Source organism: Oryx dammah, unplaced genomic scaffold, assembly GCF_014754425.2.
Source record: "Oryx dammah isolate SB20612 unplaced genomic scaffold, SCBI_Odam_1.1 HiC_scaffold_6, whole genome shotgun sequence".
Lineage (NCBI taxonomy): Eukaryota > Metazoa > Chordata > Mammalia > Artiodactyla > Bovidae > Oryx > Oryx dammah.
Window position 1 is genome coordinate 33,217,239 of NW_024070190.1, and position 143,111 is coordinate 33,360,349.

Below are 143,111 nucleotides of genomic sequence, written 5' to 3' on the forward strand. Positions count from 1 at the left end.
GGAAAATGGATTTTGTAGTACTAAAAACTCACTTTGGGGGTTTCCCTAGTGATCTAGTGGCTAAGACTCCAGACTCCCAAAGCAGAGGGCTGGGGTTCTGTCTTGGTTCAGGGAAAGAGACCCCCCACATGCTGCAACAAAGATTGAAGATTTAATATGCCAGTACTAAGATGCGGTGCAGTCAAATGAATAAACAAATGTATTTTTAAAAAATCTTGATTTTATTGTGACGGAGCTAGACAGCTGAAGCTAAAAATGCATTTGGGGGGCATCTTTGATGGGAATAATATGTGTCCATTCAATAGTCACATGAGCCACCCCATGGCTTGGCATAAGGATGTTTCTCTTCAAAGCTCCAGACTCCTTTCTCCTTCCAGAAGAATATCTTGTATTTTGATCACCAGGCAACTCTCTTGACAGTGTCCTTCCTATGAGTCTCCACCTTCAATGCTCAGAGAAGGTCAATGCAGGGGGCGGAGGACACGGTGTGGCACTCTGGCTGATCACATCTAATTCAAAGATGTTATTATTTGGCTCACATATCATTCAAAATCACCTAATGAGTTTCCCACATTAAAAACCTACAGATCCCTGTGCAGAACAGCCGGACAGACTCCTTGAGGGGGACGGGATCACACAGGACTCTCTAGCTCTGTTGCCCGGACCGTCAAGGAGCAAGGGGGCTGCCTTCTGAGGCCAAATTGTCAGGGGTCGGGGGGAGGCGTGGGGGGGGTTGCCCTCTGCCTGTGCTCCACCCCTCTTCACCAGCGTGCATGCCTCTTCCCTAGACAGACTGCGGTAAAACAGTACATGAATCAATAAAGAAGTGATGCGAGATGCTGGCCTAAGGGAAAAAACAAAAACCTGGAGATTTCAACATAAAAAGTGGATTTCTGGCTCTTCCTTAAAAATGAGATTTAATAATTCTTGACCCAGAGCAAGAGCATCTAGACTGGATGCTGATTTACAGTGCCCCATGTGGTGGGCCATTTTCCAGTCTTCCCCTGCCTGCTTCAATCACTCCTGCTGCTGCCTGCACCCCAGAAGCATCTGAGTTTGCTATACTTAAACTAGATAGTCTCAAATTTTCATCCAGCCTGGGATTTTTACATCACTGTATGTAAGCAGTGGAGGAAATTCCCTTGGGACTTCCTCTAGGTTCCCCTCTCTGATCCTAGTAAATCCACCTTCCCAAGTCTCCTCATTAAGAAGCGTTACTAAACCCATCTGCTTTTTGCCTCTTTTCTCACTTCCCTGTCTCACCTACTCTGTCCACCCCATCATCATTGTGTTTCTAATACTTCTCTGGTTCTGCCTTTAGCTATAAGGCCCCCGGCATTCCAATAGTGGGGCTCCTCAAAGCCCAGCCTTTTCAGGCATTTCCGTAAAGACTATGTGTTCCTGTGCCTTGCTGTTGCTCTGGAGGTGACATGAGCTTTAAAACACCAGAAGACAGATGAGTGGGATGTTCTTCTATAAGATTCTGAAGGTCCCCTAACAAATGCAGATGAGCTAAAGAGAGTCCAGGGAGATGGCAGTCCAGTTAGAAATTTATTCCTGCATTCACACATGCAGATATTGGGCTGGCCAAAAAGTTCATTCAGGTTTTTCTAACATCTTATGGAATCATTGTTTAAATAATAATAATAATAAACTCTCTTTAGAAGCCATGTAATAAAAAGTCCAGGGAGTTCCCTGGTGGTCCAGTGGTTAAGAATCCACCTTCCAATACAAGGGACGCGAGTTCAACGCCAGGTTGGGGAACTAAAATCCCATATACCATGGGGAAAGCCCGTGTACCACAACTAAGACCCAACACAGTTAAATAAATATTTTTTAAAAAAAGAAAAAGAAGTCCAGAGCTGTGAGGTTGTTGGAGTTGATTCAGGGCCTCTCTGTCACGGTCAGAACATGGTACTCAAGGCTGCAGCTCTTATATTTACACTTAAGGCAGGAAGAAAGTTTGTCTTATTGTATCAGAAAAGTGAACATTTGCAAAATACCCCCAGCTGACTTCTGTTTTTATTTCATTAGTGCTAGGGGTTCAATTATGCCCTTCCCCAAAAAGGTATTTTGGAGTCCAAACTTCCAGTACCCCAGAATGACCTTATTTGGATTGTATATATGTATATGTATATGTATATATATATATTTTGCCACACCTGACCAGGGATCAAAACCAAGCGTTTGGCAATGAAAGGTTGGAGTCAGGGCCAACCAGGGAATTCCCTGAAGACTGTATCTTTAAAGAGTTAAGCAAGTTAAAATGAACTCATTAGAGTGGATTCTAATCCAATAGGGTATCTGTGTAAAAAGGAGAAACTTGGACACAAAGGGAAGACAATGTAAAGAGATGTTTGGAGAGACTTCCCTGGTGGTCCAGTGGCTAAGACTCTGCCCTTCTAATGGAGGGGGCCCAGGTTTGATCCCTGATCAGGGAACTAGATTCCTCAGGCCACAACTAAGACCCAGTGCAGCCAAATAAATAATTTAATTAATATTTGTTTAAAAGACAGAGAGAGAGATTGGGAGAAGATGGTCATCTGCAGGCCAAGGAGAGGCACTGAGTAGATTCTTCACTCCCAGTTCAGTTCAGCTCAGTTCAGTCGCTCAGTCGTGTCCGACTCTTTGCGACCCCATGAGTCACAGCACGCCAGGCCTCCCTGTCCATCACCATCTCCCGGAGTTCACTCAGACTCACGTCCATTGAGTCCGTGATGCCATCCAGCCATCTCATCCTTTACTCCCAGTGTACTAAAATTGCCCTCCAAAAGAAATTGCCCTGCTGACACCTTGATTTCAGACTTGTAGTTTCCAGAACCTCGAGACAGAACATTTCCATTGTTAAGCCACACAGTCTTTGGTACCTTGTTATGGCAGCTCTAGGAAACTGTTACAATTGACCAGACCCCAACAGGAGCTTTCCCATAGTTTCAAGAGAGGGCAGGGAAAATGAGTGTATAGTTGGTCTATTGTTGTTCAGTTGTTAAGTTTTGTCTGACTATTTGCAACCCCAAGGACTGCAGCACACCAGTCTTCCGTCCCTCACCATCTCCCAGAGTTCACCCAAGTTCATGTCCATTGAATCAGTGATGCCATCTAACCATGTCATTCTCTGCTGTGCTCTTCTCCTCCTGCCTTCAATCTTTCCCAGCATCAGGGTCTTTTCCAATGAATCGGCTGTTCACATCAGGTGACCAAACTATTGGAGCTTTAGCTTCAGCATCAGTCCTTCCCATGAGTATTCAGAGTTGATTTCCCTTAGAATTAACTGGTTTGATCGCCTTGCTGTCCAAGGGACTCTCAAGATGCTTCTCAAGCACCACAATTTGAAAGTATCAATTCTTTGGCATTCATCCTTCTTTATGGTCCAGCTCTCACATCTGTACATGACTACTGGAAAAACCATAGCTTTGACTATACAGACCTTTGTCAGCAAAGTGATGTCTTTACTTTTTACCCTGGTGCCCCAAACAAAAGTGAATTCTACTGATGAGAAAAAAAGAAGAAGGTGGATGTTGGAATAGCAACCGATGGCATCAGCCAAAGTCCTGGGGAGTCAGAGGCAAGAAAAGCTGATCTCCAAGAAGGTGTGAAATGAGTGGATAAATGACTCATTTCCTGGCCTGCTGATAAATGAACGATGGATCAATAAACAGTTACTAAGCATGTAGGGTTTCAGTCCTGTGCCATGCAGAGGATACTTGCACAGTCAGTCTCGACTCTTCCCTCAGTCAGTTCATAATTAGACTGTAAACATAAAATCTTCATTTATAAACCATATTTTCCTGGACCCCAGCAGTTTGAACATGAAAGCGACTTAGCACACAAGCACACCTACATTTTAATAGGTGGAGACTAAGCTAAAGAAATAAATCTTGTTTTTCTTGCTCAAACTGCCGGTGCCCAGGAAAAACATGGTTTATAAAATGTAGGCACTCCTACCCTAAATCCCTCCTTTGGGCAGAGATCACTAATTACTCCCCAGTATCCATTTTCCCCTTCTTTATAGTTATAAAATTCACAAGTTTTAGCTGGGCACAAGAACACTCAGTCATGGACTACATTTCCCAGCCTCCCTTGTAGTGAGGGGTGGTCACATGACTAAGACCCAGCCCAGGATGTAAAAGAGAGTGCTCATGTGGGTCAGCTCCTTAAAGGCAAAGTGGCTTGCTCCAGACAGTTTGTTTTCCTCTCCCTGACAGCTTAGAAATAGTATACCTGCAATTGGACCCAGAGAAAGAAGGAACGTGTTGAAGGTGACAGAGTAACTGGCCATCTTGATTTTTAAACGATCTTTTGGAGCAGAGCTTGCCTAGACCACCTTTTTCATAGGAGAGAAACTATCTTATCTAAGCTGAAGTATTTGGAGGTATAGATGAACCCTAAGTGATATATTCCATGAGAATAAAGTAGGGGTGACTCGTGTATTTTCAGATGTACTTGTCCTTCCGCACTGTTAGATGGGATACTCTCCATTCTGACGTATCCTGCATGTGACTTGATTCCAAACCAGTCCTGTCTCTAGTTTTCGGTTTCTCACTGAGACCCAGAAGCTAGGGGCAGGGTTTGGGTGGGCCAAGATCTAAAGAGGCACTATCAGACCTGTGTAGGATTGGCAGCAGCAAGTGAGTGTGAAACCGAGTCCCCCTAAAACTGAGTCCCCTTCCTGAGTTTTATGAGTAATACCTCTAATCCAAAACTTTACGCTCTCGCTTGCCTCCTCTGAACTCAGTCCCTTTCCTGCCCCCTTTGACCTCAGTCTTCTGGTAACTGAACGCCCATTAACCAGAGTCAGATGACTAAGACTGCTGTTGTTGATACTATCGTTCATTAGCGTGCAAATTCAGGCTGTTTCTCCAGGGCAAGATGAGCTCACAGACCTCTTAGCCATGGGCCGATTTGCCGAGAACTGTAAACTAGAGACATCCTGACTCCTGAAACCGTGATTAAGAAATGTCACAAGATGATGATTAATCCCAGCCTCTTTGTTCTTCCCCCTTAAAACATCCCTCGCTCAAAGACGGAGTTGAAGTGGATCTGAAAATTGTCTGCCACTTCTTAGCTGCGCATCCTGCAAATAAACCCTGACTTTGCTGCAGATACCTGCAGTCAAGGTTTGACTTTCTGTGGCTGTGAGCACATGAACCCTCCTTAAATTTTGCATCATTGTGTTACTAAGTCTCCTTAGGAACCTTAGTTTTCCTAAGCCACTCTAGTCTCAGCCCTGCCAGAAGTCATAGCATTCTCATTTAAAAACTTAAATATATGCTTGTTCTTTGGCCTAATTGCTAGGAATTCTTCCTTTGGAAATAAACAGGGTTCTAAACCATATGTTCAAAATGATCATATATATAAATATAAGACAGGAAGGACATGCACCCAAATGATAACAGAGGTTATCTCTGAGAGATAGGGTTATAGATTATTTTTTCCATTGTGCTTGTGGGTTTGTGTGTGTGTTTTACACATTTTCTGCACTTGACAAGTATGTTTTTGTGGCTGGGGAGAAATAACGTTATATTTAAATATGACCCATTGTGCTTAGGCTAAGCACCTTACTGCCCTCTTTTCTTCTGGACAGCACTTTCCCATGAGGCTTTCTGATCCCTCATGTAAACAGCCCCACAGAATCTCACCCCACAAACCTCTCAGACAGGCATACACATGTCTGAATCTACAGAGAGGCTGAGACAGGCCTGTTGGGGTGTGGTCTTCTCTGAGGGCACTGTAGGACGGGATATGACGATTTAAAGGCCCCTCCCCAACTTCTACCTCCTCTCCCAGGGGTTGTTCAGGGAATCCACACCCTCGTGGAAGGAGTCAGATGGACAGGATTTGAATCCCTGACTTTGCCAGCTATAAGCCATGTGACTCTGGGAAAGTTATTTCTTCTCTCTGCTCAATCTTCACATCCTTAAAATGGAGATAACACTGGAAGTTATAGCACAGTGATCTTCTGGAGCCAGTAAGAAGATGCATGTGAAGTGTGGATGCCAGGCTGGCATGAGGTGACTCAACAAGAGGTAAGTGGTGGCATTCTTATTGATGCCCTGGTAGCTGTATCTCCCTCATCTCAAACACAGTACTGGACATGCTGAACTCTTAATCACTCCCACCCCCAATCTGTTCCTTTCTAGGCCTGGGTCATGGAAGCAGCCAGGAAAGGCTCACCTCTCTTCAGTCTCTCAGTTCAATCCACCTCCACGTCCTGATGGTTCTGCCTTCTAACTATTTTAACATCCTTCTGTCTCCTTTATCTCTCCCCTGGAAGACTGAATGCACCTCTAGTTATTCTTCCCAGGTCCACTCCTGGCCCTTCCAATCCTTCTCCACATTGCAGCCACAGGAATAGTAAACTAGAAATCAGCTCTTGTCACTCCCCTGTTCAAAACCCTTTTTGACTTCCAATTGCATTTAGACCATACAAGGTTACCAAGCCCAGCCCTGTCTGCCTAGTCTGCTTTCTGTACCACTCTCATCCTTTGCCCTCTCTCCTACTGCATGCCAGCCTCACAGACCTTCTCTTGGTTTCCTGCAAACACAGTGCTTTGTAGCTTCAGAATACCTGCCCCATATCCTCTTCTCCTCTTCTTGGCCTGGCCCTGCTCACCCATACTGTTTGTTCAAGCCCCAGTCTAAATGAGGTTTCCACAAAGAGCCACCCCACCCTACAACACCCAGTCTAAAGCAGGCCCTCCTGTTGCTCTCTTCCCCTGTACTCTCCTTCAAAGCCCTTTTCACAAACTACCCTGATCAGGATGTAGTTGAATGTCCTCTTAATGTCTGTCTCTAATACCAACACTCCAGGAAAGCAGGGACCATATTTCTTTTGCTGATTACTGTTTCCATAACACCCAGTGAGGTACCTGCGACAAAGTGTAAATAAAATATTTGTTAAAAGAATTAGTTAAATATCAGAATAAAAAGATCTCTGAATGTTAATATATGTGTTATATAAACTCGAAGCAAATCATATTGGAATTTGGGTCAATGATAATTTATTGTGGGCTAGTTTGGCCTGATAAATCATCTTGGAAGAGGACGTCCCTGCTAGTCCAGTGGATGAGAATCTGGCTGCCAATGCAGGGGACATGGGTTCAATCCCTGGTCTGGAAAGACTCCACATGCCTCCGGGCAACAAAGCTTGTACCCTGCAGCCACTGAGCCCATGCTCTGGACCCTGTGCAACAGGAAAAGCCACCACAATGAGAAGTCCTTGCACCACAGCCGAGGGGAACCCTTGCTTACCACAACTAGAGGAAGCCCACACACAGCAAAGAAGACCTAATGTAGTAAAAAATAAATAAATGAATAAATTTAAAAAATCGTCTTGGAAGAGCAGTAAGCATCCATCTAGCTATCCGTCTACCCGTAAAGCCATCCACTCATAAATCCATTCATTCACTCAGCCATCCACCCACTTGCCCAATTGTCCATCCATCATTTCATCCAACATTTATTGAATGCCACTCAAAATGTTGAAAGGTAAGGATCTAATATAAAACATGATGATAACACTGTATTGTAAAATTAAAATTTCTTAAGAGAATATCCTCACAAAAAGTAAGATAAATTTGTGAGGTAATGGATATGTTAATTAGCTAGTAGGGGGAATCCTTTCACTGTATATTTATGCCAAGTTACCACGATGTGCGCTTTAAATACCTCACAATTTTATATTTCAGTTATGCTTTAATAAAGCTGAAATTTTAAAAATTTGAAAGGGGGGAGAGGGGATAAATTAAGATTTTGAGATTAACAGATACAGACTATGCTATATGAAATGGATAAATACAAGGACCTACTATATGGCATAGGGAATTATATTCAATATCTCATAATAATCTATAATGGAAAAGAATCTAAAAAATTATATGCATATAATAATCACTTTGCTGTACACCTGAAAATAACACAACATCGTAAATCAACTATTCTTCAATTTAAAAAATGCTGAAAGAGCTGAGCCATCACCTAGGACAGTGGCTGATAAGCATTTTTGACATTGATTTGCCGTTAAAAATTCCCACACTCATTACTGTGACTCGGTATATTCATTCATTTATATAAAACTGAAACAAAAGTTTTGTTAAATAATACCCTTATCACATGTGAATCTCCCTGTTGTATTCTATCCTGTTCCATTCTATTCTATTCCATTCACAAGAAATGTTAGTATTACCCACTGCAGCTGGCAGTTTCTGAAATGGCTCCCAGTGATTCTAACCTCCTGAAACTCATACCCTGTGTAATCTCTTCCCTTTGAGTGTGGGCTGGACCTACTGACCTGCATCTAATCAACAGAACACAGCAGACGTGGTGAGGTATCAAGTGACAGGAAGTCCTGGATTAGGTTACAGAAGACTGTGACTTGTGTACTGACAGCACTCTCTCTTGCTGACGCTCCCATTTGCCCTCTTCCTCGCTTGCTTAAATAAAGCAAGTTCCCATGCTGAGGGATGCTCTGTGGAAAGGCCCACATGGCAAGGAACCGAGGGAGGTTCTTGCCAACAGTTCATGAGGATTTGAGGTCTTAGTCCAATAGCCCATGGGAACTGGATCCTGCCAGCAACCCTGTGAGTGAGGCAGGAAGAGGGTTCTTTTCAGTTTAGCCTCCAGAGACAGTGAGAGACTCAGAGCCAGAGGACCGACCTAAGCCATACCCAGATTCTTGCCCCACAGAAACCAGGATAGAATAAATGTTATTTTGCCTACTAAGGTTGGGGTAATTGGTTATGCAGCAATAGATAACTAATACAGTCACTAAACTGGCTTCTCAACTTGCTGATGAGTATTGACTTATAAATGAAAAAACACTGATCTAGTTCTAGATGCAAATCCTGTGCTGGGGCGGGGGCACCAAAAGGAGATTGAGGATGAATAAGTCCCAGTCATTGCCTTCAAAGAGCTTTAAGTGTTTTTTGAAGATCCGTAATTTAATAGGATGCATATATTTGTGGGGCAAAGTTCAAAGACAGAAGAAGATAGTGAGAGGTTCGCCCAGGCTGAGCACAGAGATATCTTGTTTGGGAATTCGTTATAGAGGTAGATACAGCCTTCACAGGAGGATGCAGAAGGATTCTTCCACATTCAGAAATGCTTGGGAGAGGAGGATGTGACCACGAAGAACTCTACTCGGGAAGGATCAAAGCGGCCACAAACCATGTCTTACGTCTACTGTGGTTAGAGTCTGAGGATTACTCAGGAGTCTGAGAGTAGGGAAGGCAGGAGGAGGACAAAGACGTTATAAGGCGTACACAAATAAATATGTATAAAATGCTAAGAATGGTGCCTGATGCATACTAAGTGCTATGTGTCGTTATTCCTGTGGTTTTGTTGTAGTTATCTGGTCCTGCCCCTAGCAGTGTTCATTGGCAATGTCGAAATGATCAAACTCAGCGACTTTTCTCAGTTCTTCCCTCCTCGCCTCCCTGCAGCATCTGGCTTCTCTGCTGCCCAAGTTTCCGCTGAAGCTTTCCAGATCCACACCTTTTATGAGCCCTTCCTGCCCTCTCTGCCGGGCTGACTTCTCTCTCACACCCAGCATCCAGATGTTGCTCTAGTGTCCATTCTCAGACCTTGCCAGTTCTCACCGTGCCCTCCCCTCTCTTCTCTCTGAGGATCCTTCTCTGTTGCACAGCTTTCAGCCAGGGCCTCTGACCTAAGAGACTGCAGCCTTGACCTCCAGCCCTGGTCTCTCTGCACCTCCTGACCTCTACTTACAAGACTTTGTTGGGCAGCTCCAAATGGACATCTCCTTAACATCCTTCTCAGCATATTCTACATCCTCCTCCTCTTTATTCAGCCTACACCAGCAAGACCTCCAGGTACCTTAATCCTGTGCAAGGCACAGCCTAGTCCCCCACACTGACACCTCTCCCATAAGTTTTGTTGTTACTGTTTAGCTGCCTAATCATGTCTGATTCTTTGTGACCCCATGAACTGCAGCACACCAGGCTTTCCTGTCCTTTACCATCTCCTGGAGTTTGTTCAAACTCATGTCCATTGAGTCAGTGATGCCATCCAACCATCTTATCCTCTGTTGCCCCCGTCTCCTCTTGCCCTCAATCTTTCCCAGCATCAGGGTCCCTTCCAGTGAGTTGGCTCTTTGCATCAGGTAGCCAAACTATTTGAGCTTCAGCATCAGTCCTTCCAATGAGTATTCAGGGTTGATTTCCCTTTGTATTGGCTAGTTTGATCTCCTTGCAGTCCAAGGGACTCTCAAGAGTCTTCTCCAGCACCACAGTTCGAAAGCATCAATTCTTTGGCGTTCAGCTTTCTTCATTGTCCAGCTCTCACATCCGTACATTTACCCCCACATCAGTTTCCAAGTGCTGCAGGGTCTATCTCAGAATTATCTGTTGAATCTGTCCCCCCTTTTTTTTTTGTCCCCTCTACACCTACCCTAAATTTGGCCCTTCTCTTCCTCACATCGACCATCAAAAGGGTTTTCTCATGAGTCCTTCCATAGTTTTGAGAACTAAACTGTTGTCTGCTGTATCAGTAAACAAAGGATATCACAGCCACCAAGCCATCACATTACGGCCGACTGGATGGTGAGCCCTGAGGGAGCTCAGGATGGAGACAAACGGGCAGCCCACTGCCAAGCCCATCTAGCAGTCACCCCCATCACCACCACCCCGTAGCACGCCTAAGGAAACCTAGGATGGGAAAACACCGACACTGCCCCCAGATAGCTGAGGCGCATATCAAAGGAATGATTTCAGTGAGCCCAGACTCTTGCATCTTCCTATACACAGAGAAGTGTTAACTTCCTTAACTTGAGATATCTGGTTTTCTTTTATTAACAATAATCTGGATGTTTCAACTACCTGGTTTTGCTGCAAAACCTCCTATATACCCTGGCTTCCCCTTTTCTTCTTTGGAGCAGTCTTCTCAGCACTCTTTGAGATGTTGTCTCCTGGGCTTGAAATCCCAAGAATATCTGACAAATAAAACATAACTCACAACTTTTAGGTTCTGCGTTTTCTTCAGTCAACAGTTCAGTAGTTATATATGCAGAGTTATAGAGATAGGGTTTAAATTGAATTCTAATGCTTCCACTTAGTAGCTCAATGACCTCTGACAAGCTCTTTTATTTCTTCATGGCTTGGTTTCCTCATCTTTAAAATGGGGCTACTAACAGGTGTGTGTACCTGTGTAAGTATGTATGTATGTATGTAAAGACTAAGTAAAGTAACAGCTTAGTAGAAAAAGTGACACTCTAGTATAAATCATCATTGTTATTCTTATCATTTCAAATCATCCCTTGCTCTGTTCCGTCCTCCTAGAGTTCTTCCCTAGGCACACCACTCCCTTGCTCAAAGGCTTCCAGAGATCTTCTGTTGCCTATTATGGGAGACTGATGCCTTCACGGTGCCAAAATATTTACTCCTCCCTCTATCCACGCCCTTGGTGCCCTTCCATATGGACTCTAGGCTTGGCCATGTTTTGGTTAATCAGGTAATAGAAAACTGTGCCACTAGCAGAGGTTTGAAAAGCACCCTGGGCTTGCTTTTCAGCCTGGGCTGAACCCCTGGGCAATAAGAGACCACGTGGAGCAGAGGCCGGTCAACCAACAGCGAGCCCTACCGACAGATGCAGCTGTGAGTCTTGTCCTAGATCATCCAGCCCCAGCCAGGTGCCAGCTGATTGTAGAGACCAGCTAAACCAGTTCAGATGGAACTGCCCAGCTTAACTACAGAACTGAGAGAAATAATACACATTGATGGTTGTGCGCCACTCATGCTCAGTGAGGTCTGTTGCAAAGCAACAGCTAAGTGAAACATCCAGTTAAGTAAATCAAGTATGCTCTCGTCATTTTGGCAGTGAAGGCTCTCATGGGCAGATCAGTGCACCCTTTCCTATTAATCCCACTGGTTCCTTCCCTCCAACCCCCAACCCAAGCCTCGGGCAGGAATGCACTGAACTTGCTGACTTCTGAGCCTTTGCTGAAATTGAGCCCTCCTCCAGGAATGGTCTTCCCTCTCCTCCTCCTTTCCTACTCTCCCTGGCTTCTCACTCTTCTTCTGTGCCTATTGAAATTTAACTCCCTCTAAGATTTATTCAAGTACCATTTTTTTTTTTACCCCCTGTAGTTGGTGGGCACATTGGGAGCAGCCTGTTTTTGGAACTCTTTACTTGGTACTGCTCAACTCAAATTTCTCTTTATTGCAATATGACAAATCTTTCCCAAGGAGCTAATTCCTGGGGCTCCAGGAGCACTGATGTGAGAACTATTCCCTTTTCAAATCTCGTTCAATCATCTTCAATTAACCAAGGCATTGGTACACTTTACCATCTCCCTAACATTTGCTAGACTCGTTTATAAAGAGAACAAGTCTTTATAAGTCCCAGAAGCAGGCCTTTAGTAGGCAACAATAATTTTCTATAATTTAATAACATTGATTCATTTTAATTATATTTTAAAATGTTTTCCACTTCTACTGAGATACAATTGACTTATTTTTTTAACGTTACTTTCTATAGCAAATGATACGAGTTTCCACTTGTAGTAATAATACAAAGTTTCCTTTAAACGTTTTTAAAATTTGAAGTACAGTTGACTTATTACTGCAATGTTGTGTTAGTCACAAGTGTATAGAATCACAAAGTGATTCTCATATATACGCACATACATATATATATGTATTTTTCAGATTCTTTTCCATTATAGGTTATTATTGGACATTGAATATAGTTCTCTGTGGTATACAGTAGGTTCTTATTAGTTATTTATTTTATATATACTAGTGTATATATGTCAATCTCATCTCCTAATTCCTCCCACTCCCTCTTTACCCGCTTGGTAACCGTAAGTTTGTTTTCTAATCTGTGACTCTGTTTCTGCTCTGCAAATAAGTTCACTTTTCTAGATTCTACATGTAAGTAATATTACATATTTGTTGTTCTCTTTCTGATTTATTTCACTCTGTATGACAATCTCTGGGTCCATCCATGTCGCTGCAAATGGCATTATTTTCTGTCTTTTATAGCTGAGTAACATTCTGTTGTATATATGCACCACATCTTCTTTATCCATGCCTCTGTTGATGGATATTTAGATTGCTTCCATGTCCTGTCTATTGTGGATAGTGCTGCAGTGAACATCGGGGTGCATGCATCCTTTCAAATTACCATTTTCTCCAGATATATGCCCAGGAGTGGGATTGTTGGGTAGCTCTACCTATTCTGTATATAATAGGGTGTATCTGTTAACCCCAAACTCCTAATTTATCCCCCCCTTCCCTTTTGGTAATCATAATTTGTTTTCTAAGTCTGTAAGTAAGTCTATTTCTGTTTTGTAAATAAGTTAATTTGTATCATTTTTTAAAGATTCCACATATAAATGATATCATATGAAATTTGTCTTTGTCTGACTTCACTTAGTATGATAATCTCTAGGTCCATGTTGCTGCAACTGGAATGATTTCATTCTTTTTATGTCTGAGTAGTATTCCATTATATATATATATATATTTATATATATATATATATATCACATCTTCTTTATCCATCTGTCTGTAAATGGATATTTAGGTTGCTTCCATGTCTTGGCTATAAAATAAACATTTTTTTTTTAGTTAAAGGAAAAATGAATTTAAAGGAGTACTCTTGCCTGGAAAATCCCATGGACAAAGGAGCCTGGTAGGCTACAGTCCATGGGGTCAAGAAGAGTCAGACACGAGTGGGTGACTACACTTTCACTTTCCTGCGTTGGAGAAGGAAATGGCAACCGACTCCAGTGTTCTTGCCTGGAGAATCCCAGGGACGGGGGAGCCTGGTGGGCTGCCGTCTATGGGGTTGCACAGAGTCGGACACGACTGAAGTGACTTAGCAGCAGCAGCAGCAGCAAGTAAACTGTATTACCGCCTCCCTCCAAAAAGTCCTCATTTGTAGTGTGTGCTGGTTTCCACACTGTAAGTTTTGTCACCATGCTTATTTCCAATAACCTACATGATGCCACTAAATGCAGGGTTGGAAAAAGAAGTGTAGGATGCACCCGCTGGGTCCATACAAGTGACTCAAGCTCGTTGTTGAGTGGCTCAGATATTGCAAATATCCAGAAAGTGCTATGGCAATGTCTGAAGCTTGAGAAACACTTTGTTATAGTCACTTTTTATATTAATCTTATTCTCCATAGCAAACAGCAAGCATCTTTAGTTAACTGATTGCTTCTTAATCATCTTTGCAAAGCCTGCACTATCAACAGGGGGGCTCATGGTGGGTACCTTTCACTAGGCTAAGCTTTCTGGAAGAAGAACTGGGGTGAACCACTCTTCTGTTTAGGATGGCAGTGACTTGGAGTGACCTTGAGCTTCTGGCTATGGTAACTTGGCTCTAGGCAGAGGTGTGGCCCCAGGTGGAAGACTTAGGGAAGCAAAGGATGATGCACGGGTCTGCCTCATCCATGTCACTGAGACTTCATGTTTTGTTTCTACCCAAATGTACTTTTCCCTCAAGGGGTGCATGATAAGAACAAATATGAGGAGAACAGAATGGAAAAGGAGAGAATGAAGGCCTTGTATCACTTTTATAACAGACGACCACAAACTGGATGGCTTAGCAACAGTAGTTTATTATCTCACAGTTCTGGAGACTGCAAGTCTGAAACCAGATGTTAGCTGGGTTGACAAGTCAAGACGAGGGTCATAAGGAAACGATCTGTCCCAGGTCTCAACCCTTGGCTTGATTTGTAGAGGGCCCTCTTCTCCCTGTGCCCCTTCACATTGTCTTCCCCTTATGCTTGTCTGTCTGTGACCAAATTTCTCCCTTTTACAAGGATATCAGTCGTACCAGAGTCTACGCTGCTCATTTTATTACTATAAAGACTCTATCTTGAAACAATGTCATCTGAGGCATTGGGGGTTAAGATTCCAATGTATCTTTTGGGGAGGATGCAGTTCAAAGTGCAGGAGGCCTGGAGATCTCTGATGGGAAGTGTTCCCCATCAGGGCTCTCAGTCATAGGAGTTGAGCTGTTGGTTCTGTTCTCAGGTTATGTCCCTTCCACAAGTACCCTGAGAATTTATCCTGCTCAGTGGAGGGGTAGACCCTCCAGGAAACAGATAACAATTTTGTCATCACACAAAATTGTTTCCTATCTGGCAGGCAGCTTGCTGAGCTGTCAGGCTTAATAGGAACTGTGTTTGCACCCTGGCTAACATCTAAGTCTCTCTCTATTCACAGGTAAAGATGGATGGCTTTCAATCAGGTGACCAGGCTTGGACCACGTCCCTTGGGGACCCAGTTCTCTAAAGATGCTCTGTATCTCTTCAGAGGAGGCTGTTTGGGGCCAACTGAACTTCTTCCCTGAGAAGCTTCAGTGGGACTTCCCCTCACACAGGCTTGTCTTACTGATGTCCTCTTTTGCTATTCTGAAACCAAAGGTGGTAATGGATAGCTTATGAGTGAGGACTAAAATTCTGCCAATTAATTGCATTGAATGAAGTTTGTAAACATTGTGATTGGAAATTTTAGCACTGTCAATAAGTATTTACTGACTACCCACTACGTGGTAGATATCATGGGAATGTTTTTGAGTACAGCAGTAGGCTGCAAAACTAGCCCCAGCTCTCTATCTATCCCTGTATATGTGTTCCTTGCAATGTGACTTTGCTGCTCCTCCCATCAGGAGATTGAATCAGGGTGTTGCTGTGATTTGGTTTAGTCAATACATCTATGGAAGTGACACAGTCCAGGTTCTGACTTCGGCCTTGAGAGACCTGCATGATTCCAGTCTTGCTCATGGAACCCTGCAGCTCCGTGTGAACCAGCCTGGACTAGCCTGCTGATGTATGAGGAACATGTGGCCTCATGTTACCTCAGTTGATAGCCACCTGCAAGAAGCAGAGCTTCTGGCTACCTAGCAACTACCCCAGAATCATGAGCGGGTCCAGCTGAGACCAGAAGAACTACCCAGATGAGCCCAACCTAAAATCCTGACCCACAAAAATCATGAAATAAACTAATATGTTTTAAAGCCACCTCTAAGTTCTGGGGTATTCTATCATGCAGGGAAAAAAAAAAAACAAACCCAGACTAAAAATGTACTGCCTGATACAAGCACTTACCACACACCAAGCTCTGGCTCTGGTCTATTTGAAAGCAGGCAGAGTCTTGGGAGCAAAGACCTGTGCAAATGTGCCATATTGGGTGTGAAGCAGAAAGTGCTGTGGAGAGCAAACTCACCAGGAATAGAAGAGATGGCATGTGAGATGGGGAGGAATCATGTCCCTGTGGAGTAGGCTGGTCCAGGATGAAATTCCTGAGAGAGGAGATGAATGAACATGGGAAGAACATGGGAAATTCCAGGCTGGGGACGTCGGTGGTATTTGCTGAGCACTTACCTTGTGCATAGAAGCATTACACAGGCCAGGTCTGTATGAGGCCTAGCAGGAGAGAGAAGACAGCCATATTGCTGCAGTAGAAATTAGTTGAGGCACCTCCATTACGTTAGCCCGTTTTCAGCTCTTACTCTTTCTGCCCACACAATCAGTCTCCTACAGATGTTTTGTTTCCCCCTCTTGCTTAATTGTACTCTGAAAATGATTGCTTTCTAGCCAAAGTTGCCCTATGTACCTGATAGTCTACTTCTTGAAGACAACACTCCCTAACACTCCTTTTCTTTGTGAGTATTCTTCATGCCAGAAGGAAGGTCACAGAATGATGACCTCAAGGACCACCAGAACCTGTTCTGGAACCACCTGCCGCCAGCCCTAACGATCTCAGTGTCTCTAGGAGGAAAGAAGAATGCAAGACTACATCAGTCCTGATCCTTATCGACAGCCTATTTTCCGCTCTGAAGCTACAAGACCATTTCCTGTTTCCCAGGAAGTGAGGTACAATCTTGAAGGCCTTAGCCTGCTGTGGCCCCCTCTGCCTGACAAAATAATAAAGCTACTCTTTTCTGCTCCTCCAAAGTTCAGTCTCCACGTTTCTATTCGGTACCAGTGAACAGAGGCCAAGTTTTTGGCAACTGTATGTAGAAGTTGGCCAGAAATGTCAGGCTGGTTTTAACTGAAACGGGAGCAGCAGAGTCTGCTTTGTCCAGGGTAGTGAGAATCTTGGCTTGGGCAGAAGGGACTTGATCTGTTTGTTATTTATATCTGGTTCCTGGCATGTGTGTGGCAGGGATGGGGTGATGATGAGGGTGGGGAGAGGCCTTTGTAATCTTCCCAGGAAGGCACAAGGAATCAGAAAAACTGGCTGCTGCCCACCCTCCCTCCAACCCCACCCCATGAGTGGCGATCTCTTGAGGGCAGAGTCTGTATTTGATTCACATTGGTCTACCCTATGACACAGGGCCTTGCATACACTAGGCACTCAGTTTTGTAAGACTTTTTCACAGGTGTTTCTCATTCCCTTCCCTTTATTCCTACTTACCCACTGAATTAGTTTCCCATGGCTGTTATAAGAAATTGACACAAGCTAGGTAGTTTAATAATGGAGAAGGCAATGGCACCCCACTCCAGTACTCTTGCCTGGAAAATCCCGTGGACGGAGGAGCCTGGTAGGCTGCAGTCCATGGGGTCACTAAAGGTCGAACCTGACTGAGCGACTTCACTTTCACTTTTCACTTTCATGCATTGGAGAAGGAAATGGCAACCCACTCCAGTGTTCTTGCCTGGAGAATCCCAGGGATGGGGGAGCCTGGTGGGCTGCAGTCTATGGGGTCGCACAGAGTCGGACACGACTGAAGCAACTTAGCAGCAGCAGCAGCAGCAGGTAGTTTAATACGAGAGAAACTTATTCTCACAGTTCTGGAAGCTAGAAGTCTGAGATCAAGGTGTCAGCAGAGTTGGTTCCTTTATAGAGGCTCTGAGGGAGCACCCATTCCTTGCTTCTTCTTAGTTTCCGATCCTTGTCCACAATCCTTGGAATTCCTTGGCTTGTAGACACATCACTCTACCCTGCCTCCATCTTCACAAGGCCTTATGTGTCTATGTGTCTTTGTGTTTCTTCTCTTCTTATAAGGACATCAGTCACGCCCTATGTCAGTATGATCTCATCTTAACTAGTTATACCTGCAATGACCTTATTTCCAAATCAGGCCACATTCTCAGGGACTGGGAGTTGAGAATTCAACATATATATATATATATATATTGGTTGGGGGGAGATGCAGTTTAACTGATAACATCCACCGAGACCCAGGTGAATGTGTATTCCTCGTCTAACTGCCCCAATCCCCAGGGGCAGAATTAAACATTATTTCTTCAGGGCTCCCACATATTTACACACACGCTTCTGTTTATTGGAGAGTTTGACTCATTGACCACCATTGCTGGTTGAGTTCAGGGCCTCATCTCTTTGGTCCTCCTCACAGTGCCTAGAAAAAAATATATGGGAAGGGACTTCCCTGGTGGGCCAGTGGTTAAGAATCTGTTTTGCAGTGCAAAGGAGGTAGGTTTGATGCCTGGTCTCGTAACTAAGATCTCACGTGTGGTGGGGCCACTACTGAGTCTGTGCCCCACGATGAAAGATCCTGCGTGAAGCAAGGAAGATCCCTCCAGCCCCAATAAGACCTGATGCAGCCAGGTCTTGGTTTACCTTAAAAAAAAAAAAAAAGAATCTATGGGAAATCCTCTGTAAACTTAGGTCTATGAAGCAGCCACCCTTCCCTGAGCCATCATGCCTGGCACTCCACTAAACTTTTCATGTGTTAATCCTCACAATGACTGTGAAATAGATATTTATACATTTTAATTTCTATTTTATAGAGAAGAACATTGGGATCTAGAGGGGAGAAGTAACTTAGCAGTAGCCAGAATTAATTGCCTCTAAAAACCTGAATGGGCGCCTTGAGGCATTACGAGAAAAGCTTCCTTGTCCCCATTTCCCTGATCTGGCTAGTTCAACTCTGCTCCCTTGAGAAAAACAAATCCAGACACTCAGTCATATTGATCCTGGAAATTGTTGCGCATTCGGTTCTACACTCCGGCCATCCAAAGCGTTTTTGCTCCAGAAGTCGAACACAAAGCGGATCCACCCTGCGGACGCGAGCGCGCGGGCCGCCTTTCCCGGCGCACCGCTGCCGGGCGCGGCGTGGGGAACGGCACGCTGATTGGTTGCACAAGGCAGCCTGCTCCCGCCTCGCGGTCCCTCCTGCCACAGCTATTGGCCAAGCGGCCGCGCGCTCAGAGCCCGCAGCCCCTCGAGCCCCTCCCGGCCGGCTTCAGCTAGCCGCTGTTGCATGGGGCGCCGCCGGCGGCCGAGGGAGCGTGACTGCGCTGCGCAGGGCGCTAGGAGGCATTGTCGCCGTAAGTGGAGCAGAGATCTGCCCGGAATCGGGCACCACTTTCGTGCCCTGTAAAGTAAACGTAGTCTGAGGCTAAGCGCTGGAGGGGTTGGGGGAGAGAGGTAGAGAAATGTCCCTGTTTCTGGAGAGTACCCTCCCCTCCCCCAAGTCACCCGGTGGAAGGAGCATTGGTGCACCAGTTGCGACTTCTGCAGTGCCAAGGGGCCCGGCGCCAGGCCGGTTCTGGCTTGCAGACTGCGGCTAGACCGCAGCTGGCTCGGGGGAGCGGGCGCCGCGGTACCAGGAAATAGGGAGCCTGGGGAAACCGTTCCAAGAGGGCCTCCGTTCTCCGTGGGAGGCGCCCCTGTTCGAAGAGGCTATTGTAAATTTCGTCCCTGAAGCCACACTTTCAGGATTTGCTTCCGCTCTGGGGAACTGCCTGTCCCAGAGCTGGCTTCTCGGCCTCGGGGTACCGCGGGAGTCCCCGGCCCTCGGCGATCACCAGCGTTCTACCCCTCTGCTGGCTTTATTCTTTCCAGTCCCCGCCTGCCGAGTGAGCGGAGGGCCGGCGACGAGGAGCCATTGGCTGCGGGCGCCGGGGGGTGGGGAAGACGGTGAGGCGGGCCCCTAGAGCGAGGCTTGGGGACCCTGCCCTGGCCTCCGCGCTCAGTCCTGGGAGGTGCGGCCCGAGGATGCTTAGATTCCCATACCGAAGCGTGCACCGGGCTCTGCGAACTCCGTGGCTCAAAAACAGGGCGGGCAGCCCGTCGCGTTCTCGCCCCTGCGGGCTTCTTCCCTTGGGTGGAGAAGTGGGTCAACTCTGTCTGGCCTCGAGTGGGCCTTTGGGGCTTCTTGGGTCCGATCCAGCCGAGTGCTTCTCACTTCTCCAGTGGCTCCGTAACTTGGCGAGGTCCAGAGGGCCCGCTGCAGCCGGCGGTGGGGGAGCTCGCACACATGGCGCAAGAGGCTCCAGTTGCCCTTCGGGGCGGCTGCCAGGCTCTAAAGTTCCCAAGTGACCACACCAGTAACTAAATATAGGAGCAGCTGGTGCGCACGGGGTGTTGCAGCAGCTCCTTTGCACAGATCTCGGGGCTTCAGATAAGGTAGAATTCTCACTGATGAGGGCAGGAGCCCTGTCGGAGGGCTGTGGTCAGTGTTTAAGCAAAAATCATCTCTTCCCAAACCTGTATCCAGGTGAAACCAGATTATAGATACAAGAGGGCTCTATTGCCAGCACTCAGAAAGCAGGACAACTTCCTTTCTGGCATTACATTTATTATATCCTAACTTACCATCTGAAGTGGTTTAAACACATATTAGTAATGTCTTAGTGAAGCACTTAGATGGGAGGTGCTTAACATTTTGCAAAGATTTCTCAAAAATTATGTATCATTTACTTCTCAAAACAACCCAGTGAGGAGGGTGGTATTTCCAGCTGACAACTGGGACTGCTCACAACAGTGATAATTTTCCAAAACTCTGGTTGGATTAGTTGCCTCTCCTCAAAAAACTTCCCATAGTTGCCTGCAGACTTGTAGAATGGGCTCCAGCCCCCTTCACCAGGAATTGAGGGACAGACTGGCTGCCTCTATTCCTCTTTCTCTTGTCATTTTGGGTCCCTCTGCTCACCCCCTGCCTCTTTTCCTTCTTCCCAACCCTGCCCTGTGGCCTCATGGCAGAGAGCACACTTGCTCTTCAGGCTGGCATTGTGACCTCCAGCATGTGGCTCATTCCGCCTTTTGTCCCTGAGTCTCTCTTACCTGATGAGTAGCTCATCCTGGCTCATGTCCTGTCTCTGCACCTCTACTCCTCCAGTGTGGGCCTTATAGAAGGGCCCAGGACAAGTCTGTTGGATTAAACATTTCCTAGGAATAGTACTCACCCTGAGGAAAGAAGAGTTGGAGAGGGATGTTTTGCTGGGACAGCAGTAGCGTGAGCATGAGTTTGGACCTTGTGCTGAAGAGTCTCCAGGCTTTAGAGCATTTTCCTTGAAATTTTCTAAGGCTGCCCTCTGGTGCTTGGGACCCCAAGCCCAGAATAGACCTGTGTGGGCTGATGGGTCCTGTTTATCTCCTCTGGGACACTTTGATTTTCAGCTACCACTTTCCCTGCCTGTGGGGTTGACCAGATGTCTTAAGGAGCCCAGAACTTGGGCCTGTGGGGTTGATTTGTCTTGGGGCGCTGTGGTTGGGGTCTGGTTTCAGGAGTGCTGCCTTGCACACTGATTGCTCCCACTGGCTAGCATGATCTTCCTTTCATGGAACTGAATGAGAACGGGCAGCCAGAGTGGTGGTGCTGACACAGATTTTGGTTGACTCAAATTGTTTGTTTAGTCAGGGGCCCCTCACATCCTAGGGCGGCTCTGCCTAGGGGGCTTCACACTTCGTGAAGAGTGGGCCCATACGTCTCTCCATCACTCATGTGTGACTCAGACAATTTTCTATTTTTCTTTAAAACAATTTAAAGCCAAAAAGAAAAGAAGTGCAGTTTGCTTTATTCCACCCACAGCCCCCCAACCCCCAGCCCAACCCCTTTCTCTGTTGGCTCCTGTTACATGCTCAGTAAATTCTTGCTACTTTTTGGTCAAAGAGGTCCAGTGTTGGGTTGGTGCTGAAAGGAGCTCTCAGCGAAGTTGGGCAGCCTTGTAGGATCGCTTCTGGGGACACACTCTAGACTCTCATCATCTCAAGTTCCTTCTTCCTTCAATTCTGGGGCCCTCCTACCCCATCTTGGGCCTCATACTCATGTGGTCCTGTCACCCTCCCATCTCAGCCCTGCCTATGCCAAAGAGTAACAGGCCTTGGTCACCTGACCTGCAAGAGGGACTGTCAGCTGGACTTTATAAGGAATTCTCCCTTGGTAGAGGAGTGGTTTTAGGTGAAGGAAGCGTGGTTTCCTACCCAGATAGTGGAGTAGTGATTTTAGGCAGTTGGAACCTCTTGGGAGTCTAGGGCATATCTGTGCATATCTGGAATATAAGGGCCCTCTTCTAGTCATTTGCTTTGACAGCCAGATTTTACAGGCTATTCCTGTTCCTGCTTTGAGGTCCAATCTCTGACCCACATTATAGGATGTCTGAGCTTGCCACCACCTGGTGAGGTTTTTAATTTGACTAGTTTTTATCAATGGGTTCTGACCTAAGGTGCTACTGCTCCCACCTGGTGGCAGCTGTTAGAAATTGCAGGTATAGTGCCTGATTGAAAGCAGTCAGCCTAGCCAGTCCCACCAGGATTAGCACAGACCCTGGGTAAGCTTGGAGATTTACCTTCCCTTTACCTTCTTTTATGAGGCCAGGATTGCCTTGGTGATGTTCCTTAGAAAAGCCTTCCTCATCAGAATCATAAGTCAGAGCTATTTCTTATATTTCCTTCCTCTCCATGCTTTTGCCCTGTACCTTGTGTATGTTAGTCGCTCAGTGGTGGAGTCGCTTTTTGCGACCCCATAGACTGTAGCCTGCCAGGCTGTGCCGTCCATGGGGTTTTCCAGGCAAGAATCCTGGAGTGAGTTGCCATTTCTTTCTCCAGGGGATCTTCCTGACCCAGGGATCGAACCCAGGTCTCCCACATTGCAGGCAGACTCTTTACCATCTGAGCTACCAGGGAAGCCCTAACCTTTGCTCAATACATGTTTGTGATTATTGATGATGAATACTGGAGATGAATAAAGAAGGGAGAATGGTATGTAGGAAGACACCTAGTCTGGGAGTTTGGAGGTTTTTTTGTTTCTATCTAGCTGATTTACCTCTCTTCTTGGGTCCTCAGGATTCTCATTCATAAAGGCATTCAACTGAGTTTGCAAGTTTCCAGCAGCATTGCTATGACTCAGGCTTAAGAGGATGGTCTTAAAGGTAGCAGGGGGAAGGTGTTGAGTCCAGTTTGCCATAGCCTGAACTATTCCCTACTGAATTACCCTGGCACATCTTATGCAAATTGCCTACCTGGCCTTGTTATGACTCATGACCCTTCTATTTAGACAGTATCTTTGTTGTAAGAGTCGGTTGACTTGTATTTAGATTTGAAACCCAAATGATGGTTGTTGATCGATGTCACCATTGGGGGATACCAACTGAGCATTTTTTCAGTATGTAGTATAAAGTACAGGGGAAAAGCACAGTATATATCTGCTTCCTGTCTTAAGTTGCCTGCAGGCCAATTGGGGGGACAAGTATGTATATTTTTAAAAGCTCATAAATAACCCAGGTTTGAGCTAAGTCTTTAAGTGCTACTGAAACTCAGGAGGGAGGAGAGAGTGCTGAGGGTGGGGGCAATCTGGGAAGATTTCCTGGAGGTGAAGCGATGAGAAATCCTACTCATTCCTTAAAGATGAGTTCCACTGACTTGTTTGTTCCGAGTCATATGGATATTTAATTGGGATTAGGTGCTGGTGTCATATCTGCCCCTGTCCTGCTTCATCCTTTCAGCTAGCGTTTAGGAAGTAACTTACGTCCTGAGCCCTGATCTAGAAAGGTATATATTTTTTGTTCAATCCTCATTTGAACCCAGAGTGATAGGTATTACTAGAGCTCTTACTCAGATGAAGAAACTGGGGCTTGAAGAATCTTTCCCAAGGCTTCTCAACTAAAAAACGCCAGAGCTGGGCATTAGGCCTGTGTATATCCTTGGCGATATGCGAGCACACACTGAACGCATCACTGACACTCCCTGAGCAGCTGAGTGGGCTTGACTGGGCCTCCCTGTCCAGGGAGCTCATGTGGACTTTTCCTTGGTATCTGTTGGCAGCTCTGAGCAGTACCCTCACCCCCTTCTCTCTGCCCTGCACATTGTCCTGTCTTTGACTCTCAGATGTGTTCATTAGAGCTCCTTGAGCTGTCTGTGGATCTGGGATTGGGAACCAGGAGCAAAAAAGGGCAATGACCTTGGCCTCAAGTTCATTTTCTCCATGGGATGCTGCCTCTGGCAATGTAGGTGACTTTTGTAAAGAAGAGAGCACTGGATATGGAGTTCAGTTAGATTATTGCCATTTACTTACTTTGTTTGACTTTGGCCAGGTTCCTTGAGTCCCTCTCTCTGCCTCAGTTTCCTTCTCTGTAATAAAAAGGAGTTGGAGGCTTTTCCTGAGTCCCTTATGTCTTCAACACTTGATCATTTTGATTATGTCCTCATCCTTTTTTCTTTTTTTTTGGCTTTGCCACACAGCATGTGGGATCTTAATTCCCAGACCAGGGATCAAACCCACACCCACTGCAGTGGAAGCACGGTGTATTAACTAGTGGACCACCAGGGAAATCCCATCCTCACCCTTCTTTAAGCCTCTTCTCTCCAGTGATCCCATCTCCCTTCTCTCATTTTCCTGCCCCTACTTTCTTTTCCCCTGGGGTCTTGCCGATAAACTCAGCATCAGGGTGACAATTAGGTCTGCAACTAAACTGTAACCTTCCCTCCTTACTGCCTCATGGGGAGGGAATTCTTAGAGACCACCCACTCCCCAAATGGTGAGGTCCGACCCAGCAGAGATTTTGTGTCCCCATTTCCCGCTCACGGAAGGAGCCTGGCGAAGGTGGATGAGGAGAACTGGGAGCTGGAGAAGTGGACAGGGCTTTGAGGCTGTGGGATGGAGGGACAGGTGTCTCTCCTTGCACCTGGCTGCACCCTGCCTCTTCCCTGCTGCCCTGCCAGTTCAGTGAGTCACAGGCCAGCACACACCAGAGTCCTCACACCTGCCCGGACATTGGTTGAGGTCTTGGCGAGGTCACATATGTTAACCCTCCCAGGAGGCTGGTAGGGCCGGGCTGATGGGCGGATCAGCTACTCTGAAGGCCGAGCCTGATGTCGCCTGGGCTCTGGGCCCCTCAGGAGGAGGTGAGTGGCCTGGGGCCCTCCCTGCAGACTTCCTGCAGCCTGAGTCCCTGGGGAAGGCAGGTCAGGGGTGGGTCCTTGGCTGACTGTGGGTGGGCACTTCATGGCCCTGTGTCTTCCCAGGCGCAGGTTCCTCCGTGAGCAGCAGACCAGCCTGGTGGCTGGCAGCAGGATACCCGCATCTGCATGCTGAGGAAGATGGGTGAGGCCGTGGCCAGAGTTGCGAGGAAGGTCAACGAGACTGTGGAGAGCGGCTCCGACACCCTGGGTGAGTGAGGGCGTGGCTTTTCCAGCTGCAGGGCCTCCTCTCCGTGGTTTATTGAATCAGGCTGGAAATAAGATGGAAGGGGAAGGTGAAAGACACAGTATCAGTATGCACCCTTCGCCATAAAGGGCAGTGTTCCATGGACTTTTATTGTAGTTGTGCTCAGTTGTATATATGGGGTCCCAGATAAGACATGTTTCTTGCTATGGGTCATAATCAAAGAGGTTTGGAACGCCCTGAGTAGGGGTGTCATCTGCTGGGAGCCCGTCTGCTTGCCCTCAGACTGTTGACAGCTGCAAATATGTATATGCCCTTGTACCAGCTGATGGTAGATGACACTCCAAGTAGCCCCAGGACATGCACAGGTGCCTCACGAGTGTGACCTTGCTGAATCTTCACAGCCTCCCCGTGATGGATGTTACCCACCAGGCGTGACTAGCCACAGATTTCAGATGAGGAGATGGAGGGGGAAGGCCAAGTGGGCTTTTTCCAGGTCACCTAGCCAAGAGGCCCCTTTTCATTCCACTATTTTAATTGAATCATGTCATATATTGTTGAACTGGTCATAGCATTTTAGCCCATGTAGCTACCCTAAGGCTGTAAGCACATAGGCAAACCATCCCATTTAGTTGAATTCAGTAGACATTTATTGGGGATTCTCTGGTGGCTCAGATGGTAAAGAATCTGCCTGTAATGCAGGAAACTTAGGTTTGATCCCTGGGTCAGGAAGACCCCCCTGGAGAAGGGAATGGCAATCTACTCCAGTACTCTTGGCTGGAGAATCCCATGGACAGAGGAGCCTGGCGGGCTACAGTCCATGGTATTGCAAAGAGTCGGACACGACTGAGTGACTAACACATTCACTTTCAGATATTTATTTACTTTCCACCATATATAAACATGCGTGTGTGTAATCTGTGTGTGACCCGCTGGGATGTAAGTGCCCCCTTAGAGTCACAGGTGTGTGGCAGGAACACAGAGGAGGTGAGTGCAGACCTGCCCAGGGGATGATTGTACAAGTAGTTGGATTGGGATTTGAGCTGGGCCTTTGGCACACAGAGAGGAATTTCACCAGCAGGTAGGTACTTGTGCGTACTTGTGTCTGTCTGTCTGTCTGTCTCATGGAGGAGCATTTCCAAGAGAATTACTGTCTGAGAGATTGGGAAGGTGGAGTGTTTCTGCTAGCAGCCTTTGGTCAGGTGTCTCTGAGGGTCTTAGGGCAGGGAGTGGTGGCCCAGAAAGTAGAGGGATACTCAGCCTTCAAGATGTGCTTGGTCACCACCTCTTCCAGGAAGCCCTCAGCCCTACCTGATCCACACCCTGCTCCCTTCCTCCTCTGGAGCACTGATTCAGTGTCCCTGGAGGGCAGAGATCCTGTGTCTTTTGTCCCCCACCTGCCAAGAGCCAGAGCGGCGGTGTCCGGCACTTTGTAAGCACATAGTGGTGTTGGCGGAACTGAACAATAGTGAGCAAAACATCTCTGCCAGCAAACAGACTTGAAAATAGCCACTGGCTTTTTAAAAAAAATATTCATTTATTATTAAAGTTTATTTATTTATTCGTTTATTTGGCTGTGTCAGTTTTTAGTTGGGATCTTTGGTCTTCATGTGGCATATAGTTCCCTGACTAGGGATCAAACCCAGGCCCCCTGCATAGGGAGTGTGGAGTTTTAGCCCCTGGACCGCCTTTGGTTTGGGAGGGAGGCCTGGCAGAGGGCCACGTCGGGTGGGGGAGGGGAGAGCTTTTCGTGGGGAGCTGAAGGCTGTGGGCCCTCAGGAGAGGAACTCTGGAATCCTGTGCTGGTCACTCATGTGGTTGCAGTTACCTGAGTGCTCAAGGCTCTCTTCCACCCATATGGCCTGGGTTTGAACCCCCACTCTCCCACTAGCCTGCTCCCTTAGCAGATTGCTTTACCTCTTGGAGCCTTGGTTTCCTCATCTATGAAATGGGGGTGGTAATTGTGCCTCCCTCATCAAGGTGGTAGGAGCAGTTATTAAATGCCAGGCATCGCTGTCAGCACTTTACTGGTTTTGACTCATTTAATTCTCACAACTGTAAGCCAGAGGTGATATTAATATCCCCATTTTACAGATGAAGAAACTGGAGCGTGGAACTTTTTAATGCAGTGTTTCTAAATGTCCCCTAGCATTAGGGTATTGCCCTTGTCTCCTCTGCTGTATTTCTTTTGAAGTAGGAGCTTTGGGACTTCCCTGGTGGTCCAGCATTTAAGACTCTGCCTTCCAATAAAGGGGGTGTGGGTTCAGTTCCTTGTTGGGGAACTAAGATCCCACATGCCAAAAAGGTGGACAAAAGAAATGAAGTAGGAGCTTCCTCTGTCTAACAGATGCTGGAGCTGAGGCTGAGGGTGTGAGTGGCCTACTAGTGACACAGCTGTTTAGAGGTGGAGCCAGGTTCAGCCGCAGCTCTGAGTCGCTTAGCCCTGCCTTTCCCGTGGGCCCTGCTGCCCCCATTGTGGGGAGGCGGTGGCTAGGAAGAGGAGAGCTTGAAGACACAAGTAACCCTCCTCCCTCCTTAGGCTGCCTCTCCTCTCACACTGTTTTGGAACCACAGTCAGCCGACCTTGTCCTTTGAAAGGAGGAAAATAATGAGAGTCGAATATCTGCATGGCCGTTTAAGATGTCTTAGGTGGTAAGGAGAAAGGGGCCGCCCCCATGGGCTATATCTGCTTACGTGCAAACCGTGGACCCCACTCTAGAGCTTTCACAGTGGAATCTCAGAAGGTGGGCGTGGTGACCTCCATGTTAACATGAACTCTGTATGATTCTTCCCTGCCTTGAATTTTGGGAACCACTGGCTTACTGTTTACCATCTGGAACTTTCTTTTCCTGGCATGTTATAGGGGACTGGCTGGGGGTTGGAGGTATTATCTGGGGAGGTCTCTAGATATCTGTGTGTATGTGTGTGTGTGTGTGTGTGTGTGTGTAAGACAGAGAGAATGAATATGAACATGGACTTGATCCATCCCCAGGGAACTGAGGGGCTAGGCTGGGTGCTGTGAGATAACCAAGTGAGGAGACCAAGACCCTTCTCCCCGTCCCCTCCAGCCCTCCCTCTCTCCTCCCAGGCTCACTCACACTTGGGCCACTTTTCTGCTGTCTCACCAGCAGATGGCACCCTGTTACCAGCCGATCTGGGGACAGGCAGCTGAGCCCGGGACTTGGCCAGGCTGTCGCTGGGTGTGAGCGCCTGGTCCCGACAAGGGCTTCCCCGCCCAGGCCAGCTCACTCTCTGTGTCTCCAGTCCTAGCTGACTCCGCAGCCAGCTGATTTGGCAGCTCCTTTCTTGAGCAAGGGTGCTGGGGAAGTGTCAGGAAGCACTGCGTACACACTCACTAGATCGGAATAACGTCTTCCCTTGGGCCAGGCACTGCCACCGGCTCCTTTGTCAACACACAATGAGCGCGTAGTATATGTGCGTTCCCCGGAGGACTCAAGTGCTCCAGAAGTGCCTGGTCAAGAGGAGGAGGCAGACACACACACACACACACAGCCCCCCCGAGAGAGGGGGCAGCCAGGGTTTGTGGTGGGAGCAGTGTTTCTTGCCCCAGGAGGGCTTGTGGGTCTATAGCTCCCAGCCTAGAGCCCAGGCGGCTGGTGCTGTTCGTGGGGGAGGGGGGTGTGTCTTGTGTTTTGGGGCCATGTCATCTGGCCTGGAGAGTCCTGAGGGTCAGCTGGGTACAGGTCAGCTCTAAAGGCGTGGAGTGGGGAGCCAGCTTTCACAGGGCAGCCCCCAGCCTGGCTGGGACTGCCTGTCTGTTTATCCTGAAGGCCGGAAGCTTCAAACCTGCCATCCTCTACTTCTTGCCTCTCAGCTGGGGAAGCAGGCTGGGCTGGGGGGGTGTTTGCCAGGGGAGGAGGCGGTAGCCCCTGCTGCCCTCTCTGTTTCCTAGACTGTGATGTGAGGGGGTGACCCGAAGCCTTCTGCCTAAAACTCCACCTCTAGACTTGATGTCTCTGGATAGGGGTTCCTGGGAGGCTGAGAACTGCCCTTGATCCTCCCCTCCCCTTTACACCCCTGAGCAGAGGGCTTTTCTCCTTTCAGGGCTCAGCACTTATTTGAAATGAAGGCTTTATATCCCTCGGTGAGTGTTTCTCAGTCTTGGCCCTGTAGCCTCTGGGGGCTGGTGATTCTTGGTGGGGGCTGACCCGTGTATTGCAGGGTGCTCCGCAGCTTTCCTGGTCTCTACCCACTGTATGCTAGTAGTCTCCGCTGCTGCTCCCCCCCAAGTTGTGACAACCCTGTCCCCAGGCCCTGCCAAGTGTCCCCTGGCAGCAGAACTCTACTCCGCTGAGAACCACTGCTCTAGGAGCTCATGCCTGTAAGTTGCTGAGCCTGATGGCCTGTACAGTCAGCTCTGCTGTGGCAGGATTGGAGCCAAGTGGAGTGTGGTTGGTGAGCTGAGAAGAAGATGGGAGCTCTGTTTTGTGGGAAGGGCTCTGATCCAGAAATCAGGAAGCTGGGGTTCTGGATCTCAGCCTAAACCCAACTATGGGCCAGTTTCCTGTCTGTAAAGGTGAGGCTCCAGCCCTGAGCTTTTGTAATTCTCTCTCTTTTAAACCCTCATTGGCTTCCACCTGCACAGAGAGTAAAACCCAGACTGGTACTACAAACCTTGGGGTGACTGACATGTGCCAATTTCTCCCACTGCACTTTGGGCCCCTCAGGACTCTTCTCATTGTATCCAGCCAGCTTGGCCACCTTTCTGTTCCTTGAACTGCTGACCTCTTTCCAGCCTTAGGGTCTTTGCACATGCTGCTTTCTTTGTTGGGATGCTGTTCCTTGTTCTTCATGGCTGGGCCCTTCTCATACCTTAAGGTTCAAACTAAATGTTTCTTGTTTAGAGAGGTCACCCTGGCTTTCTTTTCTAAGTGGACTTCACCCAATCATTTTTTCTTAAAAAAAAAAAAAAAAGCTGTGAAAAGGTATACACAAGTAGCAAAGTTCATAAGATCATATATGCTTAGTTTAGCAGACCTTTATAAATGAAGACTCATGTAACTACCACCCAAGTCTAGACATGGAATATTGCCAGAATCTCCAGAAGGCCCTCCCACCTGAGAGGTAACCACTCTCCCAACTGTTGTGATGAGTTTTTCCTTCCTTTCTTTAGTTTGATCTTGCTCTTCTTTAGTTTTTGGCCCTTGGGTTCTGGAGAGAGCAGGATGTGGGTGCTGGTGGTGGGGAATCAGGAGGTCTGTGTCAACAGGATGTGCTCGTGCAGAGAAAGGGGTGGAGGTGAGAGCCTGCTGGGGGGTTGTTGTGTGACGGTATCATTCAGGGGTAAATAATCAGTATGGAAAGGAAAGCCAATAGAGCTTTCAGAGCGCTTACGGGTTTCATTGGCATGAGTTGGCACAAGGCAGTAGCCTGTGGTGCAGAAATGCAGGGCCTGGGCCTGGGTTGCCCTTCTCATTTCAGAGATGATTGGGTGGTGTCAGCCCAGCCCAGCATGCCTGTGGCATTTTGGCTGCTTCTGAACTGACCCAGAGAGATGGACACTGAGGGCCATGTCCAGGTGGGCGGGACTGAGCCCACTGTTCAGGCAGGCGTGGAGGGGCTTGGATAGGGGTTTCTGGCTATCCTTTTGCACCATGCCACAGTCTGGCATTGCCTCTGTGCTCAGATTGGCATGGACTCATTGGGGGCCTTTCTGGAACTCCAGCCTTGCATATAAAAGGGGCTGTGGAGGGAAAGGGAACAGCTTAGTCTTGGAAGGCAGCTCTTAAAATGGAGAGAGAAATATATTCTGTGGCTCCAGCCTGGGTGTTTGCACTCTGAGAAATACTTAAAAAACTGTATATGTTTAACTTGGGGGAGGGGTGGGCTTCCCTGGTGGCTCAGACAGTAAAGAATCTGCCTGCAATTCAGGAGACATGAGTTCAATCCCTGGGTCGGGAAAATCCCCTGGAGGAAGGCTTGGCAGCCCACACCAGTATTCTTGCCTGGAGAATCCCATGGACAGAGGAGCCTGACAGGCGATAGTTCATGGGGTTGCAAAAGAGTTGGACACAACTGAGTGACTAACACTTTCACTTCACTTAAGAGGGGTGGGAGTTAGGCTCAAGAAGGAGGGATATATATTTATACCTACAGCTGATTCACACTGTACAGCAGAAACTAACGCAACATTGTAAAGCAATTATACTCCAATTGTAAAAATCTATATATGTTTAACCTAAAACAACAATATGACGTGTATCTAGTGCGCAAAGCACAAGGCCCAAAGAGTAAACAGAGAGACTGGGAAGAGAGACTAGGCTTCTTCCCATCCTGTGCTCTGGTCCGCAGGGCCCCCAGCACAGCGTCTTGTGGAAGTAGAGGTACAATTATGATGTTACCCTGGCTGGCTCTAGAGTGCGAGAGATGAGGCTGGGTCCTGAGGTTGTTTCAGTGTATAGCAGTGGTGGAACAGGATCCCAAAGCCCTTTAGTTGTGGCTCAAGGCTCTCTATTGGGGGGGGGTGTCCCGGAGTCCCCATCTCTTATGGCCAGAGCCCCACCCCTTCCCTCCCAGCCGTGCTGTAGACCTCAGACTTGTAGAAGGAGGGAGAATAAGGATTGCGGGGAGTGGGGGTCAGTGGTGGACATTCTCAAGCACAGCCCACCTGTTCCTTGAGTCCTGTTTGCTGTGATGCTGCCCTGATGCGGTGTTGGTACGCAGAAGACATGCGCTGAATGGATGGAGGAATTCCTTCATCCCGAAGGTGCAAATCGCTCAGTCTTCTCCCCTTTTCCGTTCATTGCTCAGTCTACAGAAACCACCCCAGCTATGAGAGCCAGTCCAGCCATGAGGGGCCTCCAGGAAAGCCTGGTGGGAGGTGGAGGTCTCATCGCAGTGGCGACACTGGGACCTAGGTGGTGTGGTGACCTGTGGAGATGCCGCAAGTCCCGGAGACGGCCGCCGGGCAGCCAGCCAATTGCAAGGAGTGTCAAACACTTGCAGAACCTAAAGTGAACTAAATAAGGACGAGTTCCCCTTCTACTGTCTTGAGACGTGTAGACACTGGGCGATGGTTTAGCATGCGTGCTGAGGGGGTTGCACAGAAAAGACAGCATTTTAGCTGCACCTAACGGATGGAGCAGGTTTAGGGCTGTAGGTACGGGACGGGAGTGAGGAGAGGGGCGGTCTCAGTGAGTGTGTCTGAGCAAAGGTGGGGCCGCATGCAGGTGGGTGCTGGCGATGAGAATAGCAAGACTGAGACACGGGAAAGCCAAGGGAGCTGAGTGGGGAGGGAGGTAGAGGGTGGCTCAGATCTCAGAAGGCCTCGAATGCCACCTTGACTGTTCCTCCAGTGATGTTTCTATCTTACCCAGGGGTTAAGTTCTAAAGAGAGCCTGAAAAGTGATCTTCAGAGTCATAATGACTCATGACAAATTAACAGCAAGCTTCTGTGTATTTTGGGTTTTTTTTCTGGTTGCGTGGTGGTACATGCCAGATTTTAGTTCTCTAACCAGGGATTGAACCCATGCTCCCTGCAGTGGAAGCGTGGAGTCTTAACGGACCACCAGGAGAACCCCTGAGCTTACAAGAATTTAATGCCCACAGCTCATTCAGTCCTCACAGCCACCCTGTGATTTAATTGTCACTCAGCTTTAGGAGGTAACTGCTGTTATTGTCCCCATTTTCCACATTAGGAAACTGAGGCACAGAAAAGCTAAGCAACTTCTGCAAGTCTGGGGACTTGCGCCAGGCACTGAGACTGCAGAGCCCACGTGCTTATCCTTGTGTTCACTTGCAGTCTGGGGTGGACTATCTTGATGGTTGGGGACCAGGTAATGTTGCTGGCTTGTGGAGAACACGCCCTGATTGTAGGAAACATGTCCCTTCAAAAACACTAGCGTTACACTCGGCATCTGAGCTCAGTAAGTTAGATGGGGGCTCCATCTGCTGGTCTGAGCAGCAGTGGGGGGCCCCTGGCAGGTTCTGAGCAGGGAGTGGCATGAGGTGATCGGGGCTGGGTTCCAGTGGAGCACCGCAGGGCATAGGATGGATGTGAGATCGTGGAAGGGGATAGCAAGGAAGAGGCATTTACCATGGCTGGGCCTGTGCTGGTGTGGTCTTGACTTGAGAGAGGGAACTGGCAGGAGGGTGTAAGGAAGGAGAGGCTGTGAACGGGGCTGGGCAGCCGACTGGTTGTGGAGAGCATAGATGGTCATGATGTAACTGAAACAGGGACACCCGGGCTGTTTGGGTGGATAAGGGGACTCTGATGAGTCGAGGTCCCCAAGAGACACCGTTGGAGAAGCATACAGCAGGGAAGTAAGGGGATGAAACTGGAGCCGATTATACAGAGTGAAGTAAGCCGGAAAGAAAAACACCAATACAGTATACTGACACATATATACGGAATTTAGAAAGATGGTAATGATGACCCTTTATGCAAGACAGCAAAAGAGACACAAATGTATAGAACAGACTTTTGGACTCTGAGGGAGAGGGAGAGGGTGGGATGATTTGGGAGAATGGCATAGAAACATGTATACTATCACGTAAGAAACGAAGTGCTAGTCTATGTTCGATACAGGATACAGGATGCTTGGGGCGGATGCACGGGGATGATCCAGAGAGATGATATGGGGTGGAAGGTGGGAGGGGGATTCAGGATTGGGAGCTTGTATACACCCGTGGTGGATTCATGTCAATGTATGGCAAAACCAATACAGTATTGTAAAGTAAAATAAAGTAAAAATAAAATATTAAAAAAAAAAAAAGAAATGCTGCTGTCCCAGAGAGGCCCTACTTCTGGTGTCCCTGACAGCCCCAGTGTATCTGCCATCCCTCCCACCAGGACTGACCAGCAGGCGTCCTAAGAAGCAGGCGGTTAAACAGGCTGCCTAGCTGCCCTGTGTCCTTGGCACTGGGAAATGCATTTTTTTGAAGATGAAGAGGAATATCCTTTGAAGCCACATGGATAATTATGCAGCTTTAAAAAATGTATGTTGGTAAAAAAACGAAAATGTTCTGCTCGGAAGGATAATCAAATAGATAATTTTGTGGCATCAAAACTTGCGTTACTCAATTTTTAGACTTGGGGAGGTGATTTAGCAAGGTTGAGGACGTTATTAAAATGAAATGCTTTCAGAAATGCAAGCATGGCTCTGGCTGACAAGACAGCTGGGAATCGGGGGAGGTGAGGCAGGGGCCTGGCCAAGCCAGTCCTGTTGGAAAGGAGCCCTGACACATCCCAAGCTGTAAGTGTGGTGACCCAGGCTGAAATGAGTGGTCTGTGTTTGCCTGTAGATGTTAGGAAATTGTAGTTTATTCAGAGCTGTTTAATTATGAGCTGCCTAATTGGCGCTTGCCTCATCATGGTTGACTGTGTTTTGTTAGGATGCATATTTTTGTCATGCTCCAGTTTGTCCCCAGAATTTTATGATTCTGTCAAGTTCATTTTGGCAACATGTATTCACTGTGTATCTGTCTGTGTAATGCTCTGCAGAGGATGGAAAGGTGAGAGGAGGAGGAGGGGGCTGATTACTGAGCTATAGCAGACGTAGCATTATTCTATGCACTTGCTGGTCTTGCTACCTGGATCATCCTTTGCCCAGATCTTTGCATGCCCTGCTCCTTCTTTTTAATTCTTATCTCAGCTAAATGCCAGTTCCTCCAAGAAGCCCTCCTTGACCACCCCAATAAGGTTGCTGCCCTTGCCTCTGTCTCAGTTACCTGCTCTCCCACTATACCAGTTTATTTTTTTTTGGAGAGCAGTGTCACTGCCTGACATTCTTTCAGTATTTGCCACTGTATTTACCCCTCTTCTCCCCAGACTGGCGTGTAAGCTCCTTGAGGCCAGGGATTCTGTCTTGCTCACCACTGTATTTCCCCTAGCATGTACTAGATACGCAGGAGATCTTTGTCACATAAATGATTGCATCTGATATTCTCAACAACTCTGGACGGGTGGTGTTTTCACATCACTCATAGAAAGGGGAAACGGAGGCTCTGAGAGCTGCAGTGGTTTTACCTGGATTCTCACAGCCAGCAAATCTTATGCTGGAGTTTGAACTTGGGTCTGTTGGCCTCGCCTGCCTCAGTGGGATCTCATTAATCCTTGCTCTCAAGGGGCCCTCAAGGGAAGGGTGAAACATACATGTTAGTCATTCCCACAAAAGATAGACGAAGTGCCCTGACAGAGGCGCAAACACATGGCGGGAACTTACGGGCAGGAGCAGTTCCATCGCGTGAGGATGTGGGCAGAGGCTTCTTGGAGAGGTGACATTTACACAAAACCTTGTAACACGGTGTTGATGGGAAAGAAGGATTTTAAGGGTAGGGGAGCACATTCTATTTAATGGGAACAAAAGCAGTGGAAATGCAGAGGTGGGAAAATAAAGGGAGAATGCCAAAAACAGTCTGGGTCAGGTGGAGGGTGGCAGTAGAGTCCCAAGCAGAGTACCTGAGAGGGGAGGTTGGACCTGGATCCGTTGGTGGGAATGCCAGGCTGCAGAGATGGGGTTCATCCTGTGTGGCTGGGGAGGCCTGCAGGTTCTTGAATAAGAGAGGTATTCAGGTGATGGGGGTGGAGAGCCAGGGGCAGGGGGTGGAGGGCAGGGAGAGAGAGTCCTCCGTGAGAAAGCAGCCATGGTCATGGTCAAGATGGATTTCAGGGTTAATGAGCTGGTTTCTTTCAGCTAACTGTAAAACCATAATAGAATAATCACATCTTTGCCACTGACAGGATGGTTCTTACCATGAGTTCAAAGCTTCAACAGGTATTAGCTCATTCTTTTCTTCATTCCCTGAAAGGGTATTTGAACCCCCATTTTATAAAGGGGGGATCCTACGACAAAGCTTCCTGGTGGTGAGGGGTATGGTTAGGTCCAGAAGTGTTTGCCCAGCTCTGTGCTGGGCCCGAGGGGTCGTCAGCAGGCGGACACATGCTCCTCCAGTCAAGTTCACCGCTCACGGATCCTGAAGGCAAGTCTGCTGATGTTTACCAGTTGGGAGAAGATGGTCTGGCTTAAGCACTCAGGCAGTGTCCTAAGGCTGGAGGTGAGGAGGCTGGGGCACCCTTCCTGGAGGAGGTGGGGCTGGGTTGGCAGGAGGATCTTTGGAGGCAGAGAGGAGAGGGAAGGGCATTCTAGATTGTGGAATGGCATGAGCTGTGTCTGGGCGATGAGTGAAGTCAAGGACGGGCAGGTGGGTGGTCGTGGCGGGGTTGGAACCGGCAGCCGGCACTGGTGTTTGGCAGGGTCAGATGCCGTGCACATGGAGGCAATTGCTGCCACTTCCTGGGTCTATTCGTTATCTAGCTGTGACCTCAGGAAGCCTACTTACTGCTCCGAGAAAGCATTCCTTCCATGGTAGGATTCCTTATTATTTCAAGCCTGAGAGATTGTTTGAGGAGGAGAAAAGGCATTATTAAAGGCTAGTCAGTCAATAACTGCTGCTGTGCCGTGCCCAGGGCACTGCTTTTGTTGGGTAAGTGCAGTCTCCCTCGCTGTCAGCTGCAGCCTTCTTGTCCTCTGCTCTGCTCAGAAGCCAGCTCCAAGCTGAGTCGTCCGGCATCTCATCACCTGTGGAGAGGCCCAAACGCACACGTGAGCTCTTGCCCTATAGCCAGCAGCTTCAGGTATAGTAAGAGTACTGTCAGATCTCTGCCAGTAATGCAGATCAGGGGAATATATTCTGGAACGTGCACTGACTCTTCCTGTGGGCTAGGCAATGTGCTGGACACTGGGGGTGTTGAGGAGGCTGGGAGGGGAAAGGACACTGCCCCTGCCTGCAAGGAACAAGTGTTTACGTCCCTTTAAACATGTACATGTGATGGTCATGGTTTCAACCGTGTCAGAGGGCTAGCTGTACTCTTAGTCATAGGTGGAGTAACGTGATTAACTCTCAAGTCAGGCTGCCTTGGTTTGAAGACTGGCTCAGCCACTCATTAGCTGTGTGACCTTGGACAAGTTACTTGATCTCTCTGATCAAGTTAAGTCTGATCTAAGTCTCAGTTTTCTTATCTCTGAAAGGTCCTTGCTTTCTAGAGTTGTGAAGATGAAAATTGTGTAATGCCCATGAATGTTTAGAATGGTGGTTGGCGTATGCTCAGTGCTGTAAGAGTATAAACTATGATTATTATTACTTAACATCTTTCTTTTGGGGGGAGGGTGAAGTAGAAAAGGATATAGCTTTATTGCTTTGCCAGGATTAACAGTTTTCTTTAAATAAATTTAGCTTATATATTAATTTAAAAAGAACTTGAGTCATTACTATAAATGAAAAGTCAACATAATTTTTCATTAATGTTGATAACCATAAAAACAAATATTAAAATGCAGCACTGTTGTAAAATCTTAGGTTAGGCTTGAATCTGCTCCCTCACTAAAGAGGAGGTAAAGCAAGGACTTCCAGTAATCATGTATGGATGTGAGAGTTGGACCATAAAGAAGCCTGAATGCCAAGAATTAATGCTTTCAAATTGTGGTGCTGGAGAAGACTCTTGAGAATCCCTTGAACTGCAAGGAGATCAAACCAGTCAATCCTAAAGGAAATCAACCCTGACTATTCATTGGAAGGACTGATGCTGAAGCTGAAGCTCCAATACTTTGGCCACCTGATGTGAAGAGCTGACTCATTTGAAAAGACCCTGATGCTAGAAAAGATTGAGGGCAGGAGGAGAAGGGGACGACAGAGGATGAGATGGTTGGATGGCATCACCGACTCAGTGGACATGAGTTTGAGCAAACTTTGGGAGATGGTGAAGGACAGAGAGGCCTGGTGTGCTGCAGTCCATGGGGTTGTAAAGAGTCAGACACAGTTTAGCGACTGAACAACAAAAGCAAGGCCTGGAGGACTGAGAAATTGAAATCGGACTTTCTTGCTATGTGTCTGATTGTTATTTGCACAGTGATCACCATCCACATCCTTCTCAAAGTGTGGTCTGAGGACCAGCAGCATCAGCATCCCTGGGGGGACTTGTTAGAGATGCATATCCTTAGGCCTCACCCCAGACCTCCTGACTCAGAACCAACATCCTGGCAAGATCTCCAGGTGACCCATGGGCACATTACAACTTGAGAAGTCTGTTCTTTTGTTGCCAGATTTGAACATTCCCACCCTTGGAGAGAAATGGGCTGAGTTCATTCTCTGTATTTTACACAAAAGGAGATTAAACTCCAAGAGTGGCCTGCCCAAGGTCATTTGATGAGTTAAGAGCAACAGCAGATCAGAATCCAGTTCTCCAGACTCACTCAGCAGGGCGATGTCCTTGAGAGGAAGCCAAGCTCCACTCCATCATTACTTACTTACTGTATGAACTTGAGTGCATTCTTAACCTCTCTGGGCCTTAGTTTCCTTACCTGCAAAAGGGGACTGACAGTACCGCCCTTCCTCAGAGGTTGTTGTCAGGATCAGATGCAGTGATGCTCAGTCAGTGTTGCCTGCTGTTGTTTTTGTAGAAGACCTCAGGGCCTGCCTCTCCAAAGTCGGACTCAGCACCTGACCTCCGGTCAGCCTGGCTGTGATCGCCTCAGAGCTGTTGGTGGCCACGCTATTGGCCTCAGTGTGGCTCCTGTTTATATCCCCTTTTGTTCTGCATGTTAGTGATGAGTCATTGATTGAACAAAGTAATTTAATATCTCGAGTCAGTGACTGTGCATCACTTGGTTGTATTCTGTGTGGTATTAACTTTGGGGTTTAATTAAATACAGGATTTTTTTTTTAAGCGATTAGCTGATTTGCCAGGAAGAAATAGGAATTGTTTGGACAAGTCCCAGATTCCACAATACCACACACAGTTGTCTCTTTGCTGTGAGGTTTTTGGAATAAGGGACTGCCAGGGGCCTTCTTCCTACTTCAAGGAGCAACAGAGCTGAAGCATTTCCTGGTAATGAATTCTCACATCAAAACAATGTCTTTGCAGGCTTGTAACAGCATCTCTTGTTTACTGAGTACACACTGCCTGCCATGCTGTGCTTGGCCCCTTGTGGACATTTTCTTTCATGCTCAGAACAATCCTGTTGGTTAGTTAGATCATCTTGTCCTCACTTTTTTTTTTTTTAATTGAAGGATAATTCACATATCACAAAATTCACCGTTTTAAAGTGTAACATTCTGTGGCTTTTAATATATTCACAGGTTGTGTAACCATCGCCTCAATCAGTTTTGGAATATATTCATCACCCAGAAAGGAACCCTGTATCACTAACCAATTACTCCAGATTTCTCAAATCTCCCTCAGCCCCTGGCAACCCCCAGTCTCCTTTTGTCTCTGTAGATTTGCTTATCCTAGACGTTTTATGTAAAGAGAGTCATCCAGTATATGGCCTCTTGTGATTGGTTTCCTTCATTAACATAATTTTTTTGAGGTTCATCCTTTTTTTTTTTTTCCTGGCTGTGCTGGGTCTTCGTTGCCGTGGGCAGGCTTTTCTCTAGTCGGGACGAGCGGGGACTGCTCGTGGTTGTGGCGTTCGGCTTCTCACTGAAGTGGCTTCTCCTGTTGCGGAGCACAGGCTCTAGGTTCCAGGCTTCAGTAGTTGCAGCGTGTAGGCTTGGTAGCTGTGGCTTGCGGGCTCTAGAGCACTGTCTCAGGCGTGGTGGCACACAGGCCTAGTTGCTCCGCGGCATGTGGAATCTTCCCGGACCGGTGATTGAACCCTTGTTCCCTGCATTGGCAGGCAGATTCTTACCCACTGAGCCACCAGGAAAGTCCCGAGATTCTTCCTGTTGTATCGGTACTTCATTCCTTTTTAAGGCCAAGTGATATTCCAGTGTGTGGACCTACCACCTTTTGCTTATCCATTCCTCAGTTGTTATACCTTTGAGCTACTTCTACTTTTTTGAGCTCCTTCTACTATTGCAAGTGATGCTGCTGTGAACATGCATGTAGAGGATTTTGTGTGAATTTTTGTTCTCACTTTATGGAAGGGGAAACTGAAGCTGGGGCTAAGTAACTTCCCTGAGACCCCATAGCATGAAAGCCTCAGCCCCCCAAAAAAGCCTCAGTTTGGATGTGGAGGAAGAGGGAGCTCTCAGGCACCTCTTCCTTCTTTACCTCTCTAGCTGTTCTTGTGTGGTTGGAGCATCTCTCGACTGTTGGCTATGATGGCTACTGGCTGGGGGCCAAAAGTTCAGCTTTGTTTTGGGAGGCAGACACTCTGCAGTCCCATCATGTCCCAGAGAGGCTGGGACTCCTGCAGAAGGTCAAGGAGAAAGCACCTCTGAGCTCCAGAGTCTCACGTGCGCCATGTTTGTGGTGGGGCTGTTGACTGTGCTCTGCGGTGGCCCTTCTGGGCTTGGCTCTTCAGGATTTTACCCCATTCCTCCATTCCCATCAAGAGAGATCTCCACCAACCCAGCCTCCTTAGCCTGTTCCCCATGGGTAGCTGGATGTTAGGAATGTTGCTTTCTTTAAACTGAGGATAGTTGTAAGAAGTAATGTAAAAATATCACCTAATACAGAGATCTGTAAAGTACATAGAAGAAATAACAAGCCCATGGTCATGTTGGGGTTCAGTGGTCTCCCCCTGTGCCCGGAAGATGCTTTGCGCCTCTCCCCTTTCCTGAGCACCTTTCTGCCCTTCTCTAACTCCCTGCCAGGGCCCAGTATAACCGCTATTGAAGTGGAATTTTCTGGACTTCTGTGATTACTCAGTGAGCTCTCCTGTGACCTTTCCTTTCCAGGTGGCATGAGACAGATGGGGAAAGGCCAGGAAAAGGCTGCTCTAGGGACTGGCAATTAAACACCAGCAAAATCCCCGAAAATGCCTGAAATGGTCGTCTCTGGAGAAGGGGCTTTGCCAGGAGGCAGTTGTCCAGGGCCCCTTTTTGTCTTAAACCTTCTACAGCTAGTTAGCTGTCAATGCTGTGTGCGGATAACAGGATACAGCCTAATTGTGTGCAGTGGTGCATTGATGCCAGGCCTTGATGACTTGTTTCGCCTGCTCTCTGCATCCTGCACCTCCCAGCTTTAGAGACCAAATGGTGTTTCAGAGGCTGGCAGCCCTTTGCTTCTTACACCAGGATGCCAGGTTCTAGCCCCAGCCCCTGAATACATGCGGAGGTGCTGGAGTTTGATCTTCTGGAAGGAGTGCTGACTCTTCCCAGCAGGCCCATGTCTAAGTTTTCATTTGCATGTTTCAGAAAAATCTATTTTCTTTATCAGTTCAGTTAAATCACTCAGTCATGTCTGACTCTTTACAACTCCTTGGACTGCAGCATGCCAGGCCTGCCTGTCCATCACCAACTCCTGGAGCCTACTAAAACTCATATCCATTGAGTCAGTGATGCCATCCAACCATCTCATCCTCTGTCATCCCCTTCTCCTCCTGCTTTCAATCTTTCCCAGCATCGGGGTCTTTTCCAGTGAGTCAGTTCTTTGCATCAGGTGGCCATTGGAGTACTGGAGTTTCAGCTTCAACATCAGTCCTTCCAATGAACACCCAGGACTGATCTCCTTTAGGATGGACTGGTTGGATCTCCTTGCAGTCCAAGGAACTCTCAAGAGTCTTCTCCAACACCACAGTTCAAAAGCATCAATTCTTTGGCACTCAGCTGTCTTTATAGTCCAACTCTCATATCCATACATGACTACTGGAAAAACCATAACTTTGACTAGACAGACCTTTGTCGGCAAAGTAACGTCTCTACTTTTTAATACGGTTTTCTCTATTCCAGCCTCCTGAATGAGAGTCTCCTGCCACCCAGGGCCTCTGATTTGAGTTCCTCACATCATCCCATGTGTTGTTCTGCTAAACTGAACTCTCTCAGGGTAGACTACCTGGGGTCACATTGCAGCTCTTCTGTTTCGCCCCTGTTTCTGCAATGATGCCTGGAGGAGGAAATGGCAACCCACTCCAGTATTCTTGCCTGGAGAAGCCCATGGGCAGAGCATCCTGGCAGGTTACAGTCCATGGGGTTACAAAGAGTCGGACATGATTGGGCGACTAACACACACGCTACAATGATGAAATGAGAATGAACTTAGTATAATATCATGTAAGAATCGAATCGCCAGTCTATGTCCAATGCAGGATACAGCATGCTTGGGGCTGGTACATGGGGATGACCCAGAGAGATGTTGTGGGGAGGGGGGTGGGAGGGGGGTTCATGTTTGGGAACGCATGTACACCTGTGGTGGATTCATGTCAATGTATGGCAAAACCAATACAGAATTGTAAAGTAAAATAAAAAATAAAAAAGAGAATGAACTTAATACTACCTTCTTCATGGGGTTGTTGTGAAGATTAAAGTGGACAAATTGTGTCAACTAGTTAAAGTCTCAAGCATATAGGTGTGCCACATAAGGGTAAGCTATTATTACATTACCTTTGGGTTGTTTTTGGCCATACCATGAGGCATATGGAATCTTAGTTCCCTGACCAGGGTTTGTATGCATGCCTCCTGCAATGAAGTGCAGAGGCTTACCCACTGGACCACCAAGGAAATCCCTATGTTACCTTTTTTAGGACTATCTTCTGACTGTGGTAGGAGAGAGGGTGGTGTGGTGTACTCTGATGTGATGTAGTGTTGTGGAAAGACCATGGGCTTTTGGAGTTGGGTTTCTTGGTTCAAATCCCAGCTCTACTCATAGGCCTGGGTGACTTGAACCTCAGATCCCCCTGTTATAGTACATGTTCCAGCATGTTCTAAGGCACGGACAATTCTGGAACACTTAGCTGCAGCCTCTCCTCTTTGACAGGAGCACTGGCCAAAGGTCTTTGTTCAGCAGACTCATAGAGTCACAGATGTCCAGCCTGGTTGAGACTCCCCAGATCCCATGGTCTAAACCCTCACTTACAGAAGAGAAAACAAGGCCCCTGGAGGAGTCTTTCCCTGAGACCCCACGGCTAATAGCAGGGGGCCTGGGATGAGAATGTGGGCCTCCTGAGCCCAGCCCAGCTGCTTCTACACCAGAGGTCACCTGTGCCTCTGTCAGAGTCAGAAACATGAACAGGCAAGAGAGAAGGATGAAGAGACAGTGGCTCTGTCTTGAAATCTCCCAGTTTGATGAGAAGCGGGAGGCACCCCTGTGAGCAACTTAAAGCCCCTGCACAGGCACAGACCAGGCAGCACTTAGTGAATGTGACTTGCTTTCATTGTCACCTCCATCACCATCTATCAGGGCCAGGAAACAACACCTGGGGGCAGCCCGGTCTCTCTAAGCCAGGGTGATTCTCAAACTCAAGTTGGAGAGCTGGTTAAAACGCAGATGGGGCTTCCCTGTGTGCCTCAGTGGTAAAGAATCCGCCCACCAATGCAGGAGACATAGGTTTGATCCCATATCTGGGAAGATCCCACATGCGGCCAAGCAGCTAAGCTCATGCCCCGCACCTGTTGAGCCCATGCTCTAGAGCCTGGGAACCATAACTACTGAGCCTGTGCACCGCAGCTACTGAAGGCTGTGCTCTGCCACAAGAGAAGCCACCTCAGTGAGAAGCTGGCACATTGCAAGGGGAGAGTAGCCCCCGCTTGCCACAACTATAGTAAAGACCCAGCGCAACCAAAAATAAATAAAATTTAAAAACTACCAGTAGGTGATCAGTGATAACAATAATAATAGTAAATAAACATCTTAAACCACACATACACAGATGGCTGGGCCCTGCCCTGAGAGCTTCTGATTCTGTAGGTCTGGAATGGGGACTGAGAATGTATATTCATAATGGATTCTGGGGAGATGCTGTGGTCTAGGGGCCCCACTTTGAGAACCACAGCATTGGACTAGTCCTTGCTACTGAGAGTGGTCCTTGGACCTGCCTGGTAGAAATACAGGATCTCAGGTCCTGACACAGACCTCACCATCAGAAGCCTTATCCTAATAGAAACCTTGTGTAATCTGTCAGCACAGTAAAGTTTGAGAGGTAATGGTGTAGTGCAGAGTTTTCTACCCTGGCTGTGTGTTAGGATCACCAGGGGAGCTTGAGAACCCCTGATCTCCAAGCCCTAGCTCACACTTTTTAAGTTAAAATCTCTGCGAATGAGACTAAGATATCAAGAATCTGTAAAGCTTCCCAGGTGACTGGCTCAGTGTGTCACCAAGTCTGACAACCACCAGCTATATTTCACAATGGCAGCCATGAGGGGTCACAGAGTTGATCAGCTCCAACCTCGGCATTTACCTGAGACGCACACCAAGGGCATAAGAACCAAAGGGTCTTGCCTGAGGTCCCAGAGCCAATTTAGTGACACATCCAGGCACTGGATAATTCTTTCACCAGCTCTTTCAACTCTAAGCTTCCTTAATATAGCTCCATGGTAACTGTAATATACCAATGTCCATAGCAATCCATTGTAAATCTTGTAAGAGCTGTCTGCTCATTGGAGCTCAAAATCTCTTGTTTCAGAGCAGCTGACCATCCTAAGTGACAGTTACATATCCTAGGGAGGCTGTGTACATAGCGGCGCACTAGCTCAGGGCTGGCTATGCCGCTTACTAACCAAGGCTGCAGGCGTGTGTCTCAGATTCTTCTTCTGAAAACAGAGATGGTGATAATAGTTCCCATCTCATGGAGCTGTTGTGAGGATTGAGTTAATGTGGGACATGGGGCAGGGGGAGGGGAGAGTGGGACAAATTGGGAGATTGGGACTGACATGTATCCCCTACCATGTGTGAAATAGCTAGTGGGAAGCTGCTGTGCACACAGGGTCTCATCGTCAGTGCTCTGTGATGACCTAGATGGGTAGGATGGGGCTGGGGAGGGAGGTCCAAGAGGCAGGGGATACATGTATACAAATAGCTGATTCAAATCATTGTACAGCAGAGACTAACAACTTTATAAAGCAATTATACTCCAAAAAAATAATAATAAAAAGTAAAATGAGATGAAATACTGAAAAAAAATGAGTAGCTAGAAACAACAACGCCCTCCTCTAAATAGTTAATATAACACCACTTAATCATGAAAAAGGATGAAATTTTGCCATTTGCAACATGGATGGTCTTGGAGAGTATTATGCTTTGTGAAATAAGTCAGAGAAAGACATGCTTTAATATGATACTGCTTATATGTGGAATCCAAAAAAAAATCAATAAAATAAACTAATGAATATATGGGCTTCCCTGATAGCTCAGTTGGTAGAGAATCCTCCTGCGATGCAGGAGACCCCAGTTCAATTCCTGGATTGGGAAGATCCGCTGGAGAAGGGATAGGCTACCCACTCCAGTATTCTTGGGCTTCCCTTGTGGCTCAGAGGGTAAAGAATCCACCTGCAATGCACAAGACCTGGGTTTGATCCCTGGGTTGGGAAGATCCCCTGGAGAAGGGAAAGGCTACCCACTCCAGTATTCTGGTGTGGAAAATTCCATGGACTGTATAGCCCGGGGTCGCAGAGTCAGACACGACTGAATGACTTTCACTTTCTTGTTTTCAATGAATATAACACCACCAAATAAACCAGACTGACAGATACAGAGAACAAACTAATGGTTACCAGTGGAGAATGGGAAGCTGGGAAGGAAAAGATAGGGGTAGTGAGTTAAGAGGTACAAACTACTATGGATGAAATAAATAAGCTACAAGGATATATTGTATAGCACAGGGAATATAGCCAATACTTTATAAATACAGATAGAATATAACCTTTTAAAATTGTGAATCACTATGTTGTATACTTGAAACATAAAATATTGTACATCAACTAAAACTCAATAAAAAATAAAAAAATTTAAAGGTAGTATGACAATGCTAAGTGGCTTGCATGTAGGAAGCCCTTTATGAATGTTAATTATTGTTTAATTGACTGGGTGACCTTGAATAAATCTTGCAGCCTTGAGCAATCCAGTCTTTAACTTCTCCGTGACTCAGTTTCTTCCTCTGTTAAGAGTACTTGTGAGGAGTAGATGAGATTGTAAGTCTGAGGCCCTGAGAAGTTTTGGACATACAGCTGGTGCCAGTGAGTGGTGGCTGTGGTCACGTGTTATAGACTGAAAGCCTGTGCAGGAGTCAGTTCTGGCTTCGGCAGGGTCTGAGCGGGGCGAGTCCTGACTCTGAAGGGAGCCTTGAAAACCATGGGGATTGAGGTTTCTGGCTGTTTTGCCTGGAGAAAAGCTTATCAGGTCCTTCATCCTCATGTATATAAAGCATTGTCACTTGGAGCCAGATAGCTATATGTAATCCAAGAAGGCAGAAGGACCGCTAAGTAGTGGCAGGGTAACAGTTACCATACGGTTTATGAAAGAAGTCTCTAACAGTTAAAACCATTCTGTGAAAGGGAGGTGAGTGCCCCATCATCAGAGGCATTCAAGAAGAGCTCTGAGGAGACAGTAAGAGAATTTCAGTTCTGAGTTGGAAGGCTGCGTTACTCAGTATTTCCCAAGTTTGCTTATTGGTAACAGTCACCTAGGAATACTTATTAAAAAAAATTCCTTGGGGCCATTCTAGACCCACTGAGACAGAATCTCAAGGGTAGAGAGATTCCCACCTCTCCAAATGGGAAGTTTGGAAAACATGGGTTAAAATGACCTTCAACCTTCTAATCCTGAAAAAAGGATTCTATGAAAAAAGACTTTGTGAAAAGAGGTATTTTGTGAAAAAAGATATCCTGGGTGGGACTGGTCACACTGGTGGCAGTTTTCCTTCGACAGCCTGGGGAGTCTTGTTTCTTGATCGGGCTGAGGAGCCCATGCACCTGCCGGCCTGAGTCCCTGACACTTCCTCCTCAGGCCCTGGGACTTGGTTACCCTCTCTGCTCTCACCACGGGGTCCTGTCACCAGGCCCACTTCTCAGCAGGGACTGAGCTGGGTCAGTTCTGAGTTTCTAGGGAACAATACCAGCTTGACTCAGCCCTCCTGATTTCCCACACAATGTTCTGTGTACTGCTAGGATTTTGCTTGTTTTGCCCACCAGTAGTTACTTTTCACCAGGCATTCATTAGAATTTACAGGATAACCTTTAATGAAGGACCCATGCATTTTGAATTAAAAAGGTTCTTTATTAACACAAAACGCTATCCTAATTAGAGATTTGGAGACATGCAGTTTGACTTTCTCGCAACGATAGTTATAATTATGAGGATAATTATGCCTTGTGTTTATTACAGTGCCTCCTGCCTAAAGGTCTCTGTTCTCTACTATAGTTCACATGCAGTGACAAGGGTACTGAGAAAAGGCACTCTTGAATCCAGCTGCCATTCAGATGTTGATGGAGGACCCCACCGTTAGTATTCCCAAGCCCCTGATGGTGTCTGTGGGATTGTATGCACCACCAAGGAGCCTGAAATATTTTTGAGATTGGAACCTTCCTATCTCATGAGCTCTAGGAAGTTACAGGAGGAAGTGGGGTCAAAGGTCGAGCTCCAGAGGAATGAAGGTCTTTGCTCATGCCATGGCTCACGCTGGGTTGCCTTCCCCGCTCCTCTCTAATTCTGGTAATCTCTCATCTGTCAGCATGCAGCTGAATTTAAGGTGACCAGTTGTCATCTGGGATTAAGGAGGGGTCCACCAGGCTGTCAGGCTTTCGGTACTAAAATTGGCAACATCCTGGGCAAACTAAGACAAGTTGATCACCTTACAGGAATCTTTGCATTCCACTTCTTTGTACTCCACATCATCTCCCTGAAATGACCTTGGACAATTCATCTATCACCACAGACCTCATTTTCCACCTGTGAGGGTAACTTAGGGTTGTTATGGGAATGCAAGGCATTAGTACATAAAAAGGGCCTACTCCTGTGCCTGGCATATAGTTAGTACAAGTAGCTCCGCTTGTTTTCTTTTGGTTGAATGAGACCTTGGAGATCACCTGGCCTCCATCTGGTTCGGGAATCCTCTCGGCGGCAGCCCTGCCTGATCTCCCCATGATGTTGCACTCACTTCCTCACCTGGAGCCTTTTCCTTATGGCTGCTGAGCTAGCCCCCATCCTGCCAGCTCTGAGCACTCATAGAGAATGGGACTCTTGGCGACCTCCTGTGCCTCCTGGAGGATGACTCACCTGTCTTCCGCCTGGGACTTCTTTTCCCTGGTCCTCCTCCCTTAGTAGGACTTGGCCCCCAGCTATATCCTGGCTGTGTTTTCTGGAAGCCATGCTGTGTGCCCCTGTGAACATTGAACTTGACTCAACCCAGGGTCTTGTCTCTACCTCACACCGGCATAGTAGGTATAAAAGGTTCCCATCCTCTGAATTAGACCTGGAGAAGTTCCTGAGGACAGAAGGCTCATGAAGAAGGCTGCAAGGCCCCTATCCCTGGATTGTGGGTGCTAAACTGGAAAGGCCTACAGGAGTTTGTAGCCAAGGCCCTGGTTTCTTACTGAGCTGCTCAGCAGGGACTCCCCTTTCTCTGGCCTAGAAGCAGACACCTGGGCACACTCTTGACTCAGCAGGGCAGGATAGCAAAATGGTTAGGACCCCTGGCTGCCTGATCAAGCTGCATCCAAATCTTACACTAATTATAGCTGAATGACCTTGGGCAAGTAACTTGTAGTTTCCTCATGTGCACAGAGAGGATAGGTCTGCCAGCCTAGCTTATATGAAATAGTGAGTGCTACTATTTGTGGTTAATATCCCCACCCCTAGGGAATGGAGGTGTTTTGCACCTTCTGTACAGATGGAAAGGTGACCGGGCAAGGCTGCGACTTGCTCCCACATGTCTGGGTACCTGGATCTCCATACTCTGGTCCCAGTGACCATGGAGAGCTGTGCCCAAGATCACAGGCCTCTCCTCCCCACAGGGGAGGGGACTTTGTGGGCCGTGTTAGTGGCTGGTAACACGGCCTGGAGAGGGTGTTTGCATCATATCCCAGCAGGGCTCTTTGCAGGTATCCTTGGGGGCCTTTACCATCAAAGGCAACTAGACTGTTCTGAGCAGGAGCATGATGGTGCACCCTCCTACCTGTGCACCAAAGGATGGAGGGAAACAGACAGAGTCCCCAAGAACAAAATAATTAGGGAAGCCACAGGGCACACTGCGGAATGGTGCCTGGCATACAGTAGGGCCTGGGTGGCTATTTGCAGAGGATAAATGAAAACAGCCGGTGTGGATGCATCCGGCCCTCAGCACCCCTCAGGTGCCAGGCCATATGCTTCTGTGACTATTCGTGGGCAAGTGAAGCTGTAGAGGCCACGTGCTGCTTGTGCTGGGGAGTGGGAGAGTAGGGTGGTGTGCGGTGGGACGTCATGCGGACAGCCCAGGTGGGAGGAACGAGCTCTGTGTTGGGCGTTTCATCTTCTTGGGAAGACAGCTGCTTTGAGAATTCTTGGGAATAAGTTGAGTGGCTTTGTGGCTTTTCTGCCTTCACTGATAACACTTTCTGTCCCCACTTAGAGCAGGGTGCCATGTATGTTTCTTTGAGTAGTCCTCAAGTCCTGAAATCTCCGTCTCATAACTTCTACTTCAGTCCAGGACAGAGAGCTACTGTCTTTTTTTCATGGGTCTGCCTTCTCTGTTTCTCGGATTGTTAAAGAGCTGGCTGGCTTCAGTTTATCCTTGAATATGCCAGATTATTTTTTCCAAAAAAAGTTATTTTTATGATGATTTATTTCTCAATTTTAAAGTTAGAGTATCACTGAATATACTGAAAATATTTTTATGCAAATAATAGTGGTACTTATTTTATATGAAATAGCAGGACTATAAATAGTAATAAATTGCTCTAATCCTTTATAATAACTATTTAACATTCTGCTTATTTTTTCTTTCAGTCTTCTTTCCCAGGCATGTATATTTTTGTACATAATTGAAATTACTGTGTGCATATAATTTTTATATTCTGTTTTTAAAAAAAACACCTAAATGCTGTAATTTGAACTATTAAACAAGGAAAACGATGCACAGATGTAGGTTGATAATATTATTTAGGGAGCTCTACTCACACCTGGAGAGGGTGTGAGGCATGTGGAATGCCAGAACTCCAAGTAGAAAAACAGCCAGAGATGCAAGCAAGATATTCCATCAAGGGAATAAAAATGGTTAATTAATCATAAAAGGTAACCAGTCTCGTTATAACAGCAAAGGATATAATTTCCACTGATCATATTAGCAAAGATATTTTGATGGTCCTCTTCTTTGTTGGCCAGGATATATGTAAATTGATGTAAATATTCTGCAAAGAAGTTTGACAGCACATATCAGGGGCTATGTATTTGTTTACTAATTATATTTTCTCGCTGGTGAATGTCTATCATCTGGTGGATTAATTTTTAAAATTGAGTTATATTGAGTATTTAAAATAATCAAGACAACAACTTATTCTACTTACAGATCCTTTTTCACAATCTGTTGCTTGCCTTATCTTCCTTTAAGCATGCAGGTGTGTTATATTTTTTTATAGTTAGTTTTATTGATCTGTTTCTTTGTAGTTCTTTATTGCTCCTACATTGAAAAAGTCATCCTCAATTAAGGGGCTGTATAAATGTTAAAGTCTGTTTACTTCTGATTATAAAGAAGGCTGAATGCCGAAGAATTGATGCTTTTGAACTGTGGTGTTGGAGAAGACTCTCGAGAGTCCCTTGGACTGCAAGCAGATCCAACCAGTCCATCCTAAAGGAGATCAGTCCTGGGTGTTCATTGCAGAGACTGATGTTTAAGCTGAAACTCCAGTACTTTGGCCACCTGATGCAAAGAGCTGACTCACTGGAAAAGACCCTGATGCTGGGGAAAGATTGAGAGCAGGAGGAGAAGGGGATGACAGAGGATGAGATTGTTGGATGGCATCACCAGCTCAATGGACATGGGTTTGGGTGGACTCCGGAAGTTGGAGATGGACAGGGAGGCCTGGCATGCTGCGGTTCATGGGGTCACAAAGAGTCAGACACGACTGAGCGACTGAACTGAACTTCTGGTATTTTGGTTTGATTTCAAAAAATATTAAAAATGTCATTCTATCTAGAGTTTTATTTTCTTAGGTTAAGGTCTTTTTCTCTCTTATTTTCCCAGAATTGTTCATTGGCTATGCTGACATCAGCTATTAGCCCTTTTCTTCCCTAATTTATTTGTGACGCCTCATTTAGCACTTATTAAATTATGACAGAGATCAAATTGCCAACATCCGCTGGATCATTGGAAAAGCAAGAGAGTTCCAGAAAAACATCTATTTTTGCTTTATTGATTATGCCAAAGCCTTTGTGTAGATTACAATAAACTGTGCAAAATTCTGAAAGAGATGGGAATACCAGACCACCTGACCTGCCTCTTGAGAAACCTATATGCAGGTCAGGAAGCAACAGTTAGAACTGGACATGGAACAACAGACTGATTCCAAATCGGGAAAGGAGTACGTCAAGGCTGTATATTGTCATCCTGCTTGTTTAACTTATATACAGAGTACATCATGAGAAACACTGGGCTGGATGAAGCACAAGCTGGAATCAAGATTGCTGGGAGAAATATCAATAACCTCAGATATGCAGATGACACCACCCTTATGGCAGAAAGCAAAGAACTGAAGAGCCTCTTGATGAAAGTGAAAGAGGAGAGTGAAAAAGTTGGCTTAAAGCTCAACATTAAGAAAAATAAGGTCATGGCATCTGGTCCTATCACTTCATGGCAAATAGACGGGGAAACAGTGGAAACAGACTTTATTTTGGGGGGCTCCAAAGTCATTGCAGATGGTGACTGCAGCCATGAAATTAAAAGATGCTTACTCCTTGGAAGGAAAGTTATGACCAACCTAGATAGCATATTCAAAAGCAGAGACATTACTTTGTCAACAGAGGTCTGTCTAGTCAAGGCTATGGTTTTTCCAGTAGTCATATATGGATGTGAGAGTTGGACTGTGAAGAAAGCTGAGCGCCGAAGAATTGATGCTTTTGAACTGTGGTGTTGGAGAAGACTCTTGAGAGTCTCTTGGACTGCAAGGAGGTCCAACCAGTCCATCCTCAAGGAGATCAGTCCTGAGTGTTCATTGTAAGGACTGATGTTGAAGCTGAAACTCCAATACTTTGGCCACCTGATGCAAAGAGCTGACTCAACCATAGCCTTGACTAGACAGACCTCTGTTGACAAAGTAATGTCTCTGCTTTTGAATATGCTATCTAGGTTGGTCATAACTTTCCTTCCAAGGAGTAAGCGTCTTTTAATTTCATGGCTGCAGTCACCATCTGCAGTGACTTTGGAGCCCCCCAAAATAAAGTCTGTTTCCACTGTTTCCCCATCTATTTGCCATGAAGTGATGGGACCATATGCCATTGGAAAAGACCCTGATGCTGGGAAAGATTGAGGACAGGAGGAGAAGGGGACGACAGAGGATGAGATGGTTGCATGGCATCACCAACTCAATGGACATGAGTTTGGGTAAAGTCTGGGAGTTGGTGATGGACAAGGAGGCCTGGTATGCTGCAGTCCATGGGGTCGCAAGAGTCGGACTGAACTGAGGGACTGAACTAAACTGAACTGAAATTAGGGGCTGTATTTTCTGGACTGTAGATTTTCTTTATATGATCTCTCTTCCTATTACCCTCTGTTTTAATCCCTGCAGCCTCATAAAATTGGTTATCTCCCTACTTTCTTCTTTTTTAGAAAGTCTTGCTTGCTTATTCCCTGGTTGAGATTTAAAACCATTTTATCAAGTTAAAAAAAAAAAACTTTTTGGGATTTGAGTCAGAATTGCATTAAACAATCTATAATTTAACTTCTTAAAAAAATCACAGTTACAGTATTTTGACTTGTTGTCAGTGAATGTTATATATCTTCAATGTGCAAATCTATTTTTAAAAATATATTTGTGAACTTTCCTACTTTTCTTAATATTGGTCAAATGCATTTTCCATTATGATTAGCTCTATATTTTATTATTTAAAATTTTTTATTTTTCTGTATTTTGAGCTCTATATTTTATATTATATTGCTTGTTGGAATAGGATCCTTAAAACTATATTTATTGTAGGCATATAGGGATATTATTGAACTTTGCATGTTTAGTTTGATTAGCCACTTTGCTGAGATCCTTTTAATTTGTGTACCTTGTCAGATGACTGCTTTGTGAGGTTATGCAGTCATTTCATATACACATAATCATCATTTTATCTGTTTCTGATGTTTATGCTTTCTGTTTCTTTGGCTAGAATGTCTATGACCATATTTAAGGATACTGATGATGGAAGGCATCTTTATTTTGCTCTTTGTTTTAAAGGGAAAGCTTCTGACACTTTCCTTGTTCCCAGCAGGTCTGAGCTCCATTGCTTTTATCCACAGGGGCTGTTATGATTGATAACCACAATAAGAAACCTTTCTAGACCTTTGAGCATCTGGCACAAAGCACTAGGGGGCTTATTGTTTGGAAAGGTTTGCTTTTTCTAGAATCCTCAACTTGCCCCAAATTTTGAGCCTGCAGGGCTGATCCAGTCCTCAATCCCTTTTTACTGAAAGTCTGACCTCCGGGCATTCATTCCTCCCCGTAAGACTTTGCACTCTCTTCTGCAAATCCCATCTTGCTGATCTAAGAGCAAGTTCCTGACATTGGACAGCAGCCGAGCTGGGGTCACCTAGCATAGCCCTGGACCAGAGGAAACAGTAAAGACACTTTCTTTTTTGATTGAGCCTCGGGGCTTGTGGGATCTTAGTTCCTTGACCAGGAATCGAACCTGGGCCCCCTGCAGTGGAAGTTCAGAGTCCCAACCACAGGACCACCAGGGGAGTCCCTAAAGACAGTGGGATGTTCTGCCTCTCTGGTTCCTCAGTCTTTTGGATTTTTGCCCTTACCCCTATTTGTCCCCTTTCTTTCCTCAGACCAGCTCAGTGAGGTCACCAGTAACTGTCCTGCCCTCTGAGCCTGGTCCACAGCTGCTGGTAATGTTCTCTGGGGGTCTTCCTACTCTACTGGGAAAGTAGATGCAAAAGGAGGTTAATACAGTACCAGGTGAAGAGGTCTCTTTCACACTATATATAAGACTCAGGGACTGGAGTTTAGGGTGGTCAAGGAAGGCTTTGTGGAGGAGGTGACATTTGAGCTGCTATTAGAGTCAGAGTAGACATTCTGTGAAGCAGATAAGGGTGAAGGGCTTCAGTTTTGATTATTTCCATAGACTTTGCATTATTGCTGCTGTTCAGAATAGGATCTTTTCTTTCTTCTTTCCTCCTTCCCTCCCTCCCTCCCTTCCTTTCTTCCCGTCTTCTCCTCTTTAGAATACTTTAAAATATTTAAAATACGATTAAAAAATTTTTTATTGGAGTATATGCTAATATGCTAAGTCACTTCAGTCGTGTCCAACTCTGTGCGACCCCATAGACGGCAGCCCACCAGGCTCCCCAGTCCCTGGGACTCTCCAGGCAAGAACACTGGAGTGGGTTGCCATTTCCTTCTCCAATGCATGAAAGTGAAAAGTGAAAGTATAGTTGATTTATAATGTTGTGTTAGTTTCTGTTGTACTGCAAAGAGAGTCAGTTATGCATGAACATATATCCACTCTTTTTTAGATTCTTTCCCCATATAAGCCCTTACAGAGTACTGAGTAGAATTCCCTACGCTATTCAGTAGGTCCTTATTAATTATCTGTTTTACATATAGTAGTGTGTATATGTCAATCCCAATCTCAATTTATCCCTCTTCTCCACGCCCCTCACCCCATAACCATAAGATTGTTTTCTGCATCTGTGACTCTATTTCTGTTTTGTAAATACGTTTATTTGTACCATTTTTTAAAATTCCACATATAAGTGATATCATACTCTTATATAACTGAGAAAGATTTGTTCTCTGTCTGACTTTCTTCACAGAATAAGATTTTTAAAAGCTGTATTTTATTGTTGGCATATAGGAATGTTATTGAATTTTGTGTATTAATTTTGCAATAAGCTTCAAAGGCTTAGAGTCCTGGGGAAGCCTGGCCTTGAGGGAAAAGACCACAGTTTGCTGAGAGACGGATCAGTGCTGTCTGAGTCAGTGAGTGCTCCTGGCGGGGGCAATCACCAGTAATACGGGCCTCCAGAAAGACTTCTAGAAGAGGTGGGATGGGACCTGGCCTTGAAGCCTGGAGAGGTGTGGGTAGGACGCGAAGGGGAGGGCAAAGTGGAAGGTGAGTAGGGAAACAACATTTGTAGTAGCCCCACTGTTTACCTGCTAGGCACTTGGTTAGTATGTTGAGTACGGTATTAAAATATAATTTTATTTATTTTTGGCTGTGCTGGGTCTTCATTGCTTCAGAGGCTTTCCTCTAGTTGCGGTGAGTGGGGTCTACTCTCCAGCTGCAGTGCACAGGCCGCTTTGTGGTGCTTCTCCTGTTGCTGAGCACAGGCTCCAGGGTGCACCAGCTTCAGTAGCTGGGGCATGTGGGCTCAGTAGTTACAGCTCCCAGGCTCTAGAGTCCAGTCTTGAGTTGTGCACAGGCTTTGTTGCTCTGTGGCAGGTGGGATCTTCTCAGGTCAGGGATGGAACTTGTGTCTCCTGCTTTGGCAGGTGAATTCTTTACCAGTGAGCCACCAGGAAAGCCCCACTGAGTACTTTTTATTATATTTACTTTTCCTGACAGCCTTACTAGGTAGACAATGATGCCCCCATTTTAAAGATGAAAAAACTGAGGCTCAGCAAAGGTAAGTGACTTAAATGAGCTTGGACAGCTAATTTCTGAGGCTCCATGCTTTCAATGTCTCTCTGCTGCTGTATGTATGAAACAGCTTTATTGAGATATAATTCACATACCACATAGTCCATCCATTTAAGGTGTACAGTTCAGTGGTTTGAGTATATTCAGTGTGCAACTATCCCCACATTCAACTGGAGAACATTTGCATTACCCCTGCAAAGAAACCGCTGACCCCTCAATACTGCCAGCCCTGGGTAACCAAGAATCTACATCCTGGACCTTTCATGTAAATGGCCTCATACAGCATACTGTCCTTGGTGACTGGCTTCTTTCACTTACCATAGTGTATTTAAAGCCTGTCTATGGTATAATGGTAAAGAATCCTCCTGCCAACCAGGAGATGCGGGTTTGACTCCTGGATCAGGAATATCCCTGGAGAAGGAAATGGCAACCCATTCCAGTATTCTTGCCTGAGAAATCCCATGGACAGAGGAGCCTGGTGAGCTATAGTCCATGGGGTCGCAAAGAGTCAGATATGACTTAGCGACTAAACAACAGCAGGATATATTGGTATTTTATTCCTTTCTGTTGCCAAACAAAATGAAAGTGAAAGTGAAGTTGCTCAGTCGTGTCTGACTCTTTGTGACCGCATAGGCTGGAAGGCAATGGCACCCCACTCCAGTACTCTTGCCTGGAGAATCCCATGGATGGAGGAGCCTGGTAGGCTGCAGTCCATGGGGTCGCTAAGAGTCGGACACGAATGAGCGACTTCACTTTCACTTTTCACTTTCATGCATTGGAGAAGGAAATGGCAACCCACTCCAGTGTTCTTGCTTGGAGAATCCTAGGGACGGGGGAGCCTGGTGGGCTGCCATCTATGGGGTCACACAGAGTCGGACATGACTGAAGTGACTTAGCAGCAGTAGCAGCAGACTGTAGCCTACAGGCTTCTCCATCCATGGGATTTTCCAGGCAAGAGTACTGGAGTGGGGTGTCATTTCCTTCTCAAGGGGATCTTCCCAACCCAGGGATCGAATCCAGGTCTCCCACTTTCCAAGCAGACGCTTTACCCTCTGAGCCACCAGGGAAGCCTGCCAAACAAAATGAACATACCGCGTTTTATCTATTCATCTGTGGATGGACACATGAGTTGTTTCCATTTTTTGGCTGTTATGAATAATGCAGAGGATGAGATGGTTAGATAGTATCACTGACTCAATGGACATGAGTCTGAGCACACTGTTAATGAAGGACAGGTGAGCCTGGTGTGATGCAGTCCCTGGGGTCACAAAGAGTCAGACATGATTTAGCAACTGGACAACAATAACACGAGTAATGCTGCTGTGAACATGTGCACTGTTCTGGGTGGACACGTGGTTTCATCTTTCCCAGATATACACCCAGGAGTGGAATTGCTGGGTCATGTGCTAACTAGGTTTAACCATTCAAAGAACTACCAGACTATTCTTCAGAGAGGCTTCCCTGCTGCCTCTTAGACAGACCTATTTTCAGAGTGACAGGACAGGGAAGAAGGTCAAACCACAAAGTCTGTGTGAATTGCCTCTTTTCACAGAAGTAGGCTGTTATAAAGCACTCTTAAGACTGTGACTTCACTGTCGAGTCTGATGATCCTGGAGGGACGTGTGGGTCCTGCAGGGCCTCAAGCACACGGCCATGTGGCCTGGTCATCGGTGTGCTGGCAGAGCTCTGCCTTCTGCATTCTGGCTAGCAGGCTGTGCTATTAGAGAACGTGCTAGAATCAGCCCTAAGTTCAGGGAGCTAGATGGGGACAAGTGCGGTGAATGGTAACGAAGGCCCTTGGAGGAGAGAGGAGAAGGTCTCGAGCCTGGCACAGGGAAGATGGGTGGGGGAGAAGGGAGGCAGTAGGAGAGACAGGGTTAGGGTCTTTGGGGTTGGGGGCAAGTCCGCGGCCAACTGTGGCTGCTAACTCTGGTCTTTGTCCTTTGACTGCAGACCTGGCCGAGTGCAAGCTGGTTTCCTTCCCCATCGGCATTTACAAGGTCCTGCGAAATGTCACTGACCAGATTCGCCTCATCACGCTGGCCAACAACGAGCTCAAGTCCCTCACCAGCAAGTTCATGACCACGTTCTGTCAGCTCCGAGGTAGGCCGGGAGGGCATTCTGGCTCTTACCCTGAAGGCTCCGACCCTCTCTGGGGACTGGCATCAGGGCTGGTCCCCTGGTCTGCTAGTCTCAGGAAACAGTTCCCAAGGAGGGCCTTTAAGGGTGGACACGTGTCCTCCCTGCAGCCTGGATATCTCCCCTACCTCTAGCTGGCTGTGAATCAGATTGACTCATGGTTAAGGCCGTGGGTCCTGGAGTGATTCTTTTGTTTTGAATAGACCAGCAGGGTGTTTGGGGTCTTGCAGCTCTGGAGTTTTTTCTCAGTAGACTTGTTAAAGCCCCCTTCTGCCCCCACCAATCTAGCACTGTTTTCCCATGTTGCTTTTTCAGTTCAGGAGTGACATGTCAGGGATGTTGTTTTCTCTGCTGTGCACACGCAGAGCAAGTGGACTTGGGTGCTTGGCAGAGAGGTGAGCAGGAGGCTGACGGGTGGGTGTCATAGGTGCATATGAAATTTCTCCTCCGGATGGAGAAGCAGGATGCAGTGGCCACTGCATGTCCACTCCCCACTCCTTCATCCTTCTGCGAGTCCCTCATCCTTCTGCGGGAGTTCACTGCTGCTCAGCCCAATGACCTGTGGGGTGGAGCTGCAGCCTGGGCTCTTGGTGTGTGTTTATGAAATGGTGGGGTCGGGGGGAGAATTGGGGAGGGCACAGGAGAGGTGATTCCTGCCTTCTGGAATTCTCTATCTGTTAGGGGCATGAAAGGGGTCTTAGAGTCTGTTTAGAGAAACCAGTATGTAAAATGCTGCTGATGGAATCTGAGGGACCTGAACAGCCTATTTCCTGCAGCTTCCCAGAGGAGATGTGGACTCTGGCAGAGCCCAGAGAGGAGGGGGAAGCATGAATTGGCAAACCTGGGCCAGGGACAGGAAGTGGCTTGGACAGTGGCTCGGGAGAAAGCTACAGGTGGGACCTGGACTGGGTGCAGACACAAGGGCGGGGAGGAGGGATTGATCTGCGTGGTTGCTTCTGACTGAAGCTCACAAAGCTCTTTGCATTTGTGCCTAAAATGTTAAAGTGCTTATGATGGAGGGTGAGTCAAGGAACCCCAGGGCAAGACATGTTTCCCCAGGAGCATCTGTGGATGGTTTTCACCAGGACCATTTTACCATCCTTCCTTTTCTGGTAGCTGCTTCTTTACACAGGTGAGATGGGTCCTTCTAGCCAGTGGGGCCCTTGGACCACAGGCAGCTCTCAGCCTGGCTGAAATTAGAATCGATTTGCCTCGGCTTTACTCCAAGACCCATTGAATTAGAATGTCTGGGTGTGGGTCTGGGTGTAGGCATCTGTTAAAACCTAAATCAATCGTTCTAAAGTGCTGGCAGCCAAAATTGAGACCATAGTTTAGACCAACGCAAATGCCAAACTGAACTGAACTGAACTGAAATGCCAAAGAGACTAGCATGTAAGTTATGAGTGACTCAGATTGGTAATGATAAGAAGGTGTGGTGGGTACTGTGGCCAACTGGTACCTGTCCTGCTCAGCTTCTGCCAGACACACCATGGGATTGTTCTTTTTTTCCTTCTTCTATTTTTTGGCCACGTCATGCAGCATGTGGGAACTTAGCTCCCCAACTGGGGATCAGACTTGTGCCTCCTGCAGTGAAAGTGTGGAATCTTAACCTCTGGACCATCAGGAAAGTCCCTGGGATTGTTCTGATTATTTTATTCAATTGAAGCTAGAAAGATGGATCTTTATGTGAAATTTATCCATTTTTACTTTAACGTGGAAGCCAATAAAACACATTTTGCAAGTTAGACTTAGCCAGTTGAGAGAATCTCCCATAAAATATTAGAGCTGTTTCTGCCATCTCATCTCACAGTGGAAAAAGAAGGTCAGGGAAAGAAGCGATGTGTCCAGGGTCTTCTAGCAGGACACTCACGTCACCCACTCTGCAGCCGGGATTGCCTTTCCAGACCAGCTGCATTAGTTAGCTCAAGGGCCTCCTGGAGAGGACTTGACATTTGGCAGCACCTTGTGGAATGAGTGAGCAGGCCCTTTCCAGGGGACACAGCAGCAAGTGCCAGAGAAAGACACTTAGGGTCCCTACATTTGTGCCTCAGTTGTGAAAATATACTTATCATGATACCCTTCCATCAGAGGTCTGTAGAAGGATGCTGTTTGCCCTCCCTCCTGTGCTCTGGTACTCCTGCCTCCCCCATACCACCTTGGGTTACAAAGAGAAGGCCCTGGTGTGCCCAGTGATTAGATTTCACAGAGGCAGCAGTGGACCCAGGGAGGGTGACCAGGAATAGAGGGGCTGGTGCGGAGAGACTCACCTGGCTTCCACAGTGATGGCTCTGGGTCCCAGCCTTTATTCTGTTTTCTCTTTCAAATAGTAAAACCTTTTCCTTTCAAGTGTGACGAGGAGGCTTGAATAGGCTTTGCTGGGCTCCTCACCGCCTGCTAGCATCCTCTTGTGGGTTCTTGACAGACAAGGTTGGTTTCCTCAGTGCTGGGGAGAGAGCGGCCTGCTTACTCCCTGCCTGTGCCTGTCAAGTGGTGTCCTGTGGGTACCCTGGACACTTTCTTTTGCTGGAGTCATGGCCCATTTGAAGTTGAATGGTCTTTTTTTTTTTTTCACTTTATTTTTTTATTTTTTAGCCACGCCATGCAGCATGCAGGATTTTAGTTCCCCAATCGGGGATCCAACTTGTGCTCCGCCCCCCGCCCTCTGCAGTGGAAGTGCTAGGTCCTAACCACTGGGCCACCAGGGTCATCTTTACTGGTTACATCCCCTTGACACCTTTCACTCAACTTATAGTGGGAAAAAGCAAGACCTGAGATGGACAATGGCACAGATTGTCCAAAGGGCAAGTAGGCTCTGCCGAGAGTGGGTCCCCGTGTCTGGTTGTGGCTCCTCTGGCCCATCTCCTCCTCCCATGTTCCCATCTCTCCACTTCCTCCCGAAGCAGGTCATTCAGATCTTTTTATTGAGTGTATCCTGAGTCTGCCAGGCCGGAGGTGTCCAAGACACACCTGCAGAAATAGACAAAGGCCATCCAAATGAGAACCAGCAGAGGCATTTCATTCAGAGCTTGCTCTAGCCAAGAATTCAGCCACTGTCACTTGCATTTAGCAGAGAGTCAAAGGCAGACAGAGGAGTTGAAAGGCTTTATAGTGGATGAAAGGGAGAAGGCTTCAGGTGTGCCTGAAGGCAGGCTGGGAGCCCAGGGAAGCTGGAGGCAGGCGGGCCAGCTGGCTGCAGGGAGTCCTATGTGGTTGTTTAGGATGTACTTCTGGCTGTCTCCAGTTGGTCCTAAATGGGATATTGGGATAAACTTTAGGGAAACTCAGTTAGTAATCAAGTTCTGGCCATTTGAGGCCAACTGTTACAGAGGATGTTATTTGGCTTCCTGGATAGTTGATGGAGATGGTAGTCTGACTGCCTACAAGTCTGACTTAACAGAAGGCTAGCTTCCTGGGTGGTTGCTTTACTAACGGGATGATTTCCTAGACAGGATGCTGCAGGTTGTGGGTCACAGATCTATTTTTATACTTGGTCTGGCCATTGTCTGTGTGTATATTCAGTCTCACAGCTTGCTTTTGAGCTCAATTCACTGGGTTCTCCTGAGTACCTGTTCTGGGCCTGGCAAGAGCATGAACAAGTGACTAATAACACTGGACCCAAATTCACTGGGCACTTAGCACCCCCAGCTCCACACTGAGGGTTTTACGTGTGTCATCTCATTTCACTGTCATAGTGTTGCAGGAAGGGGGACCCCTTCCAGGGCCCAAAACTAGGCTCTTGTCTAACCCTCGGAAATGAATTGTCCGAGGAGACACATGTGCTGACAAAGCAAGAGATTTTACTGGGAAAGGGCACCCGGGTGGAGAGCAGTAGGGTAAGGGAACCCAGGAGAACAGCTCTGCTACATGGCTCACAGTCTCAGGTTTTAGGGTGATAGGATTAGTTTCTGGGTTGTCCTTAGCCAATCATTCTGACTGAGAGTCCTTCCTGGTGGTGCATGCCTTGTTCAGCCAAGATGGATGCCAGAGAGAAGGATTCTGGGAGGTGGTTGGACACGTGGTGTCTCCTTTTGACCTTTCCCGAACTCTTCCGGTTGGTGGTGGCTTATTAGTTCCCTGTTCCTTAGCAGGACCTCCTGTCGTAAAGCAATTCATGCAAATGGTTACTGTGGTGCCTGGCGGGGTGGGCGGTGTCAGTCAGCGTGCGTCCCCTGACAGTAGCAGTGTCACTTGGGAAGGATAAGAAAACCAAGAGCTAGACCTTGAGGAGCTCACAGTCTCCCGAGGAGACAGGTGTGTAAGCACAGAGCCACTTCATAATGTGAGGGGATGTTTACTCCAAGTCTGGGGCCTCTGGGAAGTCTGTATGCTTATTATCTTTGTTTTCCATGAGGCAACTGAGGCACAGAGAGCTTAAGGAACTTGCCCGAGGTCACACAGTGAGAGGACGGGGTCAGGACTGTGGGTCCAGATCCAGAGCTCCTTAATAAAATACTGATGGGAGTGAGTGTCTGCACAGTTTTGCAACTTTCTGCTTTTACTTGGCGATAGATTTTAGGAACTGGTTCCTGTTGGTACAGTGAGACCCACATTATCCTTTTCACAGGGGTGGGACGATTAGCACTTCAGTTTAGTCTGTCCCAGACTCCTCAGTCAGAAGAGTTTTCTCCCCTTTCTTTCTGTTTACCCAAGAAGGGGATGTGGCTTTCAGAAACTTCACTCCTTTCCCCTCTGTCCCCCACAGGCAGCAGCTGTCTCTGTGCAAAGCATCTTCAGTGCTGAATATGGGCCATTTGAAGGACAATCATTGTCCAACCCATCCCGCTGACTCAGCCCTGCAGGAGAGCCCTTGCAGGCAGAACAGTAATTACTCAGTGATGCAGGGTCCCAGCAGCCAAGGTGCTGATTGATCCTCAGTGGGCGGGTATTTTTGGAGCTGGTGCATTCCTGTACTACCAGGCTGAGTAATGACTACAGGCCGGCCACATCTATCCCTTAATGGAATCGGCAGGGCCTGTCTCTCCCCTGGGGTCAGTCTGAGGCCCCTGAATCAGCCCTGACAATTGTCCAAGATAAGGATGATGCAGAAATAATAAAAGGAGCTTGGGGGAAGGAGAGATCCATCTAGCCAACACCAGAAACCACAGTTCAGAAGAGATAGTAGATAAGGGAATGTCAGGCCTGTCTGCTCTCAGGCGGGGGACAGTCTGGGGAGTGGGATAGAGGAACTTCTCCCAGAGCCCCTGTCTGTCCTGAGAGCCTAGGTTGTTTGAACCCTGGCACAAGACAGCAGGAAGAAATATGTGGAGCTCCTTGAATATAGCTCCCTGGGCCAAGAGGGCATTGAGACCCTGGGCATAATTGTGAAAGTCTGTTTGATTTTCCTGGAAGCCACGTGTCCCAGTAGCAACCACCTTTTTTTCTTTTATCTTTTGATTCTTGCCTTTAATGTTAGCTTTTAATATCTTTTCCCCATCTTTTATCTTTTGATTCTTTCCTTTAATGTTAGCTTTTAATATCTTTTCCCCGCAAAAAGCTCCATAATCCAGTAATTAAGTCTTGTGGATCTCATACCCCTCTAACAGAAACAGTTCCATTTATTGGGTGCTTCTATGTTTCAGAGATTATCCTTTTCATTTTCAAATATGGGACTGAGCACACAGTAGGTGCCTAATAAATGTCTATATTTTGCCACACATCCTGCTTTTCACAAGACTCACAACTCATTCTCACAGCCATGCTGTGAATGGGCAGGGAGGACCTTCTCATGGAGGCTGTTCAGGGGGAGGATGGGCCTAAGGACATGTGATGAGTTAGGTCAGTACCAGGCCCTCTTGGTTTTCAGCCTGTCATTCATTCACCACTAAATAAGCAGAGACTTGCTGAGGATCTACTCTGAGGACAGGTGCAGCAGGAATTAGGCACACAAAACTGGAAAAAGAAGGCCCACTTCTCTTGGGGAAGCTGGCTGGGGTTTGCATCCTAGTTTTGGGGTTGGGAGAGGAGAGTCAGATTAGCTAGCAGAGAGTTTGGGGTTCTGGGTGACCTTGGACAAGTTATTTCATCTCTCTGTAAATTGAAGGTAGCAGATGATAGTAAAATGAAAATGATGATTGTGTGTAAACCCTAGGAAACAAGTGCCTGGAGCAGAGTGCTGCTCCTTAGATGTTAGCCATCATTATTCCTTTTGTTTCAAGCCCCATATCCTGAAAGACTGGGTATCTGGCATAAGAGCTCTTGCCTGGAACCCCCTCCCCCATCCAATCCCAGCACGTCAATACTTTGTTAACTCAGCAGGAGCCTGACTCACTGGCGTGGGTTTACACTGCCTTTCTAGTACAGATCCGGGCCCCCTTTGAAGATCAGTAATGGAAAGCTTTCCCTTCCTTCCCAGTTTCAGCACAGCCCCTCTGATTACCCTAATGCAATCAAGGAGCTGAATGCCAAGGGTGCAAACCCTGCTTTCCAGCCACAATTCCCTCTGCGCCTTTTGCTTTTCAATGATGCTTCTGAGCTGGTGAGGAGGCTGCCTTTCAGGCAGACTCAGCTCCTCCTTGCAGCTGAGCATCGCCTTAGAGCCTGGAGCTAAAAAAAAAGGCTGGACTTCAGAGAGCACCCTTCCCTGGGGAACAAGAAGCTGGGCAGGGGTGTGATTTTGTAGCCCCAAGTCTCAATCTTGACAGCAGTGATCTCTAGAGGAGGATATACCAAGCGATGATTTGGAAACCTGCCTTGGCTTTATTGAGTAAAAAAGCAGGAATCAAAAGAGTACATAGGCTATGGTTCCATTTTTAACAATATTTATTTATTTGGGTGCACCGGGTCTTAGTTGAGGCGTGTGGGATCTTTAGCTGTGGCATGGGAACTCTTAGTTACGGTATGTGGGATCTAGTTCCCTGACCAAGGATTGAACCTGGGCCACCTGCACTGGGAGCGTGGAGTCTTAGCCACTGGAACCACCAGGGAAGTCCTCCTCCATTTGTTTTTTAAAAATAATATCTATCCATCCATCTATCTATTAGTATGTACATAGAAAAATATAGACTAGTGAATACCAGACGACTGTGGTTCTAGGAGTGGAAACAGGATTTTCATTTTCCGTGTTCCATATTTTTGTGATGTCTCTATTTTTACAATGAGCACGCATTGCTTTTTATCAGTAGAAGATGTGTTTAAAGTGAAACAAACTGTATCGGTTATGATAGGCCAGTTTTGGATTAAAGTGAAAGTAAAAGTTGCTCAGTTTTGTCTGACTCTTTGCGACCCCATGGACTGTAGCCTGCCAGGCTCCTCTGTCTGTGGAATTCTCCAGGCCAGTATACTGGAGTGGGTTGCCATTCCTTTCTCCAGGGCATCTTCTCAACACAGGGATCAAACCGGGGTCTCCTGCATTGCAGGTGGATTCTTTACCATCTGAGCCACCAGGGAAATCTTAGTTTTGCATTCAGTTCAGTCGCTCAGTCGTGTCCGACTCTGCGACCCCATGAATCGCAGCACGCCAGGCCTCCCTGTCCATCACCAACTCCCGGAGTTTACGAAACTCACATCCATCGAGTCGGTGATGCCATCCAGCCATCTCATCCTCTGTCATCACCTTCTCCTCCTGCCCCCAATCCCTCCCAATATCAGAGTCTTTTCCAATGAGTCAACTCTTCGCATGAAGTGGCCAAAGTACTGGAGTTTCAGCTTTAGCATCATTCCTTCCAAAGAATACCCAGGGCTGATCTCCTTTAGAATGGACTGGTTGGATCCCCTTGCAGTCCAAGGGACTCTCAAGAGTCTTCTCCAACACCACAGTTCAAAAGCATCAGTTCTTCAGTGCTCAGATTTCTTCACAGTCCAACTCTCACATCCATACATGACCACAGGAAAAACCATAGCCTTGACTAGATGGACCTTTGTTGGCAGAGTAATTAATGTCTCTGCTTTTGAATATACTATCTAGGTTGGTCATAACTTTTCTTCCAAGGAGTAAGCGTCTTTTAATTTCATGGCTGCAATCACCATCTGCAGTGATTTTGGAGCCCCCCCAAAAAAAGTCTGACACTGTTTCCACTGTTTCCCCATCTATTTGCCATAAAGTGATGGGACCGGATGCCATGATCTTTGTTTTCTGAATGTTGAGCTTTAAGCCAGCTTTTTCCACTCTCCTCTTTCACTTTCATCAAGAGGCTTTTTAGTTCCTCTTCACTTTCTGCCTTAAGGGTGGTGTCATCTGCATATCTGAGGTTATTGATATTTCTCCTGGCAATCTTGATTCCAGCTTATGCTTCCTCCAGCCCAGCGTTTCTCATGATGTACTCTGCATATAAGTTAAATAAGCAGGGTGACAATATACAGCCTTGATGCACTCCTTTTCCTATTTGGAACCAGTCTGTTGTTCCATGTCCAGTTCTAACTGTTGCCTCCTGACCTGCATATAGGTTTCTCAAGAGGCAGGTCGGGTGGTCTGGTATTCCCATCTCTTTCAGAATTTTCCACAGTTTATTGTGATCCACACAGTCAAAGGCTTTGCCATAGTCAATAAAGCAGAAATAGATGATTTTCTGGAACTCTCTTGCTTTTTTGATGATCCAGTGAATGTTGGCAATTTGATGTCTGGTTCCTCTGCCTTTTCTAAAACCAGCTTGAACATCTGGAAGTTCATGGTACACATATTGCTGAAGCCTGGCTTGGAGAATTTTGAGCATTACTTTACTAGCATGTGAGATGAGTGCAATTGTGCAGTAGTTTGAGCATTCTTTGCCATTGCCTTTCTTTGGGATTGGAATGAAAACTGACCTTTTCCAGTCCTGTGGGCACTGCTGAGTTTTCCAAGTTTTGCATTAAGAACAAATAATTTTAAATCTCAGTGGCTTCAAACAACAAAATCTTGTATTTACAGTTGGGATATCATTGAGTGTCTGTGATGGTTATTGGCACTGTTCACATGCCTGAGTGCTAGGCGACTTGCTGCCTTCAGTGGTGATGGAGGACTAGACCTGAATTTTCTTGATAACTCAGCACAAATATGGCCCAGGAGGGCTGTGCACAGAGTGGGGAAAATATTAAAACAGTGACAACAGTAATCTCCCTTGATGATAGTAAATTTCAGCAAGAACATCTAATTTTAAGTAGTGCATCTTTCTGAAGCTTCTCCTGGATAAACCAGCTGCAAACATTGTCCATGGTAGCTAGCCAAGCGACCCTGTGTGTGTCAGGAGGGTGTGGAGAGTCAGTAAGTGGCATGACTATAACTGCAGAACCTAGAGCCACACTGGCCTCAGGTCAGAACCTGGCTCTGCTGTTTCTAATGTCCTGATCCATATGATGTGATCCATTTTACACCACTTCAGTGGGTCATCATAAGGATTAAGTTGAGGTGAAACATGGTAACATTGAAAAGAGGGTACCGGCATGTGGTGAGTATTCAGGACCGTTTGCTCTGTTGATCATTATGTAATCGGTCCCCTGTGCCATCAGATCCTGTCTGCTCCTCCCAAGAGGACCTGAGGTATCCAGATAGCGCATGTCAGGAGGATCTGTTGCACTTTTGGGATGGACCACCTAATGAGCAAATAATCTGTAATTTGATAGGAGTAAAAGTTGCCCTTTTCTAGAATGAGGTTCACCCAGATGGAAGCAAGCCAGAAAGTCATGAGGAGGAAAAGAGCTTAGGAAGAAGAACCTGCTGTTCAGAGTGGTTCTTGAGCAAACAATTCCTGAAACAGGAATGCCTTGTTTGGCTTGGAGTTTTGTCTAAACCTTTTATTTACTTATGTTATTGTTTATTTTTGGCCGTGCTGGGTCTCCGTTCCGTGTATGGGCTTCCTCTAGCCGTGGCGAGCGGGGCTGCTCTCTAGGTGTGGAGCACCGGCTTCTCATGGAGGTGGCTTCTCTTGCTGCAGAGCACAGGCTCTGGTGTGCTTGAGCTTCAGTAGCTGTGGCTCACGGGCTCCAGAGCACAGGCTCTGTAGCTGCGGATGTACCTTGGGGTTTAGCTGCCCCGAGGCATGTGGAATCTCCCCAGAGAAGGAATTGAACCTGCGTTGGCAGGTGTATACCTAACCAATGGACCACCAGGGAAGTCCTAACTTGGGCTTTTTAATTAACCTCACTGATGAGGGAGCAGTCTTGACCTTCTGACACCTGGGTTGTTGACGTTTGTGTGTAAAGCTTGCAAGAGCAAGCCTCCCACGGGTCTGTCGGGCTCTGCCCTCCCGCTTCTCCCCCAACCCTGAGAGGAGAGGAAGTGATGATGCAAAAGCCGGAGGATGATGTTCATTGTAGCCACACATGATGGCAGGGAATTTAAAGAGCCTTTGAGTCATGAATGCAGCAAGACAGAGATGTGGAGAAAAGCTATTGAACAGCAAAGAAATAGAGCTGGCAGGGCACGCCGTGCTTTCATTAAAACGCTGTCAGTCAGACGAAAAGCTTTTCAGCTTCTCAACTGTGGAGATGCCCCCGGCTGATCCCAGGCGCATCTCCCCAGCAGGCCTCGCAGACTGTGCTCTGCACGGAGGTGTCTCCAGCCTCCCCCAGAGGCTCTGCTCCCTGAAGGCTCCACTCATCCCTGACCTTATATCAGTGCCTGGATGGACCCCTCCCCGACCCCACTTCCCTGAGGAAATGGGACTGTCATTCACTTCCTCCCTTCCTTCTTTTATCCGTGAATCTCAGGGAACATGGGGAACGTCTGACCACCAGTTGGGATCTGCCAGGTGTGTGTGCCTTTGGGCAGGTTATTTGACCTCTGTGATCCTCAGTGCTCTCATTTGTAAACTGGGAGATATTTGTGAGATTTCATGAACAACTAATACATTGCCTGGGACACAGCATCACTCATTAAATGTTCACACCTGTCTCCTGTCCCCTTGGTCATGTGTATCTCATGTTTGGTGACCAGTACCAGGACACCCAGGCCATCCTAATCCTGGCTTCTCTGCCACCTGGAGGTGTGATCTTGGCAAATTGCTTAACCTCTCTAAGTCACCATTTCTGCTTCCATCAAATAGAACAGAGTAAGACAAATCTTGCAGAGCTGTTCTGAGGATCAAATGAGACAATAAATATCCACTCCTGGTGGCGTCCCAGACTCATACTAAGTAACAAAGGAAAAAGGAGCTCCTCCTGTTACCACTTTTGTAGTACTGTAGTGGAGTCCAGCAAGATGATGTTGTATGAATTCTCCTGTGTTGTGTGATCATCCCAGAGCAGCCAGGCCTGGACCTGAGTGTGAGTGCTGGACCTGCAGATCCTCGGCCTAACATAAAGGGTCTGGATTACCTAGGGGAGGAGGCCTTGGGGATCCACTGAAGAATTACAAGCTCAGAGCTGTGCTCATGAAGTGAAATAGGTCCCACTGTGCAGCGTTGATTGGAAAGGGGCTGGAGGCAAGAGTCCAGGGAGGAGGCTGCCAGAGTGGTCCAGGTGAGAGGGACTGGGAGGAACAAAATCAAGAGCCTGTTTGAGCTGCAGTAAGGAAGGCCTGTCTGGTCATTCTGGATACCTCAATGCAAGGATTCTGTGGCCCCTAAACCAGCCTCAGGAAGGACCCCAGATGTGCCATCCTGAACAGGGGTGAGAGCCTTGCTTTCCAAAGCCAAAAGCAGGGCACCCAGCTGGAATGATGGGTGGCAGTGGTTGGGGTTACCCCTCCTTTTGCATGACTATGGAATTCGCACTTTGGGAAGATTTCCTTTGGATCTGGGTTTCCTCGCTGCTTTCCTGGCCCAGGCAGCCAGCAGTCACTGTGGTCTCTGGGTTGTTTCCACTTCCCCCCTCCTTACTCTTCCTTCCCACCTGGCAGAACTCCGCCTGGAAGGGAACTTCCTGCACCGCCTCCCCAATGAGGTCAGCACCCTGCAGCATCTCAAGGCCATCGACCTGTCCCGGAACCAGTTCCACGACTTCCCCGAGCAGCTCACCACCCTGCCTGCGCTGGAGAATATCAATCTGGAAGAGAATGAGATTGTGGGTGAGTGGACGCAGCCCACAGCCCTGCCCCTCCTCTGTCTGCAGAGCCTGCCCTGAGCTCCCTTGCCTGAGTTGAGGCTCACAGGGCCTTCTGGGGCACAAGGGATGGGGCTCTGGAGGCAGAGTTTCATAGACAAGAGTGCAAAGTTGGGCTTTCTGGTCTGAGATTCCTGAGTACAGGGCATTGAGCCTAGAAAGGTAACTATTATGAGGTCCTGCTGCCTGCCAGGGGCCAGGCTGGACACTTGCTTTCACCTGGCAAGTAGAAGGTCTTGGCTTTTCATACCGTGAGCCCTGAACTAGTTGGGCCACCTTGGACCTCAAACTCTCCTCTTATCTCCATCTTCCAGCCTTGGCTGCCTTTACGACCCTTCAGCTCAGACCTTCTATGTGTTAACTCCTGCCTGAGCTCTGGCTCTCCCTCCTTGGCTTCACAGGAGATCTTTGCCTGTGATGATTAAGCAGGAGCCCCCGGGCAAACAAGTTCAGAACAGCCTCTCTGAACCTTCCAGTAAAATACACTCCCCCTCAGGGAAGCAGAAGGTCTCTCGCTCCGAGTTGGAGGTGTGCCTCCTGCAAACCGCAGACCCCAGCAAGCTGGGTTCCTCTGAGGTGGAAGAGGGGTTCCTTTCCTCCTTTGGTAACTCTTGCACACCTCTTGGTCTCATTCGGCCTGAGCATCCTCTCCGACTGCTGTCTAGCCCCGTCAAGGGAGAGCCCGGCACTCACAGGCTCCCTCAGTGCCCCTCCTCCTCAGCTCCTCCTGCAGCTGCTTTGGCAGGCTCTGCAAGCCCATCTCCAGCTCCATGTCGCCTTCTCTTGCATTGCCTCTGATGTTGATGGTTAATAATAACCCCCTTCGGTTATGCGTTCATTTTGCTAAGCTCTTTTGCAGGCATTATGCTATTAGGTTAAAAGCAAGAGGCCTCTGGTGGTTTGATGCTGCCCAGCGCACTGGTGAGCCTCCCTTCTATCAAGGATGCTGCCCGCAGGGCTCAGGCTCTGGCTGAGTGGGAGGGGGAACCAGCTAAGCTCTGAATTTCGGGGTCCATCCTTTTACAGGTGTGTAAACTGATGATCAGAGAGGTTATGAGAGAGCATGGGGTTGCACAGTGAGACCCCAGAAATGCCAGGATTCTAAAACTCAGCCCTATGCCTGGAGAGGGCTTCCCTTGTCTGGCCTCTGGGAAGGCCCTGGGAGTGGGCTCTGGTTCAGACTTGCCGTTCCAAGACCAGGATCACTGAGTGGCTGGCCCCTGGGTTGGCACCCCTTGTGCTGTGTTTAAGCAGAAGTGCCTGTTTACTGTAAAAATCCTGACCACCTAGGGCTTCCTCATAGCTCAGTTGGTAAAGAATCCGCCTGCAATGCAGGAGACCCTGGTTCAATTCTTGGGTCAGGAAGATCCTCTGGAGAAGGGATAGGCTACCCACTCCAGTATTCTTGGGCTTCCCTGGTGGGCTTCCCTGGTAAAGAAGCGACCTGAAATGCCTGCAGTATGGGAGACCTGGGTTCGATCCCTGGTTTGGGAAGATCCCCTGGAGAAGGGAAAGGCTACCCACTCCAATATTCTGACTTGGAGAATCCCATGGACTGTATAGACATTACTTTGCTGACAAAGGTCCGTCTAGTCAAAGCTATGGTTTTTCCAGTAGTCATGTATGGATGTGAGTTGGACTTTACAGAAAGCTGAGCACCAAAGAATTGATGCTTTTGAACTGTGGTGTTGGAGAAGCCTCTTGAGAGTCCCTTGGACTGCAAGGAGATCAAACCAGTCCATCCTAAAGGAAATCAGTCCTGAATATTCATTGGAAGGACTGATCTTGAAGCTGAAACTCCAGTACTTTGGCCATTTGATGCAAAGAACTGACTCATTTGAAAGGACCCTGATGCTGAGAAAGATTGAAGGTAGGAGGAGAAGGGGATGACAGAGGATAAGATGGTTGGATAGCATCAGCTACTCAATGGACATGAGTTTGAGCAAGCTCCAGAAGTTGGTGATAGACAGGGAAGCCTGGTGTGCTGCAGTCCATGGGGTCGCAAAGAGTCGGACACAACTAAGCAACTGAACTGAACTGTATAGTCCAGGGAGTCGCAGAGAGTCAGATGCGACTGAGCGACTTTGACTTTCCAGATCACCGGGGTCTTGCCCTGAGCTCTTCATTCTCGGCCAGGCCCTCCTTGCTGGGCCTTCCTCTACTGCCTTTTGTTCTTCGAGGCATTCCTGATGTCTGCTGCTTTTCCAAATGGGGCAGTAACCAAGACAGGGCTACTTGTTTGGGCTAATGTCAAGACCAGAGCTGGATGGGCAGATGCAGGCAGGCAGGTCAGGATAAGTATTGGCCATTGGCTTCCTCACTTCCTGACTTGTATCTTTGAAAGACTTGCATCCCTTCTCTAAGCTTCTGCTTTCTTCTCCGCTTTCACATGGTGGTTCTCCGACTCTCCCCAGACTCCTGCCCCAGAAGGTGGCTTTTCCTCAAGCAGGAGAGCAGGGTGAGTGGGCATCTCTGCTGCCTGTCCCCAAAATGAGAAGTACAGGGTGACAGATCCCGTAATGTTCCTCCCTCCAGCAAGGCCGACAACATTTCTTAGCAGCAACAGCTCCCAGAACCTAGATCAGCTGTTTTGACTTATTCTTTTGTACACATATCTCTTTCTTTCTACAGAGTGACAGTAATTACTCTGCACATGGAAGCATCTTGCAGTTTACCAAGAATGCTCATGTGCGGGCCCAAGACAAGAGGGTGATCATCCCATTTGATAGATGTAGAAACGGAGGCACTAAGATTCCCCCGGCCTTCATGGTCAAGGGTCTACTGTACCCCTGGGCAGGTAGCAGAGACTTCAGCCACTGAGCTGTGCTGCCCAGTCAGTTCCTGCTGCCCAGGCCTGGGGAACATGGGGAGACTGGGGAACGCCCCTGCCTCCAAGTTTTCCCCAGGTGCCCAGTGGCTTCTAGACGTGCTTGGCTGATCCCAGGACTGCTCCACTGTGGGATGCCCTGGGCGTTCTCCCCGCACCAGGTGGAGAGAGGGGCACGTGGAGGCAGCGGTGGTTCCTTGCCGGAATCTCCTCACTTCTACGTTCTGCCTCTCTCCAGCCCACCCTAGCTACTTGGATGGTTTCCTGATTCCCAGACCAGTGGAAGACCAGGCCACAGCCTTTGCAGCCCAGGTTGGAGGGAGGAGGGCTGTAATCACAGTGAAGCAGGTGAGGGCTGCACACTCCTTCATTATGGAAATAACTTTGTACTGTTCATTGGTTATAGCCGATCTCTCGCAGGAGCTCATTGGGATAATTGTGGTAGGAACTTAAGATGTTTTCAGTGTGGCTTATTTTTCCCCTCAGAGCTCTCAGAGGGGATTGGAAGATTTTCAAAAAAAATGTTTTCTAAAGAAATAAATTGGAGGTGCATGAATCTCCTTAAAGCTTTAGTTCGGTAAGTAGAGAACAAGCAGCTCTGAATCAAGCTCCGGGTGCATCTGAAGGGACCTCCTCAAAAGGTGCCTCTGGCCCAGCCTCAGAAAGGCCTGGAAGCTTCCAAGAGCAGTAGCATCATCTTTTTTTAAATTTTAGTGTTTATTTTTTTCCATTTATTTATTTGGCTGCGCCGGGTCTCACTCACAGCACACAGCATCTTCAATCTTCATTGCAGTGTGTGGGATCTCCAGACAAGGCATGCTGAGAGTTTAGTTGCAGCTTGTGAACTCTTAGTTGCAGCATGCAGGATCTAGTCCCCTGACCAGGGATCTAACCCAGGCCCCCCTGCATTGGGAGCGCCGAGTCTTAGCACTGGACCACCAGGGAAGTCCCCAGCAGTGGCATCTTGTTTCTGAACAGTGCCACTGGCCGGCACTCTCTGGGCCGTGATGCGGGGAGAGGCTCAGCTCAGGTCCATGGAGGGGAGAAGACACAGGGCCTCGTCAGCGTATGCAGGCTGGGAGAGGCAGGGACACTGCCCTCTGCTTTCGGGTCCAACTGCAAGTGGTGGGAGGATGCTCGTCCTTGGTGCTCACTGGTAGCCGGAGGCCCTCAGGTCGAGGATCTGGGTGGCATGTGACGGCCTCATTGCTGTTGCCTCCTACAGACAGTCCTCTGGTTTGTGTGTGACTTGGCCTTTGAGTTCTGTCATCTCCAGAGCCAGTGTGAGTGCGGTGTCTGCATGCAGCCGGCTTGCAGCTGGTTGGGAGCACAGTGCAGAGCAGGAATTCCAAAGGCTCGAAGGCTCTCTGAAATGGCTGACACTGAATAGGGCCAATTGTTTCAAATTGCCAGCTGTGACCCACTAGTAAGCTGTGAGACCAGCATGTGTTGGAGTTCCTCACCTGTAGCTTGGTACACACCGCTTTGTGATTTTATTTCAGTTTTACTATATGCCTGCATAAATATAGGTACTGGGTCATGATGTAAAATATATTTCTTTTTTTTTTAACCACTCCACAAGGCTTGTGGGATCTTAGTTCCCTGACCAGGGATCAAACCCATGCCCCCCACAGTTGGAAGCATGGAGTCCTAACCCCTGGACCCCCAGGGAAGTCCTAAAATGTATTTCTTGCTGTGAGTCACAATGAGAAAATAACAAAAGCTGCTTCTCTGAGTTGTCCCACAGCGACTTGGGGTCTGTGCTCAGCTGGCCTAGCTCCCGTCCCTCAACTACGCTACATTCTTCCCCCCTCCCATCTCCACCCACATCTACGTCCATCTTGGTCACCACCACGGCATCCTCCTGGCGACTAGTTGTTGGGGGTGGTGTGAAGATGGGCAGTGGGGTCTCTGCCGAGGGGATGATCTCAGCTCTCCTCTCACCTGAGTATGGAGCCAGGCAGATGCTAGGTTCAATGCTACCTGACTCTCTATCCCCACCCCGCCTCACCTCACACACCCTGCACGGCCTGAGCTCATAGTCCAGAAGTCCTGCCTCTGGTCTTATCATTTTCTCTGCCTCTGTCCTAACCCCCCAAGTGCAGGTCCGGGCCTGGTACAGATGAACAGGAAGTGGTGCAAGTGACAGGACTCTACCTCCCCCACTCGCTGGCTCCCAGCACACACACCGCAAGTGCCCCCATCCGGATGGGAGGCTTCCTGGGTCCTTAGAGACAAGCCTGCCAGGACATGGTTGTTTTCTCCAGGCACTCCTGAGAGAGAGAAAAGGGTTTGTAGCTTAGAGTGTTTATTCCAACAGCAGTGCATCACAGGTTTCTGGGATATGGGTTGGTCCCTGTATTTTCCAAACCAAAAAGAGGTATATGGAAACTTCTGAGTGTGTATAAACAAGACTGCTTGAGGGGAGAGAGTCTCTGCAGAGGTTGGGGCTTCAGAGATGAAGGAGATACAGATCCTGACCTCAAGCAGCTTGCAGATGGTAGGTTGCAGAGTGGAAGTGGAGAGTAAATTGCTAGATAAGACATGGTCAGGGAACTTCCCTGGTGGTCTCGTGGTTATGACTCTACACTTCCACTGCAGGGGGCATGAGTTCGATCCCTGGTTGGGAGCTAAGATCCTAACATGTCTTTCAGCTCAGCCAGAAAAAGACCAGACATGGTCAGAAGGGCTGAGGGTGGCCATCCAACTATCCTTGTGAGGTGGGGTTCCCAAGAGAGCCCTGGGGAAGCTTCAGAGGAGGTGGAAGCATTTAGTCTGACTGTGAATGGTGACAGGAGAAGAAGATGGGTCACTCATCCTATGAAAGCCAGGGAGTCAGTGCTTTATCCCAGCAGCTGTCATAGAGGGCTTGAAGGTGGGTGCTGAAGCACCGTTCATGCCTAAGAACTTGGAAGTACTTGATGCTACAGAGCAATTCAACATGTTCCTGGAACATGTGGGGGTGAAGGGAAACCAAGTATTGAAGAACCTTCATTTTGCTAAGTAGGAGACTGTTTTGGCTAAGCTAGAATTTTGCTTTTTGTCACCCTCAGTTCACCAAATTTTTGTTTTATTTTGTTTTTTACCTGATGCATTCACTGTTCCAGAGAGAGCAAGAGATCATAGGAAAGAAAATCTTCTTAAGAATTTAACAAATAGAGCAACGGTACTTTTAAAAGTACAGATATCCTTGGTTTTTTGAAGGTTTGCTTTACACCTGTTTACTTCACTTTGATTTCACTAGTCAAAGAAATCTGAAAAGGATTTTCACTTTTATGAAAAACTAGGAAAAGTGCAAACAGCATTCAGCATTCATTTTGCAGCAAGTGTTAATAGAGGAAGCTCCTATCCTGAGCAGGGAGAGTGCTGAAGCCAAGCTTCTTCCCGGTATCCCCACTCAGCATCAAGCTGCCGTTGCTTTGAACTGTGTCTGTGAGCATCTGTGCTTTATCTCCATTTATTTTGTGTGTCTTTTAGTAAGTGAAAGTGAAAGTCGCTCAGTTGTGTCTGACTCTTTGCAACCCCATGGACTATATAGTCCATGGAATTCTCCAGGCCAGAAAACTGGAGTGGATAACCTTTCCCTTCTCCAGGGTATCTTCCCAACCCAGGAATTGAACCTAGGTCTCCTGCATTGCAGATGGATTCTTTACCAGCTGAGCCACATGGAAAGCCCAAGAATACTGAAGTGGGTAGCATTTCCCTTCTCCAGAGGATCTTCCCGACCCAGAAATCAAACCAGGGTCTCCTGCATTGCAGGCAGATTCTTTACCAACTGAGCTCTCAGGGAAACAAGATGTGTCCTAAGGTGATTGTTTCTTCACTTTATACCATTTCTGCTTACAAAAGCTTTTATGTGAACTTTCTGCTTTTGGATAGCGGGGCACATCTGTATCTGTATTACATAAAGATGCTTTTGGCTGCATTTGCTTAATTCTGTCCAATACAGTTTCACTTCTTACTTTTGAGGCCAACAGTTCTCAGAGTCAGTGGAGGCGGGGGTAGTCCCAGGACCAGCAGCATCACCTTATAACTTGATAGAAATACATATTTTTAGGCCCCTCCCCAGACCCCCGCAGTCAGAAACTGGGGGAGGGAAGTGGACAGCAAATGATTTTGTTTTCTTATTTTGACCTTGCCATGTGGCTTGTGGGATCTCATTTCCCCGACCAGGGATTGAACACAGGCCATGGCAGTGAAAGTGTTAAATCCTAACCACTAGACCACCACCTGATGTGAAGAGCTGACTTATTGGAAAAGACCCCAGTGCTGGGAAAGACTGAAAGCAGGAGGAGAAGAGGATGACAGAGGATGAGATGGTTAGATGACATCACCAATTCAATTGACATGAGTTTGAGCAAGCTCAGGGAGTTGGTGAAGGACTCACAAAGAGTCAGACATGACTGAGCGCCTGAACAACAACAGACCACCAGGGAACTCCCTAGCAATCTATATGAATAATCCCTGACCCTGCCTCCAAATGACGCAGGTGCATGCTGAAGTTGGAGAATCCCTATCGAGGCTCTGGCTTCTCCAAGTGTCACCCAGCGGCAGGGTGAGTATCACCTGTTAGAAATTCAGGACCATGGACAGAGGAGCCTGGTGGGCTACAGTCCATAGGGTTGTAAAGAGTCAGACATGACGGAGAGACTAACACTTTTTCTTGGGCGTGGCTCAGTGTTTAAAGAATCTGCCTGCAGTGCAGGAGATGTCGGAGACGTGAGTTCAATCGAGTTCAATCCCTGGATCAGAAAGATCCCCTGGAGGAGGGCATGGCAACACACCCCAGGATTCTTACCTGGAGAACTCCATGGACAGAGGAGCCTGGTGGGCTATAGTCCGTGGGGTCGCAAAGAGTTGGACATGACTTATTGGGACTGAGCACACACAGGCTTCACCTCCAACGTCCTGAATCGTAATCTGCACCTGAGAAAGACACCCAGATGCTTTCTATGCATAGCAAGACCTTATTCCTGAAGCCCCCAGTGCTATCTCTGGGCAGCTGACTGTGCTTATTGGCCCTGCCATCCCCCCAAGCACAATGCTGCTTAAACTTCACGGAATTCCTCAGGGTACCCGCCACAGATCCCCATTTGGATCCCTCTGGAGCGCTTGTTAAAAAGGAAGACTACTGGGTCTCCTCTCAGACCCACCACATCAGATTTTGTGTGGATGGGACCCCGGAATCTGCCTTTCTAACACGTGCCGTGGGCGAGGCAGTGGTGGGTTGATTGAGAATCTCTGTGCAACTGATGTCTGTATCATTCTCTCCTTTCCTCACATCTATCCAGCTAGTGCCTAGTATAGCCCACTCTGCTTCCTGAATCATCTATTGCAACTGGTTCTTCCTTTCACACTTCACAACCCCCACCCCTGACTCGCAGTCTTCCATCATAGTTTATCTGGGCCATGGTGCCAGCCCTCAAACATAAGGTTTCCACAAAGTACAGGACCCTCATCCCCTGGGATACAAGGATGAGGGTGGGGAGCACCGTGGAGACTTGGAGGGAGCACTCCTGGCCCAAGGGGACACCTATACGCCTGCCATGGCCCAATGTATCTCTCAGGGCCCAGGCCCTCTGTCGCAGTAACTTCTCCCTCCTCTGGGAAGGTGGTGGCGGGAAGAGGCAGATTCCTGCAGAGAAGCACAGCTTCACTCTGGTCTCCATCAATAGAAGAGAGTCTCCAGGGTGTCCTCCCTTAGCCTGGGGCACAGGTGCCCACTAGGGCCTCAGGATTGCCCTCCCCCTGCATTGATGTCAGTATGCCAGCTTCACCCCATTTCACAGAATTAGTTGATCAGCATCACAGGAGCAGAGAGGCATGGCTTTATTTCACTCTGGGGCTCTACCAGGCTGCCCCTTAGTGGGAGGTTCTGCAGGCTTTGTTTGTTCTGGGAACTCTCGAGGGGGTGGGGAGATGAGCCACAAGCACTGAGTACCAAGTGCTAAGTGAGAGGGCCATGTAGCAGCTGAGCAGGGAAGGGCTTCCTGGGGAGCAGGAGTGAGTGGGACCCAATCCTTTTGTTCCCAGCCTCTCTGTGCCTCTCGGGGGACAAAAGGCGACTTCTTTCATAAGAGTCCAGGAAATAGTTTTTAAATAGAGGAAACCCTAGAAAAGCAGAAGTGGAACTAATGTTCTATTTGATCTAAAAAAGATAAAATCGCACCGATTTCAAAATCTAACAGCCATGGCTGCTTGACACTGCTCTTCTGTAATTCTCATATAATTTGCTCAGGCCTCTCTTCTGGATAGGAGGTATTACCTTCACTTGACAGCTAAGAGACAGGCTCAGAGAGATTAAACAGCTTGCACAGGGGTGTGGTGGAGGCAGGATTGAACCCAGGTCTTTGGCACTCCTGGACCCACCTCTGGGTGTTCCAGAACTTGCCAGGTCTACATGTGATGGGAGTGGAGGGTGTGGGTGGCGCCCAGAGAAGTGTGTGCAGGTCCACTGGTCTGGTAGCACCAGGACGCTGTTGGCCAGGTCACAGGGGGAGAGTTTTCTTAACTGGCCTTGCTCAGCCCTGGTGTGATCCCTGTGGTGGCAGAGAAGGGAGCTCTCCGTGCAAGGAGTCACACTACAAGGGCTTTTAGCTGGTATTTACAAGGAGCTAATTGGCAAGCACACTTCCTCTAGCTTCCTGCCTGCCAGAGAAGGCTGTTAATGTCTGTGTGTGTGTGTGTGCGTGTGTGTGTTAGCCGCTTGGTCGTGTTAGACTCTCTGCGACCCCATGAACTATGGCCTGGCAGGCTTCTCTGTCCGTGGAATTCTCCAGGCAAGAATACTGGAGTGGGTTGTCATTCCCTTCTCCAGAGGCTCTTTCTGACCCAGGGGTTGAACCTGGGTCTCCTGCGTTGCAGGCGAATTCTTTACTGTCTGAGCCACCGGGGAAGCCCTGTTAACCCCTAAGACATGTCAAAGGAGAGAGGGTCTGGGAAGACAATGTCAAATCCCTGGCACTATCCTCCTGCCCCTGGTTCTTGGGCTCTAAGCCTGTCTGAGGGGAAATGGAAAGAACCCTGGGCACTGAGTTTGAAATCCCCCCTCCTCTGCCCGCCGAGCATACAACAGTCTGAGCCTTGCCCTACCCCTTCCACCAAGCACTAAGTGTTACAGTGCCCAGGAGAAGAGAATTCACCCTCCAAGGTGGCAGCTGTCTGTGTGGCACAGTGGACTCATGCCCTCTGCCCAGTATGACCTTGTCCAGCACCAGCAGAGTGCTGCTGCATACCCCACGGGCAGTGAGCAGTCAGTGCACGCATCGATCGTGAAGCCATCGTTAGCCACAGTGTAGGAGTGCTTGCTGGCTGTGGAGCCTCTTGAGGGAGAAGCTGGGAGTAAACAAACAGTCTTCAACATCAATTAGACTTGGCCCCCAGACGTGGAGGGGAGGGAAGCTCTTGTTGCAGCTCCTGCCCACGTGTGTCTGCCTGGAGGGAATTAGCAAGCCAAGTCTCTGCCCAAGTGGCATTCCCTGTGCCAACCAGTGAGTGGTAAAACCTTGATTACCCAGAACCTCCAATTATCCAGGATGCTCATGTTGCTCTGATGGTAGCACACGAGAGAAGAGCAAGGAAAGTTCTCTGACATTTGCTGCAGTTCAGTTCAGTCGCTCAGTCGTGTCCGACTCTTTGCAGCCCCATGAACCGCAGCACGCCAGGCCTCCCTGTCCATCGCCAACTCCCGGAGTTCACTCAGACTCATGTCCGTCGAGTCGGTGATGCCATCCAGCCATCTCATCCTCTGTCGTCCCCTTTTCCTCCTGCCTCCCATCCCTCCCAGCATCACAGTCTTTTCCAATGAGTCAACTCTTCGCCTGAGGTGGCCAAAGTATTGGAGTTTCAGCTTTAGCATCAGTCATTCCAAAGAACACCCAGGACGGATCTCTTTTAGAATGGATTGGTTGGATCTCCTTGCAGTCCAAGGGACTCTCAAGAGTCTTGTCCAACACCACAGTTCAAAACCATCAATTCTTCGGTGCTCAGCTTTCTTACAGTCCAACTCTCACATCTATACATGACCACTGGAAAAACCATAGCCTTGATTAGATGGACCTTTGTTGGCAAAGTAATGTCTCCGCTTTTGAATATGCTATCTAGGTTGCTCATAACTTTTCTTCCAAGGAGTAAGCATCTTTTAATTTCATGGCTGCAATCAGCATCTGCAGTGATTTGGGAGCAAAAAAAAAAAAAAAGTCTGACACTGTTTCCACTGTTTCCCCATCTATTTGCCATGGAGTGATGGGACTGGATGCCATGATCTTCATTTTCTGAATGTTGAGCTTTAAGCCAACTTTTTCACTCTCCTCTTTCACTTTCATCAAGAGGCTTTTTAGTTCCTCTTCACTTTCTGCCATAAGGGTGGTGTCATCGGCTTAAAACAGAGCAATTCCATGATGCCTTAGACAAGCCAGTCTAAGAAACGGGCTGTCCCTGTCTCTGTCCAGAGTGCTGGATAGCAGCCGAAATGCTCTGACTCAGAACTCAGCCTTGCAAGGATCTTATTCAGGGAGTAAGAGGCTCCCAGGGGCACAGACACAGATTTAGGTATTGGAGAAATGTTCATTCACCAGCTGTTTTTTGATTGAGCAGCTTGCTCTGCGCTAGGCACTGTGCTGGAGATGGAGATGGACAAAGCACACTCCCTGTTCTTGCGGGGCTTGTGGCATGTCAGCTACCCTGGCTGATACTTAGTGACTGTTTACTTCACATCTGGATCTTCTCTAAGCAATTTCAAGTGTGCTTTTGTTTAATGTGGGCAACAGCCTTATGTTGTTGTTGCTTGGTTGCTAGGTCATGTCTGACTCTTTGCAACCCCATGGACCGCAGCACGCCAGTCTCCTCTGTCCTTCACTATCTCCCGGAGTTTGCTCAAATTCATGTCCGTCTAATCAGTGATGCTATTTAACCATTTCATCCTCTTCTGCACCCTTCTCCTTTTGCCTTCAATTTTTCCCTTAAGAGGCAGGTACTATTATTCTCCTCAGGTGAGGAAACCAAGGCTCAGGGAAGTTAAGCAACTTGGCCAAGGTCATGCTGCCTGGACAAAACTAGGATCCCAGCCCAGACAGTCTCTCCAGAACCCCAGCTGTTGAGGATAGTGCTTTGCATAAAAAGAAGGACTATAGCTGGAGGGAGATTGAAAGCCACAGGAAAACTATGGCTGAAGCACATAACTTTGGTTGGAGGAAAATTCTCTTGGGGTGGAGAGAACAGGGGTAAGGTAATGAGGCAGAATTTCCTAAGCCATGAGTTCAGGCAATCAGCCTGGCGCTTGGCGGCTCTGCCCCACACAGTGGAGCAGATGGGCCGCATCCTAGGATGGAAGCGCTAGACGGATGTTTTCACCAGATTCTCTCATTAAGCCTCACCGGGAAGACCAGTGGTACTCAAACTAGCTCTGCATTCAAATCATCCGGGAGATTTCAAAATACCTGTGTCCCGGCCATACCCCATGCCAGTTAAGTCAGAATCTCTGATGGAGGGTTTGGGGCTTGATGATTTTTTTTTTAAAGCTCCCCGATGATTCCAATGTGCAGGCAACGTAGAGTCACTGAGCTAAACCAGGACCTTCTAACAACAAACATTCCATCCCTCAAGAAACTATAACCTCCTTCTTTCTCCTCCCTATGTCAGTCGTGTGTGAGCACACACGTGCGTGCTTAGCTACATCAGGATGAGAAGAGCAATCAGCCCAGCCATGAGAGCTGACAGTTGGCTGGGAAGGTGACAGAGGTGAGCTCTGTGGACTTGCCTCTTGGCCTCTTTTCCCCCTGACCCTACGGGACCCTGGGCATGGTGCTCTGCTGGCCCACAAACCGCCCCTCCTGATTTCCTTGTCGCACACTTAGCATTTTCATTTATAAATGAACCAAAGGCAACTGAGAACGTGTAGATAGCAAAACTGTGGGCCAGTTCCCAAAGTTCAGGTTTATTCCAAAGAATCATAGTGTAAGTAGACAGGAATGGGCCTGAGCTCTGGCACCTTGTGCTCGGGAACCTGTGGTCCTGCCTGGGTGGGCTGCTTGACTTGGCTCCCCAGTACTGGACATGCTCACTCAAGTTCAATGACCTCACCATGGTAGCTTGAAATTGACCATGGTAGGAATATTTATACCATGAAAAAATGGGCAAATTCTGGGAATTCCCTGGTTGTCCAGTGGTTAGCACTCAGGGCTTTTGCTGCTGGGGGCCTGGGTTCAATCCCTGGTCAGGGAACTAAGATCGCACTGTGTGTTAGTCTCTCAGTCGTGTCTGACTCTTTGAGACTCCATGGACTGTATGTAGCCTGGCAGGCTCCTCTGTCCATGGAATTCTCCAGGCAAGAACACTGGAGTGGGTTGCCATCCCACTGTGTAGTACAACCAAAAAAAACCACACAAAACCTTAGCAAATGCCACAAATCAGGGATGTTTCCCTCCAGGAAGTGGAGTGTAAAACCTTAGCCAGCACATCACTTTCTTGTTATTGCCCTCCCACCCCTCCTACTTCCCCTCCACCACCACCTTTAACTCATTTTCTTTTCTAGAAGCTGTTTTCCCTGGTGAGGCCTTCCCTTACTCATTCCCACCTAGTGCTTATCTTAAGAGCGTTTCTTCTTATTTTTCCAATTTATAAAGAAGGTCTGATTTCGCTGACAATGATCTTAAGTCTGAGCAGCAAGAGTTGTAAAATTGGTAGCAGTAAGCTTAGGTTCTGAGCATGGAGAGGATTTACAAAGGACCCACAAAGGAGTCATTCACACATCCGCCCCAACCCAGGAGAAGAGCTTTCAGGAGGCCATTCCTTTTCTATCCCACATGTCCTTCACCCCTCACTTCCAGACTGTTGGTGTACACACAGGCGGCTCTTGTCCTCCATCCTCCAGCTGCAAGGGAGGGATCGGCAGACACTTAATGGGAGGCCACAGCAAAATTGCCGTTGTTTCCTGAGGCCCTCCCAGTGCTTCTAACTGAAACAGTTGGAGGAGCAGAGGGGTTGGGCTGGTGCAGGGACCTCAGTGGGGAGGGGGAGGGACACAGGAGAGCAAAAGGGGAAATCTGCCCTGGAAGACAAATTGCCAGGCTTGGGCCAGGCAATCTGAGTTACTTACTTGGCTGTCTCCAGAGCAGCCAGAAATAGGACTGTGTTATTTATTTTTAATTTCTTGTTTATTTATTTTGGACACAGTCTCCGGCATACGGAATCTTAGTTTCCTAACCAGGAATCGAACCCACGCCCCCTCCACTGGGAGCACAGTCTTGACCACTAGATCTCCAGGGAAGTCCCAACCGTGTTATTTCTGAAGAGAATCGTTATGGCCTGGCTTTGACTGCATATCACATCTGGGCTGGGGAGTGCCTCTGGCAGGAAGCCGCACTAGAAGCCCACGGGCCCACCTTGCCGGCCAGCCTGCGATGAGGAGGAGGGAGTCGCAGTGGGGCTTTTCTCCTTCTTTGTTTTCTTTCCCTGGAAACTTGCCCTTAGGGAAACGTAGTGTCACAAGGTTCATTGGTGGATTCCTTAAAACACTGTGCTCCCTATCCTCTTGCCTGCCATGCTCTCTGCACCTTCTTGGGGAGCACTGTCTGGTCCCTTCTGGGGGCCTTTGTAGCCTCATGAGGCAGAGGACCGTTTAAAGATGAGAGGTTGGGGTTCAGAGAGGTTAGGGGCCCACCTGAGGTTGCACAACTCCAAGTGGCAGATCTGAGGTCAGGGCCCGAATCTCTGCCGCGTCCTCTCCCCCAGATGGCCTCTCTCCACCAGAGGACCTGGAACCGCCCGCACATGGCCCACCCTGCGGAACTCGGCCTGCAGGACTGTTGCATGCGTGCAGTGCCGCCTGTGCGGCCTGAGCGCAGGGGCAGCTTCAGCTTTCTCCCCGTGCCGCGCCCGCCCCACCACCACCCAGGGCTCAGCCCAGTGCTCCGTGGGGTGGAGGAGGCTCAGTCACGGCCCCCACCCGGTCTTCTGAAGGGACAGCCCTGGCTGTGAGTGTACCCTGGGAGCCTCCTTGTTACCGGCACGATTCTCCATCCCACCAGTTTACCATAGTTTGCCTGCTTGTGTCCTGTGGCATTTCAGATGGGGCCAGAAGCTCGGTTTCCTTGATCGTAGTTGTTGCAGGCTCCAGGCACCAGGAGCTGAGTCAGGGCTGAGGTATGGGGACAGCTCTGGCTGCCAGGCCAGCCTGGATTCTCAAGCATGAATGTGTCTGCGGGCGCCCCCCACCCCGGGGAGACTAAGATAGCCCCCATGTGCTGCCCACCAGCCTAAAGCCCAGGACTGGGGTACTGCCCCTGCGTCTTTACCCAGCATCCCAGGTCCCACTGAAGGAGGCATCAGGCTCCCTACTCACTGCTCGGGATTCCTTGGGGATTGAGGCAGAGATGCTAAAAAAATCCTGAAAATTCAGGTATTCTGACTGGAAGGGTTATCTTCTGAATCAGAAGGGAGACTGCCACCCATGTGTAAGTGTTGCTTACAGTGTTGATCCAGCCTGGGCAGCCCACAGGGCACCATGATTTGTGTCTAAGCTGCCAAGAACACTGGCGCACTGGGGCCCTAGGCCACGAGGCTGGGGAGCCTCTGATCCCAATTCCGGAAGGGACCAGAGGGGCTCAGCTCCACCCAAAGTGGGAATCAGAAGTCCCACTGGCCTCCGCTATGACTTATGGAGCTCACTCAGTAACAATTGCCACTTCCCTGGGCCCAGACTCCTCCTGTCAGCATCCTTTTAGACCAGAAGTGCCACACATATGAAGAATCCTGCTGTGGAGGGGTCATTTTTATCATCTTGTGTCTAGCTTGTGCCCCTGGCATGAAACAAGTTTGCCAGTCAATAGTGCCAATGATTAGTGAAGAGAATTCAAGCTAACCTTGGAGAAGTAATTTTCTCTAAATACTGTCCATTCTGATGCTGCTATTATTGATTATTTTAAGCTTCCACAGATATAAGCAGGAATCTGGGAGGGCTGTCTGTGGTGGAGAGGGAGTTGGAGTCATCTCTCATTTTCTGGAATAATAAAAGTTGGAAACAACCTGAGTGTTTTTAACAGTAGAAACATGAGCCAAAGCATGATCGCTCCGTTCTTTGTACCACCAAGTGGTCATAGTACTGTCACTGACTTGTAACCTGAAAAGATGTTTACAATATGTCATCAAGAAAAACTATGTTGCACCATAGTATCTAGGAGGCCATTTTTGAAACATAGTTGTGAACAAACATAGTACACACACAAACACATGTAAAAAAGTTGGTAAGGCCATATACCTCACATTAAGTAATTGGTTCTACATGGTGAAACATGGATGATTTTATTTCTGCTCATCAATATCTTCTCATTTTCCAAATTGGATTATTGTGCTAAAAAACTGGTAACCTATCACAACCTTGGCCCACACAGGCCTGGCCCTGACTAGCAAAAGTGCCCAGAGTGGGTCAGGTTTTGAGGAAGGGTCCCAACTCTGGAAAGTACTGAAGTTAGAGTTGTTTAATCATATGGTGTTGATGGTGGGTCCACTGTGTGCCCAGGCAAGTTGGTTTTAACTAGGAATTTATGATCTAGTTCAGGAGGTAAAACGTTCAGTCATTTATTCGTTCATTCATGCATCCAGCAAATAGCTATTGAGCACCTGTGGGCACTGTGCCAGCCAGGTACTGTACTTACAGCATGAATATAGTCCCAGAGTGTGATGTAAGATATGTTCTCCTATAAAGTAGTACAGGAGTTTGGATGGGGACCAGAGGGAGTGACAGAGGAGGGGGCCTTTGAGCTGGAATATGAGGATCCACAGGACTCAGTGAATGGGGATGAGGGTATGCCCCATGGGAGGGGTGGGCTGGGGCTCTTCTTCCTCTCCAGGTGTGCCAAAGTCCGAAGATCTGGCTTCTGTTAGCAGCATGATGCCAATGTACCATGTAGCCCTAGGGAGCTTATGTAACCTCTCTAAGCCTCAGTTTTACCACCTACAAAATGCAGATCATTTCATATCCTCCCCTTCACCCTCTAGCCACAACCCTCTCTTCTTAGGACCCTTGAAGACTGAACGTTCTCCTTTGTGCTTTATCCAGAAACTCTCCATGTGCCTCTTGGGCTTATTGTTTGCTAGCTGGGCTAGGCCAGTTGTTGATTCTGCCAGCTTTAACACAGTCTGTTGGCCCCATCGCTTCTTCCTCTAAGCTGCTGAAATGACCTTCATGGTTAAATCAGGGGAAAGAGATACAGTTAATCCCACGCCATCACTCTCCTCCAGCAGAGCCATTTGGAGAACACTGAAGACTCTGAAGAGGCCAACTCCGTGGGTAGTACTTGGAAATGACAGGCTGAGAACTCAGGGAGCGCTGCTCTCTCTAGGCCTGGAGTCACGCAGATTTGCTCTAACACTGGGCTGCAGCAGGTCTTCATGCCATGCCCAGCAAACCTTGGCAGGGGCATCACAGGGAGACCCTCCTCCCCATCTCAGGCGCACTGGCCACTTTGCAATCCGCAGGCCTCCCTAGCTGCAGGATGGAGGAGTCATATAGTTCAGAGAGAGAAAAGTCCTTAGCAACCCCTAGTTCTTGCTCGAAGGCAGGCCAGCGTGAACAGACGTCCCTTAGGGGATGGTAGACATGGGGAACCTGATTAGATATTGAGAGTGAAACTTTGTGGCTCAACCAACTTAGCAGAATTCTTGCTAACATTGAACACGACCAATGAACACTGAAATCCAAAAGTCAGGCCTAGTTGAAAAATCCAAGGGAGCTAGAGCAGAGTCAGAGAATCACTATCAGCATAGAGAATCTATGGTTCAGTTTCCTTACCTGGCAAATGGGTCACTACGAAGGAACATCTAGTGCAGGGCCTCAAATAGCAGTTCCCAGAATCAGCCTCTTTTCTGGGGCCCATTTTATTAATAACAATGTGTTAACCTCCCTGGGCCTTGATTATCTCCTGTGTCACCTGGGATATAATGGTAAATACTCTGTGAAATGACCTGAATTTTTTAAAAATTAATTAATTTTAATTGGAGGATACTTTCTTTACAGTATTGTGGTGATTATTGCTATACATCGACATGAATCATCCACGAGTGCACATGTCTCCCCATCCTGAATGTCCCCCCTCACCTCCCTCCCCACCCCATCCTTCTGTATTGTCCCAGAGCACCAGCTTTGAGTGCCCTGCTTCATGCCTCAAACTTGCACTGATGACCTGACTCTTAAAAGAAAATTATTTATTTCTTTGTTATTGGCTGCTCCAGGTCTTCCGTTGCTGCGTGCGGGCTTTCGCTAATTGTGGTGAGTGGGGACAACTCTTCCTTGCAGGGCGTGAGCTTCTCATTGCAATGGCTTCTCTTGTTGCAGAGCACAGGCTCTGGGCAGGGGCAGGGCTCAGTAGTTGTGGCTCGGGGGCTCTGGAGCACAAGCTCAGTAGTTTTGGCGCATGGGGCTTAGTTGCTCCAAGGCATATGGAATCTTCCTGGACCAGAGATGGAACCTGTGTCCCCCTGCCTTGACAGGCAGATTCTTATCCACTGTGCCGCCAGGGCGGTCCATGAACTGACTTCTTAAGAGCCCAAGGCAAGAGGATTTTCTTATCTGGGCCATCAGGGTCAGAGGAGATGATATCTGTCCCGCATAGCCAGCTGCTGGGTGTGCTGTCGGCCATGGCTGTTACAAAGCTGGTGTGCTAATACAGAGAAGGGGAAGCTTCCAAGTCATTAGTCCTTCTCTTCCCAGCCATTGTTGGTAGGGCACTTGGGAGCTCACTGTACATGAAGAGAGACAAGGAATTCCACAGGCAGCCCCTTCCTTTGGCTCCCACTCCTGCCCCCCGCCCCCCAACCCAGTAAGGAGCATAGAGGATCAGGCTGCTAGCAGCTGGATAATGTGACATTAGCATGCGGATGTGCTCCAGAGAAAGCAGAAGCTGAGTGGGCATTGATAGCAGTTGATCTTGCTTTTTCTCCACTCCTAGGAACAGCGTCTGCTCACAACCTAGTGATCTGGAAATGCCTTATCTCTGCTTCTTTCCCTAACTGAGCCTCCATGTTTGCCTTGGGCTCTGGGTCCCTCCCCATCACCTCCTTCATGGCTCCTGTCCTCTCATCTATCATGTAGGTTCCTGTCTGTCAAACGGAGCCCCCCTGGCAGCTCTCTAGCCAGTCTTGCTTGGGACCCAGCTCCCGGCCATGACCCACCCTAGTAACTCCCTGCCAGCTGCCCAGAACATGTTTTTGTGCCTACCATGTCTACGTGCCACCTATGGTGTTTGGCCCCAGGGATTCAAGGACAAAGAAAAGACTCTACTGTTAGGAGGTTAAGAATTTCTCCTGCCTCTAGCACTAGACCCTTGGTCTAATTGATAGAGCCAGTCCCCAGGGAGCTCAGAGCCAGTCACCCCAAGGTACTAGAGGGAGAGCAAACTCCTGTGACCTGTGATCAGTGATGTTTGATGTTACTATCACAAAAAGATTGTGACTTGCTGAAGGCTCAGATGATAGGGAACATTTTTTTTAGCAATAAATATTTTAAAATTAAGGTATATGTATATACTTTTAGACATAAAGCTATTGCATATTTAATAGACTATAGGGTAGGGTAACAACTTTTATATGCACTGGGAAACCAAAATATTCAGATGACTCCCTTTGTTGAGATATTCACTTTGTTGCAGTGGGCTGGAACCAAACCCGCAGTGTCTCTGAGGAATGACCGCACAGATATTCTCTTTCATCCTTAAACAACTATGTGAGGTATATATTGTTATTGTCCTGATATCAAGTTCATTTTATTATTTTTTAATTAAAGTATAGTTTTAGGTATATAGTGAAGTGATTCAGCTATACATATATTAATATATACTTTTTTCAGTTTTCTTACATAGATTATTACAAGATATTGAATATAGCTCCCTATGCTATATAGTAAATCCTTATCATTTTTTTTATCTGCAGTGGTGTGGATCTGTTAATCCCACACTCCTAATTTATCGCCACTCTACTCTGCCTTGGGATTCCCAGGTGGCTTGGTGGTAAAGAATCCAGTGCCAGGGCAGGAGACACAAGAGACTAGGGTTCAATCCCTGGGTCAGGAAGATTCCCCTGGAGAAGGAAATGGCAACCCATTCTGGTATTCTTGACTGGAAAATCCCATGGACAGAGGAGCCTGGCGGGCTACAGTTCACAGGGTTGCAGCGTCGAACACATCTGAGCGCACACACACGCACCCTGCCTTTCCCCTGGGATAGCCATGAGTGTGCTTTATATGTCTGTGAGTCTGTTTCTGTTTTGTAAATAACTTAATTTGTATTAGATTTTAGATTCCACACATAAATGATACATGGTATTTGTCTGTTTCTCTCTGACTTACTTCACTCAGTAGATTATTCTTTAGGTCCGTCTGTGTTGCTACAAATGACATTATTTCATTGTTTTTTCATGGCTGAGTAGCGTTCCATCATGTCACACACGACATCTTTATCCGTTCTTCTGTTGATGGACACTTAGGTCGCGTCCATGTCCTGGCTATTGTAAATAGTGCTACGATGAACATTACGGTGCATGCATCTTTTCAAAGTAGAGTTTCTGTCTTTTCCATATATATGACGTGAAATGTAGTCATTTGCTTTAGGCACACAGCTGTTATGTGGCTGACCTGGGACTTGAACCAGAGCCTGAGGGATCCTAAAGTTTAGGTGTGAGGAGCTGTAAATGTACCAAGTTTTAGTAGAGCTATAAAGAAAATGTGATAAAATTAACCATTTAAAAATGTACAGTTCAGCGGCATTTGATACATTGACACTGCTCTGCAGCTGTCAGGTCTGTCTAATTCCAAAATGCTTTATCACCCCAAAGGAGGCCCTGCACCCATTAAGTAGCCCCTCTCCAATCCTTCCTCCCCCAGTCCCTGGCAGCCACTAGTGTACTTTCCGTCCCTGTGGTTTTGCCTCTTCTGGACATTTCATAAGAGTAGAGTCATGTACTCTGTGATCTCTTACGTCTGGCTTCTTTCATTCAGCAGAACGTTTTTCAGGCTCATCTATGTTGTAGCCTGTGTCAAGCTAATATTCCATGGTTTGTCTCTCCATTTTGTTTACCCATTCATCGTTGGTGGACACTGGCTATTGTGAATAGTGCTGCCGTGAACACATGTACACAAGTATTTTGAGTACCTATTTGCAATTCGGTGAGTTCCACTCAGGAGTGGCATGGCTGGGATAAGCGGTAATCCTGTTTAATAGGATGCTTTTCCTGCCTGTGGTTGTATCTCCCTGGTGGGTCCCAATGGCCCCTCACACAGGGCTGGCCAGGCGCTGAGCCCACATACAGTGAGTGAATCCATCATCCTTCTTCTCTGCCCGCGTGTCCCCAACCCCCTAACCTGTCCCTTTCTCCCTGACAGATGTGCCCGTGGAGAAGCTGGCTGCCATGCCTGCCTTGCATCTTATCAACCTGCGCTTCAACCCGCTGAACGCCGAGGTGCGCGTCATCGCCCCACCGCTCATCAAGTTCGACATGCTCATGTCTCCAGAGGGCGCCCGGGCCCCCCCACCATAGGCCTGCCTCCTCATGCCCACCCAGCAAGGGACAGAGGCCACCTGGCCTGGTGCCCTAGGGGAGGGAGTCCCATGGGCCTGTGTGAGGCCAAGCTTGGGGGGCTGGGGGGGGGTGGGCTGAGTGGTGCGTGGTGGGAGGGTGCGCCGGTCCCGGATAGATAGTGCAGAGCAGTAGTGGGCCCTGGAGTACCTGGATGGAGGAGGCAAGGAGGGGCTAGGAGCCCAGACTCCCCGCACTCACAGCTTCTGTGCAAAGCTGGGCAGGTCCTCCGAGCCTTACAATTTGAGAAAGGCGGCAATGGCAGGGACTTTTGCCTCTTTTTGGCTCCTTGAAGGCTTTTGGCAGAACACATACCTCCAAGTTACCTTCAAGTCATCAGTACCTTCTGGGCCCATGGATGAGCATTGCTGTGCACTTTCCGGGCCCTTGTGGGTTTGAGGCCTTGTTTCTAGTGCTGAGAGCCAGCAGCTGCCCTGAGAGTGACAGAAGACCACCTCCATCTGTGTATTGTTTCCTGAGGACCGACCTGGATGCGGCCCTCCACTGTGCCCCGTCCTCAGCCCTCTGGGCCCCTGGATTGGCGCGAACTGGAACTAGGAGGCATGGGAAAGCTGCAGAGAGAGTGTGGCCCAGCGCTGTGGCGCGGCTGAGAATGTTTGTGTAGGGGCCCAAGGACCTGCAGGGGCATATCTAGTACGCTCTGTGCTTCCCCATGACTAAGAAATCAGCGGGGCTGGAAGGCCAGACTGCTCCATCCCTCCTCCGTGGTGACCAGGTTTGCCTGGCATCAGTCCTGCTGCAGGAACGGCGACCCAGAGAGAAACACAGCCCTTTGCACCTGTGCCACCAACACAGTCGCCCTCAGACAGTTGGCTGAGGTCATTGGTCCACGTGGGGGCAGAAGGCACCATGGACCACTGGATTTGTGACCAGCCAGTTCCCAGGCTGCCACCACCCAGAGCCCTGATGACCTAGTCATCTCTAGGCCCTCGATCTGGAGTCTAGGGTGTGGCCAGGTAATTGTGTGACCAGCCATCTCTGTTTGCCCGGGACTGAGGGGTTTCCTGGGACGTGGGACTTCCAGTGCTAACGCTGGGACAGCACCTGGCAAATGGGCACCTGGTCCCTCCATGGGGCCTGGGGCTCTGGCTTCCTGACCATACTTGTGGTTTGGACAACTGCTGACCCCGTGATCCCCAGATATATCTACCTCCCACCTTCTCATCTGTGGAGCTAGCAGACTCAGAGCCCAGAACCCACCTGGCCTGGTCTATAGGAGACAGCGGAGGCCTCAGGACTTGCAGCAAGCCAGACCACCCAGATCCTACATCTGTGGACTAGTGGCCCTCTTCCTGTCCTGATGTTAGGCTGTTCAGAGCTCAGACCACTGCTCAGAGCACTAACCCTTTCTCAGAATGCTCCCAGGCCCATTCCCCTTCCCTGGCTCCACGGCCTGTCCCTGCCCAGGCCTTCGGTCTTGGCAAGAGGCTGACTGGTTGGGCCACTGTTGGCCCATTGCTGAGTGATCAGTGTTTGCTCTGCTCATCTTCCAAGGCCTGGTTGGTGAAGCTCTGGGGGAAAGTGTTTTCAGGTTGAGGAGGCTGAAATGGGATCTTCTAGGGCTTCGGAGTTCAGCCGTGGACAGTGGGGACAAGTGAGCAGGCCTGCAGTTCAGCCCAGGCTGGTTGGGATACCCTAGACTGTGTCCTGGAGTGGGGTTTTCCTTGTCAAAGAAGGGGTGCACTTTTCCGATATGGAGGAAGACACTGTACGGCCAGAGCCTTGCAGCTCTAGTGTGGTCTGTGGGGATGCCTGCGGAGTTGGCATCCATGGGAGCTCAATAGAAATGCAGAATCCCAGGCCCCATTCTAGACTTCTGGAACCAGAAACTGCATTTCAGAAGATCGCCAGCTGATTCCCACAAGCAGGGGCCTGGGGCGATCCTGGGGACATTCTCAGAGTAGAGGGTGAAGGTTCTCGGCTCTCCCTCTGCACCATCGGTGGAGTCTGAGTCTGCTTATGCTCCCCTAAACCAGCCCCCAGAGACCCTGGGCCCCTTTGATCTTCCCAGAGGCTGCGTGGTGCTCCCAGTAAAGGGACTGACCCAAAGCCACCAGGAGAGGAGAGCTGGCTTTGCTTGGCCTTCCTGGGTAACCTCTGCTGCTTCCCCAGGTCATCACATAAGGCCCTTAGACAGGGTGGCTTCTGGAAGCTGTTTTCTACTCTGCTTGGGGAGTTTGCCCATGCCTGCTGGGAAAGCTTGGGCAGTCAGAGAAGGCCCCAAATCAAAGCCCACTGTGTGAGTGAGCCCTTCGCTTCAGTCTGCAATAAAGAATGCATTGGTTTCATCTGCCTGTTGGTGTTTGATTCATTCTCATGGCACAGATCTCACGTGGCCCAGGTGGTGACCCCATTCACCGGCAAAGAGGAGGGGCTGCCCCTTTGATTGAAATTATGGGGTAAAGCAGCTTGCGGCTTGGAATATTCACAGTGGGCAGAGGCACAGGCAGGCAGAGTTGATGCCTGCCCTGACACTGTGTGGCTGCAGAGGTCTAAACATCAGTCTGGGGGCTGCCCCTTTGATTGAAATTATGGGGTAAAGCAGCTTGTGGCTTGGAATATTCACAGTGGGCGGAGGCACAGGCAGGCAGAGTTGATGCCTGCCCTGACACTGTGTGGCTGCAGAGGTCTAAACATCAGTCTGGGGGACCTGGTACCTGCAGAAGGATGAAGGGGCCCACTGTCCCCCCGCTTGCCATTTCTCCCTGACTGATGCCAGAAATTATACCCTTAGTGGTTCATTTCTCAGTGTCCAAAGTTCTCAAGGAGGGGTCTCAGGACCAGCCAGGAAGCTGGTTAGAGATCTCACCCCAGCTCCACAGCTACAGAGTCAGATGCTCTGGAGGTGGAGCCCAGCATTCCACTTTAATAATCTTTAACTCCAGGTGTTCTGATGCAAGTGAGAAACTGCTCCTGGGTTCAAGGTTTAAGTCAGTTTTTGTTTTCTAAATCTGGGAGATCAGCCTGAGTTTGCCTTGAGTTTTAGGCCAGCCTTGCCATCACTTTTGTTTAACAAACACATAGAGAGCTTAGTGCGCACCAGGCAGTGTCTAAGCATGTTATGGATATTGACTCATTTAATCTACCTAACAACCACAGTGAGTTCTGTGCACTGGACAAATTCCTTTCCTCTCTCTGGACCCTGTTTGCTGTCTGTAAAGAGAAAGGGCTGTAAGGAGATCCCCAAGGGACTTTCTAGAACTCACTCTGTCTGTGGTTCTGGGGGCTTCACTATAGCTGTGTCTTTTGGACCAGCCTGGACTCAGGCTGCCACTCACCCCACCCCAAAGGTCAAACAGAAGACTCCCCTGACTCTGTTGCTTCTTGCTGAATGCTGGCTCACCAAAAATATCACAGGCTGAGAGCTGTTGGTCAGACAGAGCCGAGACAGCTCTTCTCCGGGTCAGGGAGATCTTTACCATGCCTTCCCAGCGTGCCAGCATAGGGAGGGCACAGTCACGAGAAGGAGATTTCCGAGTGGTTTCAGGTGGGGCTTTTTGTGCAGGGAAGGATGCCTTGACTAGGACAGATAGAGTTTAGGATCGGTGGACACAACAAGGAGACGTTTTGAGGTGAGGGGTTCAAAGAGTCTTAAGATGTAAGCTCTTAAAGACGTAAATGTAAGATCAGAAACTATAAAACTCTTAGAGGAAAACATAGGCAGAACACTCGATGACAAAGCAATATCTTCTCTGACCCACCCCCTAGAGTAATGGAAATAAAAATAAACAAGTGGGACCCAATTAAACTTAAAAGCTTTTGCACAGTAAAGGAAACTACAAACAAGGTGAAAAGACAACCCTCAGAATGGGAGAGACTGACAAAGAGTTAATTTCCAAAATATACAAGCAGCTCATACAACTCAATGCCAGAAAAACAAACAACCTAATCAAAAAGTGGGAAAGAGACCTAAACACATTTCTCCAAAGAAGACATACAGATGGCTAACAAACACATGAAAAGATGCTCAACGTCACTCTTTAGAGAAATGCAAATCAAAACTACAATGAGATGTCACCCTGCACCAGTCAGAATGGCCATCATCAAAAAGTCTACAAACAATAAATGCTGGAGAAGGTGTGGGGAAAAGGAAACCCTCTTGCCTTGCTGGTGGGAATGTAAATTGATGCAAATCAATGTAAATTGATATAGCCACTATGGAAGACAGTATGGAGATTCCTTAAAACACTAGGAATAAAATCACCATATGACCCAGCAATCCCACTCCTAGACATATATACTCTGAGAAAACCATAATTGAAAAAGACACATGTACCCCAACATTCATTGCAGTGCTATTTACAATAGCTAGGACATGAAAGCGACATAGATGTCCATCGACAGATGAATGGATAAAGAAGCTGTGGTACCTATACACAATGGAATATTGCTCAGCCATAAAAGGGAACACATTTGAGTCAGTTCTAATGAGGTGAGCCTATTACACAGAGTAAAGTAAGGCAGTAACTATCATATGTTCTCGCATATATATGGAATCTAGAAAGTTGGTACTGGTGAATTCTTTTTCAGGGCAGCAATGGTGAATTCATTTTCAGGGCAGCAGTGGAGAAACAAACATAGAAAACAGACCTAAGGATACGGGGAGGGGAGGAGGAAGAGGGTGAGATGTACGGAGAGAGAAACAAGGAAATTTACAGTACCATATGCAAAGTAGATAGCCAGCAGGAGTTTTCTGTATGACTCGGAATTCAAACGGGCTCTGTGACAATCTAGAAGGGTGGGGTGGGGAGGAAGATGGATGGGGAGGGAGATGGGAGGTTTGGGAGGGACAGGACATGGGTGTACCTATGGCTGATTCTTGTTGATGTCTGACAGAAAACCACAAATTCTGTAAAGCAATTATCCTCCAATTAAAAAAAGTGAAAAAGAAATATTTATTAAAAGGAACAAAAGTTGTACTTTTTTTTTCTTTTTTCTTTTGGCTGTGCTGAGTGACCTGTGGGATCTTAGTCCTTTGACCAAGGATTGAACCTGTGCCCCCTCATTGGGAATACAGTTTCTTAACACTGGATGGCCAGTGAAGTCCCTGTAAGCTCTCTTTTGATGCTGTTTACTAAAGAGTTAGGAGAAGGCAATGGCACCCCACTCCAGTACTCTTGCCTGGAAAATCCCGTGGATGGAGGAGCCTGGTGCGCTGCATTCCATGGGGTCGTGAAGAGTCGGACATGACTGAGTGACTTCACTTTCACTTTTCACTTTCACGCATTGGAGAAGGAAATGGCAACCCACTCCAGTGTTCTTGCCTGGAGAATCCCGGGGACGGGGGAGCCTGATGGGCTGCTGTCTATGGGGTCAGACAGAGTCGGACACGACTGAAGCAACTTAGCAGCAGCAGCAGACAGCATATTGGAGAAGGCAGTGGCAACCCACTCCAGTGCTCTTGCCTGAAAAGTCTCATTGACAGAGGGGCCTGGTGGGCTGCAGTCCATGGGGTCGAGAAGAGTCGGGCATGACTAAGCGACTTCACTTTCACTTTTCACTTTCATGCATTGGAGAAGGAAATGGCAACCTAGTCCAGTGTTCTTGCCTGGAGAATCCCAGGGATGGGGGAGCCTGGTGGGATGCTGTCTATGGGGTCGCACAGTGTTGGACACGACTGAAGCGATTTAGCAGCAGCAGCAGCAACTAAAGAGTTAGGCAGTTTGATGTTCCTTTAAATGATGGTTTCAGGAATTTCCTAGAATGAACAATACAATGATTTACAGCTTTTACTCTCTAGGCAAGAATTTCCTGGATTAGTACTGTTGTGTTGAATATGATAAGATACAAAGACTTATTAATGTTGACAGTAAGATGTGTGAGGCTGGAGGGTTGCTTTGCTTGAGAATGCAGCTGACATATAACATTATATTAGTTTCAGGTATATAACAGTGATTCCCTGTGTGTATAAACTGTGAAATGACCATCCCAGTAAGTCTAGTTAACATCCATCACCACACATAGGAGTTTTGGTTCTCAGTCTCCCCCAGATTCAGTGTTGGACCCTAGGCCTGAATTTGGAGCTACCCTTTACTTACCCTTTACCCTTTACTTTACTGAAACGTGCCTGTCCCTTCTCAGAAAGCTGGCCCTGGGGTGGGGAGCAGTTCCTGGAAGGGTGAGCATTGGCAGGGGCCCAGAAGTTCTGGCCAGAGTGCTGGGAGAGATGCCAAGGCCAAGAAGGGCAGGCCTGGGAGTCTGCATCACTGGGCCACTGGGCAGGACATGAGCTGGGCTGGGTCCAAGAGCAGTCAGATCACTCTGTGGACATGAGCCTCAGGGCTTAGTGGGCTGAACCTGTCCCTCAGAAAAGGGGCACAAGTCCAGCTGCTCTGTGTCTGAACAGGAGCATTCATTGGGCCCCTACTGTTAATCAGCCTGGACAGCGCTTCTGTGTCTTCTTGTTTACTATCAGCAACACGTCCTTGGTCCTCACTTTGCAGATGAGGACAGCCTTAGGGCCTAGGGGTTAATGTATGCCTCAGAAGAAGTGGAGCTGGGGTTTGAGCTGGGAGGCTGGCTGGGATGGGAGATGCCATTGCTTTTTCCAACTCACATGTTCTTTCTCCCATCACATTCCTATGAAGAGCCCCTGACCCTTGCTTTTCTCATCCATAAAATGGGTGCTAAGACTGCCTCCTGTCATGCCTCAGGTGGTAGAGGTAAGTAGCCCTTGGCAGTCAGCATTATGCCCATTTCATACACCTAAGAGCTTCCTCATCCTTCTGCTTGCACCAGCCCTTGTGTGGGCTCAACTTGAGTGCCCTGACAAGAACCTGTCTCTCAGGGAAGCACAGAGCTGTTTGTCATGCATCCCTGGAGGACATCTGGATGCTGATGGGAGACTTCATCTCACAGGAAATGAGAAGACTGACAGCTCACTGGTGCCCCATCTTCACAGCTCAGTTATACTAATAACTCGTATAACTCAGAGCCTTGGCCAGGAGGCAGCTGAGGCTCATGCTCCTCTGTGTACACCCAGGTTCTTAGCAGCCAAGGGTACCTGGACACCCCCTCTCCTCTAGATGGAAAATACTTAAATTAGGGTGACTTCAGGGGTGGGCCCTGCAGAACTGCCACACGACGCAACTCCGATGGCTGCCAGTCATGATGCAGTCTAGCTCATCGGCATCAGTTACCTAGAAAATGGGTCCCCAGGTGGTTCAGTGGTAAAGAATCCACCTACCAAAGCAGGATATGCGGGTGCGATCCTTGGGTCAGTAAGATCCCCTGGAATAGGAAATGGCAGTATTCTCGCCTGGGAAATCCAATGGACAGAGGAGCTTGGTGGGCTATAGTTGATGAGGTCGCAAAACAGTCAGACACGACAGCATGCAGGCCACGCCTGGGAATGAACCCTTCAATGAACCTAGAAAATAACATGCATGGGCCCTGGGGGTTGGTTGGACAAGGGTGGTCCTGGATCTCCGGACTGTATAAGACTAAGCCATCGGGATGTTTTAAGATGCAGATTCCAAACCCACCTGAGCCCCAGTAAACCAGACTCAAAGCAGGGCCCCCACCTCTGCACCTTAAAGAATCTCTGTCTCTCCCCCACGCAGCACCCAGAGGATCCTTTTATTATTTAAAAAAAAAAAAAAATTTGTCTTTAGCTGTGCTGTGTGACTTGTAAACAGGGATTGATTAGTTCCCTGACCAGGAATTGAACCTGGGCACTGGTGGGGAAAGTGTGGAATCCTAACCACTGGACCGCCAGGGAATTCCCCAGAGGATCCTTTTAAATCCTAAGCCCCTGTCTCCCCACATCCTCCAGGGTCTCCACGGCACTTCGGTGTAAAAGCCGAGTCCTTACAGTGGTCTCTAGGACCAGGTGTGAGCTTCCCTTCACTACTTCTCTGGTCCTTTTTTCCCCCTTCTTCACTGCGCTTCACTGCACTGGGAGGCACACTGGCCTCCCACTGTTCCTCCACCACCCCAGGTGTGCACGAGCCTCAGGGCCTTTGTCACCCCAAGGACTGACAAGCAGTAGGAAGTCTTTGCTTTGGTCTTCCATCCCTCACAAGCGGGCCTTCCCTGGTGGCTCAGCAGTAAAGAATCCACCTGCCAATGCAGCAGACATGAGCTTGATCCCTGGGTTGGGAAGATCCCTTGGAGAAGGGCAACCCACTCCAGTGTTCCTGCTAGGAAAATCCCTGGACAGAGAATCCTGCTGGGCTACAGTCCATAGGGTTGCCAAGAGTCAGACACAACTGAAGCCGCTGAGCGCGCACACACATGCTCTCACACGCCATGGTGTGGTGGCTGGGCTTTTCCTCATGGAGCGCCAGTGGCCTCCCACTGTGACCATCGCTTTCGGCTTAGCATCACCCTCTTCCTGTGATCCTGCTCCAACCCTTGATAGGATTTCGAGAAGGAGTCCTGTACCCAAAGTTGAGAGGTTGGATGGGGCTCTTGCTCTTGGTGCGCTCTTCAGGTAAGCTGCCTCGACAGCACCTGGGGGGATGTTAGACCCAAGGAGGGCTCCCTCCCTAGACCTTCTGAATCAGAATCTGCATTTTTTTTTTCAAGAAAATTCTGAAGTTTTAATTAGCATTTAATCAGCATTCATTAGTCCTTCTATTCACTGATACTGAAACTTGCGAGGAAAAATGACAAGATTCATTTCATTATCTGATGGCCACTGTAAAGAACAGTGATACATTTCTCATGTGATAAATTTCATACTTGCTCAAGCTGCTAAAAAAGACTAAAAAATTAAGTAGCTGGAAAATGGAAACAGGATAGTTTAAACCAATCTTCTTTCATCTCCTGGATTGGAAACTACTTCAGGCCTTAACAAAATCAGCATTTTTCTGTCCTCTGTAACACTGAACAGACAACAGGGCTGTGCACGAATAGGATAGATAGGCAATAGTGAATAAGGGGAGGAAGAAAGAGTATAATTTACAAAGCACTGTCTAGTGTGAATTTTTGAGTGAATTCTCTGAGAAAACCTGGGCACCCAGAGAAGAGTAAGAAAGCCCTAGGTCCTGGGAGAAATGGAAGAGGAAACAGTTTGAGAATCCTGAGAAAGGGAAGTTTAAGGACTAGGTGGGGTCGTTGAATAGTTGGGTGTTTATCCAATAGTAACTGGCACAAGCCCTACCTCAAGCGCTCAGTTTCTTTCTGAGGAGGCAACACTCTTGACAGTTTCCTATTTACACCCCTAGACTCATTTATACGTATTCACATTATATATAACTTGTTAATGGCTTTACCCAAATGGCAGTATATTATACACACTGCTCTGCACTTCCCTTTTTTCACTTAACAAAATAATTTGAAGACTTGTTCCATTTTGCTATGCAACACAGTCACTTGCTTCTTTCTAATGGGTGAAAAATATTCCATTGTATCAATGTACCATCATTTACTCAGCCAACCTTGACAGAGATACGGAGTTTAGTCTAAAAAGTCAAATATAAATGAGAAAACATATTCATATATACTCCCTTTTACATGCAAAATAAGGATCATTTTGGATCTAATATCTGCTGAGTCAAATTGGATATTCATAGCTCCAGGATTTATTTCATGATCTACTTCAATGATGAGAAGATGCCTAGAATCACTATCCATATTTGCCATTTTTCTCAGACTCTTAAGAACAGTTCTATGAAGACCTACAAGGCCTTCTAGAACTAACACTCAAAAAAGATGTCCTTTTCATTATAGGGAACTGGAATGCAAAAGTAGGAAGTCAAGAAACACCTGGAGTAACAGGCAAATTTGGCCTTGGTGTACAGAATGAAGCAGGGCAAAGGCTAATAGCATTCTGCCAAGAGAATGCACTGGTCATAGCAAGCACCCTCTTCCAACAACACAAGAGAAGACTCTACACATGGACATCACAATCTGACACTGAGATCAGATTGATTATATTCTTTGCAGCCAAAGATGGAGACGCTCTATACAGTCAGCAAAAACAAGACTGGGAGCTGACTGTGACTCAGATCATGAGCTCCTTATTGCCAAATTCAGACTGAAATTGAAGAAAGTGCAGAAAACCACTAGACCACTCAGGTATGACCTAAATGAAATCCCTTATGACTATACAGTCGAAGTGAGAAATAGATTTAAGGGACTAGATCTGATAGACAGAGTGCCTGATGAACTATGGACGGAGGTTCGTGACATTGTACAGGAGACAGGGATCAAGACCATCCCCAAGAAAAAGAAATGCAAAAAAGCAAAATGGTTGTCTGAGGAGGCCTTACAAATAGCTGTGAAAAGACAGGAAGCGAAAAGCAAAGGAGAAAAGGAAAGATATACCCATTTGAATGCAGAGTTCCAAAGAATAGCAAGGAGAGAGAAGAAAGCCTTCCTCAGCAATCAATGCAAAGAAATAAAGGAAAACAACAGAATGGGAAAGACTAGAGATCTCTTCAAGAAAATTAGAGATACCAAGGGAACATTTCATGCAAAGATGGGCTCAATAAAGGACAGAAATGGTATGGACCTAACAGAAGCAGAAGATATGAAGAAGAGGTGGCAAGAATACACAGAAGAACTATACAAAAAAGATCCTCGTGACCCAGATAATCATGATGGTGTGATCACTCACTTAGAGCCAGACATCCTGGAATGTGAAGTCAAGTGGGCCTTAGGAAGCATCACTACGAACAAAGCTAGTGGAGGTGATGGAATTCCAGTCGAGCTATTTCAAATCCTGGAAGATGATGCTGTGAAAGTGCTGCACTCAATATGCCAGCAAATTTGGAAAACTTAGCAGTGGCCACAGGACTGGAAAAGGTCAGTTTTCATTCCAATCCCAAAGAAAGGCAATGGCAAAGAATGTTCAAACTACCGCACAATTGCACTCATCTCACATGCTAGTAAAGTAATGCTTAAAATTCTCCAAGCCAGGCTTCAGCAATATGTGTACCATGAACTTCCAGATGTTCAAGCTGGTTTCAGAAAAGGCAGAGGAACCAGAGATCAAAGTGCCAACATTCACTGGATCATCGAAAAAGCAAGAGAGTTCCAGAAAAACATCTATTTCTGCTTTATTGACTATGCCAAAGCCTTTGACTGTGTGGATCACAATAAACTGTGGAAAATTCTTCAAGAGATTGGAATACCAGACCACTTGACCTGCCTCTTGAGAAACCTGTATGCAGGTCAGGAAGAAACATTTAGAACTGGACATGGAACAACAGACTGGTTCCAAATAGGAAAAGGAGTACGTCAAGGTTGTATATTGTCACCCTGCTTATTTACCTTATATGCAGAGTACATCATGAGAAACGCTGGGCTGGAGGAAGCGCAAGCTGGAATCAAGATTGCCAGGAGAAATATCAATCAGATATGCAGATGACACCATCCTTATGGCAGAAAGCAAAGAACTAAAGAGCCTCTTGATGAAAGTGAAAGTGGAGCATGAAAAAGTTGGCTTAAAGCTCAACATTCAGAAAACGAAGATCATGGCATCTGGTCCCATCACTTCATGGCAAATAGATGGGAAAACAGTGGAAACAGTGGCTGAATTTATTTTTCTGGGCTCCAAAATCACTGCAGATGGTGATTGCAGCCATGAAATTAAAAGATGCTTACTCCTTGGAAGGAAAGTTATGACCAACCTAGACAGCATATGAAAGAGCAGAGACATTACTTTGTCAACAAAGGTCTGTCTAGTCAAGGCTATGGTTTTTCCAGTGGTCATGTATGGTGTGAGAGTTGGACTATAAAGAAAGCTGAGTGCCGAAGAATTGATGCTTTTGAACCGTGGTGCTGGAGAAGGCTCTTGAGAGTCCCTTGGACTGCAAGGAGATCAAACCAGTCCATCCTAAAGAAAATCAGTCCTGGGTGTTCATTGGAAGGACTGATGTTGAAGCTGAAACTCCAATACTCTGGCCACCTCATGTGAAGAGTTGACTCATTTGAAAAGACTCTGATGCTGGGAAAGATTGAGGGCAGGAGGAGAAGGGGAAGACAGAGGATAAGATGGCTGGATGGCATCACAGACTCGATGGACATGGGTTTGGGTGAGCTCTGGGAGTTGGTGATGGACAGGGAGGCCTGGCGTACTGAGGTTTATAGGGTTGCAAAGAGTTGGACACAACTGAGTGACAGCTGAACTAAGCACTAAAGAAGGGTGTCCTAAGCAGGCCAAGCCCAGAAACTCAGCGAGCTCAGTGGGAGGGAGGACACCGCTTCCCCAGTCTTCTCTCCATGTTGCAGCCCAGAGTCTGTTTTAACCACCACCACCCGTCTCCCCCAGCATGATTCACAACAGCTTCCTTTGCGACTCAGCTGGTAAAGAATCCACCTGAAATGCCTGCCGTGTGGGAGACCTGGATTCGATCCCTGGGTTGAGAAGATCCCCTGGAGAAGGGAAAGGCTACCCACTCCAGTAATCTGGCCTGGAGAATTCCATGGGGTCGCGAAGTGTCGGACACGACTGAGCCACTTTCTCATGATCCATGGGCATACTCAAGGTTGAGAAGCTTGACTTTTGATGACTCTGAGATCCCCTCTCATATTCTCAAAGTCCCCGTGATAGGCAGTGCCAAAGTGTAATTTTCAGAAGCTAAAAACATGACTTTTATAAATATAGGATGATCATATGTCAAAGATTTTATTCAGCTCATTAGTTAATGAGGGAACCAAGACAGTAAAGCTGATTCCCAGGGCATTTGTATAATCCTCGAAGAAAAAATAATGTTGAAATATGATCACTGTTACATGCAACACTGGTCAGTGTCCTACAAGGCAATAAACAGCCAACAGTGGGGTTGACATTCTTTTCTACTGCACCCAAATCCACAAATTACCATGTAACTTCTGAGAATCTGTGCCCTTAAGTAATGATAACTGACAGAGCCACAGGGGAACATTTTGTAGGCAAGCCCTTTAAACAGAGCTTCATGCATACATGCAGTTACCATTTTGGCCTCATCTCTAGGTTTTGGGTACTCTTTTCTAATGGCTGATTCTCCTGCCAAGATGTTAATATTCCTGGGACCAAGCTGAACCAAGATGAACCACCTGCTCTGTGTTTCTGGTAAAGGATGGGAACCATCCACAGATGGAGATGAGAGGAAAGAACCAGAGGTTCACAGAGGAGGTGAAAAGTAGCTTAAGTACAATCCATACCAGCAGCTCACCGCACATCTGTGACTGCACAGAGTACTCCCCCCAGTGTGGGAGGGAGCTACAGTTTTTATTTCAATTTTTCAGGTGAAACACTGAGAACTGGAGACGACAGAGAACCTGGTCAAGGTCAGACGTTAATCGGTGGGAGAACTGGAGACAACAGAGAACCTGGTCAAGGTCAGACGTTAATTGGTGGGGCAACCAAAGCAAGTCCGTATTTCCAGGGATTGGTGACCAGGGCCTGGGAAGTGGTTTACAAAAGGCTCTATCTTGTCTGAAGGAGGCCCTGCTGCCCCAGAGAGCTGTCCACCTCGCCCAAAAGGCCTCAACACTTTGCCATTACTTCTCTGATCCTGTGATGCTGACCTGACCCCATGTTGACCCAGAAGCCTTAACCCCACCCCGCCCTCCTCAGGGCGTAGGACCCCAGCCAGAGAGCTGGAGTTTCTTGGTGTGGCCCCAGCCCCTCCTCCTGAAGGGACTCTTCAGCCTGGGTTCTCAGAGAAGGTAGACCCAAGAGTTGGAAGTTCTTCTGGTCCAATACTGAGCTCCAGAGAGAGTGTTCCAGAGGGCAAGTGGAGCCCTTACCCAAAGACACGCAGCGCAGAGCCCGGGAGAATGCTCAGGCTTCTGGCTCCGGCCTTGGGTTCTTTCTGGCGTCCTTGCTGAGTCCTGAGCTCTTCTGCTTGGCACTTCTGGCCTCTCCTTCCGCCCTGGCTGTGCTGTGGGAAGTGAGTCAGCCATTAGCACCTCGGCTTGTCATTTATAAATGCAAATAACTCTTCCTTGGGGAGAGCTCATTGATTGGCATTTTAAACCAGTTTGAAGGAAATGTTGGCTGGCGAAGGAGAAAGAGGGGCACTTCCTGACTCTCAGGAAGGGAGCCCACTCTGGCCCAAACCTCAGTCTCTCTGAAGCTCCCCTGGCCTCACTCTTCACAGGGTTATTCCCACCCCCGCCACCAAACAGATGCTGAAAATGCTGGCAGTGTCACTGCTCCCTGAGAGCCATGTTGCCGCCAGGCTGAGACCCCCTTCCCCTCCCCTGTGGATTCTGATCCTTTATGAAATGGTGGCAACACCAGTGGCCTTCCTCACCCCAAAGGCCTGGATGCATTTCCAGCCAGCGAGAGAGATCAAGTCTCCCACTGGAGATGCTGACTTTCCTGCCACTGGAGAGACATCCTACAGGAACTCTGCAGCTTCATGTCAGCCCTCCGCGTGGGCACCTCCCAATTCCCTTGGGCATCTCAGAGCACACCTCTATATGCTTAGAGGACAGGGGGTGCCCGGGAGAGGCCAGCACAGGCCTCGTGCACCCCACCCACCAGCAGGGGACGGGAGGATGATGAGAAATCAGTATTCTCTAACTAGGGATTGAACCCATGCTCCCTGCAGTGGAAGCAGAGAGTCCTAACCACTGGGCCACTAGGGAAGTCCCTGGAGGAATTTAGGTTTACTCTGGGAGGTACCTGGACGTCCACAGAAGGGGCACAATTAGATTCATGATTTGAGAATGTATGGGGGTGAACCACAGACAAGGGGATCATTCACTCACTCACTCATTCATTTCTCCACATACCTGATGGTGAGCTCCACGAGACTAGGACCTTTGTGGAAGGGGAAAAGCCAAGAAGGGGCTTGCAGTGGGTCTCCGCCTTGCCCACGTATTAGAATCACTCAGAAAGTTTTGAAAAAGTACTGATTCCTAGGCCCTGCCTGCCAGAAACTTGATTCAATTGGTCTGCACTATGGTCCCAGGACTGGTGACTTTTTTTTTTTAAGTTCTTGTATAGGATTCTAATGTGCAGCCAAGGTTGAGAACCACTGGCCTGTAGAGCTTCAATAACTTGCAAAAGGGCCTTGAGCTGAATTCAGTCCGCAGATGTATTTTGTTTGGCCTGCACAATGTTTAAAAGTAATTTTGAGTTAGTTGCTCAACCATTTAAAATTGAGAGCTGAAATTCATGAAAAATATCTGGGCTTCTAGCTTCTGAAAAAATCAGAAAAGCTGGCAACCCTGAGCCTACATTCTGATGGCAGCGATCTCCAGGAGCTGGGTGGCAGAAGCCAGGCAGGAGTGCCCTTGTGGCCGTGCCCAGCCACATTCATTTATGCACTGGCCTCCCCTGCACAGCCCCCACACTCACAGTCCTGGGGAGTGTGCAGGCTGTGCAGGGCCAGGGGGGTCTTTCCCTGGGAGGACAGCAGAGCAGGAGGAACAGCCAACAGGGGATGGGAGGGATGATGAGCCGATTTGGAAAGAGGCAGAACTTTCCCGTCTTGTGTTCACTGGGAGCTAGGAATGCGAGGACTGGGAGACCAGATTAGCAATCACCAAATGATTTGCTTCCAATCCATCTCCCTCTTCACACTGACGCCCAGAGAGGTTGAACCACTTGCTCGAGGTTACACAGCAAGTAGAATTTGCTCTAGAACCGGAGGCTCCTGATGCCCAGACACAGCATCACACAAGTTAACACGTGGCACACTGTTAGCCTGAACCTCAGCCAGGTTGCTGGCTGAGCCTCAGCTCCCCCACATTCACCACAGCCCATTAAACCCTCCCTCCCGTGGCTGATGGTTACTGCTTTGCTCAGGCTTTTGCCTCTTTGACTTCCCTCAGAAGTCAAAGGGAAAGCTTGATTTCAGATCTCTTTCTATCTCCTCCCCCTTCCCTTCAGACCCTTTTCCAAGCAGGTATCCACACAGGTTCCAGTCAACACAGGAAGCTCTTCTCCCTTCAAGGGCCTTCTTAATCCCATGGCCCCCTGCCACCTCCTGCATCCAGCTTTTCAGATAAAAATCAGTTTCCAGGAAGGTGGAACTGATGGTTAGAACACTCCCGGGGACACAACACAGGGGTCCAGCTACAGCTATTGGGGGTGGGGTGGGGTGGGGAGCAGCGCCTCTGAAATGAAGGGCTTGACCAGAATGGGTAGAATGGGAAGCCTTGAAAGACAAAGGGCTCCCCAGATGAGCAGGGGTTGCTTCTGAGCCTTGGGTGACCACACTCATAATTTCTCAGATGCTCTCAAATCGCCAAGAATGTTGAAGGAAGGCTAGGGTGAAGGGCAACAGAGCCAATTCCCTAGAAGTCCCCAGGAGTGCTCTTTCCTCTACTGCCCAGCTGTGTCACATTGGGTAAGGTATTAACCTCAGTCGTTTCATGTATTAAATAAGAGCAATGATGCTTTGCTTGGCTGAGGTTCAAGGCTGGCGGTATCCCAGACTGACGGTCAGGTGACCCTAGGAGGAGGCATGATCTCAAACAGAGCAGTGGTGGGCAGGTTTCCTGGGAGGTTCTTTGGAGTAGGGAGGGGAGTGAAAGGTGACACTTTTAAAATTTGCATGGAAAGGCTTTTACTCAAGCTATCTGTTCCGCCTCCACCCATAACTTTGGGGAGAAGGAAGGACACTGGGTCTATGGTCCTTGACTTTTAATCCTCACAGCAGTCTTGAGAAGAAGATGATAAATTCCTTTTTAAAGATGTGGAAAAGGAGGTTAAAGGGCCTAAACGACTTACGCAGGGCTGCATGGGTGATAAATGGTGAAAACTGATTTCACACCCATGTCTTTCTGTCCATGGCACTGCCCTGCCTGATCCTCAAGGGCTGAACTGCTGAGTTTTTTCTGAATGGTACCACTTGTCCTTGGGCATGGCACAAAGATTCTAATGGTGAAGGAAAGAAGTCTGTAAAAGAGGAGAGAGAAGGTCGGGGAAGTGGCTCTGATTCAGAACCATTCAAATAAAAAAGAAGGTGAGTCGGGGGAACTGATCACGAGCTTACGTTAATGCACTAAAATAATATGGCTGCTGAAGAAAGAAGAAAGGGAAGGGGAAAGGGGGAACCAAAAAAGGTGAAACTGAACTCGCTCAGTCGTGTCCGACTCTTTGCGACCCGTGGACTGTAGCCCACCAAGCTCCTCCGTCCATGGATTCTCCAGGCAAGAATACTGGAGTGGGTTGCCATTTCCTTCTCCAGGGGATCTTGCCGACCCAGGGATCAAACCCAGGTCTCCCACATTGCAGGCAGACGCTTTAACCTCTGCACCACCAGGAAAGCCCTTAAATACAAGAATCCAAGTACTAACATCAAAGATTTCAAGGGAGGAAAGGAAGCCAGGTTGAAAGAAGAAGGGGGAGGAGGCGGGAGAGGGGGGGCGAAAGGGGTGGCTTTACAGACGTCTCCTGCCACCTACAGATGCCCAGGCATTATGGGACTTTTCCCAGGGCCTCCAGAGAAGGGAGGACTGGAACTTGGACCTACCAGAAATCAGACCAGACCAGAACCAGAATTCGAGTTCTCTGCCAAGAGGAGGTGATGTCTCCAAATCTTCAGCTCAGGCTGAGGGCCCTTCGACCAGATTCCTGCTTCCAGGACCGGGGGACTAGAAAAACAGAGAAGGATAGGAAGGGTTAAGGAGAGGAAAGAGAGAAGGAAGGGGAGAGAGGTCAATAAAGTCTCTTGTTCCTTACCGGTTGGGGCACTCTGGCCAGCTCTCCACCCGGGTGCCCTTTCCCAATAAAATCTCTTGCTTTGTCAGCACATGTGTCTCCTCGGACAATTCATTTCCGAGTGTTAGACAGCCCAGTTTCGGGCCCTGGAAGGGGTCCACCTTCCTGCAACAAATGGCAACTCTGGTGGGATTCTTCTTCGCTGAGACTGACATCCTGACCACTCGGGGTACTCAGGGGCCAGCTTGCCTGCCAATGGACCAGACCCAGCGGCCGCAACTGGGACCCTTTTGTCCCTGGTCTCCTCCTGAACTATTAAAAGCCCATGTAATAAATATAGCTCATATTTATTTAGCACCTATTATGCCAGGCACTGTTTTAAGTGCCTTACTATATATTAGGCTCAGCGGTTAAGAATCTGCCTGCAATTCAGAAAACTGCCTGCAGTGCAGGAGATGTGGGTTCCATCCCTGGGTCAGGAAGATCCTGTGGAGAAGGAAATGCAACCCACTCCAGTATACGTGCCTGGGAAATCCCATGGACAGAGGGGTCTGGTGGGGTCGCAAGAGCTGGACATGACTTAGCATCACCAGGTACTATTATCATCCCTATTTTGTAAATGGAGGGAAACTGAGGTGCAATGAGGTTATATAACTTTTCCAAAGTCACACATAAAATAAACGGCAGGGCTGGAGTGTGCAGATTTGATAGCTGTTTCCTGAACTCCGCTTTGCTCAAAAGGGCCCGATAAGACCTGTCCGAGTCCTGGGTCCTGACTGTCAGGGAAACTTTGAGCACTTCCTCAGGAAGGTAGACTCAAGATAGTAATGATATAACCAACTTATATTGATCTCTTGTGTCAATTGCTATTCCAAGAGCTTTACATAGAGGAACTTCTTTCATCTTCACAACTCTAGGAGATAGGTTATCATCCCCATTTACAGATGAAACTGAAGCAAGTCACAGGAAGCCAAAAGTCCAAAGAAACTCAGATGTTTCACCTGCAGAAGGGCAGACCTGAGGGGACGCCCTCCCTCCTGCAGGCTCTCTGAAGGGCTGTCCTGGGGAAGACAGAGAGAATGGAAGACAGAAATACCTACTGCTGGCCATTAGGATCAAGATGCTTGCCCAGGTCAGGGTTACACTCAGTGTTCTCTAAGGCCCCTCCAGTTCTGAGACTCCACCAGCCATTGGGTCAGAGAATGGGCTAGAGGGATAAGGGAGGCTAGAAAGTGGCCTGGTGGGAATCGTTTCCCCAGAGTCCCTCCAGGATAAACCCCAGAGCTCCCCACTAAAGGGAAGAAAGGGCCATTCATTCTCTTCCATCTGCCTGGAACCTGCTACTGCTGCTGCTAAGTCACTTCAGTCCTGCCCGACTCTGTGCGACCCCATAGACGGCAGCCCACCAGGCTCCCCTGTCCCTGGGATTCTCCAGGCAAGAACACTGGAGTGGGTTGCCATTTCTTTCTCCAATGCATGAAAGTGAAAAGTGAAAGTGAAGTCGCTCAGTCATGCCCAACTCTTAGCGACCCCATGGACTGCAACCTACCAGGCTCCTCTGCCCATGGGATTTTCCAGGCAAGAGTACTGGAGTGGGGTGCCATTGCCTTCTCCGGCCTGAAACCTCCGGCCTGGGATCTCCATTCAAATGACAAAAGTCTATGGTGGTGCCTGACCAGGGCTGGAATGGTGGGAGGGAGGTGGCCTCCCATCCAGCCCAAGGGACCACTTATTGGGCATCTACTACGTGCTGGGCAGAAACTTCGACACCATCTCATTTACTTCCCTGAAAAAAATTTCACAAACGCAGAAACTGAGGCTCAGCTGCAGGTAAGACACTTTCCCAGGAGTAGACATCTGGTGAGCGCCTGGCCAGTTAATTCGAGTCGTGGAATTAACTGTCTACTGACACACTGTCCCTTGCTCTCCTCACCTTACGCTGTGTGACAGCTGCCTCTCATCCCCTTCTCAGGAGGGCCTCAGGGGCCTGTCCAGCAGGGTGGTTGGCTGGGGGTCAGGCTCCTCTCTGGCGTGGACAAGGAGTAGGGGACAGGCGCTGGGATGGGAGTCACAGGGAGAGGGACACAAAGAGTTATGTCGCAGCCGGGGCTGCAGTGGTCAGTGGGTTGTCCTCTTCTTTGGAGGGGTGCTCCGTCCCTGCGGGAGGAGCCACATCTGGGAAGAGGCCGGGGGCCGGGCGCGCGGGCAAGGGGGCGCTGCGGCGACACAGGTGTGCCGGGTGCCATGACGACCGCATGGCGCGGCGCGAGCCCCCACCCCCTGGCCTGGGAGCGCGAGCGGCGGGCAGCCTGCAGCGGGCGGTAGAGCCTAGAGCCGGGCGGGCAGCTGCGCCGCTCGGGAGCCTTCCATCCCGGCCGCTGCCCGCGCGGCGAGCGGAGGAAGACCCCGCTCTGGGCTAGGGCCTGCGATCGCCGGACTGTGAGGCAAGGGCGCGCGCCAGCAACCCAGCCCCGGAGACCCCCTGTCCTTTGCCGGTTCGCAGGGGCCCGCTGCCTCCCTCCGTCGGGGACCGTCCTGGAGCAGGGCAAGGTGGACAGGATGGATGGTGAGTGACCCCGGGGCTGAGGCTAGGGGCGAGTGGATGGGTACTGAGGAGCTGTTAGCTAAGAGAGAGGGGAGGCGAGAGGGGTGTTCTGGTCGCAGAGGGCTGTCCAGAGCCCAACACTGTGACTCTGAGTGTGCGTGTGTGTGCGTGTGTGTGACAGTCAGACACACACTGAGAGAGGGAGAAACACCTAGAGTGCTTCGTAGAGTGTGTGCCTGAATATGTGTGTGTGAGACTGAGAGAGAGGTAGAGGAAAGACCCGGAAGCCTCTATGTCCCGAGTGCCTAGCACCCTCCCTCCTGCCTGAGAGGGGGCTCCTTTGAAACCAGGTGAGGTCAGCTTGCCTATTGGCGTTAAAGGAATTGTCATTCCTTCCAGGCAGCAAAGTTGGAGAGATGGAATTCTAGACAAGGTCTCCTCCATGCAAAATTTCCCTCCCTGGGAGAAAGGAGAGGGAACTACGGACCTGACCTCCAGAACTTTAAGGCAGGGGTCCCAACCTCTGGGATCTAATGCCTGGTGGCCTGAAGTGGAGCTGATGCAATAATAATAGAAATAAAAGTGCACAATAAATGTAACACATTTGAATCATCCCCAAACCATCCCACCCTCCCACCCCCCCTTACCCCCTTAACCCGCCTACCCCCCCATCCCTGTCCTGGTCTGTGGAAAAATTGTCTTCCATAAAGCTGTTTGCTCCAGCCCTACCAGGTTGGGGGCCAGACCTCTGTCTCAGCTGGTGTGGGCAAAGGAAACCATCTTTCAGCCAGGAAACTGGAGAATCCAGGGCTGGTCCACTGGCTTGCTGGGTGTCTTTGGGGTTTTGCCTAAATCTCTCTGTGCGAGGTGGTGCTAGCGGTAAAGAACCTGCCTACCAGTGCAGGACGACATAAGAGACGTGAGTTCCGTCCCTGAGTTGGGACGAGCCCCTGGTGGAGGGCATGGCAACCCACTCCAGTATTCTTGCCTGGAAAATCCCATGGACAGAGGAGCCTGGTGGGCTACAGTCCATGGGGTCGCAAAGAGTCAGACACGACTGAAGCGACTTAGCATGCACGCACTTTGTGCAACTGGTTACCTATCTCTTGAATGGAGAAACTTACATTCAGCTGGATTCACAGTGTGGCTGTGACGGTAAAATAAGACAAGATGTGTTGAATAAAATCATACCATAAAAGAAGGCTGCTCCAGGAGGTAATAAACCCCGGAAATTCCAAGCCAGTACAATTGCAAACATGGCTGGCAAGAAAGAAAAGGGAGTTTTACAGAACATTGTGTGCAGCTGCACTTGTTGCTTTCCAATGAGCTAGGGTTGAAAAGTGCACGCACACAAGATGCAATGAGAAATGCAGAACTCAAGATGCATCTAGAAGATTGGTGGGATCTGGAAGGATAGTGTCAGCAGAGCACCGAAGCCTCAGTGAACAGAAGCCAAGGAAAACTGGTCGAGACAGAGCAAAGTGCTTTCAAAGTTTGCATAAGGATAGCAGAGGAACCTGCATTGGGCTTGGGCTTGTGGTGCAGGTAACCTTAACACACAAGGGAGGGCAGCCTAGCAGGCTGCACAGACAATTTTATTTCAAATGGTGAAATGAGGGACGTAAGGAGGAGATTGAAGCCCAAGGTAAGTGATTGGATAAGGCATCAAGCCACATATAATCTAAGCTCAGACAAATAACATCCCAGGGACCTGGAGGCATTCTCCGATGTAATCTTTGTCTTAGAGGAAATGACAGAGAATGAAGTGCCAGAAGACTGAAGATGGGCAAGTGTCCTGATTTTCAGAAAGGAAGAAAAGGTAGCTCAAAAACAAGCCCTAAACTGCTAAGAAAAATATTGACCTGTATTTAAAACTTCAGAATAAATTATCAAACACTTAGTGAACATTTGTTGTTCAGTCACTAAGTCATGTCCGACTCTCTGTGACCCCATGGACTGCAGCATGCCAGGCTTCCCTATCCTTCACTGTCTCCCGGAGTTTGCTCAAACTCATGTCCATTGAGTCAATGATGACATCCAACCATCTCATCCTCTGTCATCTCCTTCTGTTCCTGCCCTCAATCACTCCCAGCATCAGAGTCTTTTCCAATGAGTCAGTTCTTTGCATCAGGTGGCCAAAGTATTGGAACTTCAGCTTCAGCATCAGCCCTTCCAATGAATATCCAGGGTTGATTTCCTTTAGGATTGACTTGTTTGATCTCCTCGCTGTCCAAGGGACTCTCAAGAGTTCTCCAGCACCACAGTTCAAAAGCATCAGTTCTTTGGCTCTCAGCCTTCTTTATGGTCCAACTCTCATATCTGTACATTACTACTGGAAAAACCATAGCTTTCACTATACAGACCTAAGTTGGCAAAGTAATGTCTCTGCTTTTTAATATGCTGTCTGGTTTTGTCCTAGCTTTTCTTCCAAGGAGCAAGTGTCTTTTAATTTCGTGGCTGCAGTCACCATCTGCAATGATTTTGGAACCCGAGTAAATGAAGTCTGTACCTGTGTCCGTTGTTTCCCCATCTATTTGCCATGATGTGATGGGACTGGATGCCATGATCTTCATTTTTTGAATGTTGAGTTTTAAGCCAGCTTTTTCACTCTCCTCTTTCACCTCGATCAAGAGGCTCTTTAGTTCCTCTTTGCTTTCTGCAATAAGGGTGGGGTCATCCGTATATCTGAGGTTATTGATATTTCTCCCAGAAGTCTTGATTTCATCTTGTGATTCATCCAGCCCAGCATTTTGCTTGATGTACTCTGCATAAGTTAAATAAGCAGGGTGACAATATACAGCCTTGACGTACTCCTTTCCCCACTTGGAACCAGTCCATTGTTCCACGTTCCATACTAACTGTTGCTTCTCAATCTGCATACAGATTTCTCAGGAGGCAGATAAGGTGGTCTGGTATTCCTATCTCTTTCAGAATTCTCCACAGTTTGTTGTGACCTACATAGTCAAAGTCTTTAGCATAGTCACTGAAGCAGATGTAGATGTTTATCTGGAATTCTCTTGCTTTTTTCTATGATACAACAGATGTTGGCAATTTGATCTCTGGTTCCTCTGCCTTTTCTATAATTCATCTTGTAAACCTGGAAGTTCTCAGCTCACGTATTGTTGAAGGATTTGAAAGATTACCTTGCTAGCATGTGAGATGAGCACAATTTATCTGGTAGTCTGAACATTCTTTGGCATTGGCCTTCTTTGGGATTGGAATGAAAACTGACTTTTTGTAGTCCTATGGCCATTGCTGAGTTTTCCAAATTTGCTGGTGTACTGAGTGTAGCATTTTCATAGCATCATCTTTTAGGATTTGAAATAGCTCAGCTGGAATTCCATCACCTCTACTAGCTTTGTTTGTAGTAATGCTTCCTAAGGCCCACTTGGTTTCACACTCCAGGATGTCTGGCTTTAGGTGAGTGATCACACCATCGTGGTTATCCAGTTCATTAAGATCTTTTTTGTACAGTTTTTCTGTGTATTCTTGCCACCTCTTCTTAATCTCTTGTTTCTGTTCAGTCCTTACTGTTTCTGTCCTTTACTGTGTCTATCTTTGCATAAGACATTCCCTTTGTATCTCTAATTCTCTTGAGATCGCTAGCCTTTCCCATTCTATTGTTTTCCTCTATTTCTTTGCATTGCTCACTTAAGAAGGCTTTCTTATCTCTCCTTGATAGTCTTTGCACTCTGCATTCAGTTGGGTATATCTTTCCCTTTCTCCTTTGCCTTTTGCTTCTCTTCTTTCCTCAGCTGTTTGTAAGGCCTCCTCAGACAACCATTTTGACTTGTTGCATTTCTTTTCTTGGGGATGGTTTTGGTCACTGTCTTCTGTACGTTGTTATGAACCTCCGTCCATCATTCTTCAGGCACTCTGTCTACAAGATCTAATCCTTCAATCTATTTGTCACTTCCACTGTATAATCATAAAGGATTTGATTTAGGTCATACCTGAATGGCCTAGTGGTTTTCCCTACCTTCTTCAATTTAAGTCTGAATTCTGCAATAAGGAGCTGATGATCTGAGCCACAGTCAGCTCCAGGTCTTGTTTTTGCTGACTTAGAAGACAATAAACTGATCAGACATCACAGAATTTTTTCAAAGGAGGCATCCTGTACACTTGCAAAGATATGTGCACAAGCATTTTCATCACAGTGCAAAATTAGAAATCATCTAATGTCACTAAATTAAGTAAATTAAATGATGAGAGCACTTGCCACAGCATGCTATATGAGTTGTGTTTAGGATTTTATTTACTGGTATGAAAATATATTTACTACCTACTGTGAGTAACTTTTTAAAAAGCAGGCTTTAGAACACACATGTAGTATGATCCCCTTTATGCTGGTGGGCTGCCGTCTCTGGGGTCGCACAGAGTCGGACACGACTGAAGCGACTTAGCAGCAGCAGCAGCATTATTAAATGTATATGTAAAGTACATGCAAAGAGATGGTCACTAACATCTTTGGGTCCTCCTGCTTCTGAAAGTGTACCCTAAGAGAAGCTGATGCTTGAAAGCAGAGGTCAAGAGACTGAGATGGGAAAAGGAGAAAAGGCAAGAACAGAACTGAGTGGATAAACTGGGCTTAGTGGTGGGCCACTAGGGTTCTATCTCTCTGGACGCCTTCTGAGAAAAGTGCAGAAGGCACCCGAGATTTTCCCCACAGCGATGGGTGGCTGACAGCTGTTTGTTCCTCTTCACCAGTTGAAGGTTGCTCCACTCCCACATTTCTAGGTTGATCCTAGAAGTGGCTTCAAAGAAAGCAAAACAGAGAGCCCTGGTGTCAGCTTGATGAGATGCTGGAAATGCAGGGTACAGTCAGTCGACTTGGCCAGAACCTTTGGGATGTGGCTGGGAGCATCACAAAGGCAATGGCCATGGGGGCATCTCTTGGTGTGAAATTTCAGGGGTGTTTATTTCACTCTTTTCTTTTGTAGTGCTCAGTCTGCTTTATAGTAAACATATTGCTTTTTTTATAAAAACAAGATTTTTTTTTCAATAAGAAAGAAAAAAATGTAGTGATGTAGTAGTCATTAGGGGCCAATATTAGTGCTAAAAACAACTCAGGCTGAACCTCCCACGTTTCCTCTTTCACACTGGGTTTCTAAGAGGTAGAAAGATGAATTACGAGATTTCAGCAGGACCTTGCTAAGATCTCTCATGAGAGCCCTGGGAACTGAGCAGTGGCAAGGAGGCTGGAGAACTGGTGACAAGACTTTGTATTAACTCTAATACAGTTGAGCAGTCCCTCAGACTTTGGCCTTGACATTGATGTTAAATAATTGAGAGGGAAAATAAAAGGCATGCTCCTCAAATCTGTGGATAAGAGCCATAACACCCACATAGCAACAGGTTCAAAATTTAAATTAGGGTATCTTAACATACTGGAACACTGGATCAAACCCAAGAACATGAAATGTAAAGTGAATTGCAAAGACCTGAATTTAGGTCCAAAAAAATCAATTGCATACATTTCAAAGAGAGAAGATCTGGCTTGTAATCTTGAGGAAAGTTTCTGGGGAGATAAAAACCAACTGACTGACGGACATGGGCCCAAAACTCCCACTTACTGAAAAGACCCTGAGATGTTTAGAGTGGGGGAAAAAAGGCCGGGAGAGGGGGATGACCTTGGGGACAGGGGCCCATTCTTGTTCAAGGAGCAGAACTGGAACAGATAGAGGACAAGTTGCAGTAAGACAACTCAACAATAGGAAGAACTTTCTGGCACTCAGAGTTGGCCTAGAAGCTGTGTCCTCGCCAGGTCGAATTAAGCAAGGGTCACTGACTGACTGGATACCGACTGGAGGGCAGAAGGAGGTATTCTTGGGTGGCTGGACCAAAAATAGGGCCTGGAGGATCTCTGAGGGCCTGCAGACAGACACTGCAGTCTGTCCATCCTCCTGCAGAGTTGCTGGATCAGCCAGGCAGTAGTCCCTCTCAGGCCTTCCCCACATAGGCCTTGGCCGCGTGGTGTAGTGTGCAGTGAGGCATCAGAGGGCACGGTTTCCACCCCGCTCCCAGCCTAGCCCCAGTCTAGCGCCTTCCTCAGAGCCTCTGGCAGCCTCCAGAGCTGCCTGCCCAGCCTGGGAGCTCTGTGGCTGAGGGAGGCCAGATGCAGGGAGGATGTCTGCTCACACTGCCTGGTGGTGGGAGACCTGTGGCGAAGTGGCCCATGCAGGGGAAGGTTGCCAGAGAGAAGAGCAAGCTAGCTGGTTTCCCCCCAGTGCAGGACACAGAAATTTCTTGGCAATCTAGGTGGGCTCTGCTTTCTATGCCCCCCAAAATGCTGCCAGTGGCGCTGTCAGAGTTGAGAACCACTGCTGTCGTGAATATTTTAATCATATTTGTCAGAGCTTCCTTCTGATTAGAAAGGTTAGATCTCAAGTTAGTGCAAAGGAAAAAGAAATTACTTAAAACACACTCTGTTACGCAGTTAATGTCTTTTGTTTGTTCTGGGTTTTTTGGTCATTTGTTCACACACACACACACACACACACACACTTTTGTATGGAACACAGTTTATAATGCTTCCACCTACTATTTTGTAACTATTGCCACCTTGGTCAGCATTTCCTCCCACCACTAGAACTTGTTCTATTAAGTAAATCCCTAAAAATGGACTGGCTGGCTCTGGGAGTGGGTCTTGGATCGGGGTGCTGGATGGATGTGCCCCGTTTGCAAAGGCTGAGCTGATGTGTGTCCTTCCAACCCCCACAGTGCACAGCCACCCTCTGGTGTCACCAAGCGCTTTTCCTCTCTGCCAGTCTGATTGATGGCATGCTTACCCAGTGTTCTTTTAAAACTGCATTTCTGTGATTACAAATGAACTTTTCATCTCATGTGTTTATTAGCCATTTGTACTGTGTTCTGTTGTGTTCTTCAGCAGGTCAGGCTGTGTTCACTCTGAGGCTCTCAAGAAGTGGGCGCTGAATGGTATAGTTCAGTTCAGTCACTCAGTTGTGTCCGACTCTTTGTGGCCCCATGGACTGCAGCATGCCAGGCTTCCCTGTCCATCACCAACTCCCAGAGCTTACTTAAACTCCCGTCCATCAAGTCAGTGGTGCCATCCAACCATCTCATCCTCTATCATCTCTTTCTCCTCCCGCCTTCAATCTTTCCCAGCATCAAGGTCTTTTCCAGTGAGTCAGTTCTTTGCATCATGTGGCCAAAGTATTGGAGTTTCAGCTTCAGCATCAGTCCTTCCAATGAACATTCAGACTGATCTTTAGGATGGACTGGTTGGATTTCCTTGCAGTCCAAGGGACCCTCAAGACTCTTTTCCAACACGACAGTTCAAAAGCATCAATTCTTCAGCACTCAGCTTTCTTTATAGTCCAACTCTCACATCCATACATGACCACTGGAAAAACCATAGCTTTGACTGGATGGACCTTTGTTGGCAAAGTAATGTCTCTGCTTTTTAATATGCTGTCTGCTGCTGCTGCTAAGTCACTTCAGTCTGACTCTGTGCGACCCCACAGATGGCAGCCCACCAGGCTCCGCCATCCCTGGGATTCTCTAGGCAAGACTACTGGAGTGGGTTGCCATTTCCTTCTCCAATGCATGAAAGTGAAAAGTGAAAGTGAAGTCGTGTCCGACTCTTAGCGACCCCATGGACTGCAGCCTACCAGGCTCTAGGTTGGTCATAATGGTATAACTGGGTCTCTAATCTAGGGCATATTCAAAAGCAGAGACATTACTTTGCCAACAAAGGTCCGTCTAGTCAAGGGTATGGTTTTTCCAGTAGTCATGTATGGATGTGAGAGCTGGACTGTGAAGAAAGCTGAGTGCCAAAGAATTGATGCTTTTCAATTGTGGTGTTGGAGAAGACTTTTGAGAGTCCCTTGGACTGCAAGGAGATCCAACCAGTCCATCCTAAAGGAGATCAGCCCTGGGTGTTCTTTGGAAGGACTGATGCTAAAGCTGAAACTCCAATACTTTGGCCACCTCATGCGAAGAGTTGACTCATTGGAAAAGACTCTGATGCTGGGAGGGATGGGGGCAGGAGGAGAAGGGGAAGACAGAGGATGAGATAGCTGGATGGCATCACCGACTCGATGGACATGAGTGTGAGTGAAGTCCGGGAGATGGTGATGGACAGGGAGGCCTGGCGCGGTGTGATTCATGGGGTGGCAGAGTTGATCACAACTGAGCGACTGAACTGAACTGAACTAACTGAATCTAGGGCTGAGCTCTGTGTGGTACCAGATCAGACCAGTAGGTGGCGCTAACGATGCAGTCATTAGTGGGAGAACTGTGAACTTGGTGGAGTACCCAGCTGGATTCCGTGCTCTGGACCTTCATTTTGGTGTTGCTTTCTCTCTCACACATCTTCCAGGCTTTTCAGGGAGGCCCACAACAAGAGTACTATAAAATATTACCCTCGGATCCATTGTGCAGTTTAATACCATCAGCACAGCTGCTGCTGAGTTAACACACATTGAGTGTGGTGTGTCCCGCATTGTGTCAAGTTTTCTTCACGTATTATCTCACTCTTTTCAGTAAGTGTGAGCTTATCTCCATTTGGGGCTTCCCTTGTGGCTCAGCTGGTAAATAATCCGCCTGCAATGCAGGAGACCTGGGTTTGATCCCTAGGTTGGGAAGATTCCCTGGAGAGAAGAGGGGCTACCCACTCCAGTATTCTGGCGGAGACAATTTCACGGACTGTATAGTCCATGGGGTCGCGAAGAGTCGGACACGACTGAGCGACTTCACTTTCACTTTTCACTTTCATGCTTTGGAGAAGGAAATGGCAACCCACTCCAGTGTTCTTGCCTGGAGAATCCCAGGGACGGGGGAGCCTGGTGGGCTGCCGTCTCTGGGGTCGCACAGAGTCGGACACGACTGAAGCGACTTAGCAGCAGCAGGGTGGTTTTATGCCCGTGTGCGTGCTCTGTCGCTCTGTTGTGTCCACCTCTTTGCGATCTCATGGGCTGTAGCCCGCCAGGCCCCTCTTGTCCATGAAATTTTTCCGGCAAGAATACTGGAGCAGGTTACCATTTCCTACTCCAGAGGATCTCCCCGAGTCAGGGATCAAACCCCTATCTCTTGCGGTCTCCTGTCTTGGCAGGCGGATCCTTTACCACTGCGCCACCTTGTGGCTTTTAAACAGCAGAAATTGACGTTACAGATCTGGAGACTGAAAAGTCCAAGATCAAAGTACAGATCCAGTGTCTGATGAGGATCCTCTTGTTGGTTTATACACAGCTTCCTGTGTCCTTATGTGGTGGAAGGGACAAGGGAGCTCTCTGAGGTCTTTTTAAAATAAAGGCACTAATCCCATTCAAGAGAGCTTGTCCTTGTGCCCTAATTGGAGTTGATCCTTGAACAACACGGGTCTGAACTGCACTGCTTCATTTATACAGAGATTTTTTTCCAATAGATGCATACTACTGTACTACACGATCTGAGGCTTGTTGAATCCGAATCCATGGATTCGCAGGGCTGACTGTCAATTTATATTCAGGGCTGACTGAGCTGAATTTAAAGTCATATTTGGATTTTTGATTGCACAGGAGTCAGATCCCCGAACCACCGCATGCATTTTTCAAGGGTTAGCTATGCCTCCTGAAGCCCCTACTTCCAAATACCATCACACTGAGTATGAATTTTGAGGAGACACAAATATTCTGTCTATTGCCCGAAGTCAGGAGAAAAGAGAGCTGGGACTTACCAGTCTATATGCATCTACTACCTCCAGGGTCTTTGGGCTAGACCTTCAGCTCTGTGGTTCCCAGACTGGAGTGTCCATTGGAATCATGGGGAAGATACATTCAAACAGACATACCTGGGTTTCTGGTTCCTTAGATCAGGGGTGATTCCTGAGAATCTGCATATCTAGCAAGCCCCAAGTGATACTGATGCTGCTGGTCAGGGACTATACACTGAGAACCAGGGCTTCCTCATCTTCTCTGGCCCCAGACTTTCAGTGGCTCAGAGCTCAATCTCTGAGATCATCAGAATGCCCTGGAGGAAAGGGGAATGGCATAATTGGGTCCAGTGGATGAAATTTTCACAGGCTGTAATGTATCCACAAGGGCACCAGGCAGATCCCCAGAAGGACAAGTCCAGGTGTTAATGAGGTCTCCAGCTTCTGGTATCGGGTCCCGATGGGGTGGGAGGCTTGCCTGCCTCCAACCCATCTCACCACCAGCCAGGGGAATTGCCAGGAATAGGAAGGAGTTTAACTAAATTGAGAATAAATCAGTCTACAGTGCTGGAAACTGTCCTAAGTGTAGAGACTGATGCTCAGGCCCAGCCAAGGGTCCAGGGATGGGCAGGGTTGCTCCCAGACACTTCTCAGGGCCAGCCTTTGGAATATGAGCTCACTAAGCAAGGCAATGGCACCCCACTCCAGGACTCTTGCCTGGAAAATCCCCTGGATGGAGGAGCCTGGTAGGCTGCAGTCCATGGGGTCGCTAAGAGTTGGACACGACTGAGTGACTTCACTTTACTTTTCACCTTCATGCATTGGAGAAGGAAATGGCAACCCACTCTAGTGTTCTTGCCTGGAGAATCCCAGGGATGGGGGAGCCTGGTGGGCTGCCATCTATGGCGTTGCACAGGGTCGGACACGACTGAAGCGACTTAGCAGCAGCAGCAGCAGCAAGCAGTCCCTTGAATCCAAGTGAAAGGCAGTGGCGCAAACACACAGGCTAGAATTTAGTTGGGCAGGTTTTGACAATTTCCTCTACTCATCCACAACCACAGATTTCCCCAAGTTATTCAGGTCGATTTTGAGGCTCAGCAAGAATGAGCTAGCTAAGGAGGCTTCCAACAGACTGTGGTGGGGGTTCTTTCCAGAGGACCCTGGAAAAGGCTTCTCAACACTAGCAATGCCAGCCTTCAGCAGGACCCTGTCACCTGACATCAGGATCCGCCTTTCCTTCTTTTTTCTCTTCATACACGTATTTATCCTCTTAACAACCATTTAGTAAACCATTTATTAACACAATGATCAGGCCCTGATGAGATGCTGAGATATCTTCCCATCAATGAGAAAGAAAAGATCCTTCCTCTCCAGGAGCTGATTTTCAAAGTTGGAGAAAAAAAATCCAATCAACCTGGGAGCAAAGAAAATATTGGCAGATGGAAGAAAATAAGCAAGATGCCATGAGAGATAATAGTGGGCACCTAAATAAAATAATCAGGTCATGCTTCTCCAAGAAGACAGTATTTAAGCTGAATGCTAAAGGAGGGGGAAAGGCAGAGGGACTAGGAAGAGATAAAGGCATTGAGATTGGAAAGAGCAAGAGTGCGTTGGAGGCATTACAAGAGGATCAGAGCACAAAGGACAAAGGGGAGGGTAGCAGGGGGATGAGGCCAGATCGATAGCAACAGGAATCAGACCATGCAGTAAGGAGTTTGGGTTGTATATGAGATGCAAAGAAATGGCAACCCACTCCAGTTTTCTTGCCTGGAGAATCCCATGGATGGGGGAGCCTGGTGGGTTGCCGTCTATGGGGTTGCACAGAGTCGGACACAACTGAAGCGACTTAGCAGCAGCAGCAGCAGCAGCAAAGAGTCTAGGCAACAGTTAGTGGCTCCTGCTGAAAACATTGGTGAAAAGCTAATGGGAAACTTGATAGAGGAGGGATCAAGCTGACATCACTTAAGCCCACTGTTCAACCTTAGCATTATGAAAGAGACCACCAGGGAGTTCCCTGGTAGCCTAGTGGTTAAGATTCCAGGTTTTCACTACTGCAGCCCAGGATTCTGCAAGCTGCAGCCAAAAAAAAAAAAAAAAAGAGAGAGAGAGTCCACCAGACATAATCAGATCAAGCCCCTAGATCTAATTGTCATTTATAGGAAATACAGCAGACAGGGAGCAGAATGTGTAAAATGACATCAAGAGGGGGCAATCAGCAAAATCCAGTCTGCGAGAAATTCTACAGACAAATGACCCAGACATTTATATGATCCCAAGGGCCACTCAGATGGCTAAACCACAGTGTCATGTCACTAGATTTTGGGGTGGTTTGGCACATAATGATACATAATAGAAATGGAAATCTCATTTGGATCCTCACTCAGACAAACCAGTTATTTTAAAAATTCTGTAAATCCTTCAGTAAAAAATAAATTAGTTAAGATATCTAACAATGAGGGAATTTTGAATGCTGGATAATTGTTAATATTGTGACACAATGGTTAATTTTGACACTGGGTTATGGATTTTTTGAGTCCTATATTTTAGAAACACAATCTGAAATATTCATGAACAAAAGAGATTGTGTTTCAAAATCATCCAAGGAGAGGTGTGGGTATGGATGAAGCAAGATTGGCCTTGAGATGGTAATTGTTGAAGGTGAATAATGTACATTTGGAGGTTCTTCATATTCTCTTTTGTCATGGTTCATTAAACTATATACTCATATATGTTCACTCTTACATTCTCTCTTGTACATGTTTGTCATATTAAAATAAAGATGTTTTGGTACAGTTGGATGCCCCTGAAGGGCCTAAGCAGAGTAGTATCATTTCCTTCTCTCACTGTGCGCCCAACACTTCCAGCGTCTCTTCCTCCACTCGCAGACCCTTCGCCTCTGACCCGAGTTCGCCCTTGCACCTGCTGGTCCCTGTGGCCCCACGGTGCCGGGGTGGGGGGTCTAGTCTAGAAAGACCCCAGGGTCTTTCTAGTCTCTGGTCCCAGGCCTCCTGTGGGCCTCCAGGCCAGTGGCTGAGCTCTGTAAGCAACAGAAGACTCCCCAGTGACGCCTCATCTCCAGAACAGGCCCCATTCAGTCCCAGAGGAAAGCAGGAGGAGAGTTTACAAGACAATATCATGAGTTACCACAACTAACGACTTCCCAGAAGAGCTGTGGTTGGACACTCAGCCACTCCTTCCAAAGGTGCCTGGAGAAACACACACTGAAGCTTGAGACACGTTAGAGACACAGAACCACGCCAACTCAGCTGCAGAGACTAGTGTTCTCTTGAGTGAGTCTGGGAACCTCTCTGATCACAGTCCTGCCATTTCAAATGGGGTTAATACCTAACCTATTTACCTCATGAGATAGCAGGAAGGATTGGATCAAATAACAGACATGGAAAAGTGAAAATGTTAGTTGCTCAATCATGTCCGACTCTTGGCGATCCCTATATCCTGCCAGGCTCCTCTGTCCATGGGATTCTCCCAGCAAGAATATTGGAGTGGGTTGCTTTCAGGGGAGCTTCCCAACCCAGGGATTGCACCTGAGTCTCCTACATTGCAGGCAGATTCTTTACCATCTGAGCCACCAGGGAAGCCCAGTAGATAAGGAAACTCTTGGCTAAAAGCTGTGCAAATGAAGTAGCTGATACCACGATGGGAGAAGGTGAAGGATGGGTGGTGGCCTTGGCTTTGGATGGTCTGAAGAATTGAATGTGTGTCTTTGATCCTCAGCCCTGGTTCAGAGTCCTCTTTTAGTCTTCCTCCCTCTACCGCCTTCTTGTCTTCCACAACTAAAGTCTGTGGCGATGAGGAGGAGGGACGTCAAAGATATTGAGGGTGTAATAGGATCCCAGGAGAGAACAGATGGTGCACTCAGGAAGGGTTTAACTGAAGAGAGTTTGGTAGAGAGACTTGACAGCAGGGAGAGGAGGGCAAGAGAACCAGCATGGGACGGTGATGCACACAGGGACCGGCAACCACAGGAAGCTGTCCCTGCAGAGGGGGAACCTTGTCATTGCAGCCCTGCAGGAACTGGAGCTGTGGAAGAGGAGTTACCCAGCCGGAGCTGCACCCATAAAGACAGCCCCATGGGCAGACCTGTCTAGGCAGGGAGGGACTCAGGAGATGAATACCCCCACCTCTCTCTCCTCCACTCCTTCAATCTCCTTCAGTGTCTCTCACTGGCTGAAACCCAGTTAAAAAACCAGAAGGCAGGGAATAGAATCTAAAACAGAGTGGCTATATATATATATATATGAAATTGAAGTAGCTCCGTTGTGTCCGACTCTTTGCAACCCCTTTGACTGTAGCCCACCAGGCTCCTCTCTCCATGAGGTTCTCCAGGCAAGAATACTGGAGTAGGTTGCCATTTCCTTCTCCAGGGGATCTTCCTGACCCAGGGATCAAACCCGGGTCTCCCACATTGCAGGCAGACGCTTTAACCTCTGAGCCACCAGGGAAGCCCATATATTTATATATGTATAACTGACTCACTTTTGCTGCACAGCAGAAACTCAACACTGTAAATGAACTGTACTAAAAAAAAAAAAAAAAAAGACCCAGAGAGCAAGGGAACCTGGCTGACATAGGTTCCCGAGAGGTCAGCTTCTGGGGCAGAGAGCAGGGCTGAGAAGTATGGAGCCTGGATCCGGCACAGTTGGAACTGTGTGCAAATGGGGAGGGACCAACATTGGGAAATGAAATGAGAGGTGGACAAGCGGGTTGGGAGGTGTGAGATCAGGGTCTGAGTGGCTGTGAGTTGAAAGTCTTGGATCGGTGAATCCAGTTGCAATTGGAGTTGAGCTCATGCCCAGGTGCTGGACATGGTCAGGGTCTGGAGCACAGAAGGATCTCCCAGAGGTGAGAAGTCAGTCATCTCTTCTTCACCTAAGATCCTGACCTATGTGCTCCTTTGCACCTAGGGGAGCCCTCCCAGCCTTCCAACAGCAGCTGGCCCCCAAGCGAGAATGGGAGTGATGCTGAGGCCACCCCGGCTGCAAACCTCACCTTCTCCTCCTACTACCAGCACTCCTCCCCGGTGGCTGCCGTGTTCATTGTGGCCTACGTACTCATCTTCCTCCTCTGCATGGTAGGCAATACCCTGGTCTGCTTCATCGTGCTCAAGAACCGGCACATGCGCACCGTCACCAACATGTTTATCCTCAACCTGGCCATCAGCGACCTGCTGGTGGGCATCTTCTGCATGCCCACCACCCTTGTGGACAACCTCATCACTGGTGAGTAGGCAGCTCCCCCATGAAATCATGGCTGGCCTGGTCTCCTGGCCACGGTGCCATTGTCTCAAACTCCCCAGTCTTACGGCTGAGAGGATTAGACTAGAAATAATAGATACAATGAATTAATCATTTGCTTTGTTCCAGGCTTTGTGTGACTTATTCTTCCTGAATTATTTTAACTAATCCTCACAACAATCCAATGAAGTATGCATTATTGTTATCCCCAATTGATGGATGAGGAAACTGAGGCTCAGAGTGATTAAGGGGTGGTTCTGTAGTTTACACAACTAAGTGTCAAGTCCCACATTCTTACTTCTGTATTTCTAACCACTGCACCGTTCAGTCTACTCTCCCGGGTAGCTGCCATCTAGTTCTGGGCAGAACTAGAACCAGCAGGAAGAAGTGGTAAGGAGGCAGGTTTCCTCTGAATAGGGACCTAAAAACTAATTTGAGATGTTCTCCACCAAAAAAAGGTTCCTGCCTACAGGTATTATGCTCCCTGTCACTGGGAGTGTCTAAGTGGGGACTGGCCGGCCGTTTAGCAGGGATCTGGTAGAGGGATTCAAGCAGAACTAGGCCACTTGACTTCTAAATTCCCGCCCAGTATCTAAAAATGTTAAGAAGGATCCCACTATCATCTACCTTCTCCCAAGATTCACTTTTCTTGTTTCAGAGTAAGGCGCCACAGAGTGGGAAGGACTAGTTTCCAGAGCTGGGGAGACCCCTAGAGGTCTGTGCCTGCAGCTTCTGAGCTCAGAGCTCCCAGAAACTTAGGATTCAGAGCCTGGACAGCCCCATTTGGAGTGACTTTGGTGTCTCTGTGGTATAGCTGGTTAGTACGTTGGACTGTTAACTGAAAGGCTAGTGGTTCGAGCCCACACCAGGATGCTCCCCCTTACGCCATTTGGGATTCCCAGGTGGCTCAGCAATAAAGCATCTGCCTGGAATGCAGGAGATACAGGAGATGCAGATTCTATCCCTGGGGTTGGGAAGCTCCCCTGGGGAAGGAAACGACAGCCTACTCCAGTATTATTGCCTGGAGAATCCCATGGACAGTGGAGCCTGGCAGGCTACAGTCCATGGGATCACAAAGAGTCAGACGTGACTGAGCACGCACTACCACACGCCACAGCTGATGTGAGGTTGGGGGACTCACAAAGCCAGAAAGTGAAGCCAGGGCTGTCACTTTCCCTTTGGCTGTCCTCTGGCTAAGCCTGGTGGGATCTGAATCACAGCTGAATCACAGCTGAATCACAGGTTCTTTCAGGGATGCTAAACAGAGGCCATGCATCCTTGTTCCCAAAACACACACAAACATATGCACACACACACACCTGCACATGTGCACACACATAAAGGTGTGCACACACGCATGCTCACTCACCAGCTAACAATGGTGTGATGAGGTCACTAGTTGGTTACAGTAGTGTCTGCCAGTCCTTTTTTTATCTGTACAAACCGTTATTTATTCAACAACTTCTTAATGTGGGCATCTAGAGTTTCTCTGGTATTTTGCAGTTACGACAGTGCTACAGTGAATAGCCCTGTGCGTATGTATTTTGTGTCATCAGAGGTGTCTATTCAGAATAGAGTGAGATTGTTAGATCAAAAGACAAGTGCGTAAATTAGGCATTGCCTAGTTCCCCTCCAGAAGGACCGTAATGATTCGCATTCCCACCAGTGATGTCTGAGAGCTCCTATTTCTCCACAGCAAGTATCATTTGCATTTTTCTAATTACAAATGAGGTTTGAACATTTTTTCGTGTTTTTCCATCTGCTCTCTACAGCGATATTGACTTTCCATAACATTTAAACTCCCTGGCACCCAGATCAGACTCTCAGCACTGATCCATAGTGATTTAGAGACAAAGCGATTGTAAATTAATCTCCCCCTTCATTTTCACATCTGTAAAAAGGAGACAGTAATGGGGCTGGGGTGAGGACTGAGTGGGCCAGAGCCTGGTAACTCGTAAGGGTGCAGACAGAAAATAAATATGTCAGAGGCTGTTGGTGAAAGAAGACCCCAGTCTTGGGAGATGACTCCTGTCCACAGGCACAACAGACAAGAACAAGCTGCTCCCCCCACCCCATCCCAGGCCTAGAGGGCTGGAAACACCAGGTAGTTACCAACACAGGGCCTCAGGCAGCCAAGAGGTGAACCTGGCTACCAGTCCTGAAAGCAGGTGGGACCCAGGTCTCATGAGAAAGCAGAAGCTCAGGGGTCAGAGTGAAGACATCACGTAGGATGGGCTAGAGCTGCTCATACCTCCCCCACTTGTGAGTCAGGATGGATCTGTCCTAGCGGGTCTCCACTTTGGCTGGCACTTAAATCTCCTGGGTCAGTTTGGAAAATAGGGTGGTCTGAGTCCCACCCTTAGAGAATCGGTTTGTAATTTGTCTGGCATGGTCCTGGGCACTGATCCTTTTCCAAGCTCCCAGTTGATTCTAGTGAGCAGCCAGGTGAGAACTACTGGCCTAAAACTTGGAGCTGGGCTATGGGAGCAGAAATCCAGGCAGGGCTGGATGGATCTAAAGCTCATGGAGAAAAGTTGCTGGTCAGTATAAAGGCTGTCTCTAGTAGGACTGTCCACGGAGGTACCAGCTGGTCAGCTACTCACTCCTGGAAGCGTGTAAGCAGAGGTGGAATGACAACCTAGCTCGACTGGAGGGAAGATACAAGCCACAGAGGGGACTGGCCCAGCTGGCTGTAGGTCTCTGGCTCTTTGTGGATGAGGCGTCCCTCACTTTGTGATGGCCTCTGTCACTGCAGGGTGGCCCTTCGACAACGCCACGTGCAAGATGAGCGGCTTGGTGCAGGGCATGTCTGTGTCTGCTTCCGTTTTCACGCTGGTGGCCATTGCTGTGGAAAGGTGAGAGGGTTCCTGGCTGGGTTATCCTGGGCTGACTGGGGCACAGCATGAGGACTAGCTGCTGTTTCCACTGCTGCGCCTGCTAGAAGGAAGACTAGCTAGACTGCTCTGTGGTCTGCGGTCCTGAGCCACAGAGGGAAGGGTGGTGGGGCTGCCTGCCCTCTAGAATTGGGGGACTGCAGAGGATACTGCCACCTCTTTCTGGAAGACCTGGAGGCAGCTCCTGAGGAGGTTTAAAAGGTATTCCTGGGCCCTAAGAGGAGCTTGGGGACAGTCCTTGTCTCCTGAGTGGTAGACCTCCTTGCTGGTCCCTGACTCCTCAACTCCACCATCTTCTGCTGCTTCTGGTTTTTCAGCCTCAGATTCCATCAGAGTCTCTGATAAGCGTGGGTCTACTAAATAGAATGGAGCCAGGGACCAAGCAGCTTGCTTTGTAAGCAACACAACTGACCCAGTTGCAAGGGGGTCCTCCTCCCTCTCTGTGAGTCCTTTCAATAAGGGTGCTTATCCCAGAGCAAGGGAGGCAGGCAGGTAAGTTGGAGGGCTGCCTAGTTGGATGACCTTGGGTAGATCATTTAACTATGTTGAGCCTCTTTTAACTATGTTGAGCCTCCGTTTTATCACCTGTCAAATAGTCTATACCCTACTGGCTGGCTGGGGGGCTTCAGTGAACTTCTGTTTGTAAAGCTGATACATACTATCTGGTACAGAGACCATATGTCAGCAGTTAATAGCATTCTATTTCATCTTTACACCCACAATCCCCTCCTTGTCTTCTTCCAAACTCAGGCACTAATAGCTCCACCCTTCCTAGAATCTAGTGTCCTCAGCATTCCTCCACTTCTGCCCTCATCAAATCCAGTCTTTTGTGACCCAGTGAAGAAGGCAGCTGGGGAGATAGAACTGGATCCCCATCTGCAAGGCCGCTAATTAGCTGGGTAATTGGGGGAAGTCCTCCTTCACTGGTCTTCATTTTGTTGTCATTGTTAATGATGACAACGTCTCCCAGTGGTGTTTGGGTATTCTTCAAGTTCCTATCTCCTCCAGGAACTCTTCCTGGTCTGTCCTAGGATCCTTCTCCATTCATTAAGTGCTATTGCACTTAGAGCTAGTACCATGTGCTTTAAGAATTATATGTTTTCTGGCAGTTCCTTATTTGATGTTATGAAACCAGGAGGTCAAAGTCAGGTAGGTTGAGAAAATAAGGCTTGAGACAAGCTGTGGGAGAAGGGTAAAGTGCTGTCAGATGGGGAAAAGGATAGGAGGGAGGCGAGCAGGACAGTTTGGTGAAGGGGAAAGAGCCATTGGCTGGAAGTCAGCTCTAGGCCTGTGTTCTAGCACAGGTTTAGCCCTTAAATTGTCCCATGACTTTCCTAAGCTAGATAGGCATCTTTGACCAGGAGAATTGGGCATAGGTATTTTTAAAAACGCTTCAGGAGATTCTAATGCACAGTGAAAGTTTACAGCTGCCAGTTTATATGGCACAGTAAAGCAAGACAAATCTGTATTCAAACTTGGTCCTTGGTACTAGCTAGCTGTGTGACCCTGAGCCAGTTACTTAACACCTCTGAATCCCATATGTAAAGTCAGGGTGTAATAATAATCACAGCTGAGACATCCTAAGGAGGAAATGGTGCAGAACTGTCTTGATACTATGGAGGCACTGTTGGAAGGATGCTGGCTAAGATGATATAGGGAGAACCTGTCACATAGACTCCACACCTGAACTCCCAAGGTTTTCTGGAGAAGCCATAAACAGCTAAAATTTGTTTTCTTTGATACACCTACCCAATCGGCCTACTCAGGGACAGAATCTGCCAGCTAAGTCACTGCTAGCTGCCGGCTACTCAGTTTATCCTCCAAAATGCACGAACAGGATTCAGTTCTTGTGAAACCTGACCTTTTGTCTTGTTTCATGGCCACCCAACCTTGGAGTTGATTGCCCTACAGGTGAGAAACCAATTTGCTTGTCAACGAACATAATTAACACCCGAGCCTTCTTTGACACCACCTAAGGTGCAATGGTGGGGGTGAAGTGCCCCAACCCCGCCAGCCCCCAGCCCTCTGCCCTCCAGGGGTTGGCGCTCATCCCTGGGACCCCTGAGACCCTCCCAGACCCCCTGCTTTTCTTTCCTCCATCGCCGCAGGTTCCGCTGCATCGTGCACCCCTTCCGCGAGAAGCTGACCCTGCGGAAGGCGCTGGTCACCATCGCGGTTATCTGGGCGCTGGCCCTGCTCATCATGTGCCCCTCGGCCGTCACGCTGACCGTCACGCGCGAGGAGCATCACTTCATGGTGGACGCCCGCAACCGCTCCTACCCGCTCTACTCGTGCTGGGAGGCCTGGCCCGAGAAGGGCATGCGCAAGGTCTACACGGCCGTGCTCTTCTCGCATATCTACCTGGCGCCGCTGGCGCTGATCGTGGTCATGTACGCACGCATCGCCCGCAAGCTGTGCCAGGCCCCGGGGCCCGCGCGCGCCGGCGGCGAGGAGGCGGCGGGGGAGGGTGGGCGAGGCGCGCGGCGCAGGGCGCGAGTGGTGCCCATGCTGGTCATGGTGGCGCTGTTCTTCACGCTGTCCTGGCTGCCGCTCTGGGCGCTGCTGCTCCTCATCGACTACGGGCAGCTGAGCGAGCCGCAGCTACACCTGGTGACTGCCTACGCCTTCCCCTTCGCCCACTGGCTGGCCTTCTTCAACAGCAGCGCCAACCCCATCATCTACGGCTACTTCAACGAGAACTTCCGCCGAGGCTTCCAGGCCGCCTTCCGCGCCCAGCTCTGCGCGCCGCCGTGGGGGAGCCACAGGGAGGCCTACTCCCAGCGGGCCAGCCGGCTCCTGCGCACGAGGGTGTTCGTGGAGGTGCAGCCCAGCGACTCAGGCCTGCCCTCCGAGTCGGGCCCGAGCAGCGGGGCCCCCAGGCCCAGCCGTCTCCCGCTGCGCAATGGCCGCGTGGCCCACCATGGCTTGGCCGCCGAGGGTCCCGGCTGCTCCCATCTGCCCCTCACCATCCCAGCCTGGGACATTTGAAAGGGACGCGGAGCGCAGGCCTCTGAACCCGAAGGCCACGACCGCACATGTGACACCCAGGCATGACAGCGTCAGGTGTGGTGTTAGGAGAGGATGCCATATGTCTCCCTCTCAAACACAAGGCAGTGAGCAGTTGTTAGTGGAATCTTCTCTGTCACCTTCCCCCTCAGATAGAGGCAGAGGAGGGGAAAGAGAGAGGAGCTATTTCCCTGAAACCCTCTGCAGCAGAAGCCACAGGCATCATTAGGTATCATCTCACTGAGTTCTCACTCTTTGGGAATAGGGTTTCTTATCCCCCTTCTGGGACTTCCCTGATGGCCCACTGGTAAAGAATCTGCTTGCCAAGTAGGAGATGCCAGTTGAATCCCTGGGTTGGGAATATCCCTGGAGAAGGAAATGGCAACCCACTCCAGTATTCTTGCCTGAGAAATCCCACGGACAGAGGGGCCTGGCAGGCTACAGTCCATGGGGTCACAAAAGAGTCAGACACAACTTAGCAACTAGACAATAAAATACCCCCTCTACAGGTGCAAAACTGAGGGTGGAAGAGGAAATGAGACTAGTCTGTCTCTCAGCTAGAGCCTGCATGACTCCAGTGCCTGCCTGTCTGGTTTTGACCATCTCCAGCTGCCTCCAGAAGGGCCCCTTAGGGTGAAGCACAGTGAAAAATGTGAATCCTAATTAAACATCTGGGAAGAAGTGAAAGATCAGCTCGCCTGTCCATCTGATGCTTGGTGTCCATGTCCTGGAGTCTCCTATGTATGATTGAAGCCACTCCCCTAATCCCTTCCCAAGAGAACACAGTGTGTTCTGTGTAGGTGTGTCTTGTTTGTTTCAAGAAGTGTCCAGGGCCATTCTCTTCTCCCCAAAGTACCATTAACAGGACATCATGCCTGAGCATGAGCTCTATAAAGAAAGCTGAGCACCGAAGTATTGATGCTTTTGAACTGTGGTGTTGGAGAAAACTCTTGAGAGTCCCTTGGACTGCAAGGAGATCAAACCAGTCCATCCTAAAGGAAATCAGTCCTGAATATTCATTGAAAGGACTGATGCTGAAGCTGAAACTCCAATACTTTGGCCACCTCATGCGAAGAACTGACTCATTGGAAAAGACCCTGATGCTGGGAAAGATTGAGGGCAGGAGGAGAAGGGGACAACAGAGGATGAGTTGGTTGGATGGCATCACCGACTCAATGGACATGAGTGAGCAAGCTCCAGGAGTTGGTGATGGACAGAGAGGCCTCGTGCTGCAGTCTATGGGGTCACAAAGAGTTGGACACGACAGTGACTGAACTGAGCTGAACTGATGCCTGTGCAATTGCAGAACAATCCCTGGGAAGCCTATGTCAGTCGCAGATACTCTGGGTCTGAGCCCAGAGAAGGGGGTGTCTGCCCTCCCTCCTCTCTCATAGGACCCACCACCATCACCCAGACCTAGGTCAGAGCTCACGATGTGACAGTCAGCTTCAGGGTCACAAGAAGCATCAGTTTATTTATTCACAGACAGGAGGAAAGGAGGGCAGAGCACCCAGTTTCAGCCTTCCAAAATACATCTGCTCACAAGAGCTGCAAGTACACAACATTCCCAAGGCCCTTTCCCTACTCCCTCCAGGGGATTGTTGGGGAGAAGTTGGCCAACCAAAGCTACGGTGTCCCCTGAGGCTTCTGGGATGACAAACACTAAACCTCTCCCAGCATGGATAACTCATGTGCCCTAAGAAAGGATGGGATCCACCCCTTGTTTGCTCTGGCTCTCACCCAGCATGCCTGCATCACCTTAAAGAGAGAGGCTTCTCTCCAGGAGGTGGGAGGAATTGGGATTACCCTGTGATCCTTGCATGGCTCCAGTCATCTATAGTTAACTGGATACTTCCTCTTTATCTCTATAGAACACACACTGTTGCCAGAATTTTAGTGAATAAAAAAGAAACATTTCCGGGGCAGAGAATGTGACTCTGAGGCCCCCCTAGTTTTCTTAATTGACACACGATGACTTAACCCTGTTGACTCCACTTTAAGTACTAGATGTAGGGGCAGAAGGAAACCCCTAAGCCATTGTACAGTGTTTTCTGCAAGCATGTCCCCAGACAAGTTTGATCCATGCAAATGGGCTGAAGGAGATGTTGCCATCCTCAGAGTGAGGCTCAAAAGGACCAAGAGGGGAAGGGCCACGGGGTGGGGTGGGGGAGGCAGGGTTTGAGTTAGAATGTGTCTTCTGATGGTTTCTTCCCATGACCCTTCCTGCCTCTCAAGGAAGGTGGATTGGGGAGGAGAGGTGGAAATTCCCACAAATGCTGTTTGCCTGATGATGAGCCAGAATGCTCACAGAACCAGCAATCGCATCCTCCCGCCCCAAGCTCTTGGTCTGGGAAGTGAGAGTCTATTGTGTTTACTCTTGTAATATCCAGCTTGAGCTGTTCTGTGTATGCTATCTATAACCCATGAATGGAGCAGGCTGCCAAGATCCATCATGACCCCACCCTGGTCAAGGTGTCTAGGAATGATGGACGAGGGTCTCAGGAAAGGGAGTGCCATCCTGTCCCTGATTCGCTAGTACGTGTCTGGGAGCCACTTCTGGTCCTCCATCAGTGTTCTGTGTCACTAGAGTATAGGCTGGAGAAGTCCCGGCTGCTTGCCTTAAAGAACTCTGACGCCAGGCTCTAAAAACAGACCAGAGAAAGGGCCATCTTAAATCCAAAGGCTTGTCCCTGTGGCTGGGAGGATCTGTTGGGAGACACTGTCTGGTCTTTTCTCTGGTGCGTGTTTTTCCCTTAGCATGGCCTCCCCAACCACAGAATCACAGCCTAGGGGGAGACCAGGGCACTCACCCAAGCCAGCCTTCTATCAAGGCCCCTTTGTTTCACTTTTCCCCAAAGATGCCATGCTTTGAAAGACTGGGTTGGCCAAAAGAAAAAAAAAAAATTGCACTAGGCCATAATTCATATGTTTGTTGGTATTTTTATTTCTTTTCTAAAAAAAATCCATCAAAGGCTGTGTCTGCTTGTTCAAATTTGATTTGATTCAGGCATGACTTGATGCTTTCATGAGAGGTGAGGCCTTGTGGGTATCTGTGGAGTGTTTGGTTTCTTGTGTATGTGGCAAAACACATATACAACATCAAATTTATCCTGTAACTATTTTTGTGTACAGTTCAGTGGCATTGAATGTCTTCACACTGCTGTATAACCATCACTATCCATTTGCAGAACTTTTTTTTAACATCCCAAACGGCAACTCTGTACCCATTAAACAATAACTCCCTGTTTCTTCCTGCCTCTGGTAACTGCCATTCTACTTTCTGTCTCTATGAATTCGATCACTCTAGATACCTTGTACGAGTGAAATCACACAGGATTTGTCCTTTTGTGATTGGCTTATTTCACTGAGTATAATGTTTTCAAGATTCGACCGAGTTGTAGAGGTGTCATTTTCTTCCTTTCAAAGGCTGAGTAATAGTCCATTGTGTGGATATACCAGTCATTATCCATTCATCCACCGATGGACATTTGGGTTGCTTTCTCATTTTGACTATTGTGAATAATGTGTGGAGGTTTCAGATGATAGACAAAGTTCCTGAAAATAGTGTCTGTGTGAGCCCTGAGAACAGAGGCCCCAAGTTGGGACCCAGGATCTTTTCTGACTTGGCATGTATGGGTGATGTAGCAATGTTTCAAGGAACACTGTGATCTGTCTTATGCTCCTAGCCCACCCCTGCTGCTCTGAGCTGGGTTTTACTTCTTGACCAGAGTGGCTAGAAAATTGTATGTTCATTCCATGAGATGCTTTTTTATGAAGATATTTTTCTAAGTATAGCTTTATTATTCTGGCTAGTATCCTATGACCCAACACCTGGGCCCTCTCAGGGGCCTTGTCCAGTTACCCCAGGGTACACAAGGGTAAGCAATGTGGACTTCTGCCCAGGTGCTGCCATTTGCCTACAGGTTGGCTGGGTCTCCTAAGGTGACTGCCTTTTCACAGGCAGCAAGTTTGGAAATGAATTGGATGTGTGATGGGGGAAAGGGCCAAGGGCCTGTGGACACTGAGCATCCCCACCCCAGAGGAACTCTTGGAGGGACTCCATGTCCTGTCCTGCCATTTGCAGCACGAGCAGTCATTCTAATCATGGGTCTTCACTGATGAATGGCCTCTTGACTTCACCACGCAGCACTCAACAGGCCAACGGGAGCTGGAGGCGGATGCCCAGCCTGGGCCCCGCACACCACAGTCTGCCGGCCGTAGGCCGAGGACTTTCTCTTGGGGCGCAGGGGATGCATGATTTGGGTTGGAATGGAGGGCAGAGTTGGCAAAGTCGGATGAGAGCCCCCCTATCATTAGTCTACTGTGTATTCATCCAGAAATCCAGGTGAGAGCCAAGCCGAGAGCTGGATAGACAGAGTATTGCTATTAAGCTCTGTGCCTTTTTGCATATTTCCTCAGCTCACCCCTCTGAAGTGCCACTGAGGAAAGACAAATGAGAAGGAGGTAACCTGAATGGGCTTCACTGCAAGCAAACAATGTTGAATCAACAATAGATTCCTTGTTGAATAACCCAATTATTTATGTTTATGACATTTTATTGTTTCTCTTTTTCTCTCTCTCTACACAAACACTCCATTGTGGAAATTTTACAAGATTTAGATCAACAAAGAGAAGAAAATAAAAAGCACCCAAATCTAGCCACAAGAGATAATTGTGGAATTATTTTCCATGTGTATATATGTTTTTAAAATTTATAACAGCTTTATTGAGGCATACTTTTCATGCAGTACAATGCACCCATCTTAACTGTACATTTTGATGAGTTCTAGCTAATTGTATACAGTTGTGTAACCACCACTACACTCAAGATATTTCCAGAATCTCCCCCAAATTCCCTTGTGCCAATTTTTAGTCAACCCTCTCGGCTCCTCCTGGCCCGAGATAACCACTCATTTGATTTTGGAAGGTCACCTACTTGTGTAGCTTTTTGATCTGGCTTATTTCACTTAGAATAATGCTTTTGAGATTCATCCATGTTGAAGCATGAATCAGCAGTTTGTTCCTTTCTGTACCTGAGTAGTATTCCATTGTATGGCTCTATGATATTTTACTTGTCTATTCATCAGTGGATAGATGTTTGAGTTGTTAACACTTTTAATGAATTTATGAATTATGAATAATGCTGTTATGAACACACATAAATCCTTATATGTATATATGTTTTCAGTTCTGTTGAGTAACCTAGAAGTGGGTTGGGTTGAGGGTAAGTGTATAGTTTTACTATGCAAGAAACTGCCAAAGTATTTTCCAAAGTTGCTGTGCCATTTTGCATTCCCATCAGCAGTATACAAGCACTCTAGCTGTTCTTGCCAACACTGAGTAGTATCAGTGTTTAAAAAATTTTCCTGATGACTAGGGATGCTGGGCATCTTTCCATATGCTTATTGGTCATTCTTATATCTTTTATTTACAGTGTCTTCAAATATATCTTTAAAATATGATTATGTTGAAATGTAATTATACAATATGATTATATCATAGAGACTTTAGTATAAAATCTTGCCCTGAATCTAAGAGGAATTTATTACTAAAAAGAAGACTTTAAAATCTATCAAGAATGGGTCTAAAGCAAGATTTGTTGTTGTCCAGTCGCTAAGTCATGTCCAACTCTTCGTGACCCCATGGACAGCAGCACATCAGGCTCCCCTGTCCTTCACTATCTCCTGGAGTTTGCTCAGATTCATGTCCACTGAGTCAGTGATGCTATCTAACCATCTCATGCTCTAAAACAAGACAGACCCTTTGAAAGGATCCTCTGGATAGAAGGTGTTTAGGGGTGGAGGGCTATTTTAATAGGTTATTAGAAATGGCCTCTCTAAGGATTGAGATTTGAATATAGATATGAATCAAGTGAGAGATAGAGCCACTGGAATAGCTGAGGAAAGAACAACCCAACCAGAGAATATCTTGTGCAAAGGTCCTGAGATAGGAGAGGAATCAACACGGAAGGAATTAATGCATATCAAAATGGTATTGAATTTCAACAATTACATTTCTGGTCAACTCAAACCGTTTACTGAGACCTGTTAAAAACCAGGCACTGTACTGAATGCTTTATGCTGCTGCTGCTGCTGCTAAGTCGCTTCAGTCGTGTCCGACTCTGTGCGACCCGATAGACAGCAGCCCATCAGGCTCCCCTGACCCTGGGATTCTCCAGGCAAGAACACTGGAGTGGGTTGCCATTTCCTTCTCCAATGCAGGAAAGTGAAAAGTGAAAGTGAAGTCGCTCAGTCATGTCCGACTCTGAGCGACCCCCATGGACTGCAGCCCACTAGGCTCCTCCGTCCATGGGATTTTCCAGGCAAGAGTACTGGAGTGGGTTGCCATTGCCTTCTCCGGAATGCTTTATGACTGTTATTTATCTCTCACAACAGTGCATAAGCTCCATGAGGACAGGAGCTATTGTCTATTTCACTTACTTTTGTGGACTCAGATCTAGGATACTGCCTGGGACATAGGAGGCACTCAATAAATATCTGTTGAATTAATGAAATAATTACATAAACAGGTATTTTTAAATTATTCCCATATTATAGATGGAAAAAGTAAGTCTCAAACAAGTTAAGTAACTTACTGAAGGTCACATAACTAGATGGTGCTGAAGCTGAAACTCAAATCTTGGTGCCTCTGACCAGGAAGCCCAGATTTTTGCTACTCTCTCAAGCTGCTGTGAATTCTCCTTCCTATATTTGGGAAACAGGTTCAAAATGAAAGAAAGGCTTGATGGAAGTCCCCTTTAATCCTAAAACATAAAATCAGCCAGGTTCCAGACTACTGTTTTGGCCAGAAGACCATATTTTCATCACATTCAGTGGCTTCCACAGATTTGAGATGGAAGAAATACCAGCAGTTTAAGTAAATGATGTACATTTAGTCTGATTCAGTACCATGTCAAACCCTCATGGCAGCCATGGGCTGAAAGAAATTATCCTCTCGACTCCTTTGCTTTGGGGTCATTGATGAGATGAAAGCTGCTGAACTGGCTGTCAGTCCCACCTTGAGTTATTTGTGTTCTCTTGCTAACTGCAATGCCCAGGCCTTTGAATCCCAACACCAACAAATGCAGCTATTGTCACGTGTAAGCAACCAAATAAATATGGGTGGAAAAACCCAAGCTTGGTGATTTGAGCAAATTAGTTTATCTGTCACATAGCCAATGGTGGTGTTAAATCATTCTCTGTTTGAGCAGTAACTAATCCCCACTGCCCCTGTCTTGCTTTATTCAGGGAGGGTAGAACATGTTGTAGCATGAGTTAGGATCTCATTCCTTTTTCAGGCTATTTGTCTATTTAAGCCAAGATGTTTTGACTTCAAGTAACAGAAACCCCCAATTTAGCAGGTTTAAACTCTAAGAAGTTTATTATCTAATGCAGTAAGAGATTCAGAGGCAAACTAATTCCAGGCTTAGTTAAGTCAGTAACTCAAAGACATCTTAAGAACTCAAGTTCTTTCCATCATTTGAGTTGCTAATCTCTGCATGTCAGCTTGGTTCTCAGGCAAACTCTCTTGATGTCTGATGCCTCATAAGAGGGCTACACAGTTTTAGTTATTTGTATTGGTCACTTTTGGCTAGATTATGATGTTATGCATGTATGCATGCTCAGTTGCTCAGTCATGTTCAAGTCTTTGCTGCCCCATGGACTATAGCCCATCAGGCCCATCTGTCCACGGAGTTTTCCAGGCAAGAATACTGGAGTGGATTGCCATTTCTTCCTCCAGGGGATCGTCCCATTCCAGGGATCAGACCTGTGTCTTCTGCATTGGCAGATTGATTCTTTACCACTGAGCCACAGGGAAGCCCAGATTATGATGTTACAACAGCTTTTAAAATTTCTGGGGCTTCAAACAACAAGTGTTCAGAAGTATACTCTCCTTTTAAGATAAACCTTTCCAGGAAACACCCTGGGAAGCCTTCCCTTTATCCCATTGGGAAGAATTGTATCACATGCGCATGCCTGAAACAAATACTGACAACCTTGATTGTTTTAGCTTATTTAAAAAGCATTTCTTTGTGGGCATAGGGAAAGAAGGATAAATTAGGAGTTTGGGATTAATATATACACACTACTATATATATAGAACAGATAAGCAACAAGATTTACTGTATAGCCAGGGAATTATACTCAATATTTTGCAATAATCTATAAAGATAAAGGCCTTTCCTGGTGGCTCAGCCGTAAAAAATCTGCCTGCAATGCAGGAGACTCAGATTTGATCCTTGGGTCAGGAAGATCCCCTGGAGGAGGGCATGGCAACCCGCTTCAGTATTCTTGCCTGGAGAATTCCATGGACAGAGGAGCCTGGCGGGCGACAGTCCATAGGGTCACAAAGACTCGGACATGACTGAAGTAACTGACCACACAGACACGCGTAAGGGGAAAGAATCTGAAAAAAAAAATGGATAGATATATATGTGTGACTGAATCACTTTGCTATACACCTGAAACTAATACTATGTTGTAAATCTACTATACTTCATTAAAAAAAATATAAAAATAAAATGCATTCCTTGAAGACAGTGGAGGGGCTGGCTGCCCTGAAGCAAAGGTATGCATAGAGGAATAGATTCCTGAACAAACTTAGGATTCTTTTTAGAAAAGAGAAGGTGATATGGTTATTGGGCAGCAACTAGCAGTGTTTCCTATAATATTCAAAACTAAAGTCATCATTTTTCTTACCCTCCATCCTAACCAAACTATCTCAGTAAATGACACACCATTCAACCAGTTATTGTAGCCAGAAACCTAGAAATCATTCTCAAATCCATCTTGCTCATCTTCCACTCTGTCCAGCCAGTGATCAATTCCACTGAATCTACATTGAACACAGCTCTGTAATCACTCACCTCCTTTGCCACCCAAGTCCAGGGCACCACTGTCTTTTACCTGGGTCGCTGCAACAGACTTCTCATGGTTCTCTCTGCCTGTTCTTGCTAAACTTGAATCCAGGCTTCAAGCTGCTAACAGAGTGACTTAAAAAATTTTTGTGTGTCTTTTATTTATTTATTTGGCTGCGTTGGGTCTTAGTTGTGGCATGTGGGATCTTTGCTGTGTCATATAGATCTTTCACTGAGGCACATAGACTGTAGTTGTGGCACTTGGGCTTAGTTGCCCCACAGCATGTAGGATCTTAGTTCCCCAACCAGGGATGGAACCAGAATCCCCTGCGTTGCAAGGAGAATTCTTAACCACTGGACCACTAGGGAAGTCCCCAGAGCTACTTTTAAAAGCAATTCTGATCATGTTACTTTCCTGCTAAAAACACTTACCGGTTTTTCATTGCTCCTTCAGAAATAGTCCAATCCTTATATCATGCCTTCCAAGGGCCCTCCGTCATTTAACTTTGACCTCTTCTCTGGTTTCATCTCTTAATACACTCTTTTTGGCTTCTGTTTTCTTTTTTTTTTTGCTTTATTAACCACTTCTTATCTTTTAGGTCATAGATTAAGGATCATTTCTTTGAAAAGTTTCCCTGCTTCTATAATGCAAATCCTTGTACCTCCTTTATCACTCTGCTTATCCAAACCTTTTTTCTTTTTTGGCCTTGCCTCCACAGCTAGTGGGATCTATTAACACGTTCCCTGACCACAAATTGAACCTGGGCCATGGCAGTGAAAGCCTGGAATTCCAACCACTAGGTCACCAGGGAACAGCCTCTACTTATCCAAACTTATTGCACATATTTGTTGAAGTCTGTCTTCCCTTCAGACTACAGGTCCTGTGGGGCCCACAACCATGTCTTTTGAGGCACTACAACCCTACCACCTAGCAGCGACAACAGTCACGAGTGTTAAACAAAACGTAGTTATAAATTTGAAAGTTTTCCTGTTATAGGACCTATAGGTGGTAGTTGACACCAAACATATACATGAGATAACCTAGGGAGAGGGTATCTCTAGAGAGAAAGAACATGAGAAGTTAGAAAAGTAGTGATGATCCAGACGAAGAGATGGCTAAAGGGGAGAATGAGGAAAGAGGGGCCAGAGAAGTAGGAAGGATGTCAGAAGAAAATGCAGTCACAAAGCCAAGGAAGAGAGAGGGCATCAGGAAGTTGGAGGTGCCTAACGGAGAAGGCAATGGCACCCCACTCCAGTCCTCTTGCCTGGAAAATCCCATGGATGGAGGAGCCTGGTGGGCTGCAGTCTATGGGGTTGCTGAGAGTTGGACACCACTCAGTGACTTCACTTTCACTTTTCACTTTCATGCATTGGAGAAGGAAATGGCAACCCACTCCAGTGTTCTTGCCTGGAGAATCCCAGGGACAGGGGAGCCTGATGGGCTCCGTCTATGGGGTCGCACGGAGTCGGACACAACTGAAGTGACTTAGCAGCAGCAGCAGCAACAAGGCTAATTACAGCAAACAGCAGGATATGGATTAAAAAGCACCATTGGATTCAGTTATAGAGCAAGAGAGGTAACATTTGAGAACAGCTGGGTTCATCCTTTGTCAAACTATTATACTTAAGAAGGTATTTTTGCTCTCCTTTTCATCAATTCCTCTACCTATTGTTCTGGCAAAGAGTCATTAAACACCTACTCTAGGCCAGGTACTGTACTCGGCTCCAGAGAGATATGAGAAAGAGAACAAGATCCAAAGGGTCTGTGGGGCTCACTGCACCTGCTCACAAGGGAAAGTTACACAGCACTGACTTGTGCCCAAGCAAAGGCAGGATTTGGCTTTTTATTGGGGTTGGTAGGCTCTCCCAAGACACTGAATGAAACAAGAGCTATTGTGCAAGTCCAGGGGTCAGCAAGACTTTATTTTCTTGCTCTTAGTAGCAGGAAGCAAAAGGGAAAGTGCATGTGGCACAATATTGCATCATTTCCATCTGTTCACAAGTCAGTTACACATGAGATTCTGGGGTTCTTCTAAGAAAACTAGCTCCATCTGCTTAGAGGTAGAAAAGTGACAGCGCAGTTCAATTT

General features: G+C 47.8%; 2 protein-coding genes across 3 annotated transcripts; both read left to right on the plus strand.

Moving 5' to 3' along the window:
- The first annotated feature begins 19,168 nt into the window (after nucleotides 1–19,168).
- LRRC20 (leucine rich repeat containing 20) lies at nucleotides 19,169–93,549 on the plus strand. 2 transcript variants are annotated; one of them, XM_040242180.1, is made up of 5 exons: nucleotides 19,169–19,264; nucleotides 25,182–25,326; nucleotides 57,710–57,859; nucleotides 69,645–69,812; nucleotides 91,045–93,549. In XM_040242180.1, exons 2-5 carry the CDS (start codon nucleotides 25,245–25,247, stop codon nucleotides 91,197–91,199), a joined length of 555 nt encoding a protein of 184 aa, XP_040098114.1. In that variant the 5' UTR covers nucleotides 19,169–19,264; nucleotides 25,182–25,244; the 3' UTR covers nucleotides 91,200–93,549. The 2 variants fall into 2 exon arrangements, with proteins under 2 accessions (XP_040098114.1, XP_040098115.1); XM_040242181.1 differs by lacking the exons at nucleotides 19,169–19,264; nucleotides 25,182–25,326 and adding an exon at nucleotides 32,983–33,116.
- A 17,519-nt stretch (nucleotides 93,550–111,068) lies between these two features.
- On the plus strand, nucleotides 111,069–132,147 carry NPFFR1 (neuropeptide FF receptor 1). Its single transcript, XM_040242138.1, has 5 exons — nucleotides 111,069–111,228; nucleotides 111,317–111,379; nucleotides 125,936–126,250; nucleotides 129,021–129,120; nucleotides 131,268–132,147. Exons 1-5 carry the CDS (start codon nucleotides 111,069–111,071, stop codon nucleotides 132,145–132,147), a joined length of 1,518 nt encoding a protein of 505 aa, XP_040098072.1.
- Nucleotides 132,148–143,111: the final 10,964 nt, after the last annotated feature.

Bases quoted from the DNA above. Each gene is read 5' to 3' on its own strand.
- LRRC20 (XM_040242180.1), top strand. From the start codon at position 25,245: ATGCTGAGGAAGATGGGTGAGGCCGTGGCCAGAGTTGCGAGGAAGGTC. The intron at 25,327-57,709 runs GTGAGTGAGGGC...CTTTGACTGCAG, and splicing joins GAGCGGCTCCGACACCCTGG to ACCTGGCCGAGTGCAAGCTG. The intron at 57,860-69,644 runs GTAGGCCGGGAG...CCCACCTGGCAG, and splicing joins CACGTTCTGTCAGCTCCGAG to AACTCCGCCTGGAAGGGAAC.
- NPFFR1 (XM_040242138.1), top strand. From the start codon at position 111,069: ATGGCGCGGCGCGAGCCCCCACCCCCTGGCCTGGGAGCGCGAGCGGCG. The intron at 111,229-111,316 runs GCTAGGGCCTGC...GCCGGTTCGCAG, and splicing joins GGAGGAAGACCCCGCTCTGG to GGGCCCGCTGCCTCCCTCCG. The intron at 126,251-129,020 runs GTGAGTAGGCAG...CTGTCACTGCAG, and splicing joins TGTGGACAACCTCATCACTG to GGTGGCCCTTCGACAACGCC.